Source organism: Gasterosteus aculeatus, chromosome 3 (genome assembly GCF_964276395.1).
Source record: "Gasterosteus aculeatus chromosome 3, fGasAcu3.hap1.1, whole genome shotgun sequence".
Taxonomy (NCBI): domain Eukaryota; kingdom Metazoa; phylum Chordata; class Actinopteri; order Perciformes; family Gasterosteidae; genus Gasterosteus; species Gasterosteus aculeatus.
In genome coordinates, this window is record NC_135690.1 from 6391189 (window position 1) to 6535367 (window position 144179).

Below are 144179 nucleotides of genomic sequence, written 5' to 3' on the forward strand. Positions count from 1 at the left end.
CGTGGCCTCTAAAGGTTGTACTCTGTCCACAACGGACTGAGCGACACTCTTATGTGAAGTTGCTGGACTGCTACTGCCCTCCAAAGGCAGCTCTATGCAACACAAGCTCGGGCTGCGACGTCCCCTTTGCGCCACACGTCGTGTGCTGGTCTCAGGCTCAACTTTTTCCGCTTCGCCCCTTCGGTGTGAGTCCAGTGAGCACCATTCATTCCAAGCAACACGAAGATGAGAGGTGATAATCTCATCATCTCATCAGATTGCTGGTTCGGACCCGACACGGACTCCTGCTGGCCAGTTTGTCAGAATTACAGGCTTTTACTTTACAACCACCAGGTTGTTTTGACAAATTAATTCAATGACCACATCTTTAATTATGTGGTTATTTAGGAAGACTTTTATGCTTCTCATTTATTTTCTCCCTATTTTCCAGCTGCATCAAGTGACAACAATTTTCCTCTCATTTTGATTCAACTAATTTAGTTTAGTTAGTCCGGGATTCACATGGTTTTTCTTATTTTTGAACTTTTCTTATCGAGATTACATTTTTTGAGTGCTACAGAAAAAGAGAATGTTGTGGTGGGAAGGTTTAGCGGTTGCTTTCAGTCCATGCAACTCTTTGCCACACTGCACCTACACACTTTCTTCCTGGTTTCTAATTGTTTTTGCATATTTGTCACACTTAAATGTTTCAGATCATCAAACTATTTTTGACCTTAGCCAAAGATGACTCGAGTAAATACAAAATGCACCTTTTAAATAATGATTTCACTTATTAAGGGGAACAAAACTATTCAAATCTACCCGACCCTATGTGAAAAATCAATTGCCACCTAACTCGTATCACTGTGCCCCCCTTTGCAGCAGAACCCAAGTGCTCTTGAGCTCGAGGTTCCAAACTTGTACCCGGACATTCTGCTTCAGGATCTTTTGGTAGAAAGCAGAATTCATGGTTCCAGTTATGGTGGAGATCACAGTTCATTCATGAATTATTAATTACTTCAGGTAGGTTCTGACAGCTTTTTTCCATCATTTAGCAAATGCATTTGATATTCACTCGGATTATCTTTGTCTAACATTGAAATTAGTTTGATGATCTGAAACATCAAGTGTGACAAATATACCCCAAAAAAAGAAACCAGGAAGGGGCCAATACCCTTTCAGAGCCCTGTATACTTACACTTGTTTCTCTCGTGTTAATATTGCATTTAAAAGACTACAAAGAAACATAATACAATGCTTAATTTTGATCACCAAGAGTACCCTTACATATAACTGGTACACTCACATTATGTGAGTCACATATTGGGAGTTGGTGTAAAATGAATAAAAGACACAAAAATACTACAATGAAAGCTGATGTTTGGTCTCCTCTAGTGGAAGCTTTAAACATGACACCTTTGATGAAACCTTTCCAAAGGAAGGGATCTCTGCAGTAATGCTCTCTCCACCTACTCACTACATGTGAGACCTTTATGAGAACTACGAACAGTATTCAATTTCAAGTGCATGGCCAACAAAATATCTCTGAGACTATATAGAAAATAGCAAATAGCTGTACATAAAGTGAAGAGCTCTTCGTGGAGGTCGCTGGTCTTCATGGCGGCACGCGGCCTCGCCTCGAGGGGATTGCAGAAGGAAGATGATGGCTGAGTGTGTTGCTGATCTTCTACCAGCAGGAGGCAGTAAGGTGCCGCTACTCAGGCCTGAACGCGTGTGACGTTCGCGTGTCTTTGTCAGAATGAGGACAATAAGACGTAAGGATGAGTACTTCTACTTGGTGACATATTGCTCCATCCGAGCTGTACGGAGCCGAATAAACGAACGGCCCAGGCGATGTGAGTGCTTTATTTGTAAATCCCTAGTTTGTTTTAGTAATTGAGTAAATGCCATTAGTTACAATGTGCATTACCTGTTTGGCTTGTGATTGCCTTCTGTTTTTAGAATCTGCAGTGTGGAAGCAGCATCCAGGCTGAATCCAGATAGCGGTAGTACCAGAACTCTGCAGCCGCACTTTGGCGTCACGTCCCTGCGAAGAAAGCGCGCACCTATCGGCGTGCGCCTCCTGGAGTAGAAAGGGGGGAGGAGAGGAGGAGGGGAGGCGAGGAGGCGAGAGGCACTGTAAAGTACTTGACCCCCCCCCCCCGCCCCCCCCCCCCCCTCCCCCCCCGCTGCTTCTCCATTCCTCCGCCTCTTTGTCCGCGCACCATGGCGCCCGGCCGGTACGCGCCCCGCAGCTCGCCCGCCGTGCACTGCGAGCCGGAGGGGGGAGCAGCTCCGCGGGGTCCCTACGGTGAGTAGCCGGACCATTAGCAGCTTATTACCGTAAACTATGGAAATGTTTTGTACTTTTGCTTAGTAAATATATAAGTTATATATATCGTAGAAGTGTCCACCATGTGTCATCTACAGTGACATCTCTGAACCCAATGGATTATAGTACTACTACTACAAGTATTAAAGGAAGCACACCATGTTGAAGCAGCTTGTGTGTGTGTGTGTGTGTGTGTGTGTGTGTGTGTGTGTGTTTGTGTGTGTTTGTGTGTGTGTGTGTCTGTGTGTGTTTGTGTGTGTGTGTGTCATACCATCAAGGTTTTTTCAGAACAAAAACACAAAACAGCATCAGTGATTTCCTCAAACTAAACAAAGTAAGATGAGATTTTTGTCTTTTCTTTGGCGCTGAGACCATTTCGCTGTCCATCTGTCTTGTTTGCATAACTGATAAACCCACAACACGCAGCAGAGGAAAGGAAGTGTGTCAAAGTCGAAGATGCTTCTTCCCCTCGAGTAGTGCGTGTGAGGTCACCAGTGGTTGGTGGACAAACACTTTTTGGCTGTTGCTATCTTGTGTTTTTGGGAGGATATAAGTACAACCCAGCTTTGTACTTATACTGTGGCGAGGAGTTCAGGGGGAAGTAGGGTCATTTTGTCATTGACGCCTTTAATCGCAAGAATAGCCCCCTGATGGTCATTGGAGAGAATGCAGGTTCAAGACACTTGTCAGGATCGTGGCTTGGGATGGATTCAAATTGTCAAACAGATTACCTCCTAACCACTATTCCTAACCACTATTCCTTGACCTCCATGAAAAACGTCACAGGGTCAAGGAAAGATGGTTGGGGGAATTCATGAGGAGTTAGGAAAGGAAAACTACACTGTCTAGGGAATCGACTCCACTTCCACTAAGAAGCTACGTAGTTCTGATGTGACAGGAGACGCATGTTAGTGACGTCAGTCTGCAGCGGCCAAACTACAATGTCTCCAAAGACGGACCACAAAGAAGCATCTTAGATGCCTTCATGTGTTGTTACAGTGCTGAGTCATGCAGACGACACAAAAGTATTACTTTACTAACAAGGCTGCACTATAAATGAGTTATGCTAACGGTTAACGGCTACTTACATGATCTACGTTTCTCGGTCAGCAGTAATTCTCGTAAACGACTGAATGATACGTCACTATTGAACCATTGCTGCCGCAAGGAATTTTGTTACAGTATTTTCTCTTTTCCTTTCGTAACGGATGGTGAAGTGATTCCTCTACAAAAGGAGCTAAGTAGGGAAGCATTGAAGGTCATTTCCTCAGCATTAGAGAATTCAAACAGCTCTTATCATGTCGGCCACTTACACTACTTCCGGATCATTTCACTCAGTTAGGAAACTTCCTAAGCAAAAAGGACTATTCCAATCCAGCATTGCTGGTTGGTGTGAATTATGGCATGTTCATTTCTATGAAAGTTGCTCAGTGGTGTGTGAATCAAACGTTTATAAATGATACAATTAGCCGACTCTTACGTCAATCTTCTGCATCTTTTGGGCCCGAGCGATAGGGGAATAACTAGGGATTCGGCTACCTGGGCATCTGATAACCTTTTGGGGCGTCTGCTTTACATAAGGGTAAAGGACAAACCCTTTTCAGTGACAGATTTCCAAGTAAGTCTGTTGGGAAAGTATTTTTGGGACTCATGGCATCACGGGATAGACGTGGAAATTGTAATTCTACTGCCAATACAAGTCAAGTTTTCTGGAATTTTATTTTCTAGTAGGAATATTCATCTTGAATTCCTAAAACAATATAAACCAATTCATAACAGGAGGGTATATTAGATCAATAGGATCTTTTTGGTAAATGATTCAAATTCACTCAGGTTCAAAACTTCCAATTAATACCAAAGGGCTATTGATCCATTGATAGAAAGCGTAACTTTACCTCGTTTCATTCAACCTCAATCAAAGCTGTGCTGTCGTTGCTTTGTTCTGAGCAGACTGGGGCTATTCTGGTCATCAGCCGGATTAATTAAGATTAGCTGAGTATTACTGTGCACTAATGCCATCAGCTGACCTCAGGTCTGTTTATTCTAACAAGGAGGCTTCTTACTCATCCTGTCTTGTTATGCATTAACTTTCTACTAAAAACTGGCTTATCAAAAATGAAACATGCTAAGAATAGGTTGTGTCTGTCAGAGCGTAAGAGATAACTAAAATGAATCCTTTAGGATAGGACCTGTGTTGGGAAAACCGGCATGGCTCAACTTCTATTAGGTCTGTGTGTGTGTGTGTGTACATTCAGATATACTCAACGATGCTTACACGATGTTTGTGTAATGTTCACTGGTATTTTTCTTCCACAATGTAATTACAAAGAGAATATGAAGTTTGTAGCTGGAAATATCTGACCCTTGATGTCAGACGACTCCACATAAGGTACCTTATTATTTATGAAGAGCAATGACGGAAAAATGGGTCCGCCTGTCAGTTTTCACTTTTTTACTGAGCATATTCTAGACTATTTATTAACATTATTATTATTAACATTTTTTATCACAATACAGGTCGTTTTCTATCTCAATCTATGAAAATCTAGCATGTTTTGTGGTAGTTCGATGAATAATGTCTATAACCACAGGGCTTTCTATTATCTTTTGTGAATGATATATTTCAAGAGTACTAAATATTTTGTGGTTTAATTTCACTTTAGTATAAGACATTTAGATACCAAAAGGATTATCTTGAAAATACTTGGTGTCTAGATAAAGGGAACACTCTTGAGTGTGCTTAGATGTAGAAACATCAGTTGATACAGTGGGGACAACAGGTATTTGATACACTGCAGATTTTGCAGGTTTTCCCACTTACAAAACATGTAGGAGTTGTTGTGGAATATTTCTGTTACTTCTTCGGGAGAAGAGATTGATTTCTTTCAATGTTTATCTAATAAAAACAAAGTCTTGATGAATAATCAAAGTTGCAAAAAGTCCATTTAATACTTGCAAGCAGGAGGTCAAAAACACAAACATGTGTTACAGTGCTCCATGTAGATGGCGTCTCTGAGCTTTTATACACACATATGAAGGCCATCCTCAGTGGCATGAATGAAAAATTGCAACGCAAGTTGAGATAAGAACCAAGGTTAAGATGAGTGTAACAGACAGTTCCTTTGTTTGAGTGAGAGAGCAAGTTGACCCGCCCTCCTTCCTTCAGACACAGCTGCAAATGGAAAACTTTGAATCATTCTGCTTTTCACACGTTAAACTTTAATACAGACAATTATCACTCTTTTAGCATAAGACTAGGTTATAACATATTACCCTTACAAAGTCTGTATTTTTATTTTAGGTACAACTGTGAGTGACGGAATCTAAAACAAATCCAGAAAATCACATTGTCTAAATTTAAAATATATATATTTCAGTTTATGGCTTAAGTATTTGATCACCTACCAGCCAGTAAGAATTTGGGCTCTCACAGTCTTGTCTTTAGGAAGCTCTCCTGTTCTCCACTCATTGCCTATATTGCAGGTACTGCACCTGTTTGAACTCTTTACCTGTATAAAAGACACCGTCCACACACTCAATCAAACAGACTCCAACCTCGGCCAAAACCAGAGTGCTGTGTAAGGACATCAGAGATAAAATTGTAGACCTGCACAAGGCTGGCATAGGCTACAGAACAACAGGCAAGCAGCTTGGTGAGAAGGTAACAACTGTTGGTGCAATTATTAAAAAATAGAAGAAGTTCAAGATGACGGTCAATCTTCCTCGGTCTGGGGCTCCATGAGGAATGAAGAAGGTGACACACTACGCCGTCGTGGATTAAAGCGCAAGGTCTCCCATTTAAGCCATCGCATGTACAGGCCTGTCTGAAGTTTGCCAATGACCATCTGGATGATGCAGAGGAGGTATGGGAGAAGGTCATGTGGTCTGATGAGACGGAAGAAGGATGAGTACCATCCCAACCAAAACCATCCCAACCATGACGCATGGTGGAAGGTGGAGGTGGAAACATTCTTCGGGGATGCTTTTCTGCAAAGGGGACTGCACCGTATTGGGGGGAGGATGGATGGGTCCACGTATCGCGAGATCTTTGCAAACAACCTCCTTCTCTCAGTAAGAGCATTGAAGATGGGTCGTGGCTGGGTCTTCCAGCATGACAACGACCTAAAACAAACAGCCAGGCCAACTAAGGAGTAAGAAGCATCTCAAGGTCCTGGAGGGGCCTCGCCAGTCTCCAGACCTGAACCCAATAGGAGATCTCTGGAGGGAGCTGAAAGTCTGTTTGCCAGCGACAGCCCCGAAACCTGAAGGATCTGGAGAAGGTCTGTATGGAGGAGTGGGCCAAAATCCCTGCTGCAGTGTGTGCAAACCTGCTCAAGAACTAAAGGAAACGCATGATGTCTGTAATTGCAAACAAAGGTTTCTGTACCAAATATTACTTTCGGTTCTTCTGATTTATCAAATGGCAATAAACTGCAAAATATATATTTTTTTAAATTATACAATGTGATTTTCTGGATTTGTTTTAGATTCCTTCACTCACAGTTGAAGAGTACCTATGATAAAAATGAGACTTCTACATGCTTTGCACAGGGGAAAACTGGCAAAATCGGCAGTGTCAAATACTTGTTCTTCCCACTGTATATCTACATCAATATATTTGTATTGCACAAAAAAAAAGATTTCTCATTTGCCTGAGAAGTATTCCCAGGGCTTACCTCTACAAAACACGCCTGAAACTCTTGTATATGTTGACATAGTGTGTGGCAGTACATAAAATGTTTTACTTTGATTAAGTAAAGATGAACCAATACACTTCATTTCACAGTAGACGGCTGAGAGGCAGATATTTCAGTTCTCAGGCATTTCTTGTCCGATCAGTTCCCGCTGACGGTGCTGTTTTGCGCCTCAGTTCCATTGTTTGATCGATAAGTGTTCAGTTTGGGCCGAAATTTGCCTACAATATTTTAGAACTTAGGCCTTGTGTTTGGAGCATGTTCAAATGGATTTGTTTGGCTTTGTAGTCGATGCTTTAAGCTTTCCAGCAATGTACATTATTATATTGGTTCAAGATGACTGTCATTGATCTTTTGTGGTAGATATAGTGTCAGCGACTCAGGAATCCAGTCACCGGCAACAGGTTTCCAGAAGGTTAAGGGGCGGTTACTGTCACGGGGGAGAGGTTTAAAATTAAAATGTCCACGTAAGAGTCTGCTACCTTCCTCGATTTTTCTCAAAAAATTTGCTGCAGCAGTCTTAGGCCTGTTGAGACTTGTGATGACGCTCATCACAAAAAACAACAACTTGTTCTTGTAAAAAATATTCAGACCAGATCAAAAAATGCATCATCAGAATGTTTAGTTCTCTCTTGTCTCGAAGGGTTTCTGTCGAGCTCTCAAGTTTGAAATGAGTTTGAACATTTTGGGACCAGTTGTTTAGTGATTTAAATGTTTCCTGCCATCAGAGACGGCAAAGGTAAAGGAAAAGGTTAGGTTATCACACAGAAATATTTGCATTCAGGATTATTTCCATTCAACAGTGTAACACACTTCTTGAGTAACTCCAAGTGAGGAGGAATAAAGCGTTTGGGTTGTTCGCCAGATCCAGTCGTAGAGTCATTTTCTCACGGTCTTCTACGCAACCAGAGAAGTCGCCCCTGGTGGTCAGTAGAGAGAATGCAGGTGCATGATCCTTCAGCATTGACCACTTTTCAGGGGAGGCGGGAGATACCGGGGAAGATAGGGTGTGCTGTGATTGGACATTACATAACAAACCACGACTTTGATTGCTGACAGGAAGCTGCGAAGATTGAATGTTTTTCTACGTCTAAAAATGTTCTGTTATGTAAATGTGAGAGGAAGTTGCTGTCCGCATTTCTCTTTCATTATGTGTGTATGTGCTTGTGTTGTCTGCTTGTGTGCACGTTATAACTGTGTGTGTAACTATGAAGTATGATGCCGCTGATGTTTAAATCTTGACAAGCAGCATCTCATTTGCATATCGCCATCTTCAAGGACATTCAGTGTCTCTGGGAAGGGAGGAAATATATTCTGAAAGAGAGAGAGAATAAATTAGAATCTCATTTATGCATTCAGTTGTAAACCTCAGCTGTCCAAAGAGTCTCATTGCACCACACATTCCATAATGCAATGTGCTTGTGTCGCGTAGGGCTCCTAACTTGGCCCTCTTCAAGTTCAGATCTCCGGGGAGCACAATCATCAGACTGAAGGATTTGGTAAATACATTTATTATTGTAGTATTTCATAAGGGAAGCATTGACCTGTAGGTCAACATATAAAAAACCATTATGGTAGCAAGGCTACTATAACCACTCCAATAACACAGCAACCCAAAGTGCACAATTCAAGGTACGCATCAACTCTATAGCACCTTAAATAGCATAGTAATTCATAACGCACACACACAGCACAGCAAACAATTCCACCGTCGTCAGAAGAGGCACACAATTAGAGGAGGGGCCGCCCCATCGTGTGTCCCCCTACCTGTCAATGTCTCTAGTAAGAAGAAGTAAAGAAATGTCGGTCGGTCGGCGAAAATCCGTAAGGATTGCTGGTATATCGCCTTCTGCTCGCTCCGCGGTTGTTGTCTTGTGCGGCGTCATCAGCATGGCAGAAATACCGCGCGCTACTCAGCTCCGGTATAGGTCCGATCAAACCTGTCGAAGAGACATTTCCTTACAATCGCGTGGGTCCAATACTGCACACATCTCGTTCTTCAGGTTCGGTATAGTTACGTCCCTTTACAGGGCATGTAAGGGCCATTCTACCGAATTGGTTCAAAGTCAGGTTGGAAATATTTTAAAATGTATGTTTTATTCCAAAAACTTTGTCCGTATTTATTGTACCATATCTAAGGTATACATATCTAATAAAAGAACCGTCAATTTTTATATTGTATTTTCAGACTGTGTTGGAATGTTTTTCCTCTCCTAAAAATTGTCACTACGGAAACATAGTAGATTATAGTAAAAAGGTATTATCGTAAACGTGTTTAGATTGTGCTTCCTTCCCTTCCCTGAAGAGTATTATTACAGTATTATTGCAGAATTCGTGGTTTTCACAACTTCAATTTATACAATTCATCAAAATCTTTCCAGATTCCAGTGTTCATGATTGATAAAAGTGAGCATACACTAAACCAATCAGTATCATAACATTTTAGTTGATAACTCAATATACTTTATTTTTTACAAAACATCCAGTTTTTCGGTAGTGACAGCACTATTTTGTTTACAAGACTGTATAATATTTTAACAACACACAACCTTATTTCTTAATCTCAATTTATAACAGGTTGGGACAGCTACTTCCTAATAGAAAGTACCCTATAGATGATGATTTTGTATATGTTTAGCTTATCACTATCTAATTGAATGTCTTGGCTTAAAATAGACTATAAAATATTCTCAGTAAATATCCATGTCTGAATACTTAATTGCTTTGTTAAATTGTTTTTCTTGTTGGGAGACAGCACTTTGAACGAATTTGGTAGAATGCTCCGTAAACATGCTCGTAATATCACAGGCAATTCCTGATCTTCGATCTCCCGGCCAGCTCTCATTCTCGTTTTTGTTCTCTTCGGACCTTTGGTTCCAGCTGGTTCTCCTCCACCGTCCTTCTGCAGTGGCTATAACGATTCCCTTGGCCAATCACAGTCCCGCAATCAGTCCCGCCCTTTCTGACGCTGTCCAACCCAGAGTCAATTATATCCATTCTGGCTCTTTTACATTTAGCTATCGCACACCACACATTCGCATACATAAATGACATTTACAATGGATACCACACCCCGTACATGCACTTGCACATCCAAAGAAACTGGTGTCACCAATTATGCTGCAGTGTTTCATTAGATTGAATTGTATGTAGATATTAGTTTTAATCCAGACAGCAGAGGGCAAATCATGCAAATTCAGATACATAATAAACCTCAATGAAACATTTTTTCATCATTGTATTCTAACTGATTCATAAAATATTTATAACATTTTATTTTAACACAGATACAGTTATATTTTTGTAGCTTTAAAAACTTGATTTAGCTTAACAACCCGGGATTATGACACCTGGCTTCTGTTGTGCTCCCACCGTGGCATCTTTAATTTTCAGTGAAAGAGAAGAGAGCTGGTTCTGCTTCAGTTGATTTTCTGCATGACAAACAACATGCAGACGAAGGCTTGAGTTGTTCAAACAACCAAGCTGAAAATACTTTTACTCAAACCTCAGCACCTGTTCACTATTTAGCTCTGCTTTTTTCTTCTTCCAGGAGAACCGCACAAGTTTGATCCTTCCTTCAGAGGTCCAGTCCGCAGAAGGTAACTCCTCTTTGCATACAAGGCAGCAGCAATGCCTTATTATTTATATTCTGTGGTGAAGTATGTATATATGAATATACTGTATAGGTCCACACTTATACTGTTACAGCCAACCAATATTACAGCACTGTGTCTTCCTCTTCAGGAACCATTACCTTATTATGGTGGAGAGGTTTGTGTGTCTCTATGTTGTCTGCAGCCTGGTGCTTCTGGTAGGGTTACCCTTGGCAAAGTGGTCTCAGGCGAGGGGCCAGACTAAGAATGATTCAAATGACGGAAGAGGGAAGGAGATACCTGGCCCTATGGAAGCCCGGGGCCCCAATTTGGAGCCGGGCCCAGATGGAGGACTCGACAGCGAGTGCCTGGTGGCCGGGCTTGCCTTGGACACCGGCCAACAGCCCGAAGGAGTGACGCGGAACCCCAGAACTCAAATTCCAATGGGCTCATCACCTATAGGACTGCTACAAGGGTGGCAGTGACAGTGGGGGGTCTAGACGGACCAGACCTGGGTGGCAGATGCTGGCTCTGGGGACGTGGAATGTCACCTCTCTGGGGGGTGAGGAGGCAAAGCTCGTGCGGAAGGTGGATCGCTATCAGTCGGATCTGGTGGGGCTTACCTCTATGCACAGCCTCGGCTCTGGAACTGTAGACCGCAAATTCATAAATCAGTGCGGCTTGGAGTTTACCCCGGTTGACAAAAGGGCTCCTACACCTTCGGGTTACAGGAACTGTTGTCTGTGCATATGCACCAACCAGCAGTTCGGAGTATTCTGACTTTTTGAAGACTCTGAATGGAGTCCTGCTTGGAGCTCCAGTAGAGGACTCCATAGTCCTACTGGAAGACTTCAATGCAGACATCGACAACAAAGATAAATGGAGAGGCAGTTTTGGGAGGAAGGCCTCCCTGATCTGAACCCGAGGTGTTGTTTGTTTTGGACTTCTGTGCCAGTCACGGATTGTCTATAACCAGAGAACCCTAGGCAAATGATCGAGTGATTTTGTAATCGTATCGTCTGATCTGCGGTCGCATGTTTTGGACACTCTGGTAAAAAGGGGGCAGAGCTGTCAACTGATCACCATCTGGTGGTGACCTTGGTCAGAGGATGGGGGAAGACACAGGATAGACCTGGTAAACCCAAGCGCGTAGTGTAGCGTAGTGAACTGAGAATATCTGGAGGAGCTCTGGGCAAAAAGATTTTCAACTCACACCGCCGGCGTAGCTTCTCTCACATTCCTGTCAAGGCAGGGGACATTGAACCAGAATGGTGTATGTTGCAAACTACCATTGCTGAAGCTGTGGCAGTGAGTTTGTATCCTCAACTCAAGGGTCGGTAACCCTCAAGTCAGTCCAACCGAAGAAGAAGTGCATCCGGGTGGGACTCCGGAAGCAGTTGCCGTGTACCAGCGTGCCCAAAGGACGTAAAGAAAGCAAAGCAGCAAGTGTGAGGGGAGTTCAGGGTAGCTATGGAGAAGGACTTTCGGTCGGCACCAAAGTGCTTCTGGAAGACTATCCATCACCTAAGGAGGGGGAAATGGGGAATCAACTTAGTTGTGTACAGTAAGGATGGGACGCTGTTGACCGCAACTAAGGAGGTTATTGGCCGATGAAAGGAGCACTTAGAGGAACTTCTGAATCCAACTACTCTTTGGTAGAGGCAGAAGAGGGATCATCATCATCAATTTGTCAATGAGGTAGTCAAACAACTGCCCAGTGGTGAAGCATTTCAAGGATCATGGAGGGGGAATGGGAGTATGCTCATCCAGTCTACATGTGTTTTGTGGACCTGGAGAAGGCGTATGACCGGGTACCCCGAGACATAACATCGGAGGTGCTGCAGGAATACGGGGTGGGAGGGGTCCCTACTTGGGGCCATCCAATCCCTGTACCCCCTTGAGTGTTGGGGTGCTAGGCAGTAAGTCGAAGGCGTCTCCAGTGGGGGTTGGGCTTCGCCAGGGCTGTGCCGTTTCACCAATCCGGTTTGGGTTTTTCATGGACAGGATATTGAGGCGTAGTCGGGGGGTGGGCTGCCAATCTCATCGCTGCTTTTTGCAGATGCCTAACATTAGCGTTCACCAGACACAGGCAAATCTGAGGTAGAGTAGGGGTGTTTTTTTACCCATCAGACACTGAGCTAGTACATGTGTTCATGTGGGAGACTGTAGGGTGTGAATGGATCTGTGTGTGGTGTGTATTATAGTGACTTATGCATTGGAAGTCTCCTTCTCCTTGCCATCTTCGGACCTCCAACTCTCATTCGAGCGGTTCGCAGCCAAGTGTGAAGCATTTGGGATGAGGATCAGCCCCTCTAAATCTGAGGCCATGGTTCTCAGCAGGAATGGATGACCTAAGCAACTTTATGGAATGCTTCTAATGAGACGACGGATGGTGTCCTGTGGGATGTCCTCCCAGATTCGTTTAAGGGCATCAGTGAGCTGTGTCTGATGGACCAAAACAAAATGTCCCAGAGGCAGAGGTGTTTTATCGGGTTAGGTCAGGTGATTTTGAGGGCCATTCAATGTATCAATTTCTTCATCCTCCAGGTGCTCACTTTTTTTGCCATTGTGTCTTTATCTAACCCCTCAGCAGACCCAGAGGGGCAAATAGTTAAAGAGAAACACCTTCTTCACAGTGGCAGTATATGTATCACATGTTCTCTTCACAGTAACTTATCATGCCTGATGATGACCTTCAACAGGAGAAAAAGTTTTAAAAAAAGATCAGTAGTATATCATATTACGTGATTCCAAAAGTTACAGTAGAAGTGGTTATTGCTGCAGTTGTTCACAGCGTGTTTCTTCCTTGTCTTCTCAGATGCTGTACTGATATCTTATGTTGTTTGATCTTCATCTTTGTCATCTTCTCGTATGCGGCCCTGGGGATAGTGGGTGAGTGTGTCTACACACCAACACACACCTTAACTGACATACAGTTAGCGTGGGGAAAAGTCTCTTCAATCAGTGTCTTCCTGCAGTGCCTTCTCTGGTGAATATACACACAAACATGCAAGCTCTGTTGTTACTTCCTCTCTCACCCCAGTACTGTGAGTATGTGTGTGTTTGCATCAAGCAGCTCCCTGTTTAGTCTTGTAGTTCAGTGAGTAGTGCTGTGCTGACCTCTATGAGAGGAAAGTTCTAAAACGCGCTGCGAGGGCTGGAGCCGATTTCATTATTCGGATATTCCTGAAGGGAAGTAATTAGGGATTCCATTGGTTTTGATTTTTCCACCAGTCTTTTAGATTAATGAGAGAAAGCAACAATCAGAAATCAGGTTCATTTATGACCAGTGAAAAAGGGATGTCAGAGTCAGTTAGTAGGGGATCCAGGCGCTGACGGGAAGAAACTGTTTGTGTGGCGTGAGGTCTTGGTCCTGATGGACCTCAGTCTTCTGCCAGATGGACGGGGCACAAACAGGTTTTGTCCGGGGTGAGAGGGGTCAGCTACGTTCTTTCTAGCTCCATTCAGCGTCCTGGAAGCGAACAAGTCCTGGAGAGATGGCAGATTGCAGGCGATCACCCTCTCTGCAGAGCGTATGACACGCTGCGGCCTGCCCTTGTCCTTGGCTGTGGCTGCAGCGTACCATGGTGATGGAGGAGCAGAGGATGGACTCAATGATGGCCGTGCAGGAGTGCACCATCATCGTCATTGGCAGGTTGAATTTCTTCAGCTGCCTCAAAAAGAACAACCTCTGCTGGGGTTTCTTGGTGATGGAGCTCCCACTTGAGGTCCTGGGTGATGATGGAGCCCAGAAAACGGAAGGAATCCACAGCGTTGACGGCGGATTCACCTACATTACATTACATGTCATTTAGCGGACGCTTTTATCCAAAGCGACGTACAATAAGTGCATTCAACCATAGGGTACAAACTCAGGGGAACAAGAAACAAGAAACTGCAATTTCCTCAAATAAGCCAATTTACAATTTGCTATAGATGAGTGACGTTACAAGTACAATTTAAGTGCTACAATTTGTTAGTCTTTAGTTGAGGTAGAGTCTGAAGAGGTGTGTCTTTAGTTTGCGGCGGAAGATGTGGAGGCTCTTTACAGTCCTGGTGTCTTCAGAGAGCTCGTTCCACCATTTCGGCGCAAGGACAGCAGAGTCGAGATCTAGTCGAGTGTTTTGTTCTCAGTGAGGGAGGGACAAGTAGTTTTGCAGATGCAGAGCGGAGAGTGCGGGTTGGGATGTAGGGTTTGACCATGTCCTGGATGTAAGCTGGACCCGATCCATTCACAGCATGGTACGTGAGCACCAATGTTTTGAACTGGATGCGGGCAGCCACCGGTAGCCAGTGAAGAGAGCGGAGGAGGGCAGTAGTGTGGGAGAATTTCGGAAGGTTGAAGACCAGTCGAGCTGCTGCATTCTCAATGAGCTGCGGAGGTCGAATGGCGGTGGCAGGGAGACCAGCCAGGAGGGAGTTGCAGTAGTCCAGGCGGGAGATGACAAGAGCCTGAATCAGTACCTGCGCTGCCTTCTGAGTGAGAAGGGGACGTATTCTCCTGATGTTGTAGAGCGTGTATCTACAGGATCGCGTTGTCGCGGTGATGTTGGGAGTCAGGGAGAGTTGGCTGTCGAGTGTGACGCCGAGGTTCTTAGCGGTCAAAGTGGGCGTTAGTACAGAGTTTCCAAAGTTGACTGTCAGGTCCTGGGTAAGCGAATCTTTTCCGGGAAAGAGAAGTAGTTCAGTCTTGTCGGGGTTGATTTTCAGATGGTGGGTGGACATCCACTGAGAGATGTCAGTTAGACAGGCAGAGATCCGAGCCGCCACCTGGGTGTCCGAGTGAGGGAAGGAGAGAATTAGTTGGGTGTCATCGGCATAGCTGTGGTAAGAGAAGCCATGCGAGCGAATGACAGCGCCAAGAGAGTTGGTGTAAAGCGAGAACAGGAGGGGACCCAGTACGGAACCCTGAGGTACTCCAGTAGTAAGAGGACAAGGTTCCGACACAGATCCTCGCCAGGTTACCCGGTAGGTGCGGCCGTCGAGGTAGGACGAGAGAAGGGAGAGAGCAGAGCCTGTGACACCAAGTTCCTGAAGGGAGGAAATAAGGATCTGGTGGTTGACCGTGTCAAATGCAGCAGAGAGGTCCAGAAGGATGAGGACAGAGGAGAGAGAGGCGGCTCTAGCAGTGTGGAGTTGCTCTGAGACAGCAAGGAGAGCAGTCTCAGTGGAGTGGCCTGCCTTGAAACCTGACTGGTGGGGGTCAAGGAGGTTGTTACAGTGGAGATAAGAGGAGAGTTGATTAACGATAGCACGTTCAAGGGTTTTGGACAAAAAGGGAAGAAGAGAGACCGGTCTGTAGTTGTTTTCTTCAGAAGGGTTGAGGGTAGGTTTCTTCAGGAGGGGGTTGACTCTAGCCTCCTTCAGAGAATTGGGAAAACAGCCAGATAACAGAGCGTTGTTGATGAGACAGGTGAGAAACGGAAGGTCAGGTGCGATAGATTGTAGAAGATGTGATGGAATGGGGTCAAGAGGGCAGGTGGTCGGATGGGCAGAGGTTACTAGGGTAAGAATTTGGTTAGGAGAGAGGGCGGTGAAAGAGGAAAGTGAGGGCGAAAGAGGTGAGGTCGGTGGGACGCGAGAAGTAGGAAGTGGGTTTGAGAAGGAGGAGCGTATGTCAGCTATTTCCTTGGTGAAGTAGTTGACAAAGTCTCCTGGAAGAAGGGTGGAGGGGGGAGGAGGGGTAGGGGGTTCGAGGAGATTGGAGAAGATCGAGAAGAGTTTTTTGGGGTTAGAAAATGAAGATTAAAAAAAAACGAGGAGAGAAGAGATTGAAATTTAAGCAGGTCGTCAAGTCGTTTATATTTACGCCATCTCCTTTCCGACGCTCGCATGGTGGCTCTCATGGCACGCACCGGTTGAGACAGCCACGGAGCCGGAGGGGATTTGCCAGTCCGTCGTGTCGTAAGAGGGCAGAGAGAGTCTAGAGAGGAGGAAAGAGTTGAGAGGAGAGTCTCTGCAGCAGCGTTCGGATGCAAGAGTGAGAAGGAATCAGTTGAAGGGAGAACTGATAAAAGCCAAAATGCAAAAGTAGGTTGCTTCAAAAGAGTAGTTCACAAACCACTGTGACATCACAGGCAACTGCAGCTTTTTCTTCATCAACAATGTAGCAGGAACTGGGAACGTTGTCTTGTGGTGATTAACCAATAGGGAATCATCACCACAGCTTTTTAGTCTATTTCAGAGCACTGTTACAACCTCTCACTTCAGATACCCTAAGCAATAACTGGCCTATCACATTGAGTGGTTCGGAGGAGGAGATGAAGGAGAGAGATTGGGAAAAGAGATGGGAGTAAAAAAGAGATGAAGTGAAGAGTGGGAGATAGCCCCCTGCTGGGAGGCTTATCTGAGAGGCAGAGTGTGGTGTAAGAAGACCAGCTGAAATCATAACATAATCTCTCCCCAGAAGAAAAGCATCTGATGTTCGGGAGCACAGCTCCATGTGAAACCAGCGATGGAGTCTCACCTCGATCTTGACCCAATCTTTGATTAGTGACCCGAGATAACTCTGAGACTGTTCAGCCATTTTCAGACCGTCAACACCTTACATTATGCAAGGTGTCCTTATTGAAGCTACAGTAAACCTATAAAGCTCAACATACAGCCCCTTTAAGAACACAAGCGTTCAAAGAAAACAATAACACTTTAAAAACAGAAAACACAAACAAATGTGACGCGCTGTGGATACAGAAGACAAAACTGCCCACAGTCTTTGCTAGAATCTGACAGACTGAAACTCTACAGTACCATTTAGCCACTTGAAAAACAAGCTGCAGTAAAGCAGCAGGGGGAGATCTGCTTCGGCAGTGGAGGAGGATGACATCATCTGTGTCCCTGCAGGCGTCCCTTTGACTAGCATGATATCACCCAATGGTGAGGTCACTCGGAGCTTTCACATCCTGACGCTGATTTAATTAATATCTGTATTTCATGTGAGATGTGGAGAATTGTCCAAACCATTTAAGAATGTTGTTGCAGTGTTCTTTTTAATTTGTAAATGATCTGAAACAGCTGATGTAGACCTGTTAAGACAGAAGATACATCATTTGCATATGTGTGATAACCAGGAGGCCCCCTCTGAAAAGTGAAGTCAATGCTGAAGTACCTGAAGCTGCATTCTGTCTGGTGTCCTCCAGGGGAGAGTCCTCTGTATAACAGTCTATGAGAAAAGTCTTCTTCAGTACGGCACGATGTCCATTTAGTCAATAAATCAAATAAAATGACAAACCTCCAGTACCAGCGTGCCCAAAGGACGTGAAGAAAGCAAAGCAGCGAGTGTGGGGGGAGTCCAGTGTAACTATGGAGAAGGACTTTCGGTTGGCACCAAAGTGCTTCAGGAAGACCATCCGGCACCTGAGGAGGGGGAAACAGGGAATCAACTAAGTCGTGCACAGTAAGGATGGGACGCTGTTGACCGCAACTGAAGAGGTTATCGGGCGATGAAAGGAGCACTTTGAGGAACTTCTGAATCCAACTACTCTTTGGTAGAGGCAGAAGAGGGATCATCATCATCAATTTGTCAATGAGGTAGTCAAACAACTGCTACAAGGTAGCAGTCCACGAGCCAATGAGTGCCATCACAAATACACACAAGACATGTCTTAACTGAAACTCTTTATGTGAGCAACCCAGCCATGCCGTTCTCCCCCAGATTGTTTCCGTCACCTGAATCCCCCTCAGTTCTAAGTTCCTCCAGTACTGCTTCTTATAAACACCAATAAGCATTATGAGCATCAATCTGCATACATTTCTAAGACATGTCTTGTGTGTTCCATCCAGCCTGGCTACATGGGGACCCCAGGAAGGTGCTGTATCCAACCGACAGCTCTGGCCAGTTCTGTGGTCAGAAGGAGACTTCCAATGCGTAAGTCACTATAATACACTCCACACACAGATCCATTCACACCCTACAGTCTCCCACATGAACACATGTACTAGCTCAGTGTCTGATGGGTAAAAAAACACCCCCACTCCACCTCAGATTTGCCTGTGTCTGCTGAACGCTAATGTTAGCCTAGTTATAATGCGCTAGACCAGTGGTTCCGAAACTAGGGGGGGGCGTCGTGGAACTATAGGGGGGGGGGGCGCAACTTCATCACCGACCCACACGCACACACCGGTAAAACGATATAAAATACAATTATAACAATATAACTGCAAAGAAGTTGTAAAGATAGGGCACTGCAGCATGTGGTACCCTCTCAGAAAAAAAAAGAACCAATGTGACATGCAGGGTTCCCTGCAGAAAAGGCATTGGAATGCTGAAAGCTAAAAGCGGAAACATTTTTTTTAAATGTTGAAAATACAGAAATAAGAAAAGCTGAAATATTTTTTTAATAATTGTTGAAAATACAGAAATAGGAAGGGCTGAAATTAATTCCTAAACATTTCTGAAAATACAGAAATGGCAGAAATTAAAAAAGCCCAAATAAATGTAAAAAAAGCGCTTGACAACCAGTGAATGAACCAGTGAGCGAATTTGTTGGACAGAAATGGACAGTACTGACTGACAAACCAAAACATGATACATGCTCTGAGCTGTGCAATCCAAAACCCTGTGGCCCTTTCAAAATCTCACTGTCAGATACTGTCCATTTCTGAAATGGAACCGAATATGCTTGTTTGCATTTTCTGGGCTAAATGGTAATTGGACTGTACTTGTATATCCTATTTAGTCTCTCGAACAACAAAGCCCTTTAACACCACAACCCGTCTTTCACCCATTCACACCCATTCAATCAGGAACTAACAGCCAAAAAACATAGTCACAGCTCGAGGGGCTATTTGGGGTGTCTTGCCCAAGGACACACCGACTTCCTGACTAGCGGAGCCGAGAAGCGGACCGCTGATCCCTTGAATGACTCAATAGTGACTACTTAGATTAGTTTAATAAAGCAGAGGGGGGCAACTGAAAGTGCATAGCGGTTAAGCATCATGCTGTGTAGCTACTGTGACATGGCTGTGGAACAATATGTGATCTACCCGTGTTGTAACAACAGACTGTGGCCCCATAACTTCCATTTTTTAGTATTGGTCTGAATAAGAACACGGCCAGACCCCATTTAAAATTTACAGGAATACTGTGTAGAGGATTATGGGTTACTGAAGGCTATTTATTAATAAACATTTCTATACCGACCTGTTGTGTCGACTTCAGAGGACCAGACCCTGAGTTAGGACACCGTCTGGGACGAGACCAAAAAGTTAGCGCTACAAGCACTGAGCAGGCTTAATACTTAGATATAAATCATGCCAAGCTTTGTCCCATTTGACTTTGTGTGTAACTGTTCCAACCATAGCGGTGAATGGTAGCATGTAGTTGACCTGCAGGAAAATGATGAGAGCATGTGTCCATCTGTCTCAGAGTATTCAGGGGGACGGGTCAATGAGACAAAGGCCCAATCCCAATCCCCCCCATAAACCCTAAACCATGAACCCTCAGGGAATTAACTGACGTCACCTGGTAAGTGTCAGTGACAGTCTGTGAGGGCTTTAAATCTAAAAAATAGGATTTACAATTGAAGGTATTTATTTAATACTTTGATTTGAACACCTTTCAGGCTCTTTCCTTATGAAATGAGAGGTGGTTTTAAGTAGTATTTTATTGCTTCAATGTCTAAATTATATACAGTATTTTAGGCAAGGCAAGGCAATTTTATTTGTATAGAACATTTCAACAAGAAGGCAAATTCAACGTGCTTCACATGAAACCATTAAAAACATCCAAACATAAAGCAAGGAGATTTACAAACTGTTAAGAACATTGATTGAAACATAAAAGAAAAACATTCATTAAAAGAATAAAAAAGACTTTAAAAGATTACAAATTACAGTGTAATCTAAGGATATCTTTAAGAAAACGGTCAATTGAAGGCAGCAGCAAACAGAAAAGGCTTTAATCTGGATTTAAAGGATCTGAGGGACTCAGCAGACCTGCAGCTTTCTGGGACTTTGTTCCAAATAAGTGGAGCAGAAAAACTGAACGCTGCTTCTCCATGTTTAGTTTTGACTCTGGGAACAGAGAGTAGACCCGTCCCACATGACCTAAGGGTTCATGGCGGTTCATAAGGCGTCAGCAGATCAGAAATGTACTTTGGCCCTAAACCATTCAGTGCTTCATAAACTAACAGCAGGGTTTTGAAGTCAGTTCTTTGTTTGACAGGAAATCAGTGTGATCCACTTTCCTGGTCCTGGTGAGGACTCGAGCTGCAGCGTTCTGGATCAGCTGTAGCTTTGTGATCGACTTGACACTCGACAACGTTACAGTAGTCGAGTCTACTGAAGTTAAATGCATGGACAAGTTTTTCCAAATCTGCTTGAGACATAAATCCTCTAATTCCTGATATATTCTTTAGATGATATTGGGCGGATTTTGTAACTGTCTTGATATGACTGTTCAGGTTGAGGTCCGAATCCATAATTGCACCTAGATTTCTAGCTTGGTTTCCGCAGCGCTGACTTTCAATCGCTCATCCTTGTTACCAAAAACGATTACTATGACAACACACTTTGTTGTTTTCCATAATCTGAGCCACCCATATAGATGTTGAACAGAACGGGCCCCAGTATTGAACCTTGGGGAACACCACATGCCATTTTATTCAGCTCTGATGTGTAATTAGCTACAGACATAAGGTATCGGCCCTTCAAGCGAAGCGAATTGATTGCATGTCCAGGTGGATTACAGCTCAGCAGCCATTGACACTGCAGTGTTTGTTAGCCTGTCATTTTATGGAAAAATTATTGTTGGATTTCATGTGTTTTTCTCTCCACCTGATGTTTCCCATGTATACATTTTATTGTGGTAGTTTGAACACACGTGTGCCGTCCTTCGTTTACCTTTTTTCACGCCTCCATACGCTCACTGGTTGTCCTGTTTCTGAGGTCACATTGCAATGACTTGTGGGTAATTCCCGTAGGCTAAGTCAGCATCCAATGCTGACTAACCGAAAGGGTTCTTATAGGGTTCAAAATGCCCCGACCCCTTGAACCGCTGATATTACGCTGATATGCACATGTCCCTTACTTCCGACACTGCTTACAGGGCTTGAGGTAACAAAAGAGGGTGTTAACATAATTAATACTGACACAAATACAAGTTTAGGTTTGGGAGGTTGAGCCACTAGAATTTATTTTTTAATGTTCAGAATTTAAGCAAATGGTTAAACAGTGACAATCTACTTGTGGCCTTCTGGACTGTAAAAGAAGCAGGTGCACAACGAGGAAATGTGAAATTACTACATGTATTCTGCACTTCTGGGCTTTAACATGTACACCTTTCTCACTTTGCAGGAAGAAACCCATCCTATTCTATTTCAACATCTTGAAATGTGCCAACCCATCTATTCTCATCAACCTGCAGTGCCCCACAACGCAGGTACTCCATCTACCATTACTGATGCATACCTGGTGCAGGACCACATTATCACACATATTGAATTAAATCTGTTCAAACTGTGACGCTGTATGTTCTCCGCTAGCCTCTAGGTTTGGTAAACAATTGTAGTTGGTTTAAAAATAAGATTGTTTGGTAAAATAATTTCATTTGATGACTTGCGGGTTCTCTCGGAGTGTAACGAAGCGGACACACACACTTTTACTCTTCGGGGTACTTGTTTTTATTGTCAATGGCACAGAAAAGACATTTCCCCGCCGTGAGTCCTTGTCGGCGTATGTCCATTAACCCCCCCCCTCCCCTTTAAAGGGAGAGAAACAGTTGGCCACTGACCAATCGTTGGTACTTGATGAGTTCGGAGTGAGAAAGTGTCAGTCCCAAAGGGCAATATATATCGCATAGTGCTTATTAACTCAGACAAGATTGCAGTTATTAAAGTAAAAGTACTTGTTACTGAAATTGATGTCTACTAGCTGACTGCAACTTTGCGATGGCATTGATAAAGATGATGTCCATCAGCAGCAATCATCCAATCACAAAGGTACTGACAGTTTCCTCTTTCTTCCAGATGTGTGTGTCCCAGTGCCCGGACAGGTTTGCCACCTACACAGAGATGCAGCTGCAACACCAACTCGGAAAGAGTTACTGGGAATATTACAGACAGTTCTGCAAGCCTGGCTTTAATAACCCTGACAAGGTAGCAACACTGACCAATACGTTCATTACAAGACAAATGCCTTTATTGTGGCTACTAGTAGCTTCCATGAATGGTTGGTGTAGATAATAAACACATACGGGTAGGTATTCTAAATTGACAGAGGACTTTTTTCTTCCTGGCGAGCTGCAAAACACTTTAATGGCCCCACTGAAGTGTGCTGTTACCATAACAACTAACAACAATATTCATTTGTACTAACCAAGTACCCAAGACAAATTGTTCAATTGCCTTTTACTCCCAATTTACTTCCATCCTTTATTATATACACCAATCATTTCTGTAAGTCACAAGCAGCAACAACGGACACATTCGTCCAGGGTTTCTTCAGCAAACATATTTGGTCACTAAATATTGGGCCTCTTGTTAATGTGAAAAACTCCCCCAAAAATAAAAACCCTTCCGTGGGGAAAAAAACCTTTAGGGAGAACGTCAGAGGAGGGATCCCTCTCCCGGGATGGACAGACTATAATGGATGTCATTTGTACAGAATGAACAATGTAAAATATTTATAATACATTCAATTCTTATGACAGAAATGATTCAAATATTGCGAGCGGTAAGCCGGGTGTACGACAGGAGTATATTCTAACCCTTCTGTCACTCTGTTTCTCCAGCCAGTGTCTCAGGTTCTGCGAGATGAGGACTGTCCCTCTATGATTGTCCCCAGTAGACCATGTGAGTATGAAACCCTGCCCCGAAACCTACTGAAAATAAACTATTGTCAATGCTCCTAAATGATGGGTTTCGAAGACCAAAATAATACCAAAAGACCTAATTAATTAAATCTCACCTTATTTAAAAAAAATAGATGAAGTTGATAATCAGCTCAAAGGTTTTAAACCCTATGATGTAAATACAACCTCATAGAAGGACTGATGAGGACATTAGTGTGTGTGTGTGTGTGTGTGTGTGTGTGTGTGTGTGTGTGTGTGTGTGTGTGTGTGTGTGTGTGTCAGTCCTCCAGAGATGTCTGCCGGACTTCATCACTCAGAATGGGACTGTGACCGTAGCGAACAGAACCAGCTTTAAAGACGCTCTGGAAATGGCTCGCAGTATAACTGAACTCCAACATGCTGCCAAGTACTTTAACTTCTACTTCTTATTGTTTTACTACTTTTCCCTCCCCAAGACAGAAGGCCGCGTGGGGTCGCTTAAATCTAGCGTCTTTGGCCTTCCCGTACTTGCTTAAACTTTTACTATATTTAAATTAAAAAATGTCTAAATATCACTGAGGTAGGATCTCAAAATTAGAAACAACGTAGAAATGTATGTACATATAATGTAAATTGACATATAATTTATTATATTCATATAAAATAAACTATATGTTTGTATATATGTATATAAGATATATAAGATAAGAACACTAGATCATCAGGATCTGAAATGTGAATAGTCAAGTTATGTACAAGGCTGCTACCAACCAGGCATGAGTCTTTGTGTCTTTGTCTCTGATGTAACTTTGAAAGGACCAGTCACTGTCTTCTACTCAATACGCCCTCCTCTCCCTCTCCTCCATGCAGGGGCATTACAGGACTAGTAGACACTAAGGAGCTGAGCATGAAGGTCATGGAGGACTATGCCAAGTCATGGCCGTGGATTCTTCTGTAACTACACAAACAACAAACTGCACACACAGAAAAAACACAACACAACTCTCAATCAATCAGTGCCTCACTAATCTGTCACAACTTAAAGGGTAACTTTGGTATTTCTCAACCTGGAACCATTCACTGATTTTGTGTCCAGGTGATTTTTATATATTTTCAGTGTTACGGGAGAACGCTGCAGACAGCAGCTAAATGTTACTGTTGGGTTCTGATACAGTTAAAAGTGAAATAAAGTATCAATAGTATAATATTATTTGGCGAAATAGAGAAGTCCCCTCGTCCAAGTCTCATACAACCATCAACAATGGTTCACAGGAGGCTTCTGCCTGCTTCTCCTTGTGCTGCAGGCGTATGTGCACATTCAAGCCCAGCTCCTCCTTCGTGAATTAAATGACTTAAATGACTATCAATTGTGTTTGATTCATATTGCATTCACTCCATCTAACAAGCTAATGTAATAACTAATATCTAACATTACACAGAATGCAATTCTAACACAAAACATTACTGCATGTATTATAATTTCTACCACTAGGTGTGCTTTACCAATTAAATCCCTAACATAACTAATTGTCTTTTAAAGCAATGCTTTTGAATGATTCTTTGTGAAGAATCTCAGTTTTGCACATTTGTCGATGCAGTCACCTAACTGGTTTGGCGACTAAGCGGTTAGACTGTGATTGCTGTGAACTTGTGTGTCTGTGGCAGAGGTCTGCTGCTGTCCCTGGCTGTCAGCCTGGTCTTCATCCTGCTGCTGAGGTTCACAGCTAGCTTGCTGCTGTGGACCACCATCACCAGCGTCATACTGCTGCTGGCATACGGTGTGTGCGGCGTTGTGTGTCGGGAGGATTCACATCGTACTGCTGCCTCGAGGAGAACGTATCTCATGAGCTGTCTGTGTGTGTCTGTGTGCGTGCAGGTGTGTGGTTGTGCTCCGTGGAGTTGTCTCGGCTGAGACACAGACCGGGCTCCAATGTGGCCATTGTAGAGGTGGGGCTGCAGACTGACCTGCAGGTGTATCTGCAGCTCACACAGACATGGATCATACTACGTAAGTCTGTCTGCTTGGTGACATTTCAATATTTTGGGGGCTTTCCTCCTAATGATAAATTAGCCTAATAGCTAATGTCTTTTTTCTCCCAAGTGTACAACTTTCCACTCATGAATATGTATTTTTACACACTGCCACAGTGTTGGTTTGTCCTTGTTGTATTATCTGTATCCCAGCCTCTTTTTTAGGATTTGGAAAAATGTGTTTGCAACATTCTTTCTTCCCTTTGAAGCCAACAAAGCCACATTGAATTGCACCGATTGAAATTGAAATTCAAACTAAGAAGGAAACGTCTTCAAAGTTTTGTTAAATAAAGTTACACTTGAACAAATAAAACTATCCAACCACCTCGGCACTGAACATATGAAGAGCATTGACTCTTGTTTGTTTCTCTCGTCAGTGGTGTCTCTGGGGGTGGCAGAAGCTTCCATCTTGTTGATGTTGATCTTCTTGAGAAGAAGAGTGCGGGTGGCCATTGCTATGCTCAGAGAGGCCAGCAAGTATGAACTCTAAAGCCCAAATTCTGATAAGCAAAAGAAAAAGCGAATCATGTGATGACATGTTGCTCTCTTGTTGCAGAGCCATCGGTCACATCACGTCCACGCTCTTCTTTCCAGTCATCACCTTTCTCCTGTTGACTGTTTGCTTCTTCTACTGGGCAGTAACCGCGGTGTATCCTTCACAGAGACGATCAACTACAACGTTAACTTCTTGCAGTTCAGAGTACAGAGTTAAATGGCCAGAAAATCTCATTTGAAATTTCATCATCTTTAACTAGCACTCTGTTGGACCAGTTACCTAGCATCCTCAGGGGAAGCCGTCTACAAAGTCATGTCTCCTGAAGTCAGCTGCCTCCATGCAAACAGTACTTGCCACCCTGAGGTACGGTCAAACAGAAGGATCCCTGTACTAGATGTATTCACTAGCTGTTTGCTCTGTTAGCCAAACACACATTTTGACGCCCATGGTAACATGTAACAACTAGCAAGCTAGACTTCTACTGACATTAGAAGACGTGGTTCGTTGTAGTTGGGCTCGCTAGAAGCAGCTAGGAGCAGGCAGTTTTCTCGCCTTAGAGTGCAAATAAAACTTATTGTAAGTCGCTTTGGATGAGAGCGTCAGCTAAATGACATGTAATGTAATGTAATAATAAGAGAAGAATACTCGTTAATTCTCTGAAGTCAGCACTTAACAACGGTTTAAAAAAAGTCAATTAAATTACATTACAGGTCATTTAGCAGACGCTTTTATCCAAAGCGACTTACATCACACCCATGGCTTTTTCACATTTTGCCCGGGGAGCAATTAGGGGTTAGGTGTCTTGCTCAGGGACACTTCGACATGGATCATGGGGCAGCCTGGAATCGAACCACCAAACTTTTGCTTCCCAGCACACCTTCTCTAACCCCTGCGCCACGACGACCCCATTAATTAAATTGTAGGTTTCAAAAAAGGTTTACTGATGGATAGACAGACAGACACCACTTGTGCACGCACACACAAAACAAAATGCGTCTCCTGGCCGAGACAATAACTTCTTCCTCTGTTCTTGCTCTCTCTTCTCTGTCAGACCTTCAACAGAAGCAACATCTCCAAATCTGCATTGTGTCTGGGTTCTCAGTGTCTGTTTGCCTTCTACGGTGGGGAGACGGCCTACCACCGCTACCTCTTCCTGTTGCAGCTGTCCAACCTACTGGTCTTCCTCTGGCTGGTCAACTTCAACCTAGCCCTGGAGCAGTGCACCCTTGCTGGGACGTTTGCCAGCTACTACTGGGCCAGGAGGAAGCCTCAGGACATCCCGCCGTGTCCACTCCTTTTATCGTTCAGCAGGGCAATCAGGTCAGGACCGAACCTGGGATCCATCATTTATCACCTTGTAGGCAAACAGCACAGACAACCTTGTGTGCAATGTTCAAAAATAAAGAGACTCCCAACGAACAATCCAAGGACATGGATTGTGAAACTTTTTGGATTGAAAAGTCACAATCAAGTGTATTTATCAGGAATCAGGAACATTTACAGACGGACAACAAGACAGATTAGATAACATCATCAGCATGATGGCATGTTCAATCTACAAATTTACCATTGAACTCATATAAAATATAAGGCTATGGTCTTCGTTGGGATATAGAATAGACAATTAAAAAATAAAGGATAAGAAATAAAGTGCACAAGCGATAGCCATGCTCCACACACTGTGTTGTGAGTGTATTTGAAAGTGACAGGTGAATGTGCATGTGGAGTGTGAAGGGAGTGACCGGTGGGATGTTATAGTCAGTCAGTGGGGGACCGGCTCTGTTGATGAGCCTGACTGCCAACGGGAAGAAACGTGTGGCAGGAGGTCTTAGTCCTGATGGACCTCAGCCTCCTGCCAGATGGAAGGGGCACAAACAGGTTTTGTCCGGGGTGAGAGGGATCTTTTTCCCACTTGAGGTCCCGGGTGATGATGCAACGAAAGGAATCCACAGTGATGACGGGGGAGTCACACAGGATGATGGGGGAAGGTGGAACTCCTTCTTCCTGAAATCCACAACCATCTCCACTGTCTTTAGAGCGTTGAGCTCCAGGTTGTTCTGGCTGCACCACGTCACCAGATGGTCTGACTCCCACCTGTAGGCAGACTCATCCCCACCAGAGATCAGTCCAATGAGGGTGGTGTCATCCACAAACTTCAGGAGATGGACGGACTGGTGACTGGAGGTGCAGCTGTTTGTGTACAGGGAGAAGAGCAGAGGGAAAAGAATGCAGCAGAAAGAATGTTTCGGGCTTCTTGGGAACAGGGATGATGGTGGAGGCCTTGAAGCAGGCTGGTACGTGGCATGTCTCCAGGGAGGTGTTGAAGATGTCAGTGAACGCTGGAAACAGCTGATCAGCACAATGCTTCAGGATGTGAGGGGAGACAGAGTCGGGACCGGCTGATTTGCGAAGGTTTTGTCTTTTAAAGAGCCGGTTAACATCTGTCTCCAGAATAGAGAGGGTTATTGCTGGTGGGGGAGGGAGGGGTGGTACAGAGGCGTGAGCCCCTGATGGGCTGGGGGAGTATCTAGGAAGTTCATGGCTGAGTAACATTTGAAAGGTTACTCTTGGCTAAAATCTGCACTTATCACTTGAAAGTACTCCAAACACAACTAATTTCTTCAGCAAAAGCAAGGAGCTACAGGAATGTACTGAAACAACGCTGAAGTGATATTAGCCAAACCTACGGGCAATTTAGATTCCCCAATCAACCTGATCCCCAGAGCATGTCTTTGGACTGTGGGAGGAAGTCGGAGAGAACATGCAGACTCCACAGAGAAAGGCCACTTGCTGTGAGGCGACGGTGCTGACCATCACACCACCAGCTGCTTGTGTCCGAAAGGATCAGACGATTTAAAAAAGTGGTTGAAACAGGCAAAATCGACCCACCAGAGCCGGAGTGCCTCTAGAGTAGTTGACTCACTCTATTAATGGGAATCTGTCCACACACTGGGCCATCACATAGATGTGCTTTTAGCCTCATATCTCCATGTTTTATAGAGGGCTCTTAGTCATTTTATTTCAGGCCATTCACAAAATGTTTTTTTGTATATTGATTGCATTTCTTTACTAATTACATAGTTTCAGAATCATAGTTGCACACTGGTATTACACTGAATGTATTTTTTAATAGTAAAAGAGCTGTCAGTTTATTTATAATAATCTACAGTGGCCATGTAGTAAACTCCTGTTCTGTCCTTCTCCAGGTATCACACAGGGTCTTTGGCTTTTGGAGCTCTAATCCTCTCAGTTGCCCAACTGGTCCGGATCCTACTGGAATACCTTGAGCAGAAACTAAGAGGTTTCCCAGCAAGCACAGAAGCACACATATATGCAGTTTGGCTTACACTTACTATAATGATATGCCAATAATGACGTTGTAATTGTGTATCCCTATAGGTGCTGACAACAGCCTTTCCAGGTTCATACTGCATTGTCTGCAATGTTGCTTCTGGTGTTTGGAGAAAGTAATACGCTACATGAACCATAATGCTTACATCATGGTGAGTTAGTTTATGATGATATGTATAAGATGTGGTCACAGACATCTACTGAAAATCTACCAGTTGATGAAAAAGAGCAGTAGATCTTGCACAGCAGGGGGATTCAGAACGCCGCTCCTGTCAATTCATCTGGCGAAGACAAGATGGATGAACTACGTCTCCTCAACAAGGCTACCAAGGACTTCAGCAGATCCGGGCCGAGCCTTCAGTTAGAAACTGTTTTTATTGACTGCAAACCTGGGGAGTTTTCCTCCTTCATTGTGGCCGGTGTTAAATCCCACCTCATCCCACCCCACTGTAATAAAGGATGCACTTAATAAACTGTTTGTATTTAGGGAGCTCGTGCACTGTTCAAAGTATCTAAGGAAAGGAGCTTCAATGCTTCCTTAGCTCCTTTAGCACAGGAACCAATGGAAATTACGAGTTTAGTTTATTGCCACTGCAATTCCTTGCAGTGGCAATATTATAAGTTATTATAATATACGTTTTGCTGCTGCAGACTGACGTCACTAATGTGCGTCTCCCTCCGCATCAGAACTACGTAGCTTCTTAGCGGAAGTGGAGTCGGATTCCTGCAGTTTTCCTTTCCTAACTCCTCATTAATTCTCCTAACCATCTTCCCTGACCCCATGACATTTTCCTCAAAGGTCAAGGAATAGTGGTTAGGAATAGATGTTAGGACGTAATTTTTGGAGCTATTTGGATCCAGCCTGAGCCAGTCAGACCTTATGAGAGCTGAGTTTTGTCTCTTCTTCACCAGGTGGCGATTTATGGCAAGAACTTCTGTACCTCGGCCAGAGAAGCCTTCTTCCTGCTGATTAGGAATGTGGTCAGGTGAGGCTTCACTGCTTCTCTCTGGGTCTTTTCCAAGAAAAAATCCTTTTCCAAAGGTTTAGTGTTGGAAAAGGACCACTTTTATAAAATGGTGTAGTCTGGTTGAGTACATCATCAGTAGTTTGTGGCTCTCTGGCTGTGAGGAGCACACTGGTACGCTGTTCAGATGAGTGTGTCTCCACAGGGTCGCCGTTCTGGACCGAGTAACAGACTTCCTGTTGTTTATGGGCAAAGTGCTGATAGCCGGAGGAGTTGGTAAGTGACAAAGCAAGACCTAAACCTGGAGCCTTTACACACACAATACATTATACAAAAACGCTAAATAGTTACCAAAAGATATTTGGAATCTGAACCTTTCATACCAGTCGCAGCCAGGATGCTGTTTACTCTGGTTAACAGTTCTTAAAGCAATAAGGTACGAGAGGCTGTACTTTACCGTCCAATAATGTAACAGTTCGGGGCGTTGTTGGTCCGACGCATCACACACTAAACAGGTGTGTTTCACCCGCAACTTATTTCTCAATATTTCTTATTCAGAAAAATACAAAGAAGAGTGTCAGAGAAGATATGTAGACAGTGAGATAATGTGTGTGCGTGTGTGTGTGTGTGTGTGTGTGTTTTACAGGTGCGATTGCTTACCTCTTCTTAACGAGGAAGATTCCCGTTATTCAGGAGGAAGTGCCCAATCTCAACTACTATTGGGTCCCCCTGCTGGTCGGAGGCCCACAAAACACAACGAAACACACACACACACACACACACACACACACACACACACAAGCTGTGCTTGAAAGGAGCTCTTTCTATTTTACAGAAAGAAAACATGTATTTATCAAAGCACCCCAGAAGGTGCTTCTCTTTTTTAATCACACATGTTTATATGTTATATGTATATATAAGTAAAGAGAATTTAACTGGCTGTAATATCTCCAGTACCCCAGTGGGAGCTCGTCACGGGGCAGATGGTGGTTGCAAATGATGGTGCTCTCACTGGTTATTCAGCCTTCATTCATGTCACTGATAACAAAAACATGAAGTATTTAACCAAAAACAAATGTCTTGCTTTGTGTTGGTAATCTGCCTGTGAAGTCCCTCGGCAGTTGTCCAACCTGTGCGTCTCTCCTCAGACGGTGGTGATCGGTTCCTACCTGATCGCCCACGGTTTCTTCAGCGTCTATGCCATGTGTGTGGACACGCTCTTCCTCTGCTTCTGTAAGTGAACAGCGTCATTACTTTTCTTTGTGCGGCGTCTTAACTTCGCCCAGGTCGTTTGTACGAAGCACAGCGGATGAGTCATAGAAAGCACACAGACAGTGTTACGTTTTTATGGATTTTAAGGACGGATTGCTGACAGCCGACTAACTTTAATCAGATGAAACATGTCCCAGTACCTCTGGGCCCAGTGCTCAAACTGGGCAAATGAAGTCAAGCGTCCTTGGACCAGTTTTGTGTTTTGCCAAAGTGACTCCTGTAGTCTTCAATCACATGATGGTCTATTTAACACTAACTTACCTCTCTTGTCTCTATTTCCCATCCGGACATCTCCATTTGACCATTGCCTCCATCCTGTCTCCCACGGGGTCATCCACCCGTCATCCCTCCATCCCACGCTTCTATTTGATTCATCCATCTATCGATCCTACCAGGTGATGACTTGGAGAGACATGATGGCAGTTCAGAGAAACCTTTCCTCATGTCCCCAGAGCTGCATAGAATTCTGGGAAAATCCAGTCAGTTGCATTGATTTCCAATCCTCCTGCTCACTGCATGAGCAGGTAGTCTGCTTGGTCTTCACCGGCCAAAGACGCCACAATGAAGAGATTAGAGTCAACGGAAGGACGGCGGGGGGGTCGGATCCACTGTGGACATCAGAGGGCCGGCTGGTGAAATGAAAATAACACGTCAGTCAGATGGGAGGACTTTTCCAACAATAACGAAGCTGCTGGATTCAGGAGCTCTGCAGCAGCACCGAGTCCGGCTCCACTCAGGCTTCTTGATCCGACGTAACAGAAGAAGTTCAGCACAACTCTCATCTGCTAAAACACTGTCTGTGGAAAAGTATCTTCTTTTCACTACCAAATAATGCCCCCCGATAGATTCCCTGTTCACTTTTATAAGCTTCATGGATTTTTGCATGTGTGTTTTTTATTTTTAAGTTGTTTCAAATATAATAGCACGTTCATATCTTAGAAAGAAAAACTGTAATGCTGTGCACAAGTAAATGGTAAATGGACTGTACTTGTGTGGCGCTTTTCTAGTCTTATGACCACTCAAAGCGCTTTAACGCCACATGACATCATTCACACACTGATGACAGGAGCTACCACACACAGAGCCACCTGCCCATCAGTAACTAACATTCACACACTAGTCACAGCTACAGGAGCAGTGTTGGATTAGGTTTCTTGTCCAGGGACACATGGACATGTGGGTCTTCTAACACCTCCTGATGTTCCTGTCTGTTGGGCCACCGATTCTCATCCACATCACGACGTCTTCTCCTGCGAAAAGAATCTTTTAGTGTCTTATCCAGCCTCTGCTGTGATGTCATCATCTGCTGCTTCCATGGCAGCCGGAAGGGTCTTCCGTGTACGTGGCTGGCGATCACACGCTTTCCATCTCCGTGCTGAGAACAACTCCTCCATGGGGTTTAGGAACGGGGAGTAGAGTGAGAGGAACTCCATCAGCATCCTGTTTCAGGTCGCAAACAATTGATGATGATGATGGAGCCGACATTGTCCCAAACTATCACGTACTTTGGCAAGTTCTCTCCAATCTGACCCTCTTGTTCAGGGATGAGATGCCTGTAGAGTGTAAAACAGCTCTGTATTGTTTGGCCCAATAAGTCTGGCTCTTATCTCATCAACACGTAGATGTCCTGCTCCCAAACTCCTCCACCACGCAGCCTCACTCCTCTTCCTCTTCCTCTCTGGCTGTTGTCCTTCCATTGTCAGACATTGTAACATTGTGTTGAGCTTCGACTATATATACACTTGACATTTAATGCTTAATGAGATGCACATTCGTTAGAGAAAGTTTCACCTGGGAGCAGTTTACCAATTTAGGACAGATTCAGAAAAAGTGTACAGAAACATGCTTGATACATTATATATCATATGCGATGAACTAATGCCTAAACGTTGTGGGCGGTGAGACTATCCAACAGAGAGCCAGTATAATTATATATATATAATACCTTTTGATCAACATGACATAAGCAATTGAAAAAGTAGGACAACTGAAAAAATGTACCAAAGCATTTGCAACTTGTTCAAAGAAAACTGCTTTTTTGATGTGTATAAGTGACACAACGATGTGGAGATTGAACAGGTAGTTTTGAGAATTTCAATGCTGAGAGACTGAGGACAACTGTAAGCAGACTAAGCTTAAACCATGCGTCTGAAATATCATGACGTAAACTTTCATTTTTAAATGAGCGGCCATGTCAAAAGCACGTGGAACGACAACCACGTCCCAGCTGTAACGACCGCGAGCAGCGACGTGTCGGTAAATTGGTTCTAGTGATGTGGATTCGAACATTTTCACATTATTCCCAATAGTCTCAGTGGTATCCGTAAACTGGAAAAGACTTTATGAAGTCATTCTTGTGTGACACTAGTTTATGAACCTATATTTGGACTGTGGGAAAGTGGTGGAGACCTGTGAATGTGTGTGTAGCGCCGCCCTAAAGCGTCTCCTGCTTCATGCTCACTTCCACTCTATGAGGACATTGACTAACTGGACATCATTCTGTATTCAAGAATACTTTAAACTAGAGATCAAGACCACGTTTGCTGAGGGAACAAATCAACAGAGGGGGTTCTCTCATTGACCACACGCCCCCTGGTGGACAGTAGAGAGGATGCAGCTTAACAAACGTCAACCAGGTCACTGAATATTTCGCAACTTGCTTTCCATCGTTGAGGCGAGGTACAAATGACACACTGCATCTCTTACAATACATTTTTATTCATCTTCTTATATAAAGAGATTTGACATGCAGAGCTACTGTACAAACAGACAATATTACCGCAAGTAAAAAAATATAAAAATCGAATATGTAAATCACAGCCTCCACATAAGAACACCTTCATTTTGCTTTATGCCACCTACAAAACAGATCGAGACTAATTTCTTTCTTTAAAAGATTCTCTTCATAATATTCAGATCATCAATGTAGCAGCAAACAAATACAGTCGTTGTGAAGATATCAGAGGTTCAGAGTCAGCCACGTGTGCTTTTAGTGCATGTTAGCATATTGTATTAACCTATGGTAGCATGTCCCAGTTAAACATGTTAACTCTGTTAGCGTGTGCGGTCACCCTGTGGAGAGCTGTGTGGAGGTTATGGATATTCTCTCATTCTTCTTTAGCGTTATGCATCATGAACATAACAGAACACAGATAACCACAGAGGTTAAGCCATCCCAACGACCCGGTACCGTCGGCGCCTCGGTGGATTAGGAGTTCTTAATCCAGCGTCAACACGGCAAGTACTGAAGACTTCACGGGGACGCACACGGTCTCAGTCTGTGTCGCTGCTGCTGCCCGGCGAGGCCGCAGGGCTTAGCAGGGTGGAGTACTTCAGAGGGACGTCCAGACCCACCACGGGACCCACAGCGCTGAGCCACGACAGCACGTAGTTCACCGGTCTGCACACACACACACACGGGCGCTCAGGTGAGGGTCCGTTTGTCTCCTTGGCTTTCTGCCTCCATCAAAGGGGTCATTTCCTACCTATGTTGTTCGTGAGCCGCCTGCAGCACCGGCCTCATGACCTCCTCCGTCCTGCAGGGGTGGAGCATGAAGAAGGGCTGACCCAGCAGAGGATGCTCCTGTCACACAGGGGGGCAGTCAGTGGAGCTCTCAGGGGGGGGGGGGGGGGGGGGCACTCATGTCCTGGTCTTACCTGCAGACTGATGGTGTTCAGCGGGCTGCTCTGAAGCCGGAGCCTGTAGTTGGGATGGACGGAGCTCCACATCGCCTCCAGCGACAGGCTCCTCCCCTCTGGCGTGGTGACACGCAAGAAACAAGAGGACGCAACGCTGTGACTCCAGAAAATACTGCACATGCTTTACAAAGGAAACCGATCAACGCTGCTGTGTTAGACTGTAATAAAAATAAGTGTTTTTTGTGTTTGTAGCCGCTGTGGCGTTTTGCTTGTCTGTTGAGAATGTCGTATACTTATTTATAAATCGCTCGTATGCACACGTTGCAACAAGTGGTCTCTAAAAACGGAATACTTGTTGGTTTGGAATCGGTAATCTCTTATAAACGGTTTCTTAAAAAAGGACAGTGTGCAGCATTTGGTGGCTGCTCCTGATGGTGCAAGAGTTAATTTGTTGGCTGGTGAGGTAAGAGGTGATGATTGGATTTGAACAATGGTATCAGAGTTAAGGTTATTTCAGACATATTCCATAGAGGCCTCTAAAAGAGTCAAACGATGATGAAAAGTCAGAATGTTTCATGCTAATAAAATAAAGTTATTGCACTGGTCAAACCGCTCAATTACGACCTACAGCAGGGTCACATTCTTTCTCTGATTGATTATGTACACATGATCAGGGTGGTGGGTCACCAGGTGTCTATCGGCTGCGTGGGCTTCATACCGTCTGCCGGCAGTATTTTAGGAGCCTCTTGTCTCTTCTTGGCCGAGATTCTCACACTTCCACCTTTTGTTTGTGGGGTTGTTGATGAAGTTGCGCCGCCCAGTTTGCAGCGAAGTAAGACGCAATCAAACCACTCAGAGCATCCGACCATCAGCAAAACCATCAGCATCCAACACACTGTGTGTGTGTGTGTGTGTGTGTGTGTGTGTGTGTGTGTGTGTGTGTGTGTGTGTGTGTGTGTGCGTGCATGGGTCACCCTGCGTGAAGGCTCTGAAGTAGAGCACAGGAGCCGCGTAGCTGCAGGAGTGCAGGATGTGATACTCGTACTGGAGGACCTGGCTGCTGCCCGCGGACACCCCGCAGACCCCTTCATCTTCATCTTCATCTTCATCCTCTATGACCCGCCGGTCAGTATCAGCTGCCTGGAGGAAGCGTGGATTACTAAACCCTCGTTTGAATACCACTGAAGCAAAGATGGAGAAAGGATGAAGGATAAAAGCTTCACCTCCTCCTCCTCCTCCTGCTGACCAGGACCGGACGGACCGGAGGCGCGCGGCTCCGAGTCTGAACCGGATCCTTCCGGGTCGAGGAAGACCGACCTGACAGCGGTCTTCCTCAGGTAGCCCTCCTCCGATCCCTGCAGGCGGGTCACAAAGCACGTTAACCACGCCGAGGGGCCCGTCTGCGAGCCCGTCCGGGAGACCTCCTCACCTGCACGGGCTCCCAGCTCCAGCCGTCCCGCAGCTGCTTGGACCTCCGCAGCAGGAGGCGACAGCAGCGCCGGAAGTCCCGCTCGTCCAGCGCGCAGCTCATCGGACCGACGGAGGACGCGCTGATCCGCGCTGCGCTTCAGTCTTAGACGAGTTTCCTTTAAGGTCACGATCTGCTTCACTCCAGTAAGTGACGTCAGAGTGCGGTTGCATTTTGTTTACTTTGAAACGTTTCTCTCCTTCGCGCTGAGGCCACAAGCACCTCTGGGTGCAGCCCTCAAAGCTCCGAGGACACCGTCCGGCTCACACGGGGAAGGAGGCGTGTCTTCCTGCGCCGGACTTACTGCCGCTTCCGCTTCGACGGCACCAGCGGCGCTTTACTTCCGGGTGCCCTGATCACGTGACTGCCACCGTCACCCTGTCACTGTAACTTACCGGCTTCATAACGGAATAATTGAATGCAAAGGAAAACTGTCCAAATGTTAAGAAAGCTCTTTTTAAAATAAAGGTTTCAATAAATCTTCCTCGAGGCTGCGTTAGTCGGTGCGCTGTCACGTGTCGCCACAGCCGCCAGGGGGCAGCACGTGTCTCAGCAGAGCCGTGAAGGGTCGTTACAACACTGTGTGTACCAATAGTCATTGCAATTAGGACTAAACATTGACACATTAACTCAATTAATCATGATAATAATAAGTAAAACACTGTATATTATAATAAAAACAAAACTCAGTCATGAGGTTGTTCTAGTAATATATGCAGCTTTCATACATATTTGGATTGTATCAAATTCAGGGACTCAAACTGATGGCGTTGGGTGGGAGATATACAGATATAAAAATCCTTTATTTTCTTCACATCAGAGTGAGGATTTGCTTCTTATTCATTGTGTGTTTATAATAATAATCAAATGGCTTAAGGAGTATGATACAAAGAGAAGCTGTTTCAAAATATTTGATAGAAAATACACTCCAAACCAGAAATACGTCCCAGAAATGTACTCGACATAATGTTTTAATGACCTTCTTTTGTTTGCTGTTACCTGGTAAACCTGTTGGTGCACCCTTTATGAAGAAAATTAATTCCATATATAAACGATGTGTGGAGAGGAGATGCTATTTGTCCCACTAGGTTCTGTGTGGCGTTGATTAGAGGACAGCAGCAGAGTCAAACGGGTCATCTGAGTAAACAGGAGACACAGGAGACACTAGCTTGGTTCAGCGCTCTGCATTTCTCCCGGCCTCTCGGCCTCTAAGCTGTCGGCATCAGACTTACTCGTTTAGTAGTGAAGCTTTAAACTTCTAACGGCCTTTGAGTATCACAGTGAATTGTGATTCGGATCGCAATTGAATGTCTGCGCAACAGCCATACGTATGAAAGTATGACGCTAAACCAGTGGAAATAGGACGTCTGTCCTCATCGTCCTCAGCTCTACACATTCTTACCAGTGTGTAAATATATAGTCCCCAGCCTTTGTTGGCTCCCTCTCAGTCTGTTCATTGGAGGTGTGACCAAGTCTTCACCAATCACTCCCTCTCACTGCTGTGACGCAGCATGCAGCTCCTCAGCAGCGATGTGCACCTCCGCCTCTGGTCCTGCTCTCTCTTTGGAAGGCTGCTCTCACAATGCAGCGGTCCGTGAGACTCCTCTGACCGTTCTCACGCTCGGGGCCAAAAGAAAAAAAAGGGGAAGGGTCCATCCGAGAAGGAACCGAAGCTTAATGTATACACTGCTCCATGTACATTTCACTGTACATTTATTTATACATATTCTGGACTTTATCTGGTATCTTGCCCTTCTGGTTAGATTTGAAGTCTAATCTGTGTTTCTAATGATGTCAGATGGGGTCTGTGACCACGTCCTGCTGCTGCGCCCATGATGCAGGCACACTGTCGATGTACTGAGGTTTGATGACGCACACACTGAGCACACACAGGCAGGACAGGAATAGGTGGGGGGTTTTGACCAAGTGTTTATTGTCCATCTTCAGTGGATTTCAATGCACATTTAATGTTAAGATATGTTACCAAAATATAACTTGGAACCAAAAGGGTAGTACAGATGTATTGTGCTTGTATGAGGTACTTCTCCAGTCAATGCATTAGACCAGGAGATGGAGTTTGGAGGAGCGCTAAAAAAATCAACATGGTTAATGGACTGTACAGACTTCTGATCACTCGAAGCGCTTTACAAAACATCTCAGCATCCACGTCCATTCATACATTCATTCATAAGGATGACAGGAGCTGCCACACAGTGACACCTGCCCATCTGTGAGGGACAATACAGATATATATATATATATGTTTGATTTGAGGGTTGACTAACCCTTCACACTTGACACTGTGCTTTGATAGTCAAGAAAAGGGCTCCGTAGCGATATCATGGTCACACCCGATGTCTAACTTTAAGGGATGGACACAAAAGACAGCAGTGAGAGACATAGCAAAAAGAAGCCATTTATTGAAATAATAAAAAGAAACCAAACATGAACACTTTTTTTTTTCTCAATCAAGCAAAATGTAACAGGTTCCACGTTGAAACACACGGTCAACACTACGTCTGAGACACTCCCGCCCACTTCGACCAGTCAGTCCTGTAACGAGGGCAAAGAGCGACACACCAGGGGTATGTTCGCAATCCTTTGTAACACATAAACCTTCAGACAAAAAAAAAAGATGAAATCCAACACATGGCTTTTTAAAAATCAAATATATACATTTGTTCTTACAGCATTTACACATAGACGAAAAATAAAAACACAGCAAGTAACACAGAGGAACTCTATCTGTCAATCCAAAAGGTTCAGAAGAACTAAACGGGAACAGAATGTAGCGAGAGGAGAAACTGAAGCAACTAATGCTGACGGTGAGGAGCAGCAGGGGATTCTGAAGGAGACGCATGGGGAGGAATAATCAGGGTTCTGGACAGGAACATGCTAGAACAACCCCGAGGCCGAGCGAGAGGACGCCGTCTCTCTCCCGCCTGGGTTCACTTCACTTCCACTGCGGCCTACTTAGCAAGAAAGATGTGTCAAAAAATGAATCTCCATACAACACCCACCAAGCCCTCTTGCCCTCACGTGTTAGTTTGAACTTGTTCATGGCAGATCTGTGATCACTATGTCACACATTTTAAGGCTAGACTGGAGCCACTGGAGGCTTTTTCAAACTATGACTTTCAGGAGGATATGTGCTCGCGCTGTATCGTATCGTATGTTATACTGGGATTCTCTGAGCCGCAGAGTGCGAGTCCGTGGTACCGATGTCTCACTATCTTTGCTCCTACGGTGGTGTTCTTAGAGCCCAGCATCATGTGAAGGTCTTATATTGGTTTATTGTCTTTATTTCAGGGCGGACATGAAGAAAGCGCATCCACGAGAATAAGCAACAGTCCGAGCAAGTGAGACAATCTTCAGTATCCAAAGAGAGCGCTCAGGTCATCCAGTGCAACAAAGAATTCCACAACCACAAGGGCGGTTTTCTTGCTTCAACCTAGATTGTATTTAGTTATTTTAAGCCCAACTATGATGTTTTCTTTCAAAAACTGAATTAAGTGAGTTTGTTGCCTAAGGCCAACTTTCATTGAACCCAAAAACGCTGTTTCGAGCACAACAGAAAGACAGTTGTTCTCCCTCTACACAAATCCAATGACTGCATTTTGTGACTATTTTTGCTCACATTAACACAGTCTTAGAGAGGAAGGCTTGAGCAGGGAGGTATTCAGTTGGTGGCAACCACACCACTAGATGGCGCCAAATCCTACACACTGTCCCTTTAAAGCCTTGAGACAGGCTAGTTTCTAGTGGAGAAGTTAAAGGACCCATCGTATCCCCATTTTTCCACAAGTTGATATGGTTCCTTGGGGTCTCAATGAAATGTTTGTAACATATTTTGGTCAAAATACCACAAGAATCATTTCAAACAGCACCCTTTTTACCCTGTCAAAAACACCCCCCGCAGATTGACCTGTTTTGAGTGCCTGTTCCTTTAAATGCTAATGAGCCAACTCCCCCCTCTCCCCTCCCCCCTCCCCCTCCTCCACGAGATGCGCTCGCCTGGCTGCTGCCTGCCCAGTGGTGGTGGTGGGGGGCGGTCCAAGGCCATGTAGGCAAACTCCCTACATGGGCGTGCTTCAAAATTGACGTAGACGTTGGTGGTGATCCCATTGGACGCACTCAAGCATATCGTTTCTGACACCACATCACAACAAGCCGCAGGAGTTGTTTTTTTCCAGCGTTTTTGTGTTGGGAGACATGCCAGATACCCAAATTAACGTACAGAAGCACAAAAAAAGTGGAATTTTCATAATATGGCCCCTTTAAGCAGATTTCATGGGTCTCATCTCTCCATATTGTCAGCTGAACATGTATTTATTATGCAGGGGGTCCTTGCTGTGGACACACTTAAGGGCGAGTGGAAGCTGGCAAACTGACACACATGCAGAATTGTGGACGATACAGAGGGTAATCCCCCCCTTAGTAAGAAAGGGGACACATTTTTGTTGAGACACGTTTCGGAGACATAGAGTGGCGTCTTCTTTGAAGTAATGGACAAAGCCTAACCCCTCCTATGCCACAGCGCACTGTAAAAGTCAGACAGCATCATAGTATTTCTCTCATTGTAGGCATTTGCCTGGTGGTCTACATCAGTGGTCCCCAACCACCGGGCCGCGGACCGGTACCGGTCCGTGGGGCGTTTGGTACCGGGCCGCACCACAGAAGGCTTATATATATTTTTTTTCTGAAAAATGTTTTATTTTGAAAATTGACCGGATTTTCTCCTAATTATGTGCGCTCGTCCCTCTGACATATTCCCCACACGTCACAGACTCATGGTTTTTCTTGTACTTTTACTGTACACGGCAGTTTCGCCGACCAGCGACCACAGACTGCTACCCCCCCCGTCGGCCGCAACGACTACTACCCAGCCCCCCCGGCGGTCGTTCCGCCAGATAGCAAAAATGCTAACTGGCTAACTCTGGTTAGCTTCTCCAATTTGGACTGAATTGAGTGAGTGTCTATGGAGGGAAGATTGACCATTTTTTGGAGCTAATGCTGTTAGCTACTTTCATTGGAAAAGAGTTGGCAACACTAGGTTGACTTCAGCTCGAATGATTGGAAAATGTTATCACCATTAGATAACATTAAGTACATTTGACCAAATCTTCTAATTGTAATGACAAAACTCTCCCAAATAACACTTACATAATTACATTGTAAATGGCTGGGTGGTGGACAGTGTAGAACCGCCTCTGAAGGACCACATCTCATCACACTAAAACCTTCCAGGGAAATGGTTTGTTGGTCGACATGAACAGACTGATACTGACATTTTTGAAACATCGTCACGATTTGATTATCTAACCTTAACGCCGTGTGGATAAGTGCTCGGGACTATGATCTTTGTTGTGTTTAGATCGGTCCAAATCATTTGGTGTCCTCTGTGTTTTCGCCAAGGCCTCATTCAGCAACATGTAGCCCATCAAGAGCGAACGCTACTGTATTAGTGCGTTCTTGTTTCATAAGTTTCTCTACATCTTGCTAATTCATTTCCTATTGTTACCAACCCATCGAGCTGAATTGATCAACTTAGTTTTTTTTACAGTCATTTATAAAAAGTTTAACTTCATCACTGTCACAAGGTGGGCCAATGTGACTTTCCATAGTGAGTTTTGGCCGATAGAGTTCAGTATCTGTTTTGCAAAGATGTCAGGACCCTTTTCAAGATCGGTGTTTACAGAGACATCAACACTGGGACACCAGCCTTCCTCAAAGTGGACATTCGTCTTACAGGAAAAGCACACCAACAAACCACTAATCAGCAGCATGTTTCGGCTAACACAGGAGCTACGGAGCCGATGAGGGTTAGGGCCGTCACTTTTGAGTTCTATTCCGAGGTCAAAAATACCTGCAATTCTGATCTCTCTCTCGTTCTCTTTTTGCGTAACAAGGAGGTAACCACTGGATTTATGGAAAAAACCCTGAAAACACACAGTGCTGCCGCGTCTTTTACAAAGATCAGAGTCACTTCTTCCACTTCTGCAATGGCTTTCAATCCTGCGTTGCCATACATTTTTTGTCATTAAAAGTGCCGGAGAGGCTGTAAATGGGATGTAAATGGTGGAGGGGGCTACATAGAAAATAATTGACAATCAGCACATGGTGCCGGGGGGTTTTGGCCTTTACACAATGACGGTGGAAACTCCTGTTAGCTTATCACGCCACGATGCAACGGAGGCACCGGAAACTAACGAAGTCAATTCTACAGAAATAACGTACAAACAAGATCATACACTTTTGTCTTCATCGTTTTACAAAGTGACCGTCCTAACACTGCTCAAAGAAACATGCACTCTTAAATGTGTTTTTGACATCCGCCTCGCGCCTGACTCATGAAACATTCTGTCCGTCTCCACTACGTACTCGTAGGAAGACAATCCCACTTCCAATGGTGATTAGTCAAGTCTAAATGTTTTCCGTGAGAAAGAAATTTTTAGTCCAGCGCCAAGATCACATTCTCTAAAACTGTGAGAGATGTTGGTCCATCTATCCCTTCTGCAACATGGGGCAGTTTGTCTGTAGTTCCATTCCACCGTAGAGCTTTTCCTAAACATGTGACACCTTTTGCGTCTCTCTCGCCTGTCTGATGCTGTACAGCCACTTTATGACTCGTGCGTTCCGCTCCACGGCCGAGATGCCATACGGTACCCGCTCCCCAGCCTCCTCCTCCTCCTCGTCCCCGTCCGACAGAACATCGTTGGAAGACCTGCGTGACCGATCGCAGTCTGAGGAGATCATTGAAGCTGAACGGAAGTTCAGGCTGACGATGTCAGAGTTGGCCCTCGCAAAGTTCTCTGGACCGACTGCTTCCAGCTCCTCGGGGTCGAGGCCGCAGTAGTTAAAAAAGCGCTCCACGTCAGCCCCGGCCCGGGCGTACCGGTCTGACAGGTCTGACTTAGATCGGTGGAGGGAGGAGCGACGAGCCACCAGTGAACCGAGCTCTGGGTTAGCGTCGGTTGAAGGCTCTCCAAAATCACAAGGTAGCGACTGAGGGGCAGTGTTGTCGCAGAGCGAAGGGGATGGAGTCGGACGAGGGGGAGGCAGCGACAAAGACAGGGCGGGGGGAGGGAGGGTGGCAGGGTTGGGTTTGGGAGGGAGGGGCGGAGCTGAGGAGCTGCTGGATCGCGCCGTACGAAGTGGCTTGCCATTGCACAGTCGCAGGAGGTCTGAGGAGGAGTGGGAGGTGAGGAGAGGTGGTAGTGGGGAGCGAGAACGATCTAGAACTCCTTCACCCCGTCTGCTAAGGTTAAGGTTCCCGCCCTGTAGTGGACTGCGACGCCCCCCGCTGTTGATGGGAGGAACCTTCAGGGAATGGGAGAAGGATCGGAGGGAGTGTGAGGTGCTTGGACTAGGAGCGGAGTCTGATGGTTGCTCATTAAGTGTCATTGTGGATCGGTAGGTTAATGGCATCCTAGGAGCAGAAAACAAGAGGATAAATAGATAGTGAAGTCAAATTTGGTAGGAAGACAAAATCCAGTATATGAACTGACGTACATGTGGATATAAAGAGTGACTTAACAGCCTCGCACATGAGCGCCTCCCACGTATCACTGACCAATCGACGGTGTCGATATTCTTACCCCCAACCGTTCTTGAGTTAGTGTTAATAATACTGACACTGAAGTCGTAGCAGCATGTGGGGAAGATGTGAATTGTAATTTTGGGGAATACTGCTTAGCAAAAAGAAAACTAACATTCAAAAGATATATTTTTCTTGAGATTGCTGCAGGACGCAGAAATAGAAGAGGCGTAAAATGGACATGGAGCGATTTATTATTGTTAATTGTTAAGGTGACAGCCTAGGAAAAGGGCAGACGCAGCTTTGTTGCAGCTAAGCTAAGCTAGTTAATTACTGAGCTTGTCAGGCTTTTGGAAGGACAGTTAAAGCCAGTGCTGCCACTGACTACCAGCCCGCTGTTTGGCTCATGTGATGTAACCAGTGCAGCATTAAAGCATAGTGAAATGTGTAAGCTTGCTCTGTTTCTACCTCTCTGCCATCTAGCTGGCTAATTACACCATGCGTTAATGCTACACTGGTTACAGGAAAAAAAACAAATAAAGTCAATCATTTCTTTAAGTTGGTCGCTCACCACTTGGAATGGAATGGAAAAATAAATGACTATTACACAATGAGGCACAAGCATAATTGGAATAAGTCAAGGGACCTTCTGGCCTTGAGCTTCAATAATGAAGTAGTAAATTACCTTGATGGTGTCCAACTCCTGGCCATTCCACCAGATGACCTCATCAACACAGCGCTCTTGGCTCCGGCACCTAGTCCTTCAGATCCGGCTCCCGAAGACGACGATGAGTTAAGCAGATTTTTAAGGATCTCCAGGTTTAAATTCCCTCGTTTGCTGGAGCCGCTGCTCGTTGCACACGTGTCGGACTTGGTGTTGTTATTGGACGCCTTGAAAGGCATCCCGCCTCCATTTGCTCCTCCACCAATCCCAAGGCTTCTCTTGGACAGGAGGGTGTGACCAGCGGGAGGCTTAGCCAGCACGGGTGGTTTGATGGGCTCCTGCTTGGCGTTGATAACTTCCTGGCTCTTGACATACTTGGCCTTGTCAGCTTCTAGTCTTTCAACAGCACTGAGGCGCTTTGGGTTAGATTCCACCTGAGGCACAGATTCAACATATATATATGTCAATATATGTTATGAACAACATGGTTCAAATATTTGTGGTTATATTTTAGTTAGAATGCATTGGGATGGAATCATCATCTAAAACGGCCAACAAGACGGTTGCCTTTATTTGTTTGAAATGGACAACACTCATTGTTAGATATTATGCCAATGGACTGTTTCCATATCAGTACTAATATACACATCATTACTTATTTGTTTTGTTGGCCACACATGTCCCTCTGAAGACATGTCCTATTTATTATATACAGTTAGGGGTGTAACGAGTCATCCACTGACTCAATTAATCAATTTATATTCCTGCGATCCAACTGAATCGATCTGTGCTCCGCAAATTGGCATTCCGGGCGACATATATCAATTACAAATCGATTGAAATGGTACATAATCGATTTGTATCGATACTTGGAAACTGCACATTGGTTTTAAGCACAAAAACGGTGTCGATGTGTGTTTGTTTGTTTGTTTTTTTAGCACTTTAGACACGTTAAACGTTACTCGATTCAGTCTGCCTGTCTGTGACGTCATCAGTACGCAGCGGCAGCCGCGCGAAACTCGGAACAACAACAAAACACAGCGTGGAGGAGACGACTGTGAGCGAGACATTTACAAACCAACTTATCGATCCAGCGCGTGGAAACATTTTGGCTTTTGCAAACACGGAGGTGTTCTAAATAAGTCGGTCGCTGTTTGTAGAATATGTAGAAGACAAATTAAAAAACACGGAAACACGACAAATCTTTCCGGCCATCTACTAAGGCGCCGTGGGACTAAACAACGGCGAAAGTCAGGACCTCTAGCAGCGTCACCGCTGCAGTAGCAGCAGGTAACTCCAGCTCTGCAGACACCTCAGGCCTCGCCAGCACCAAACTCACCATCACAGTAACAATTGCCGAGTTTATCTGTAAAGACATGCGACCCTACAATGTGGTTGAAAATCCGGGGTTCTGTGAATTGATCCAAACATTGTGTAATTATTGTGTAATGTTTACATTTAAACTGGCGTTTACTCAATTGGTGTTTGCTTGTTTATAATATCTATAATTAATTTAAACCTGATTTCCTTACAAGAAACAACAGGGGTCTCAGAAACTTTGCCCGCACTGTCCAGTAAAGTTACTGAATCGAATCGTTCTAAATTAACCCAGATCGTCCATGAATCAAATCGACAACCATGAATTGCGATTCGAATCGAATCGTTGTTAAAATGAATCGTTACACCCCTATATACAGTGCATGCTGCACTGGATGTCATGGCACAAGCCAAGACAGTGTTAGCCATTTATTCATTATTTTGCACCAAAAGGCTTTTAAACGGTATTACTTGTCCCTGCTCTCAGGTGTTCCAGATCCACCATCAGACCCCATAACGTATTAACGGGGAACGTATTCTATTTCAAGGAATTATCATGATTATTTTCTTTTTGGGGGCTTTATCACATTCAAAAAGTTCTATTTGGCATGCATATCAGGACTGGAGGAAAATTTGATATTTTTGGGGTCTGTTTGGGTATATCTATAGCGCAATCATAAAAATCTTGTTGATATCTCATTGTTTTAAGATGCGGTAATGAACTTCTCAAGGGATGTAGCTTAATCTGGCAGGACAGATAACATCCAAATGCCTGCCAAATTTTTTACAACACTTACAACACTGATTTGGGCGTGGGTTTGTTCTAGTGGTCACACACACACACACACACACACACACACACACACACACACACACACACACACACACACACACACACACGCGCACACACACACGCGCACACACACACACAGTGATGTAACAGTACCTGTCTCCTGAAGTAGTCAGGGCCCTTGTTGAGTATGCGAAGTGGTACCGCAGAACTGAATGCCGTTGCAGGGCCAGCAGTCTTGCTATCTGGCAGGGCTGGAGGCAGTGTCTCTGTCGGCATGGCAACGAGGCGACCGGGGCGGCCAGCCGTGGTGGAAGCGGGTGCGGGGGGGTCGACAAAGGACGGGGGCACTGGAGGACCCCCAAAACATGAAGACACAAGGTGGAAAGGATAAAGTCTAAAAAGAGACGAACCCCATGGCCTTCCTCGCTGCTTGTGGGGCCCCGTGGGGCTGAGCCGGACTCGTTGCGTGGGTGAGGGGGGACTGGTGAATTGAAATACACTACTGCATCGCCAGAGTCAACAACTGACCCCTTGTTGAGGTCATCGAAGATGGACCGATAGATGGATGCAAAGAGGGGGAACGAGGAAGGGAGGACACACAGGGTGTGTTCCAGTGCAGTGGTGTGGATGAGTGCTTCCACCGGGGCCGAGGAGAAGAAGAGGACAGTGGAGAGGAAAACCCCGACGCCTCTCCACGCTCGCTTCAGCTCTCCCGTCAACTCACCACAGTATCTGAAACGAGAGAGAAAGACGAGAAAGGGACAGCCAATGAGGGTCGAGATAGATTGTGACATCACACACCTAGCAGCAATAGCAACAATATCTAGGACACACACACACACACACACACACACACACACACACACACACACACACACACACACACACACACACACACACACAGACACACACTGCCTCTATAAAAAGGATGACATAAACATCAGCGTCGCACCCCAGGGAGCCCACTGGAGCCACCCTGCTTTGTGTAGTGCTGGGGCCATCAGTCTTTGCTGTCGAATACACGTGCTGCTAATTAATACGTCGTTGCTATCGGTAGCGCAGTGGTTCCTGAACGTTTTCCGTCAGGGCCCCCTTTGAGGATATAGGGACATTTTAAGACCCACCAAATCTCCAGTGAGTTGTTTTTACCGCTGCTGCTGTGATAGGGTTGGTGGCCCTGTCAGCCCACAGCGTCCCCCCCCAGGGGGTTGCGCCCCCCAGTTTGGGAACCACAGTGTTAGCTTATACCGGTGTTAGATGCAGTCGTCTCTCACATGTCAGTGGACTAATGACGCGTTCAAACCAAAAACAGCACGTTAAAAAAGTTTCACCTTACAAGAGTCTCAGGAAAATTGGTTGAAAAAGAAGCAACTGAGTGGTTGTTGTCAGAGTTTCCAGTGAGAAAAAAGGTTTTACCAATGCAGAAAAAGAGTCCAACAATGAAGAATGATCTAGAGAAGCGGAGAGGAATTTGTTGATGAACTGAACTACATATGTATTTTCAAAAGCAATACTTTTCCAAATCAAAATATACTCCTCATAGATGAGTTACTTTACCTTTACTGTGCTCTGCTCATGTTAACGCATAGAAGAGCTCAACACGGTCAACAATGGTTTTGCACCACTTTGAGAATTTAAATTTGAGTGGTTCCGCTTTCTTTCTATCACAGCCTCCTTAATCTGGTGGAATACATGATAATGTTTTGGTTAATCTGGGGACATGAAGCTGCTCATCCTGGATTGAAAAATCTGTATGGAATATTAATTATGAAAATGAAAGTGGCTGCCTGTGTGTATTATCTATTTTCTTGTGTCGGATTGATTAAAATCCTCTAATCTGCCAGTCCAATCCGTACCCTGCAGGGATGGTTTACACCCCCTCCCCCACACACACAGCTCACCAGGACTCTCATTTTCTCTTTTGAACAATAATTCCAGCTCTGAAGCAAACTGGGGAGCTTTGAATGGTTTCCGCAGGGTTGTGTGTGAGAAGCTGGAACCTGGATGGACACACTTTAGGGAAGTCCTCTGGATTTGCCCTGATTCATAAAATGAGAAAGAATAACAGAAAGAGTCGGTGTGTTTGCTTATGCTTACATGAGCAAACTATAGAATTTAACCATCAATGAGAAATTTGAGTAAAATGAGCCGCAGAGTGTAAACCCTTGTTGCTCCTCTAGCGGCGCTCTAACGCTGAGGACGACCTGTGGGGAAGTGGAACATGCTGTTGCTGTTTTGCCCTCTGCAGCTCCTCTTACCGGTGCAAGGGGAGCAGTGAGCTGCCATCATGCTGCAAGCTTACCACTGGATGTCACCAAATCACCTTATTCGTTTCAAAACGGGCCCAAATATGTATGGCCAACCACATAACTCTTATTTGTCGTAAAAAGGGGAGGGGGGGCTGGTTTGGGGACATCAGGATTGCATTACTACGCTTTGCAGATGGGGTTCTGTTGACTACTTCAGAACGTGACCTTCAAGGAGGTTTGGGAGTCAGTCACCGCCCCATGCGTGGGAGTTCAAGTCTCCTGGGGTCTTCTTCACAAGTGAGGGGGAAATAAGAGTGTGAGATGGACAAAAGAGGGAGCCGAGCCTGAAGGCAACGCTCTTGATTTAGCAGTCCATTGACTTTCAGACGTCATGAGCTCTGGGTAGTTGGGTGTCACAGATACAAGCGGTAGGTTGGCGAGGTCGGTCTCAGACACGGAGCGTGGGAAGGGGGCAGCTGAGGTTGTCCTATCATCTGATAAGGATCCCTCCTGGAGGCCTCTATGGAGAGGTTCTCCAGGCTCCTACAGCTGGTAAGAGGCCCCGAGGTAGAGCCACACCAAGCCGGAGGGGGTACACATCTTATCTGACCTGGGAACGCTCCGGGTATTCCTAGGAAGAGCTGGGAAGCGTTGCTTTGGAAAGAGATGGTTTGACAGCATTTGTAGGAGAGGTAGAATTTCTGTATTTATGGACAATGACCTTTCTACAATTTACCGGTTGTAAATGAAGACTTTAACAATCCGTGAATGCATCATCTGTGATAAATGTACTGACCAAGGATATGTCTCTAGTTCACCACGCAGTGAAGGACTGAGTTCATTTGGATTAGAAACATGTGTCTTGCTCACTTCCTGCACAGCTCTCTATCAGACAGATGAAGGAGAGGAAAGGTGGACCAACTGTACCTTCTCCCCTTTAACCCAAACCGACTTCAACTGTTATCATGCTAAGGCAGGCCAGAGAAACACGGTCTCTTGCTGAAGTGAAAAATAAGCCAAAAAGACAGACACTACCTCTCTCTGTAATCCCATGACAGCAATGTGAGAGAGAGAGAGACAGAGAGAGTGAGAGTTCTTGCCAGAATGCCTGCAGGACTATTCGGTCAGAGAACACTTGGCTGTTCATTTCAGGCATTTATGAACTGCAACGACTTATTATTGTGTTTACCAGGGCAGCTGGTATTCACATTGGCTGTATTTAGATTGCATGGCTTGAGCCTTAAGACCTCTCTCCCTCACACGGTATTAAATGTTTCTCGATTAGATCACAGATTGACAGAAACCACCACGACGCATCGTGATCCAAACTCACCGCCATCGAGAATGGAAAACGCTGTATTGCTCCGACAAAGTCAGCGGCAGCGCATTGCAGCTTTACTCTTTCCCTTTCGGTCTTTCACAACCAAACTCCTGGTCAACACTCTGCAGAGGGAACTTAAATTCAAAGCACCTCATTGTGTGAGTAGATTACATAAAAGGTCAATGCAAAGCCGCAAATATATACATCAGTAGGTGAGAATCTGTGCATGTTTTGTGGCGCTGTGTGGTGAAAGCCTATCAGCATGGAAATAACCCTCCGGTCATCGCTGATGTTCTGCCTGTTTCCGCACCGATCGAGCTGCGCGGAGAAACACGTATTTCCACGGAGCTAAAAAAACATTATTTCAGATGCCTTTAGTCGTCCATGGCAATTCAGTTGTAAGACTTCCATAAACAAGAATAACGCAGAGACAGTGATTATTTAAACCGTGGGTTGATGGCAGAGTTGAATGGTTTCCATGGAGATAAGCCACTTCCTCTCTCTGATGCGTTTAGCGCCGCTGACGGCGTGAATAACCAAATGGCACCACGGATAGCAGCTGTGAACGGACGAAGGCAGACCTGTCCACCTCATGAGCAGATCACACCAGGTGTGAACATGTGCGTTCGTAAGTTTGGACCATTTCCGATCAATAGAAATGGGAATCATGGCACAATGCCGGTGCTCTGGTTGCATTCATCACGGTGTTCACGGCTCAGCCTTCGTTCTGCGTCGCTGAAACCAACTGCGCTGTGTGCTTCACGTCGTTTACACACATTTGGCCTTTACTCGGTTCATTTCATTGTAGTGTTTCTCTCCTCCTCATCTTTTTTTAGGTCTCTCTTGTATCACCACTTGGCATATAGCAAAGAATCAATAGCAAGCACACACACACGCACACGCACACACACACACACACACACACACACACACACACACACTAGCTCTTTCTATTTCCTGTTTAAGCAGCGTGTGGAGCAGAGCGCTGCTCAGAAACCAACCAGCAGCAGGAGCCTTTCACGCTCCCACTGGTCTTCATCTTACTTCAGTGCTCCTCTTCAAAGGTTGACGTTTCCATTTATAATCACCTGGTTACGCACAAACCCTGTGCTAGAATAGGTCGACAGCTACTGAGGTAGTATATGATATATGCTTTATTCAGCAGAGTGCTGATGTTTCTTTATATATTGCAGACCTATAGCACAGATACCAGTGTGCTTACAGAATGCCCCAGAACTGACTCATTCTCATGTGTTTCAGCCATTACTGATGTCTGTAGTTAAAGCGGTTGTAGAAATGCCAGGTGAGAAACAGGTCAAAACATAGGACACCAAATAAAAATAAGAAAGTTGAGTATTAAAGCAATAAAAGGTACGAGAAGCTGTACTTTATCGTTCAATAATGTAACAGTTCGAGGGTGTCGAACGCGCAGCCCGATTGTTACATTATTGAAGATGAAGTACAGCCTCAAGTACCTCATTGATTTTATAATACGGTTACCAGCGAAACTAGAATCAGTAAGTAAATCGCTGCCTTTCAGCACAAAGTAGTTGTAGCCACCGAACGTTGTGTGTCTCATTTCAGTAGTCTAGAGACAAAAAGTCCCTGTACCTGCACGTAAACAGCATCGGGTCTCGCACCGTCTCATTCATTCACATCGATCCTGACGTCCACCTTAATTGTCCGCTTGTGAAAGCTGGCATTGCCCGGAACCGATCAAACGGATCATTTGTGGGATTTCTGGGTTTTATTCGGCGATCGCCACCGAGCTGAAAGCTAAAACGTCAACTAACGGCCGCGCAAAATCTAACCTGCTACTTTGGGTGCACAGTGATACGGAACGCTGGGGTCAATGTGAACAGCAACTGTACATTATGCTGAATAATGCACCGTGACTCACTCAACCAATCAGAACGCTGGATTTCATCTACGCGTATTATAGAAGACATTACAACCTGCATGGTTGTCCTGTATAGACTATCTTGACCCAATAAAGCTGAGACTGAATAGAAAAAAGGGTCACATTTCTTTTTACTGACTTTTACACTTTAGTTCTGATACTGATACCATCTCAGGTTTCTTTTATAAATCACAATCACCATGATTATGAATTTGCGGCTGTCCTATTGGCTATCACAAGGCTCTGTGCGGCTTGCTATTGGCTGTCGGAGCTGGACGCCTCCCACCTCTCCTCGATGTGCTGCAGGTCGACAGTATCACATCTGTTATAACAAAAACCAATGACAAAGTATTAAGAGATAATCATTCGAAGTCTCCAATGATTAGTCAAATTATTGACAGAGAGAGAAGGTAAATAGATTGTTCATCAGATATTAGTGTGTATTTATGAAATATACCTGAAAGTCCACAATTTTCCAGAAGCACACAGAGTGACACACAACCAGACTGATCAGTCTAGTCATTGGGGGTCTCCTGCTGTCATGAGTCATGACATCAAATATCCATAACCACGACCATGTCGCATGCAAGTCACAGCAGGCATCCACGTCACACCCTGATATTTGTCCCATGACACTGACACTGGTGCTGAAGCCTTGGGGACATTGTGACTAACTACTAACAAACAATACTGAGGTGACACAGGCTGGACTGGTTTTATTGATGAGGTGTCGTGGCTCAGAAAGTTCTTATTTCCCCCTGGACACAAATCCATGACACACTAAGTATGCGTGAACGTTCCCACTACGGTCAAGGGAGACTTGACAAAAAATGGATTGCAGCCCCTGGTAGCACCATTAATCTCAGGGTCCCATCCACAAAAGACACTGGACAACACGGCCATGACGTTTAGATTGAGTCGGATTTATATGGTCCTTGTGGCCAGTTACCAATGTTATTGTTGCACTAAGAACAAAGTAAAATGGAGGAGGAAGAAAATGCATAATGTATAATGATAATAACAATGGTTCGATAAGTTGGGAAATTGTCTTGTTTTAGTCAAAAACCTTCCAATTTATAACTGCTGATATTTTACTGTGAAAAAGCCACTGGAATTATGATTGCCAATATTGATTAGCGATATGCATGCTAACATGTGAATGAGGAAAGCACGGCCACTTATCCTTTCCAAGCCAAGTACTGGTGGCAGTTTAGTGAGGGTGGAGAAAAAAACACATTGGTAATGTTTGATTAATGGGTAAAGGCATTATACTGATGAATTCATTGAATCCAGTAAACAGAAGTGTACATATTTGGGAGAGGCGTAGGCACTGCTGTGGTAGCGATAGTCACCTGTCAATCAAATAGTAGCGCCGCTCTAAAACGTCCCCTGCTTTACGTGTCTATTTGACTATAAATAAACCACAATGCGCTAAATGAATATCCTCCTGTATTGAAAAATACTTGGCACTAGAGATTACAACGTTTACTGAGGGAAGAAATCAAGAGCGTTATTTTCCCATAGACTTCAATCCAATCAGAGGCGTCGCCCCCTGGTGGACAGCAAAGAGAACGCAGGTTGACTCCTGGTTATACACATCTCCAGTTCTTCCACCCTTTATATTGCCTGGAGTTAGAATTATTTGTGGAGCTTTTCCTGGATTTAACCTTCATCAACTCCACTTCTTCTAGCAGCTGACATCATTACCTGGCCGCACGGATTGGTTCTATATTAAGGACTCACCGTAGTGCCTGTGCATGCGGGAGCTCAGCAGTCCAGATGGTCACTCAGCGGGAGCTGGAGTTTCACCAAGTGACCTTCTAGCTGTACCACAGCTACACAGCAGAAACACACAAACAGGTCCTGCTACTGCACGGTGACTGTCGTGTTCTAAGTAGGGCAATCCAATCGATTTCAGGAGATATCCCAAGTTGAGTGTATATCTAAGCATAATCAGTATGATATAATATGTACTGTATACATGTCAGTCGCTTCCTCTGCTTGAATGGTGATAAGAAATCTGTGCTCTTTACTTTACTCGCTTTAGAATGTCGTCTTCCTGTCAATGCTCTAAGGGATTTAAGCAGAAGAGCACGCCTGGTGCTGGAAATTATAATATGTGTGATAAAGATTAGTGTTAGAATTGTAGTTTGTGTGTTATTAGATATTAGTAATAACATTGGTATGTTAGATTAAATAACTGCAATATGAATTAATTGTCATTTAATTACTGTATACATAACATCCTGCCACAATTGTATTATTAAAATGTACCAGCTATCAGATGATGTTATTACGCATGCTATGTTATGTTTACATGAAGAGGCTTGACGCCAAAGGTGTGATCGTTGAATGTAGTGTTAAGTGAACAGGGATCGCTCAGGTCACTGAGGGATTTTCAGATTGGGCCGTCAGATAAAACCAGTGGAGAGGGTCATGTGATGCCGTGGAGCAGAAAGGAATTCACGAGGGAGGAGCTGGACTTGCATGTGCAGCCAATCACATACGCCTGCAGCACAAGCGGACCCCCCGTCCCCCCACCAGCAGATTGGAGGAGCTGAGCTGAAGGAGCAGGCAGAAGCCTCGTGTGAACCATTATTGATGGTCATATGTGACAGGACGAGGTGCCTTCTCTCGGTTAAATTCTTTATCATTTTTAAGCCCACTTTTCACAAACCAGTTTCATGTTAGACAATAGTTTGCCGACCTGTCTTGAAGGTGAGGCGGATAAACTACTAAAATCACTACTTTAGCAAAAGTCTGTGACTCTCACACAAACATGTGGTATTCTGGGCCAACAGATGTTCAGGACGGTTTGTGACTCATTGACGGAATAGTTTCCTGGGAACTCATTTTGTGAAGTTTTATTGTCTAGTTGTAAACAAAGTCTCTCTCCCTTTGCTGGTAGAAGGGACCACGGTTGGTGTTGGGTCTGTGTGAGAGAGACGGGGGCCTTTTCCAGCTCAGGGATAATGGAGGCGTAGTTCCTCATGCCTGACTCAACACACACACGCGTTACATCACTAGAACTGGTCCTGTGGAACACGGGTTTCTGCACTCCCCTTAGTTTGGAACGGTTAAGGTCTGCATGTAAATTTGGAAACCTGACCAATAGACCAATCAATATACCGACGCAACGCAGGGCACAAACGCGTGAGGATATTCACTCATCTTCAAATGCTGAAAGCATGTTATGAATAGCGTGTGTCCCTGTCTTCAATGTAGTGCCAAAAAAACGTTTAAAACCATGAATGGATCTTCAGTCCTACTTTGTGCTTGAGGCCTCGGTGGAAGTGGGAGCACTCGGTGGTCTATTCAATAACCACCTGATACCTATGGCTGGGAATATCAGGTGGGATGCAGGAGGGAAGCAGTGTGCGTGCGTACACAAAACAAACATTTTCATTCTTGCGTACGCAGCTCCCCGCCAAAGCTGTAAACTCAGGGGAAACACTTGTATCGGTATTGGAAAAACCCCAAACAATACCCAAAACAAGACCCGCCTCCAGCTGTCAGCACCTCCTCACAGGACACCGATTGGTCTGGACCCAATTGCAATACAAAAAGCCATCTGCCACACGAGGCACGTAGGCCGGCACCAGAGGTTCGAACTGCCTCGAGCTGCAGCAGTGAGTCAGCATATATTGGAGAAGTGGTTTGGGGGGAAACCGGGGAGGGTCTTTTAACGTGGGCATCTGGTGGTAACGACGAGCAGCTGGACCACCTTACTGGTGAGGAAGGGACAATCCTCCTGGTGGTGTGGAGGAACCGACCAGGGTGGTTCCTGGACCCCCACTGCTGGAGCTACCACAGTGTTACCACAACGCAGACGAACACACCTGGGAATCCTGATCATGACCCGTCAAACTCTTAATGGTGATTCATCACTAAAATCACACACTCGCACGCCGATGGATTCTCAAAACGGACTTCCATGACAATACAGCAAGGTCATCCTTTCCGCTTCTCTCCTCCAAATCAACCTATAGTCGTCCTCTAATCCTCATTTCTATCCCTTCCTAACCTCGGCCAACTCAACTTGATCTGCTCCTCCGTTAATCTCCCCCCCCCCCCAGTTCTCCTTCCACACATTCTCAGCAGGCACTGAGGTGGACAGGCTGCTCGGGAGCAGGGGGGCCACAGCTGAATGGACCACCGCCATGTGCTCACTTTTTCTCCACTCACTTCAGCTTTTGTGAACAGATGAGTCAGATTACAACTTCTGTGGCCACATTCGTGTTTCCCTTGGTTACTTCTGCTTTTTACTCCTCCCCCCTGCAGAAGACGAACAAATGGCTAAACAGTATTGTTAGACTTTAAACTCATGGCTAGCTGCTAGAATGACAGTGCTGTGAGTAACATGTTCTCCTCCACAGTCTTTGCAGAGTTTGTGTTGACTTTTTCTTCAAACGATCGTATTTAATTGCAGAGCAGAAGGGACCAGAAATATCATCAATTTCATCTTATTTGTCAGTGGTTGATTAGTTTAGTTTGCCTGAAGTTGGCTGGGACAGACTCCAGCCCCCCCGCGACCCTGTGCAGGATAAGCGGTTTGCAGATGGATGGAAATTGTTTCAACACTTTCCTTTCCATTTTAAAATCGGTGGATGGACACATAGTGAACTTTATGAAGGTCGGGAGTCGCCAATTATTTTTCCTCTCTCTGTACCATACTGGTAAATCTGAACCAATTACACTTTGGTGCTCATGGTTTCCATGAGATAACTGCATGTCACACCGTGAGGTCAAGTTGGGGTTTTGTCTTGTCTCCATGTTTTTTCTTGTCATTTCCTGTTTTATTTTGAAAGATTAACCGTCCTCTTGTTCCAGGTCACTTGCTCCTCCTCATGTGTCACCAGTCGAATTGTCTTCCCTGATTCCTGATTGTGTTCACCTGTTGCCCTTTGCCCTCATGTGTCTTATAGTCTGCGTCTCCCTTTGTCTTGTACCGGAGTGTTTCGATCTTTCGTTCCAACCCGGCCACAGCAATCCTTGCCTTGTTTGTTCTTAGATCATTTAACAGATTCTTTTTGCCTCCTTACGAGTGATTTTCTGTTTAAGTTTTCATAGATTAGAGTTTTCATAGCCATTTTTATAGCCTCCTTTGAGAGTGAATTTTTGTTTATATGTTTTCTTAAGAATAGTCTCGAGTTTTTCATAGCATTTTTGGTTTTCCTCCTAAGGGAGTGATTTTGAGTTTTTAGGTCAAATTTATAGGTACTCCTCTGTGGAGAGTGATTTTCTGTTCATAGATCATTTCTTTCTGTTATTTTTAAGTTTAGGTTTTATAGATTGTATAGAATTTTCATGTTGTTTTCTGCATCTGAGTACTGTATGTTGTGGAGAATCGAACAGATCTAATTCTGTAGTGTTAGTGAAAAATCGTACCCAACGTAGAATTGAGCCCTGAATATATTTGTCAAACGTGTAGCCGGTAAAGGACTCTGAGTCTGACAGGAGATCAGCTTTTAACTGTTCATTGCCCTATAGATTTGGAGGTATTATTGTCGAAGGTTAATTTAATCATGTTATCATGTACTAATCACTTGACCAGTCCCAGGTCTGTCCAATGGAGCTCTTTATGCACACACACAATAGTCCACCCACACCAATATTCCAACACAATGGCTGCCGCTGCATTTTCTGATTAAAGAAAACATTGTTGCTCCCAAAGGGCCCCTCTCTCCTTTCATCTTACAAATGTATAATTAAATGGGAGGCTGTGTTCTTAAGACCATTGGAATGTCTACATAACCTGTCTAAATAAGTATTTAAATTGGGGTTACAAACCCGCCCAACGGCACTCTTCCCGGCCCACAGGTGGGTACACAGACGTTAGGGCGGGAGTGTTGGAGAGGTGAGCAGCCTGGAAACTTCCGGAAAAAGGAAAACTTGATGAATAAATGAAGAGAATATCCATTATACTTTATAAGTGGTGGACTACATGGCCCAACCGTCTTTGAATCTGTTATAGTTTTGCTTGAGTGTTCGAATTCAGGTTGTTGGGATGTTTCAATAAATATATTTTATATATTAAATATAAATATATTTAATACATTTCTTCAAACGTGGCAGTGATGTATTCCCCCTTTTCAATCTAATTGCTGCAATGGATAACCGATGCATTTTGAAGATTTTATTATTAGATAATAATATATAATAATTATTAGATTCCACATTAGATTTATTAATTAGATTTTATATGTTTATGAATGTGTGACAAATCAGGTTACGGAGTCAGAAAACAAACGCTGCTGATAGCTTCAGCCGCCAGTATGGCAACGCGCGGCATCTCGGTCCCACTACCGGTCGGCCCGGGAGGAGCGCAGGATGGCGGTCCGGGGACCTGCCCTGTGCATGGCCCGGCCGAAGAGGCAAACAAGCAGCCTGGAGGATCCAACAGTGGTTCCGGTTTAAACACTAGGTGGGATGGTTCTGTTTTAGGAGATTTTAGCTGAGTTGTGTTGCCTCTTTTCCTCGGTTTCTAAACAAAGTCGGCGTACCGGCTCGCTCACGTTATTGGCTCTCCTCACTAATTCGGTTTAAAGCCAAAATGTTCCCACACAGGAGCTGAACAAGTCCATTTGGACTCGTTTATCCCAATTGTCTCGGCTGTAGATGTCACTATAAAAATCACTTCATAACACGGTGGGTTCCACATAGGAAAATGAATATTGGAGCACCAAAATGATTGCGCTCATTTTCATATATTATGCGATAAGTAAATATATTGCCTACTCAGAAGCCAAAGTGGGTGGAGCGTAAAGTGACGCTGGAGCGGGAGGATTGGCTGAAACGCCGACCCAACCCAGAGAAATCTGTGCAGAAAGAGCTGAGTAGCTCAGCTTGCTTGTAGTGCGCATAAAATGGCCGCTGGCTACTACTAAAAAAGATTATTTTAAATTATTTCGTTTAAAACGTCAAAGGTAAAAAGTAATTCGCGATTCATATGCTGGATGCCTGGTTAGATTAGATTAGATTAGATTCAACTTTATTGTCATTGCAGAGTACAAGTACTGAGGCAACGAAATGCAGTTAGCATCCAACCAGAAGTGCAAAATAGCAAAAAGTGCAGAGTATGTGCATATGGAAAGTGTAATAAGCGAATAAATAGATATGTACAGTAAGAAATAGATATGCAATATGAACAGTAAGAAATGGAGAAGAAGTGTAGGTATAGTATAGTGTAGGTATTGGTGGTTACTTTTGCTCTGGTTTGGGTAAGGTTGATCAGAGAAATGATACTTCTATCACTATTGAGCAGTGAGACGTCTCGGCTTGCTCTTCAGTGTTACCTCTTTGTTATCAAGTTGCTTCGCTGAGGAAATTCTACAAATGCACCGCCGTGTGCACATTTCTGATATCCTTTGCATATCATATTTTATAACTCGTTGGAGTTGTGTTAAGCAGTTAAGCATGGTGATGGTAACTTGGGTTTCAAACAGGCACAAACAACAGGCTTCTGGATGGATCCCATTCATCCACAGGATCACACGGTGTGTGTTAATGTGGCAGAGTTAATGAGTTCACCTCAGAGCCACAGAGCGCATCTTACTGATTTGCACTACTGCCTTGATCACCACAGTAATTAAGGACTTCTCGTGGAACCAGTCAGACGGTTTAGCAATGCATAAAAAGGCAAAAACTTATAGAAAAGGGGATGTGGGGAGTGAAGAGCCGGCCTGAAGAAGCAGTTGAAGGCTTATGATTCCCTTCAGCGAAATATTCGCTGGAATGCCAGAAAAAGCAGTGCCAAGATCAGTTCACTAATCACCAATGCAAAAAGCAAGCAAGAATCATTGTATCTTCTGCGAATCAACAATTGGAAGTGGAACAGTAGAGATTAGGTTTGAGTTGTCTACCAGGAATGTTCTTTTTCCTGTGTTTGGTTGGCTAGCATATTGCCTTGCAAAATTATGTTTTATGGCTTTGCAGCAAAGCTTTGCCAGGACGACGTAGTGTTGATCGTGTCGAGTCCCTCAGCCTCATGCCACTGCTTTAACGTAGCCCTCTACTTTTCAGGAAGAACTGGTAATAACCATGGATGGCCGTGAAATTCTTTGACCAAAGAAAACTGATAAAATAATAATAAATTAATCGTTGAAGAATGACAATCATTCTTTGCTTCCAACTTCTAAAAAAAAAAAAAAGAAATATTTGTTGTTATTCTCAAAATTTGCACGATTGTTGAATTCATTTATTATGGACTGTTCATTCAAAGAATAGAAGGTTTAAAAAGATGTTATGGATTTTTTGTAATTTTCAGACATTAATTGGACAAAAATATTTAATTTCAAATTGGAGAAAAAATAATTATGCCAATGGTGAGAGCTTTTATTCAAATTTTGTCATGAAAGAAAAGCCTCTAAAAGCAGATGTTGTTTATTATCTTCCACGTCAATATATATATTGAAATGTTCTTGTCCCAACTATTGTGGAATGGAAAAACTAACGTAGTATTGTCCTGAAACAAGGAGCTTTCACACTGCGGCCAAAGGCGTCAAAAGTCGTGTTCTCCGTTTCCATTTAGGTTGATGCATCGTTTTAGGGAGGTGGTGTCACTGCTAGCTGCCTCACTGGAACAACCAGTGGTGTTTGACGGGTAACTTAGAAGTGCTCTGTCAAAATGGAATACTTCTCAATCGACTTTTGTTGGTAATTGGTGTTCATTAAATAAAAGATGAAAAATAATAACTCCTAATTTCAGGTAGAAAATAGTAGTAACATTTTGCCTTTTTTTTATAGAATGTTCGGTTTGTAACACATTTTGTTTATTTAGTCGGATTTGTAAATTAAGATTGGTTCAATGAGCAATATACCCTAAAAGATTTGAGTTAGTATAGTAGTTGAGTCCAACCTCCCAGAAACACGGCAGCTGCTGGAATCGTTGTGGAGAGCCTGCTTTCTAAACATGTTACCATCACCGTACGGCAGATGTGACTGAATACAAACGTGTCTCTTATGTAACGCTATTAACCCGCCACGCAAAAGGCACCAACACGCTCTGGTGACCTCGTACAACTCGGTGATCCTTGTCCGGAAGTCACAGCTTGTGGATGATCCCCTGAGGGAACACTTAGCTGCGTTCACTGTCCCCCGTGTCCACGGAGAAACAGCTTCTCTGAGCTTACTTACAAGCTTTCGCCTCACGCTAATGCCGTCACAAGCACACAAGAGGAGGTGGAGTAGTAGTGAAGGCTTTGTTGGTTAGTTAGTAGTTACTGTATCCAATTTGGATCCTGTATGTTTAGCCGATCATCAGTCACGTGGCCATCTATGTTTTAGCCGAGTGACGCTGATGCTGACGTGACATAAAGCTGCATTCTCTCTCGTCCACCAGCGGATGAATCCTCTGTTTTTTATGGAAGTCTTCTTCCCTCTGGATCTATTTCCTCAGTAAACATTGTAAACTTGAAGTTATGGTCTCAATCTCTAGTTGAGGAGGAGAAGGTGGATTTAGTTTTTTTCACCCTCCAACAATTTGTTCATCAATTAATCTCAAGGAGGCAGAATTGCTGTACCACTTTAGCACTATACAACACTTCTCTAATCTGCCCCCCCCCCCCCCCCCCTTATAAAACATAAAGGCCATAGAGCATCATCGAGTGTCCAGTGAGAGACACAGGTGAGCACACTCCTACCAGCGGACAGGAGCTCCCCCCCAAAGTGCCCGGAGATTTCTACAATTGTAATATGGAAAACGTAAGCCGATTTCATAGCGTCCTTGTTCCTGCAGTGAGATGCACTGGATCAAGCTTTGACACTAAGGTTCACCACTTAGTGTAGTAATGTAAGCAAGGCTGCTTCAGACTACACACTATTCATTACTCAGGCTCAGTTCAAACCAATGAAACATTAAACAAACACACACACACACACACACCAACTGTAACCCCGCAGCGCCCTAAAACTAACCCTGGATGATTACAGTACCTAAAGGTTGGAACTTGATCAAAAACTGTGATTAAATTACTTTGAAATTGATAGTGGAGCCGGGTATGTACATGGGTGCAGACGTAGGTAAAGATATGGGTGTGGAGCTGGTTATGAACGTTGGTGCGGATGTGAGTAGGGGCTGGGCACGGAAGAGGATGCTGATGTTGCTAAGACATGGTTGGCGTTGGGGCAGATGCATAGAAATCGTTGCTTGTGTTTAACCACAGGTGGCAGGGACTACGGCTGGGCGGTGTACCGGTTCAAACGGTATACCGATATAAGATTTCCGTACCGCTCAGAATTTATTTTTACGCATCATGGACGACCGTCCAGCGGTCGGAGCTACTAGTCTTACGTGTGTTGAGATTGAGTCATGGTTATAACTTTATAACAATGAGTAATCCACAGAAAACACTCTTTAATGGGGTAAAACGCCACGACACAACAGCTTGTGACACATAAAAGATTTGTAACACTAATAATTGTACATTTATAAAAATGACCCCGCCAAACTGCATGCTGGGTACAGCTCACAAGAAGTAACTCTGTTGCTACATGAAAACAGGGAAAAGAGCGATACAGGAGGAACAACAAGAGACCAGAGATGCACCAACACGATTTGTGCCCAAGAGAGGAGCTGAGTCTGTTTGGAGGGTTTTTGGTTTTGGAAAATCCGGAGTTAGATTAGAAAACGATTTATTGCAAAGTCTGTCGAGCCTCTGATGGCAACACTAGCAGCTACAACAAGCTAACACTAACTAGCTAATAAATTAACAAGCTAACTCGCCAGCCAGCGAGCGGTGAACAGCTGTTCGGGTAGCCCCGGTCCTTTTTGGGGTCAACGAATTAATGTGTTTACTTGAAAAAGAAATAGCTTTTGAAACTTTCTCGGTTTCCCCGTGTGACACGCCACACATCCAATTTCTTATGCTAAATTTCTGCGCTGGCTCATCTCCAAACTCGCCGACGGTAAACGGCGGATCTGTAACACTATTTGCTGCACGTAGCATAACTTACACCCCCCGTCGGCCGAGCGTTCACCCCCGACAATTTCACTCCAAGGTGAAAAGTTTCACTAAAAGTTAGTGAAAAGTTGGCAGCTCTGTAACCATCACAATAACATTACAAAGAAGCCGACGCGAGAGCACTTAATACTAGCATCAATGTCCGAGCGTGTTATAACAAGCTAACATCCCTAACGAGAGGTCTGGCTAGCAGCTAAACTAGCAAGTCAACAATTTTTACAGTCAAACATTAAGCAAGTGCAACACAAGACAAAGCAGACGTCGTCTTTTACCTGGACATTTCCTCTTTTTGAGACCTAAAAAATGCGTCCGGGTAAAAGAGGACGTCTGGTCACCCGAGCTAAGCTAGGCTAAGGCTACTGGTGTTGGTCTGTATGTGGGTGAGCAGTCTGCTACACGAGGACACGTCTCCCCTGATAACTCGCTGTGAGTGACGGCTGCCTGTTGCACGTGTGAGAGCTGCGCGGTCAATGCGTGCAGGCAGCCTGACAGGGAGCGGGACAGTGAGTGACTGCGTGCTTGTTTTAAAGTACTGGTAATAAAAATGTTCAAAACCGCACTGTTTTCAAAGTAAGGGTACCGCGGTACCTTTCTAGTGCCGGTACACTGTGAAACACTAATCGTGATATGGATTTTTTTGGCCATAGCGTGCAGCCCTAATAGGGACTTATTTGGCAATAGTAGTGGTATTTATTAAGCAGACACATGTTGTGGTTCCTGTTTAGCCCAAAACAGGATGTATGACAACCTAAAATGAGATTGCTACACTGACTTGCATACTGACCTTTACCTGATCCAGCGCTGATCGGCTGCATTTGTGTACAATATTGGTATCCGAATGAGAACAACTATATTTATCAATGATAAATGGACTGTAATTGTATTGAGCTTTTCTAGTCTTCTGACTGACGGAGCAGGAGCTACCAGACACAGAGCCACCTGCCCATCACTTTCTATCACTCACACATTGTAGTCACATCGACATGCGTGTTAGTCGGGCCTGGCATCGAACTGCCAATCATCTGATTGGTGGACGACTGTGCTCCCCACTCACCCACAGTGGCCGGCAAGGGTTACAAAGTTATGAGCAACTACTTCCCTTGCCAAATGTGATGTAGTATTCCTGGCTAGTTTGGCTCCAGGTCTCACACTGAAGCTGCAGTCAGAACCAGGAAAAAGCCTGACAGTTGGTGCATAGACCAAACTTTCCAACATTACTCATCAGGACTGCAGACAGAAGCTGTGCTCTGTCAGCAAGGTTCTCACGTGGCCCTGATGCAAACATTCCAGGACTTTTCCTTGACTGCATAACTGGGTCAAAGGGGCCTCAGTCACCAAGAAACACTACGGATCAGACTGCATGCAAGTTCCTGTTTGTCCCATCTGAGTGTACTCGAAAGCAAAGAAAGAAATGGTGCTGCTGTGCATTTACACGCTGATTCATGAAATCAGACTTCCACAAAGCAAAGAGAAGGAAGGCAAAATGAGGTAGGATGAGCTTTGAAGCCTTACCGTAGCAAGCAGAAGGTTTTTTGAATAATATGTTATCAGGGAAATCCTTCTTTAAAATAGTACCCCTTAAAGTTTTCACACATTTGTTTAAATAAATGTGTACAATTTTGAAATTCCGGGGAAAGCCGTATGAAAAATGCTGTATCCAAAAGTGACTTCACTCTCGAAGGTTTACTGACCGGCAAAGGGGCCGACTGCCCCGCAGGCCCTCAACTCCAGGCTCACTGTCTGTCAGCTGTCTTGTGGTGATCTCATTGGACATTTGTTTGGAAGAGTGAAGCTCTACGGCACACTAACTGATAGGCGTTAGTTGGGTAAGGCCTCCATTACATAAGGTCTCCTACAGTCAATTATTATCATGAGGCTTCTTTTGGTACCGAGTCCATATTAGACAGTGAATCTGTGGACGATAGTTTTCTAGAATTATTACCCAGGACCCCCTAGCAGGTGAATCCAGCCATGATTGGCACCTTGAAAGGTCTTTTGGATCATACTGTGTGCACACACTCGCTGATATCTTGAATGTTGACAGTACAACAACTACATAAAATGAATACAAGACGACATCTGGAGCTGCGTTTTGACCAGAACTTGCGAGCCAACGTGGTTCAACTGGAGGCGGACATGTCTCTGGAGAACACCCACAACGTACCAATTGCATGTGCTTTTCAGTCTGCCAATTGTAACCTCACCAAGCAAAGTCCTCCAAGATGCAGAGGTCCAGGCGTCACACAGAGCCGGATGGATGTAGTGATCCTGAACTCACCCACAAACAGAACTGTCAAGCAATAGGAATAGGATGTACCCTTGGACAGAATTGGGTGTCTGTACAGAATGCCAGAAAAAAAGTATTTCTTATAGAAGAGATAAACAACGGTAACTACTGTTGAGACAGAGTGCACGGGCCAGAAGCTGCACAAGTACACCTGCGTGCGTGCGTGCATGCGTGTGCACGCGAGCTCCGGTGGTGGTGCAATCCAGTGCCAATCCCTCCCCGACACAGCAGCACGCATATGTGTCACAGCCCGCTGTGGAGAACGCAACCACACGGCCGAGCCAAAGGGCGCAGACACGACCTCTTTGCAGTCATTGCTCCATGTTGCTGTGTGAACGCCGAACAATAGCCGTGTTTTCGACGTGTCTGGGAATGAAGAAGAAGAAGAAAACATAGGTGCCGCGTACCGTCAACGGCCTCAGTGGCGTCTCGGAGCTTCTCGGTGTGACAGGGGGCGATGTTAGCATCGCAGACCCGCTAGTTAGCCGTCCTTACCTGGGTGTCCAGCTCCGGAAAACAAAGGATGCTGCTGCGGTTTCTCCCCGTTACGTTGATGCGTCTGGTCGGCCTGACAGCATCCTGTTCCCAGCCAGCAGATCCCCGTCAAGCTGCGGGACACGAGTACAAGCGCTTCCGCTCAAGACTTTCACAATAAGGGCCGTCGATTACAATATCGTAACTAATAGTACTATTGAAATAAGCTAGGTCCTACATTTGAGGAACACAATTCGAAGCCTATTTTTGTTCTTTGCTATGTTGAACAAAAACGGAAAGTGAAATTAAAATATAATTAGGTGAGTCACTTAATTGTTGTTGAATGCAACAACCAACATTATGTGAATTACCTTCGCGATGTGAATCAAATCATGCTCTTGTGTTCTAGTAATACCGGCTAGCTTGAGACCGCTGCCATCTTTGCAATGAGGCGAAGGAGACGGATGGATGCAGCCGAGCGGGGGAGCAGCGGGGGCCCGATGCCCTTCACTGCATGTCACATGTCCACTGCAGGCATTTCCAATGTCAACATCTAGATATTTTATGGTATTCTATTTAGTACAGCTGTATGCTTCGTTGTATTTTCATTACATTTAAGAACATCTAATTGTTAGTCCTCCCCTCTGTAGAGGAATGGCTTGGTCCAGTCATTAAAGGGCCAGTGCGTGTCTTGTCTTTGACAGCTCTTTGGACAGCAGACCGCTCAGAGCAAACGAGGAACGTCTTTACCATTTACTGTTAAGAAGAGAACAAATTAGCAAAGGATATTCATTTTTGAATGGACATCGTGTGCTTATTGTTGCCACAGTTTTCTTCTTTTGCTCTGGGATGGTTTTTCAGGTGTTAGGCGAGGACTTCATGATCCTAAAGCAGAGGTCTTCAACAGGGGGTCTGGGGTTCAATTTTTGGTTGATAAGACCTTTTTTTCCCCCCCAAACAATTTTTTTTCCCACAAATTTAAATGTCTTCAGATTAAGAATTGTATTTACTGTCTTTAAATACACATTAACATGAATCCAACATATTGTAGCGAACAGATAAGTTGATGGAGAAGACTCTTTTAGTCCGCAACAGACACATTCAGCTTCCCACAGCAGCTCTCTCAAGCTGGGCACCGGTTCACTCACAGCACCTTTCATGCAAATACGACAGCACAGGCACCAGCCAATCAGATCGCGTTTAATACTCATTGTCTGAAGAGCGCGAAGCTCAAAAATAAAAGACGTCGGCCCAAAAAGCTCAGTTGCCCTCCCTGCCTGGTAAACGTCCACACCCCTCAGATCCCAAAGTTAAATATTTAGAGGCAGGTTGGTAATCTTCTTCAGAAATATTTTGAAAATAATTGTTGAACAACAGTCTTGAATACCCTGGCAAACTAAGGACATAACCATCTGTTATTTGGCTGTCACACGATTGTAATACGCCCCTCCAATCATTACATCAGCAGTGGCCATGTTTGTTGTTAACGTGCATTGTGACAGTTTGAGCCGGGGGAGCGATTCCGGAGAGAAAGGAATGGCATGCGTCAATGTTGCCGATTTGGCAACTTGCTGGATTTAGCATCTTTTTGAGCTAGTACTTTCATTGTAAAAGAGTTGGCATCAGCTTAGCTTATCATAAAAAATAAAAGGAATAGCACCTGTGGAAAAGAGGTCATTATTTATCTATGAAGGGGACCTTAGTTACTCCCTTGATACAAGTGCTTTGGTTGATCATGTTGCCCTCTTCTATCCATAGTACCAGTGAATCACCATGTGTAGGCGTTTACGGCCGTCTGTCCTCCTGAACGTGTTACGGAGAGCTGAACCAAAGCCAATGCGATTACATTTGCCTCCGTGGGGAGTTGAGTGTGTTTCTGAATTCTATCTAATCAAATGAGATGGATGCTTCGGACAGAAAATATAAGTGACTTTACACTCTGAAATCAATTACTGTGTGAACACAGAGGGGCAGAGGGAGACGCAGAGGGAGAAAGGTAGAGAGAGAGCGAGAGAGAAAGCCACAATAAAGACGGGGAAGGTTAAAGGACAGTAGGCACTTCGGCCTGTGATATGTGTGGTTGTGATGTGGATCATTTCACAAATGGATCCTAAATCAGATTTGTTAGATTCTCTGCTGACCTTTGCCTCATATCTGTCAGAAAAAATACAAATATGCATTTTTTCCATTCTAGTGACGATAAACAGATACATCTGTTCCATGTGCACATCAGCCCTCTCCTCGGCCATATCACTTGCAACCTGCCAAGGCAGATATGAATGGTGGTCTTTGGCCTTAATGAAGCACACAGGGAATAAATACATGAAGCAGACTCCAGTCCCTTTTCACTGGGCTGCACTAGTAGGAGGCTAGAAATGTAGGGGTTGAGTTTTTAAAACAAAACCCCTTTTTCGTGCCCTTGTTTTCAGCCAATTGCACTATTGTAACTCCTCATGCGCAGTAAATCACTTGAGCACTTTAAAAAGGCTGCTGTCGCGATAGTCACAAGACCAGACCAGCTTTGAACGTTCTCAGTCGGTTAAATAACCTTTTGTAGTTATCATTGGGAGCATAGATTTGAGGCGTTATGGCCAGACTCCACCTTGTGATTGTGGCTACCATCTTTTGGCCGACTGGATCACCGGATAGATTACAGCTCTAGTGGCTGTAGTAAATGTGATAGCAGCCAAGGAGGGCGGAGGGACTCTATGGTGTGAAGAGCTCAGTCAGAGATGGAGAAGAGAAGAGGGGATGTATGCGACAAATGACAGGAGAGAGTTTTAATGTCCTATATGAAATGAAAGGTTAACTTTGTTATGTAACGTAGGTTAACTTACATGAGGGGTGCCCAGTTGGGTAATCGCCAAGGCAGTGCCGGTAGATCCCCTGCCATTGATCATGCACGGACACATTTAATTTAATTCAAAAGCAATACAGGCCGACTCCAATCACTTCACGTCATCAAGTAAAGTAATGACAGAGAATGTGTGTGAATGGTTGTGACGGCATGCAGCGCTGTTTACCCCCCCACCCCCGCCGTCGGCCAGTCCTTGGAGGAGGGGGGTAGATCGCCAGGACTTGGTTGGTTGAAAAGGAGCTGACGAGCCAGAACAGTGTGAGCACCACTGACTTACATAACAACTCTTATTTAGTTGCACAAAGATTCCAACTCTGTAGATTCCCCTCCAGCATCAGGTTTGGACACGACGGTTCATGTCTTTTAAAAAATAAAACCTCTGTCTTTACATGGAGTTAAATTTTAGGCAACAAAATGATGAGGTTTGGAAACGGCAGAGTGATGAAATTGACAGAATGTCAATGAGTCGTACTAAACAAGAACAGTGGTCTCCTGGATGGAAGTCCTGCGTTTGCTTGGCTCCTCTCCCCCGTTTCATGTGAACATCGATGAAGGCTGGGTTTACTGCAGCTGAGAAGGCTGCGCGCCGCCATCAGAAGCCGAGCGGCGCTGCAGCTGCCTGTTTTGGATAACATGTCAGGCAGACGGGAGGTTACGTAACATACTTAAACTTATGTGGTAGAACTTACATGTTTTACTTGAGATACAAAAAGTCGAAACATACACACGAGTAGCTTTGTTCACTGCGTTTATCAAATGTTAGGTGCAGTTGGCCCACTTTTCTCCATCTGAAGCATAATAATGTTAATAATCACAGTGGAGGATTTTTGGGGAGTTGATATGTGAAACAGCTGCCCAAGAGGTGGAAAATGCTTGGGCCTCCTCAGACTGGTTACTGAGGAGGGATGGCGTCATAATCCAAGCCCTGTCTGCGCTCTCCCCTTTCAGGTAAAACAAATTACATCTCTGTTCACCTTTAAAAGGAAATATACTGATATATATTTTTGGACTGAACAATAATATCCACATTTTCAATAAATTTGGTCCAAAATAAATCAGCATGTTTATTAGGTTGTGTTTTTTCCTCTTGCTTGGTCAGTATTTGTATCCCCACGTGACCCCCATAGACAGTTATGACCCGGCGCCGCTCCTCGACTGCGCAGGCGTTCAAGCTGTCAGACACAATGTTGAAACACGCGGAGACATCAGATACTAAGCCAGGGATTCCACCAGGTGCCCCTGTACTTGTGGTGGGTCATATGCATTAGAAGCCATTCAGCTCCATGTTTTGTTCTTCTCAACAAGCTGCGCTGAGCAGGCGGGTCTCCACAGATGGACGGCACGGAGCTGTGGAGAGTCGGCGAGTGTGCGCTCGCTTCTCTCAAAGACGGAGCTGTTTCTCTGCCACGACACACACACACCCAGACACACGTACACACACGTGCACCGTTTCTGGGGCTCGGTGTTGTCATGTGGGCAAACCCCCACACTGTTACCTAGCAACGGTGGAAAACTAGGCCCGTCATCACAGACTCTCACATAAGATGAGGCCGTGTGGATGCTTGTTTTGGAAATAAAGTGTGGAAGCCTTCGATGTGGAGGGGGATGACACCGCAGACTGACCCTGCTGCTGCTGGGGGGCCACATTACAACAAGGGAGCAGGAGTCCATTTTATTATTTTAAAAGATTTTCCCACAAGCACAGGCAGCGGAGCTCCCTTCATCACACAGGCAGCTCTAGTCTAATCCTACAGGACCCCCCCCCCCCCCCCCCCCGCTCCCCCTCCTGTCCTATAAATGCCCACCAGTGTATATCGTCGGTGTGGAAAACACATGCTCTTGTTATTATTATTATAATAATAGATGGAGTGTGCGTATATCAGTAAGGTAGGTGAGAGTCAGGTGACAGGACGGAGGCTCTGACGGCCTCCGGTGGACGGATGGAGAGCAGCAATCGAAGCGTCTGGAGGAGGTGAGGTGTTGGAATAATGTCCAACCTGCAGATTGAGGCTGTGCGCTGTATTACCAAAGTTCCGCAGTTGCCCCTAAATGGTACAAACTGTCACATACAATTGGACTGTGTGTTTTTATGTTTGATACAATAAGGTGCAAATTTGAACTGCAAGTATATAACGATTTGGTTCCCCATGGCTAGCTGGCTAGCCGTCACTAGCCTGCGTGACTCATGCACAGAGATAGACAGATGACTTGATGTGGTTCTCTGTCTGTCTGTCTCTCTCTTTATCACAGGTCTTAGAGATTTTGAGAAGACCACAGAGTTTTTGAACTGCCAGATTTACTATGTTCCTTACTAAATTCCTTTCTGCTCTCAGCTTTCAGCGTTTCAACGCATTTTGTGCTGTAAATGCAAGATTTTCTAGTATGAAGTAAAAATATGGTCTATTTTGAGTCGGATAGATGATGAAGCAGGGTATACTTCATGGGGGAGTTACTGTGTGATTGACAGGTTGTTATAGCAGCGTTATCTGGTCTGGTAGTTCTCTGTGCTTTCATAAAAACAACTTTCACCCTTGCATAGTAGTTTTCTCACTGTGCTTCAACTCGTATATATACAGGGAGCTCAGTGTGTATTAATGGGATCACATGGATGACTGAAGTTTATCCCACACACACACACACACACACACACACACACACACACACACACAGGAAAGGCACAGGCATTTCCATTTTGGGATGAAATAGTGTCGTTATTGGACATCTACTGTTCACTGTTGGTCTTATGAGGTCAAGTCTCTCTGATCAGTAACAACAAGTGTAAAGAGACAAATGCAACTTCATTTCTACTGTGCTTCACACTAACAGAATCAAACGTTGCATGTGTAGCTCAGGCAGTAGCAGCAGATAATGTGAATTTGCATAATCATGAGTGTGAAGCACCTACAATACTGACGTTGGGTCAGAGATGTATTTTTTTACAGTGGTATCTACTCAAATGAGCGTGAGGGCTTTTCAATCAATGTTTTGATAGCTTTTTTTGATCGAACCAAAATCCAAACCAAAATCCTTTTGTTATCTTTCATTCAGGCGCCCTCTGCTGAGCGAGATGCAAACACAGAGCAACTTCAGTGTCCAGATTTGTGCCCACCTAATTGATGCAAGTCCAATATTCACTGTCTTGTATCTGGTTTGGTCTCCACCAACGTCTGCTAAATGGTGCAAAACTGGAAAGTGGGTCTAATGACAGCTGGGTTTTGGACCCCCGCCCACAAGAAGTTCCAGAAAGAGGGTAATTCTCTCTAGAAACAACTTCAATCGCTCAAACTCAACTAAATGAAGACTCTTATCCTCCTAATCCAGGATACTGAAAATTTTGCCAAATTTGGTGGACGTAACAGCACATTGTGTTTCTACATAAATCAGTCAATGCCGGAACATATGCTGCCCACGAGACAAAACATTCCATTTTGAAAAAGTATTTTCTTTTGGTTCCAACTTACATCTGTTCAGCATTTGTCTCTATCTCAGTTTGTTAAAAAAATAGACTGTGTGTGTGTGTGAGAAAGACTGGGGGGTAAGATGGAACTTATCAAGTAGAATTGACTTGTGATAAAGGCCTAGAAGCGTTTCTAGTTAATGCTTATTATTTTAGTACTTATTCTAGTGTCTATGACTCTATGTCCTCATCTGACTCATCTACTCATGCGTGTGATATCATCAGCAGCATGGTGAGTATGTGATTAGCCCTGTAATAGGCTGTACCTTATTGGTTAACCCCATCAAAGCTACGCTTGAGACAGCTCATCTCTCATCCAACACTTTAACAGTTGGTCATTTCCATTTTGGAAGATTTCAAGCAGGCTTGGTTTGTATATTTAATCAGGAATCAGGAAACATAACAATAGAGTCACTGCTTCACCTGGCACGGCCCTTTGCTGAATGCATATTACTTAGTTGTATTTACTCAAAGTTCTAAAAGTCTTGCGCGTGTTGGAGAGCAATTCACCGGCAGAACAACAGGTAAAGTTTTTTTGTTGAAGACGACCTAGAGAGTCACGTCTTTGTGTGTGGAAGTCGTTGGTTTGTTCATTTACTCCGACGTTTGCGGAGATCTCCCTCCATGAATCAGAGGCCATCCGCGAGTCCTTATAGTCCGCCAATGACGGCTTGTATATGTGGTCATATTTACGCATTTCTACCGACAAAAGCCCTTCAATCTGATTCATTCTCTCTTCAAAAATCTTCCTTTTAATAATGGCGGTATTCCGCTATGAAAGCGGGAATGTGAGACTCCGTAAAGGACGTAGTTAGCAGACCAATAGCAGCCTTGCGCGCTGCGGGAGGCTGTGTAGCTTTTGACACAAGCCTAGAAAAACGGGTCGACGCACGCAAGCACAAAAGGAGGTGTGAAAAGACATGCAAGGGACACGCAAGGGGCTCTTGCGTCTGCGTGTCCTTGCGTCTCTCTGAAAACCATAAACTAGGCCCGCTTTATCCACTTGTGTGTATCTCATTATGTCCTGAAATGCTCTTGTTGGAGTTCAGTGAGCAGCCACAAGAGTGTAGCAAACACAGAGAAATATATGGACACGCTGTCATCCTGGTCCTTGTATCAATTAACATGAGATGGCAGATTTTGTCCCCATGTTGTTGGCGATTCATTCCTCTTTCATATCCAGCTTTACATTTATTTTGTTCTGTAATACATTCAATGAGAATCCGAAGCCATGTATTGCCACATATGTTACACATTTGACTTGGTGAGGCCTTTGTACATCAAATCACACTCAAACCACTTTGCTTATGAAGATGTATCTTTAAATGGTATATAGTCTGTGTTCAATGCTTAGTAGTCACATGAAACTCAAGAACTTTGGTGTTTAAATGTCCTCACTTATATTTCTTTGTAGTGCTAATAATTTGAAGCTTGCTTTTTATAGGCCTCTTACCAATGAGATAATTGTTTCACAGTAACAGTAAAATACAAAACATTTACTCTTATTATGTGTCAGTGAACTAACATTTGTGTATTTGTTACCATGGGCTTAATACCAGTATGGGTAAGGTACATACATATATATTGATGATCTCTCTAGCAGGTTGAAAGTAAGATAGGATGTATGATGGGGGAAAGTCTGAAGAAGCACCTGATGACGTCTCTGCACAGCGCTGGTTCACTGTCTCCGTCGGCTCACAGACGAGCATGTTGCAGTAGGACGTTAAGTTCAACTCTAAAAAGAGCGTTGTTACGAGTGTTGATGATGTGAAGACGGCTCTTTGGAGCCCACCGTACTCCCCTGTGTACGGACCGCTGGGGGTGCACTTATGAAAAAGATTCATGTCGCATTTACTGATGCTTTTGGCATCTCGCGAGCTGCTCAGTGCTGCTCGGGAGCTTGTTGGTGACTCGTGATGGTCCCTCCTGTCAGGATGCGCCGAGGAATTTCATTTACAAAGTCACATTTTGATTAAATGATTCACAAATTGTAATCGTAAAGGCCTCAACTGATCCAACACAGGGATACTTTGTATCCGCCAAGCCTTCGGTCCAACACCTTTCTCATTTTAATAAAATGACTGGGAATTTAGCTTTTAGTGTATTGCACACCTATCAGGACCTAACGATTTAAATGAGAACTATTTATGTCATCATATTGGGGATTTGATTTATATCAAAGGAATATCGACTGAGTTACAAATGTCTGAAATCTCATTTCGGGCCTCATAGCGTCATGCGACAGACTCGGAAGCGTTAATTACACTTCTTCTACTTCACAAAGTGAAATAAAGTACGAATAGTATAATATTTTGCAAAATAGAGAAGTCCCCTCGTCTTCACAGGAGGCTTCTGCCTGCTCCTTCAGCTCAGCTCTTCCAATCTTCCAAAAGGGGGGGCGGTTGCTTGTGCTGTTGTCGTATGTGATTGGCTGCACATTCAAGCCAAGCTCCTCCCTCGTGAATTCCTTTCTGCTACAGTACATTCAATGATCACACCTTTGGCTTAAAGCTTCTTCAGGTAAACATAAACACAGCATGCATAATAACATCCTCTATGAGCTGGTCAGGTCTCCTCCTTCGTGAGGTGTTTGTCTGGAGAGGGTTTTTGGTGTTGTGTGTTTCTGTGTTTTGTGTATTTTCACCAGCCAGCGTTCGAGGGGGCGGGACGTCGGCAGAGCAGCGGCCAGCTGTTTAACATCAGCATCTCCCATCTCCTGGCGATGCCTCTCCAATCAGGGGAGGTATTTAGGTGAAGTCCTGGGGCCTGTTTCAATAAGGAGGTTCAACCAACTCTGAGTTAAAACTTGAACTCTGAGTTGACTTACCCTGAGATGGGAAACTCTGAGTTTTCGGTTACAGAACAGCTGAAATGAGTTAGTTCAATCAACTCTGAGTTGACCTACTCTGAGTTAAGCGCGTGCACCACAACTATAAAAAGCCATTATCAATGGAGCGCAGATATTACGAGTCACCATGGCAATAGCGCCAGACAAAAAGAGGTCTTCATATTTTTCACCAGCAGAACTGGATGTGCTTATGAAAATAGCTGCTCGAGTCAATGCGTACGTTTACATTTGAATTACTGTTATACAGTGTTGTGTGTAATTAATTTCTATGTAATCTAAAAACTGTAATTTAATTCCGTAATTTAAAGTAAAATCTGATGTAATTGCATTAAATGCTGCATAAACTATAAAGCAATTATGTATAAAACAATAGTGGATTTAACATCAAATTTAAAAAGATATATTTTTTCAAGAATAATTCATGCAATTGTATAATGTTTATTTGAAAGCATTAAAAGTGCAGTTTCTTGTCTCTCCTTGTATTGTTCAAGTGGTTGAGGTTGATATGGGATTTAGAAAGTAATTAGTAATAAGTAGACCAATACTTTCTAGAGATAGTCATTATTACATTAATCTAATTACACTGTTGAAGAAGCCAGTTGTAGTTAGTAATATAAGTGACTTGCCCAACTGTTATAATATCAGAAGTGAAACTGGAAGAACAGTGTGTTATTCAACCTAATTTTAATTTTCATGTAGGTGCAATCCTGCAGGCATTAAAAGAACATGGCAGCAGCTGAAAATGAAATATAAAAACATAATTCAATTTAGGAAATAAAGAACACCATATAAATTGCTGTGATTTTGTGTTTATTCATTTTTATTTTATTTTGTGGTTGGTTGGTTGTGGTGGTGGATATAATGTGTATTAATCTGTGAAGACATTTCGGCATATCATATCCCGGACTACCCTTCCCTCCTGGAAATCTGCCGGGTTGATGGGGTCTTCCTCTGGGTCTTGTATTTGTAGGGCAGGGTGTTGCTCCCCTCTAATTATGGCAATTACAGGATCGTCCATAAAAGGACATGCCATTTCATTCACTTGATTTGATGCGCTCTGCGTGACTGAAATGTGCGCAATGAATGAATACCGAAAGAATGAATGAGGTGATTAAATACCACTTCCTCTTTAAAAAAGGGGAGGAGACGAAATAAACTCTGGGTTTCCCGAAGAAAACCTGCTCCCGACCAGGTTAGGTTCACAGAGTAAGTTGCCATGGTAACTGACTCTGAGTATAAGTTACCTCTCTTTCTGAAACAGGCTTGACTTACTCTGCTTTCTCAGGTTTAACATACCTCCCATTCTGAAACAGAAAACTCAGAGTTTCCCTCATTTCAGGGTTAACATACTCAGAGTTTTCACTTAACCTCCTTTCTGAAACAGGCTTGACTTACTCTGCTTTCTCAGGTTTAACATACCTCCCATTCTGAAACAGAAAACTCAGAGTTTCCCTCATTTCAGGGTTAACATACTCAGAGTTTTCACTTAACCTCCTTTCTGAAACAGGCCCCTGACGTTCCTGCCGCATTGTTTGTACATGAGACAGCCAGCCCCGATCACTGATCCAGTACTGATCCAGTATAAGTTATTATAAGATCGGATCGAGTTATCCAGGGGTGTTAGTCGGACCGTAGTCGGACCGCATGTAGTCGGACAAAGGTGTTTACATGAAACGGATAATTCAATTTCAGTCCGACTAAGCCAGTTATTCGAATCCATGTAACCACGCTGACTGCCTGATAGCTGCTGGAGGTGCCTGGGGGTGGAGGAGGGTCGCATCCGGTTTCGCACTGATATGACACCTGACAGCAACAGAGACAACCCTTTAAAATGTTTGACAGCAACTATATGATTGGTTTAGAGCCACAGCGCCGCCTCTATTGGTCGCATACTCCTGAGTGCAGCCAATCTCCGCTTCTACAGTAGAACTACCGCTTAAGTTCCATCTGATGTCTTCCTGCTGCATACAGTTTGCCCTTCTGGAACAATGAATAAACTGAACTGACTTCTCATCCAGGGGCGGCACGGTGGCGTGGTGGTTAGCACCGTTGCCTCACAGCAAGAAGGTCCTGGGTTCAATTCCACCCAGTGGCCTTTCTGTGTGGAGTCTGCATGTTCTCCCCGTGTCTGCGTGGGTTCTCTCCGGGTTCTCCGGCTTCCTCCCACAGTCCAAAGACATGCTCTGGGGATCAGGTTAATTGGTGACTCTAAATTGTCCGTAGTTGTGTGAATGTGAGTGGGAATGGTTGTGTGTCTCTGTGTAGCCCTGCGATTGGCTGGCGACCAATCCAGGGTGTACCCTGTCTATCGCCCGAAGTTAGCTGGGATGGACTCCAGCCCCCCGCGACCCTGTGTGCAGGATAAGCGGTTAGACAATGGATGGATGGATGGATGGACTTCTCATCCATTATAGGCTTACTATGCATTTCCATACAATCCACGCGATACCTCAGGCCTTCTGGAATCCAGTGACCCAGTCTCCTCATCAGCTGCAGCGCAGTTATGTACACCAGGACTGACTTAGCTCCCCCTTCTCATCCTGGCTCGGCAAACGTGCAACCGATTTAAGCTGCAATGAGCCGATCAAGTCAAGGTGCGGCTTTTCAGTTATTCTGGATTTCTTTATTCTACTATTGCAATAGCCCCCCTGTTCTGTACTGCCTTGATTGTACGCCTGTGGGACTTAAGCTCCGCCTCACTTTGGCTTGTTACAGTAGGAAATGACAGATTTCAAGAAACATAGACACCCAGTCTGGAGAAACTCTTTTTTTATGAAGTTATATTTCAGCAGTATGTCCTCCCTTTCTCGGGGATATTGGTGAAAAGAATGCCGGTAGTGCTCTATTGGAAGGCTCATGGTAAATGGATTGTGCTTATATAACACCCACAAAAGCCAACCACAATGTAATCAATCTTTTTAACATAGACACTACATGGGGCCCTTTGTATTTCCTGTTGCATTGTTTGTTGATGCAGTAACTAAAGTGAGCTTGTTGCATCCCAACGGAATGGCGATGAAAAGGTCCATGGCGGATCCTCCCAGTCGCTCATGCCTCTGACTCACTGTCTGAATTACGCATCTATGTCTCAGCCTTAGTTTGACTACATGTGTCCACCGACCTCAGCAGACATGACTGTGCGCTTCTGATGCTGTAACCTCGCAGTCATCTGCAATATCCAGACAGGTCACTACAATAAATGATTGGCATACATCCTGTCACCGAGATAGACAATAATCATGTTTCAAAAGCTGCTTTTGTAATACAACCGCTAATGCTCGATGGCGTTTCCAGAAGCCTCAAAGACTCCTCCAAATAATTAACTCAATAATTCATCTCTGGCATCAGCCACGACATACGCCTCCATACGTGCTTCACAGAAATTAGTTTTAAATTACAGTTTATAAATGAAGCGTGTTCAAAGAAGACCAGCCAGGTTGACTCAACTAGTTGTTGTTTTAGTTTCCAATGTTCCCGGGGAGATGACACATGTACCTTTAAGCTGACTGTAAAACATGAATCCATGACGTATTGAGCTATAATGAGGGCTTAACCTCTCGCTGTCTCCGCCCGCTACAGCTGATGTAAAACCTTTGCACACAGATCATATCAGCTCTGCTTTAGACTCTTCAGAGCACTTCGTGGTTTTGTTCCGTTTTTAGAGCTGGATTACTCTCACAAACATCTGCTTTCGGAAAGCCCTCGTGCTGATGAAGCAAACGTGGAATAGGCTCCTTCGTTGGTCTTTATTCGGTAGATGTGGCCGCCACAAAGCGGCGGGATGCGTACACCTGTCTCCAAACAGAGGAAGAGGCTACAAGCACTGCAATCATTAGCCTTATTAGTTGTAATGCTTCCGCTGCAAACAGATAAGTTAAATGTTAAATGTTCAAACAGTGGTCATTCTCTGGTTTTCCCAAACTAAACCAAACCACTTAAAATGTACTTTTGCAGTACCCTATAAAATGCATCCTCGCTGTTAATGTCACCTTTATCATAACCCTGAAGTTGACTAAACAACTGTCCATGGATGATGGACCTTAACGAATGAAGAAAATACACACCTCACCTTTAAACCATGTAAATATAAAATGTGCCTTTGTAACTCATAATTTTCTCGAAGTCTTCAATCAAATACCCTTTGTAATGTTTTAATGGTTTGGTAACTCGGGAGTGAAGACTGATGGAGCAACATTGGATGTTATCTTTGGGGCATATCTGGGAAATATTCTGTTCATCTGGATCCGATGGCAGCTCACTCCCAAGGCATTGAGGATGTTGAGAGATTCTGCGCTTGTATAAACAAGGCTCCAGTCCAACTTCAACATCACAACTCCACAACCCATAAATCCCATGAAACATGTGTGGGAAGACCTCTTAAGCAGGCACGTGCGCAGACATTTTGGGGGACAGATGCTCAAACCAAAACAAAAGGGCACCCATTGCCAAAATATTCAGGAAACTAAAAATATTAAAAATCAAATAAATAAAAACACAGTAGGATATATTTCCTGTCTTTCTGCTTTTGGAGTCTTTCTTTTCTTTTCTTTTTAATGAGATGAATTAATGGTGTGCATAATATTCAAGAGTGACTTAATCTCTATAAAGCCGAAACATTTGACTGTTTTCTGACAGTTGAAGCATAAGCAGCATTACACTAATAATATACCACAATATACCTCACCAGACTGGCATTTAGCTCAACGTAAAACCTACCTTTCATTTCAATAATTGATTAAATTAAACAAAACTAGTGAACTCAAATTTAATTTGTAGAACGGTAAAACTGCCTTTAAATTATCTGCCTCTCTCTCTCTTCATTACACATGACAAACGTCAGTAAATAACTGGACAGGGCTTTCTGTGTGTTTTGTCGGGGCGAAATCCTCACAAGAATAAATTAGAGATCAAAACACATTTGGTGGGAATTTGAGTATTGAGTATTTTATTGAAATAGCGGAATTTTGTGACTAAGTGTTAGAAGAAGTAAGTGGACATATTTAAACAGGGCTGTGATGTTTCACAGTGCGGTTCGATCCGTGTTCTCTCCATAGTTTGCATGGCTCATTGTGCTTGAGCAAGAAATTCAGCGTGGTTACATAGATTCGAATAACTGGCTTAGTCGGACTGAAATCGAATTATCCGTTTCATGTAAACACCTTTGACCGACTATGTGCGGCCCGACTACGATCCGACTAACACCCCTGGATAACTCAATCCGATCCAGTTGATAGTTCGACTATTGCGGCATGTAACGGTGAATCGGATGAGGAACTGGACTTTGCGTCTTTGCGCATGCTTGAGATCCCGACGGCGTCTTCTCTCCGTTATCAAATCAGCCAATAGCGCCATTCGCATTCGCTGTGCTCCTATTAACATCATGCACAAATAGTAGAGGGATGTAGCTTCACCTTGCTCTCCGTTCGCCATCTTTCTCGTAATGTTGATGTTGTTGTTGTTGGTAGTTGTTGGTAGTGGTGAAGCGGTGAAGCGGAAATGGCTGTATCACAACTAGTTGTAATGAAAACAGCGCCACCTATCGTATCGGATATGACATGCTTTCGGCCAATGATTCGATATATTCACTGCCATGTATATTGGGATAATAGCACCTCCCCCAGAAAGATAGCATAGTCCGACTAACCAAAGATTCCAATTATACCATCATGTAAACACACTGTTTGTTCACTTGTCTTGGTTTTCATCAACCCTTCTTCACCACCACCACCACCAGTGTCTGGACTCCAGGGGGGGATTCTGTCAAACAGAACTCGGCATCACGGCCCCTTGATTATCCCGGTTTAGGATGGAGTCCAATCGGCAAAGATTCTGCACATAGGTGGTTTATAGAATTCACAAACTGCGAAGAAAATTGAGCTGGCAGAGGCACAGATTGCCGTCAGTAGAAGAAGCCTCCAGGATCTGGGATGTCACAGGCCCAATCTGGGGCAACGCTCCGGTGGTGGACACACTGAAAACGTGACCTGAGAAGGCCAAATGCCATTAAAATTTGGGCCCTTGTTCTTGCATGGGGAAGATTGTTTCCTTGCTGTGCTAATGTCTGAGGGTGTACAAGGGGAGTGAGAAGGTACGTCTCACAGGCACAACCCTTGTCTCCCAGAAGAACACCAGAGAATACAAACCGTAAGCATTATAGAAGTATAACCTTTGACGTAATTGTGTTTCAGTAAAATGTGTTCAGCCTACCTTGTAATAGTTGCTGGGAAATGGTACTGGACATAAAAACTGAGTCATGGACAGACCCAGGCCACTTTGCCTCCACATTAGTAATGGTGTCGGAAGCCTCACAGATTGCCTATTCAGTACACATTTAATGCACAGAATACATGTGGGCTAGCTGACAGTAACTAAATCAGTTTTACCTGAACATTGATACTGTGGAAGGATTTTCTGTTGTCATAGTCCCCCTCATAGGCCCATGAGGGGCATTTAATGGGGAGGTGTGTGCAGTTCAGCTCACAAATGACTTTCGGGAAACCTGTAACACAAAATAGTCCCAGTATCTGGTGACTGTTCTAACGTAACGCTTTTATGTTACCTGCAATCTTGTGGAAATCCTCTTTGATGTAACACATTCTTCTGTGGCCAGGGAAGGTAATTCCGGGACAGAGGATGTCGTATGTGTACAGACTGTAAAGCCCTCTGAGGCAAATTCGTAATTTTGGGCTATAGAAAATAAAATTACTTGAATTGAAGATGTGTGCCAAGGAATTCAGTGCTAAACACATTCTGACAGTACGGCAAATAGTGCCTTTAATTACAGTTTTGGCATATAAAAACATACCTACGAAAAAGCGCAGTGCCACACAGACCATCTGTGATGGTGAAAGCGTGGCTTCACGATGTGTGGTGCTGCAGTCTGCACAAATAACAGATTCCATCTAGTAAATCTATTACATTACAGGTCATTTAGCTGACGTTTTTATCCAAAGCGACTTACATTGCATATGACTTTGAAATGGAGCATGGAGAAGCTAGGGTTGAACAGCAAACCTTGCGGTTAGGTGCACCCTCTCTACCCCATGCGCCACCGTTGCATAACTCTCATGTAGGTACTCGTCAGGGAAAGCTGAGGAGTTCGATCTGGCCCGAAACATCCTCTCACGTTTCAATATTAGTGATTGTTCATCCAAAGCGTTGTTCAGAAATGGGCATCGTGGTGCAGGAAGAAGAAACATGTGTTGCAACACCAACCATTTCTAACCATCTAAAACAACTGCAATAGTAGGGTTTAAAATCCAACTTGTCCAAGTAATGTATGTTAATAGAAATCACAACACATTCAGAAGACCACGAATAACACATTTAACACGTTTATTTCGGATCAGAGCGCCAGCTGATTGAACACGAGACTCCAGGATTAATCTTAGCCTTTTGGTTTCACACAAACCACAGCGTGATGCTCAAGCATCTCAATCCCCATCCTGTACAGACTGGCAATAGATCAGATATCTTTACACCCGCTTATCTGATGGTGACAGCTGCTGTTTAGCTTTAGCGGAACGAAATTTGATCCGAATCCCAGAGGATGAGTGAGGAGGCGGTAAGTTCCAGCTTTGTTAGCTGTTTTTCCTGGATGTTGTAGAATAATGAACTGAACTGTTGAATTGCTTGTCAACCAAAAGGTGGTTCCTCAGTGAAGGTGGCGTGTGCGCCACAGTAGCATACAACTCTTTAACTAAAATACAATGTGTTCCACTCTGAATCTCAAAACAGTCAACCTCAAAATAAAAACAATGTCTAAAATGACTGAATCTAAAAGACACCGTAAAAGCCCAGTCAAAGAGGTGCACCTCTATTCAAATAGACAAATTTAAACATAAGGTAAGTAACAAATAAAACCGCATCTGCAATACTATGTTAACCACCACACACAGATAATCAAAACATGCAAAAAATAAAAATGGAAGTAAAAGCATGCAGATACAAAAAAAGAAAAGAAAATGGCTGTATAATTAAAACAAAGTGATGTCTAACAGTTATATTTACATGGTCTACCAACCTTGTCGCACATGCGTAAAACCAACGTGGGCTAATATACTCCTCTGCTACGCAACCTCAACCTCATCCTTCTCCTTCTTCGCTGTTGACTCCGTCCAACTCCTTGTCCTTCCATTGTCATTGTTGACAATTTAATGTTTAATGAGAAAGTCAAGATTCACCTGGGGGCATTTTACCAATTTAGGACAGATTTAGGTCAGAAAAAATCTAATGGAAATGTACAGAAATATGCTCGACATATTATGACAACTTGTTCAGACATTTTGCATGTAAAGACTTATGCGATGAACTAATGCCTAGATGTTGTGGGCGGTCAGACTCTTTAACAAAAAACCATTATAATACATTTTGATCAACATGACATAAGCAATTGATAAAGTAGGACAACTGAAAAACTTGTTCAAAGAAATGAGAAACTGCTTTTTTGATGCGCTCAAGTCACACCATGATGTCAAGATTGAACAGGTAGTTTTGAGAATTTCAATTATAATCTGAGACATGTACCAAAAACTGTAATGTCTGATTGACTCTAAAAGGACTGTCGTGAACGAATCAATGGTGATGTCGGGTCTTCGTCGGCCGTAATGGTCTGGCCCGCGTTCGGTCGAGGTGGGCTGCATCTGGCCCGTACCTGATTTGAGTTTGAGACCCCTCCTCTACACTGAGCCGAACACAACTTCAGCCGAGCTAGCCCAGTCTAAACCATGAGAGAGTAGTGGGGAGAGTTTAAATATTCTACTAAGACCGTCACTGTACTCTCAGTTCTCAATTGTTCACGCTTCCACCTTTCTACATCGCTGACAGCTACCAGATGTATTTATTTAGCAGGGTTGGGCGGGGGAGACATCCCCTCTTAGTTTATGAGCGTGAGGTCTCAGGTTACATCATTGGTCTTTAACAGATCTTTTGGAAGGGAAACTTGAAAAATATTTTCAAACTAACTACAACAGGCCAAAATAAATGAGCCTGCGTACGTTTTCCGCCTTCGGCAAATTGGAGACAATTCCAATATAGTCGTATACATGGAATCCTGTGGTATTTAACTGCAGATGATATCGTAGGTAGACATGACTGTGATCTGCACATAGATAAAGCTTGTATTCTGACGCAAGGTACCAACATTGTTTTTTATGCGCTTTACTTTCGGGGCCACAGTGTTCATACAAATTGTGTCCAAATGTTTGCCTCTAGGAAGAGCTTTAAGAAGGTAATAAAAGCAGATTCCCCACTGATTCAAAGCAGCTGTCACTCGGTATCGTTTCCAGTAATGCTGTCGTTTGTTTTACTTTGACCATGAAAATGGTCAAAACAGACTTATTCATATTCAATTCTATTCTTCTAAAACAAACTTTACCCTACATCTACCTATGGACAGTACATACATGGACAGATTGAGACCATAAGTAGCAGATTAATATGACTGTTGTCATAAAATGTGCTACACCTCAAGTTAAATGCTTAAACACGAGCAAAGAAAATGATATACATATACACATATATGGGGTAAAATAGATACTTTGGACTCACAGAGGCCATTTCTCTGCACAGGTGATATTTGCCTGCTTTTACTTTATAACTTACAAGCAGAACTTTTACTTGTGGTGCAGTTTTTTGCTTGTATGGTAACTTTAGTAACCTTTAGTCAGACTGTGATTAAACTACTGGATTTACTGCCATGTTTGTTTTCTTTAGCGTGTTGATTTAAAAAGCAATCTGGGCGGCATTAAGAAAAAGTGCTGCCAAAACAAGTTGAAAAGGAGTTTTAAGGAATGAGGGTTGAGTAACACAATCGTGATACAGTGTGTTATTCAGTGTATGTGTGTGTGTCCAACTAGAACAGTCACATGGTTTCTAATTGCTTCCAGGAGGTTTCCCCCCTTTGACACACATGGATGCTGTTCCCACACACTCGCTCAGGTCACAATGTTTTACTGCAGAATTCTGACCCATGCCATCACCTTAAATAGATGAAATCATTTTATCGAGAATCCAGATGTACCTCCGTTTTTCTTTGCAAATGCTTACTGAGTATGTTTCCACTTCAGTCCCACATTCCTTGGCTGCTCTCCTGTCCCAGGGGATAATAGCGCTGAGGGATGTTTCATGAATGCAAAAGCAAAGTTTGGGGTTGCTATTTTTCTCAATAAAAAATGCAAAAATCCTTGGAAATGGGTTTATTCTGTTTAAAGGGCGAGTATATAATAAATAACCAGACATAGAAGTAAAGAGAAAATTTAGGCCGCGGGTTGCAGATAATACATTTTTATTTCTGTATTTAACCTTTGTTTAGCCAAGATAATCCCGGTGAGAATTTAAATCGCATTTACAGTGTGGTAGATTCTAAAAATTCCCAAAAGCACCACATAAAAACACAAAGCAGACTGAAACCCAAATCAAGTGGGTCAAACTCGTAGGAAGTAATAATTAATATTTCGTGTAAGAAGTTTGTTTTGTTATTAGATTCCTGCACAGTTGACCTTTAATAATGTGTATTAGTATTATAACCCATTGTAATAACAGACTAGATTACTGTTCTGAGTCTCGGGTGTTGATGTTCTTGAAGTTCAGAAAGAGCAAGTTTCCTGCTGAGCTAAAACTAAGAACAGATCTTGAAGTAAACCACTTGGATCAGCAGTCAAGGCAACGCACCCTCAAGCTGTTTGGCTTTCACAGACACTCAATGAGAGACACGGGGGGAGACTCTGCTTCCCACAAGCAAGATTCAACTGCTTCAGTGTGGGTGTAACCGCTGCTAAGTGATCACTCACGTCTCTGTAAGTTAACACATGGGCCAGTCACAGAGGGACATTTTCCAAGTTTACTGTGTCAGTCCAAAGACATTCATTAAATCTGTGCTTTGGTAAAAGGAGGAGTTCAAACTGAACAGATCGCTATGCACTCCCCCATCAGTGTGCCGGCCAGTGGGAGGGATCAGTAAGCAGAACGAGGCGGAACCGTGAACCGTTCCCCAGTTCCCCCATTTAAAGCTCCCAGACTCTCTGTCCTGTTCACTGGGGGAAAAAAACAGCTAATCTGAACACCATAAAGCCAGAGGAACATCTCACCTACGGCTACTTCTGCTGGGTTAGAAGTATCCCTGACAACATTCAGCATTCAGGGAGAAAGGATATCGAGTTGTTCCAACATGGCATCTCTCAAAAATGTGCTTTACCTGGGAGTCTGTCTATCTTGGACCGTCACTACTGCAGGTAAAAGCACGGGATAAATTGATGGATAGATAAGTGGATGGATGTATGGACATCTGGATGTATGGATAGAGAGATAGATAGATAGAATGATGGACATATAGATGGATGATAGATAGATGGATAGATAGATAGATAAGTGGATAGATAGATAGATAAGTAGATGGATGGATTGATAGATAGATAAAAAGAGGCATGAGTTGGAGCCCCAGCGTGCACAATGGTTTTTGCATGAAGGGCATCATGTTTTCTCCACTGGAATGTATCTCTGGACGGCACGTCTTGGTTCATATGGCGGGCTGCATGTGGAAAGGCACCTTAGAGGGCACGTCATTCATTCTTATCTACTTGGAGGGCACCCTAGATAGCAGTTAGTCATATTTTTTCACTTGATGGGGTCCCTTGAGGGCACGTCTTTATGTTTTCTCCACTGGAAGGAAACTCTGGAACGCACATCCTTGTGTTTTCTACACTGTAGAGGCACCAAAAGGACACGTTTTCTCCACCAGACAGGCAACAAATAGAGCCCTTCATTATATGTTATCCATTGGGAGGGCACCCTTACGGTCACAGCGTCATGTTTTCTCTACAGGGGGCTGTGCAGATACATTATTTCAGACTCATGTACGCATACGTCAGCCTTGGCTACACAACATTTTGAATTTAAAAGAAATGTTCTGTCCCCACCCCAATCCACCAGACTGTTTTTTCCTTCTAACGTTGTGTTAGGCTTTGTTAGATTGTCAGACTTGAGTCTGCGGCGCCAAGGCAACCACGGGTCATCTCAAACGTTGTTTAGCTCGTGTTTGACTACGCTGTGTTTGACTACGATGGAACTATTTCATATTGTGTCAGATAGATAATGGACAGAGAGGAGCTATACATTTAATGAAGATACCACTTGTTTTTTTCTGTTTGGTTTTATGAATTAGCTTGAGGTCTAAAAGACAAATAAAATAAAATTCCAGGTGTGAACACTGGAGATAAAATCCATGTGAGACGTTTATTCATACTGGAAATGTAACTAATGTTGAAGTTGTCATAAGTTATCTTTCAAGCAAGGGTCATGATCTTTGTAAAAAATAACCTGCGCAGTGGCAACATTCTTCAGTTGACCTGTAATCAGTAAATGTGGCATGATGGAATTTAGTTAATCATGACGCAGCGTTTTTCTCGCGTGGAAAAGTTGAAGCACAGAATGAGTCAAAGCAAATGTTCCACAACATTGTTTTTGGCAATGCAACAAATAAACGTAATGAGAACAAAATGTCACAGAAAGGTGCAGGACACCCAGTGCTTCAAACTTAATAAGTTGGTCACTACAGCTCACTTGAGTTACTGTCTGTTTATAAGAAAGAGGCGCAAGAGGAGGTGGGATCAGGGTTTCTCCAACAGATCCATCAAAGTGGATATGAATTTTATTTGTTGTGATCCTACACTAGCAAAACAAAACCAGGTAAGAATATTGTAGAGAAGAAAATGAATGTTGTGTTTTCATAGATGGGAACGTTTTGCCGAAAGCGGAGAATGTACGCTGGATGTCTCTGGACTTTAAAATCATCGTCGCCTGGACTATCAAGCCTTCTGATTACAAATACACTGTCTCGTACTCTAGGTGAGTCCACACACTCACACACAATAAATCTGTCATTCAGAATTTGTACATGACATTGGACAATTTTAAATGATAGGAAAACAATACCGCTTTTAATTCTATTAGAATATATTTCACATTTGGGGTCCCGTTTTCCCGCTGTACTTCTGCTGCTCATTTTTTTTAAACATACAAATATGAAAGTTTGTTACACGGAAAGACAAGAATAAAGACTAGAATTATCCTGCTTAGTGTAGACGTTTCTTTTTAAAACCAAGGCTACTTTTGATGCTACAAAAAACAATGGATGATAATGAGCATCCAAGTGTTTTTCATCATTCTGTTGGGCTCTGAGGGAAAAGGCAGGATTGTTTGGATTGTCTTGAAGTTCACTTCATTTTTCCCATAACAAAAAGCAATTTCTACAGAGGACTTCTTGAGGGACAAGTGAGATTCTGATGATTATTCTATTTTAAAAGTCTGATCCAAGGTGCTTCTCTCCAAAATGTATTACTCGTGACCAGGTGAAAGGAAAGTTTTGCCAGGACTATTTTTCATTTATTTTCTGTGTGAAAACATGTGGAAACAAATAGTGGCTACAATACTTGTTTTGGCCACAGGTGGCTGAAGTGCTCCACCAACTGAGTTCCTTCAATTAATGCTGCTTCAAAAGATTCTCCCGATGTAAACTTTTCATTCAGTAAGTCATAAACACAGAGGAAATAAGTTTGATAAGATTTTTCTAAAGGTTTTAAAATATTTATTTGTATTTCTTCCTTTCGCTATCTATTCGTAATATGTAATGTGTAATGTGCTACTGTCCTGCATGTCAGCGACAGAAGGCGCCACTGAGTGAGCAGTCTCGTGTCATTGTTCTCCTGTTTTTCTGTATTTTTGCACGTGTCTATCAGCGAGGACACTGACTGGACTCAGAGTTTACAATGCATTGGAATATCCCATTCAGAATGTGATCTGACCGACCAGCTCCGGCCCTGGGACAGGTAGGTCCTCTGTCACTTCAAGACCTGAATAATGACTTGTTACGTTTCAATGGAGCTTATCTCTTGGGTGTGTTCACTAAGTAAGTTATATAATATCGTACTCCTTCTAGTTTCTACAAACTGACTTTAACATTATCATCCTTAGTTAATTTGAGGAAATTCTTGTCCTGTCTTTTAGAAGAATCTCAGTGGATCGTACAGTAATTGAGACTTCTGACCGTTGGCCTTGTTTCGCAACAGAAACTCCAAACAGCATGCATGTTGAGTATATATTACGTATATCCCACCCACAATCATGTATTTGTGATTGACAGGAGCTACATTGTCAAGATCCAAACAGAGCCTGATGTGGACGACTATAACGGCCTTGACCTGGGAGAGTTCCCTTACACTGAATCCACTCCCTTCAACCCCTATAGAGAGAGTAGGTACTGCATGCACACGCAAAAAAACCCAAATAATCCATATTTAACACACTTCAGAGGTGAGCAGTCTCTAATCATATGAGCTACAGTATATCGGTTTTCTTATGACGTATGATACTATATCCTTTTCTATGTTTTGGTATGTTTGCCAAAATTCCTCTTCTACTCTTCACCTTAGTGGCTATTTTGATTGTTGTTAATTCTGCGTATTTAATCATTGCTAGAGGAGAAACACGTTGACCCGACATGAGTAAACATGACCTCATCATCTCTTCAGCTAACATCAGTGCAGCGAATTTCAACGTAACGGTCGTGGATGAGAGCAGAGTCCTGGTCACCATCACAGACCTTCTGAGTGCTTCTCGTGACGGCAAGAAGCAACTCACCCTCAGAGACATTCTCAAGAACGACCTCAAGTATAAGATCAGCTACCACCGGTTTGGAAACACAGGCAAGGTACAGTATCAGCTCTGACACTGACAGAAACATGCAGCTCGGTCATACAGAGTCCCGGCAAAGTATTGGCAAACTATTTCCATTGATATACTTGCCTGATTGTCTGAAGACAGTATTCAATGAAAACGAATAACGGTGACTCAAGGGTCCTGTATGAAACTTCAAGCTCGCCTTTGAGACCCATAGACACGAGGAGGCTCCTCCAAGGTCAACCCAAACATAAGATAAGGACATAATACATAAATGTGCCAAAGCTGATACTCGAATGGAGAACCTACAGAAGCTTATTGGATGTCAGCAAAGTACTGACTGATGTGATGTCTCAAAAACGTGTTGGTTCACTCTCAAGGGGATTTCAATTTCGATTTTAGATTTGAAATATATATAAATGTGTTCATGAAATCAAGAATGAATAAACGTCTGAATGGTGAGTGACACTCATGTTTCCTTCTTACCTCGCAGAGAGACATCATATCTGACTCCAGTACAGCAGAGGTGTCAAAGCTGGATGCAGGACAGAGATACTGCTTCATGGTGGCAGCTTTCATCCCCTCCAGATCCAAAAGCACCCAGCAGGGAGCCTGGAGCAACCAGCAGTGTACTCCCGAAGGCAGTAGCGTCGTGCAAGGTGCACACACTTTGTACACACTGCACCACCACCCACATTCCAAATACCCACAGTGCGCCTCTGGGATTGGTATTGACACACAGGGCCCACTTTACAGTTTGTATTATACCATATCACCAAAAAATACTCTTGTAAGCTAACTAAGTTCATTTTAAAAAGACGTGTAGTGTAAACAAAACAGCGTCGCTGATATGTTAACGCTAGAGGCAGCAGGAGAACCTAGAGCTTCATAGATGGAAGCAGGTCCGGGGCTAAAGATTTGATTTGGAAAGCATCACTTTAAGTCAGCCCACTCAGTCATCATGTGGGCAAAGACTCAGATGGATCGGGGTCACCACCAGAGTTCCTGAAGGGAAAGCGGCATTGGTTCCAATTCCAGGAAACGAAGGAATGCACATGTTGACTGAAATGATGAAATGATGACTCATGAGTCCTGCTTGCGGCTTTTTTGGATAAGAGGTTTATTGTCTGAGTAATGAGAGAGTGCTTAAGTTGACATACTTTGTGGTCAAGCCTCTGAGTCCTTCCTCTGGCCCCACATGGTGCGTTTACAACACCTTTCTCATCCTAAAAACACTGCGTATCCCTCTAGCCTACAGGAATTTCCATTGAAGTAGATGAGAAATCGAAGATAAATCTTTTCACATAAAAAAAGCTGAAATATCAAAGAAATGTTCCTTTATCTGTTTTTTTTTTAAAAACAGCATGGAATGGCGGCATGGAAAATACATGTTGTCTGATCTAAACTCATATTAAAACATCCTACTAGTGATTAACAACTCTTAAATGCATTCAAATGTACAATGTTCAGAGTTGTAGTTTAAACATTAAAAAAGGACGTCAATGTATTGTGTTACTAAAATGGCTTATCAAATGAGCATGCTAACCAAGTAGCCTTGGCCATCCTCTGCGCCAGAGGCGACAGTAACTAAGAGAAGTAGAAGGGCCCCGGGGTTCTTCCGCCTCCTTGACGCTATAGGGCGGACGCTGACGCTTTTGTTAGTTTACTATGTTAAATCTACGAGTTAATAGCAGTTAGAAAATAGCTCTAATTCAGTCACTATGGATTTACCTATAAATGTACACTGGTGTTAGTTAGCAGTGAACACCCAATAGTAGAGGGGACATGCTGCCCCCTACTGGTTTGGAAGCTGGGGGCAGATCTTACACATCCATCGGTCTAACTGTGACTCTCACTGTGTTGCCAGAGCTAACCCTTGGAGCGTGGGTCGGTGTAGTCTTCATCCTGCTCACAGTCTTCGGCATCATCATTACGGTGACCTTCCTCTGCTGCAGACGCTACAGACAAAAAAACACGTCTCAGTCATCAGCACCTGTTTAGTGTGTGTGCATATGTGCCTGTGTGTGTGTGTGTGTGTGTGTGTGTGAGTGTGTGATTGTGTGATCGTCTTACAAACACAGGGAGCTGGTCTCTCTTCTATTGTCTTTGTTTCTAATAAACCTGGTTTTACGTGGTTATACTATTCTTTTGTTTATTGTCGTCATTTTTATTGTTATTTTTCATTTACATTTAGAGGAACGTGTGCAGCTTGCTCGGACAGTGTGCAATTAATCATTTAATTTGTAATCTATTGACCTAAATATCTAATTGCCCTAATTATAAGCTCCTTAAGATATGACGGCTCGTCAGTATTTGAATCATATCTGTTATATGTATTGAACATCTTGTTCATCTTTTACATTTGTACTTAGGAAAGGGATTGTCCCCTACAGTTCTTTCTCTATCCCCATGAAGGTATTTTTCCTTTGCCGAGTTTTCAGGACAGAGGTTCGTTGCACGGATTTTGTGCACAAGCCCTCTGAAAAAAATATGCAATTTGGGATTTTAGGCTGTACAAACCAAATTCTATTGAAAAATGAAAACACAACTCACATGAATGACGGGGTCATGGTGAGATGTCGTTTGGGGTGCTCTGCTGCCCCCGACTGGTCAAAGAAATTAATTGTAGCTTCAAGTTGTAGCCAGTCTGACAACTACACGAGACATGTTGTATCCATGACATACCTGCACTGTAACAAATTTCCCCGTTAATTTACAGTGATTTACTGGCAGCCACATTTCCTGTATTCTTCTGCAATCCTTCTGAAGGAGTGAATTAGTTGGGTGTCATCAGCATAGCTGTGGTAGGAGAAGCCATGTGAGCAAAAATCAATACAATGTAAATTCAACACAAAATGTTTGAACACGGTATTGCTGACAGTGGTAACATCCACGTTACCCTGCTCAGTGAGCCACAGGGGTGGGATGGACTACGGGGTCCGCTGCGCTGTTCGGCGTCGAGGTGGAGCAGCACGCGGCGCGAGGTGGAGGAGCAGGTGGTGCACTTTATTTGGTGCTTCGTTCAGTCATGAAAACCGTCAAACTTTTCCCCCCTAAATATCACGGATTGATGATCTCCACAGATTTCTTTACACTGTCTTGATCAGATCAGAATCAGAAGCCATTTATTGCCGTACAAGTTACACACCGAAGATTAGTATTTGATTTGGTGAATTAGTGAAATATAAGAATAAAATAAAACAAAGTCACAGTGGTGTGGTTGTTATCACTGTCGCCTCACAGCAAGAAGGTCCTGGGTTTTACTCCACCCAGTGGCCTTTCTCTGTGAAGTCCCTGTATCTGCGTGGGTTCTCTCCGGGTTCTCCATGCTCCGGGGATCAGGTTAATTGTGGACTCTAAATTGCCCGTACATGTGTGAATGGTTGTATGTCTCTGTGTCGCCCTGCAATTGGTTGGCGACCAGTTCAGAGTGTACCCTGTCTATCGCCCGAAGTTATTTGTTACAGTGATTATGTGTTGATCTGAGAAAGGAAATTTATTCTGTTGCCAGCTGCTGCTCGTTGCTCATGTCTCCTGTTTCTACATAAACAACATGTGCATTGCCACAAATCAAAAAGTGATAAACCAGAATCAGAGATCAGAGTTTTAATTTTATTTTTAACACAGAACCTCACATTTAGACAGCAACACACACAACATCACAAATAAATGTATTTTCATAAGAAGAAGTCAAGTCATCATGGCAAAACTCAAATTATTTAGAATATTTCACTCAACCATGGCTTTTAAAGTGCATACATCATAGAAAACATACACACACAAATAAATGTTCATGCTCCAGGAGCAACTTCATCGCCTAAATTGATAACAGCTTTCAATAATATTCTAATCATGTTTCATATTATAAGCAGCCTGTACACAGATAAATACAAAAATGGATCATTACAAAAATAAATAAATATGTCAGCGACAACAAATGAGAATGAACTATCTTCTGTTTAGATGATTAATTAACTTGATAAGCTGTTTCTTGTTTACAATGCAAGGAATTAGATGTTTCTTGTGCTACATATGCCTATGTACTGTGATCATTTTCAACATGTAAGAGGAAAGTTCTTAAATCCTTTGCACAGTTTTGAGGTTATTTTATGAATATCAATCCGTGGTATTGGTATGTGAATGAACGTGTCTTTTTTAAATTATAGCCGGTTTAAGAAACAGCCACTGGGTCAACCAGTTTTCTCCATCCCGTAGTCATTCCCATACCTGTCACACAGTGTTTAGGACCCTTTGGGTTTTGGTAAAAGATCATAGATTGACATCGAATGAGTATGTTTTTAATGTAACCTCAGTTAACAGGCCTAATTTTAAATAAGTCAACTTTTGGTTTCACGCGGGACTCAAACGGCAGGTCTCCTGGTCTTTACCTCCACCTGGGCCTTAAGAGGACTCTTGGAGTCTGACAGATCTCCATGCTCCAGGGACAGCTGGGCACTTACATGAACTACATGCGTAAGCATTTTTTACTCTACACTTTATATAAAGTGTAGAAATTATATAAATGTGGTCGTCCTCGCCAAACTTCTCTACAAAACAAGTTGTCTTGTTCTACTCTGCAAACCTACCAGAGGTGCATGGGCCACCAACTTGCCTTGAGTGTGAAACAAAACTGTGGCATGAGTGGTCGCCTACTATATGTGCAGTTCACTTGGTGACAAAATGGGTTTGCCTTGACAACCACATAGGGTCTGCCTTTGTACGAAGTCACCTAACTTCTGGAGCAGTTGTCTAATAGTGAATTGTAATGAAGTACAATTGCACATTGATGTTACTTCTAGAAAGGGTATATGTCGACGTTTGATGCCCTGGGAATGAGACCGGGTCAATGGGTACCATCCGTGGAGGGTCATTCTCCAAACACTTCACCCCAGTAGCGCCATGGATTTGATACATCATGGGATTCAAATATGAACTCCAAAAATGTACTTAAAACAAACAAACATGACAAAATAGGATATTATTTCATCATCATCATTGGCTGAAGTTGTTCAATAATGACTGAATACATTTCAGATGAGAAAATACATCAGAAACAACCAAAACCTTAATTCCAAAAACACCAAACAATTTACCTGTAAAGTGTAGAGATCCAGAAAGACAGGGCCAGTTTATCACTCCTTGACTCCAATTACAGTGATTATATACTCATCATTTGTATTGTGTGGTAGAACCGTATTGAACAGGGATTTGATTATGTGATGATTTGACACCAACATTTAAACAAAAAGCGAAGGTAAGCAATAACTGGCTTTCAGGTTGTGATTTCCTGTTACAGAATATTTTTTCTTTTTTGCTTTGTCCTCTATACACACACATTCACAAAGTGTCAAAATCACAGAATGGTTGCTTGTACGGGTTCACAGTGTTGTTATGCAATCATGGCAGAGCAGTAATGAGGTAGGCGGAAATCAAAACCTAATATGAACTGAAATGTCTTCTTCAGTGTGAAGGTAGACTGGCCTCTGGGATATATGTTCATCTTGTGCATAGGATACACCAATATTCACAATTTTCACTTTGTATAAGAACACGTCTACATATGTATATTCCATTGTGTTTGCATTAATTGGTTACATGGTATTTTGAATGTACACCGCTTTGCAGCACAGAGGTTAGAATGTATCGGTAACACAGTATTTAAAGACTTCTCACAATAAGTGGAAGCAGAGCTTTATTGTGAATTTCAGTCTGTGGTTTTCTCACCCAACAACAAACTGAAAACCAACCTCTTTCATGCAGTGCAATGACAGAGGACGGTAATGCAAAAACGTGAAAAGGACCAAATCTGATTGGAGGGATTTCTGCAAGAGTGAGAAATAAGCGCCACTGAAGCTCTAATATATTCAATTAGAGATGGAGGAAAGAATATAGATAGCTCTTCGAGTTTTGTAAGCTGTCTATTATATATATATATTCATAAACCATAGCATATGACAATAACAATGTTACTGCTGTATTTATGCATAGGATATTTTATTATAAGTCTTGATTGAGCAGCTGCAACGTTAGCACGGGCTAGGCCTGATCGATCCATACTCTATTCAGAAAACAAGCATTTGTATGATCGCCACACTTTGCAGGGGTTGGCGGGTCCCCACATGGCCAAAGTGACATCCCACGTTAAGTCAAGGCCGTTTGCATGGTTTCCCCTGCCTGTGCACATCCGAAAAGATAATAACCTTTACTCATGACAAACTGTACCTGCTACTGTATTTTTGGTACATTTGGTACAAAGATATTTCCCTCAAGAGCTGGTGGAGACCAAAGGCTGAGCTAAAAATAGTGAATATAAGACTTTCATCAGGTGACAAACATGTGTATGAATGATAACGTTAATTTTTGTTTTCTAAATATGTAAATGCATATATGTCTTTGCTAATTTCATAATACGCCAACGTTGTGTTCACAACTTGCTCCTTCTGCCCACAGACCCGACTCCAGGTTTAACGAAGATAATGGAAAAGGTTTGACTTCATGCAGTTGGATCCATTCAACCAGCAGAACTAACTTTAACTAACTACTCTCCTCATCTAGAGCCATACCAGGACTGGTAGATTGGACATTGCAGTCTTCAGAAGCAAAACCGAGCCCATCTTTAGTGTGATGAGGGTAAACACATTTTCCTCACTTGCGTATCAGAACCTTCCTTTATAAAACTCCTACTACTGCTACCTACAAATTGATTTCAGTTGTGTCCCAATTCCATGGTTTATACTGACTACATTAAAAGTCAGGTCATTTTTACATGAGCGAGATGAGAGAACTTAGCAACAACAACAAAAAAACAATGATTTGAGGAAGATGAGGGCTTTTTGGGGGGCATGATAATATCCTACATGTAATTAGTAATCACAAAACAATCATAAATTGTACCTCTTGTATTCCGGATTGGAATCCAGGAATAGATCAAAAATTGGATCACCAGAAAAAAATGAGTAAAACCGTTTGCTTAATTTTTTCTCCTGATACTAATTGTGGATCATTGATTATCAATATTGGTAGATCCAGATCCAGACAGATTGTCTGTGTAATAAAAACAATGGTCGGTTACAACAATAGTAATCAATATATGTTATATACCAATGACCAAGTCAGTGATTTTTAGACGGATACTGAAATTGACATGTGGGAGTTAAAAATAATAATAATTAGGACCAATTTATCTATTGTAAAAATGCCAAATTCAAACTTGATGGTAATTTTGCCCACCGTTTAACCAATGTTTAAACTCTGTGAAAAACAATGTTTACAATGACGATGGACATCTGGCCGGGTTAGGGCAATACCAGCACACGGCTAATTCACCGGCGTTAGAGTACTTTTACCTCTAACTCTGGTTTAGACAATTCTAACTTTTATAATTAAAACAGTATTTGGCGCGAAAGGTAACGAGCTAAAGCTTACTTTAATTTTTACTTTAACCATTAAATCACTTGAATACATAACCCAATCATTTTTATCATAGTTTTACTGGATGGTTAGCTAAAAACTGCCCGGGTTAGGACACTCCAAACTTTACTAACAACCCAAATAGTGCACAGTCATTGTTAGTGCAACATTTTGAACCATTTGTAGCATAATTATATGGAATGGAATTGGGACACTGCTGTAGAAAAATATGGGGTGGAGGACAGTTTTGGTCTATTGATTCTTATTTTTAAGTATGCGGTTCAAACGCTGAAGATGCCCAAATACCCTAAAAATATTTTTTCGCCGACCTTCAGTGGTTTTAACCTTTCGGCAGTGACGAGCAGGTGAGCTCTGGCTAAAGGCGTATTAATACACACCTCTGACAACATGCTGAGAAGTGATACGGGCCCAAACTCTAAGCCTGTTGTCCATCTTCTCTTTGAGGAGTAACTGCTGACGGAAAACACAGTTCATGTTACCATGGCAACGGTATAGATATGCACTCACTATATAACCCAACCAAACTCTTTATACAGCTTTCATCCAACTTTGGCCTAAAACTACTGACTAGATTATCTGAATACCACAATATTATATAATGTATATACATGTAATCTTTGTGATGAAGTCACACAAAGTCCACCTCCACATGCTCCATCTATAAGCAAAAAAATGGATATTCTTTTTTTTTACAGCAGACTAATTAAGTGGATGGGAAGCTTAGCCAAGCGACTCAGAGGACATAGGGTGGGGGTTGGCAGCTGATATGTTAAATAAATGGGAGATCAACCGTATGATTGATTGACAAGTATAATGTTAGGTAAAAACACTAGGGTATAAGAACGTTCAGTGTTTCCCCCACGTTTACAACTATGCGGGGGCAGACCGGCTGATGGGGTGTGCTGGAGGGGGATGAGGGGATGAGGGCGGAGGTCAATTTAACTGGTGGAGGTCACTGAGGTAGTCAATTTTGCAGATGTTTGCAGATGATGTGGTACTGACTGCATCTTCTGTCTGTGACCTCCAACTCTCACTGGAGCGGGGAGCAGCCGAGTGTGAAGGGGTCGGGATGAGAATTAGCACCTCTAAATCTGAGGCCATGGTTCTCAGCAAGAAACCGATAGATTGCCTACTCCGGGCAGGGAACGTGTCCTTACCGCAAGTGAAGGAGTTCAGTACCTCGGCGTCTTGTTCACAAGTGAGGGGAAGATGGAGTGTGAGTTTGGCTGGAGAATCGAATCAGCAGGGGGGGTATTGCACTCGCTATACCGCACCGTTGTGAAGAAAAGAGAGCTGAGCCAGAAGGCAAAGCTCTTGTTCTACCGGTCAATCTGGATGGGTCATGACCAAAAGAACTAGGTCATGGGTAAAAGCGGAGATTATATCAATGCACTGAGCTGGTAGATGTGGTCCGGGAATGGATGGACTTTCTTGGGGGGGCGCCTGATATAATGGTAAGGGAAACACTGAAGTTGTTCATTTTCGCACAGTTGTTTCCTACTCTAACTCGTATAAACTGCTGTAGATAGACGAGTCAACAGTCTCATAAATGGTGATCTTTGAATCTAGTTATCCAGTTGACTGGTATTTTACAATTTTCAAATATTTTTCACTTCTTATCTTTCCATTCAGATTTTAGTGCATCGCTTTGAGACATGTAAAACACCGACACAAAACTTATTGAAATAAATACCAGCAGAATGTTCTCTCACTTCTGCATGTTCCATTACCACCCTTTGTATCCATTTAGTTGCCCTTCCTCCTTCTTCCCTCCTCATTCATTTGGTTACTCGGGTTGCCAGTGTTGTCATGTGAACCCCGCTGACATGGTAACCCCCAACATGGGTGTGGTAGGCCAGAGATCACTTCAGGTCGATACCCTGACTCGGGGACTGAGCCTTCTCCTTGGTCTAAAACACATAAGAGAAAACGTTCAGCGGGATGATGCTGAATGTTATTACATCTATGAAAAAAGTATAAAACTATAAATTTGTGCATCGATATTTGACACTATGTCTGAAGTTGTTAAGATTTTCGTTGAAAGATAAAATTTCATTACAAATAATTGCAAAACACAGTATTTCATGCCAAAGGTCAATGAGTGTATTCATGTCATTAGACTCCTTTATCTGGACACTTCAGTTACTGGTATCTACAATAACTGGAATTCCTTTTGGTTTCTAACTTACCCTGAGCGAGGGCCGAGGCGGCCGAACTGGTCTGACAGGTCGTGCTGGCTCTGCTACTGGGTTTGCCTGCCTTCTCTGCAGAGGCTCGAGGTCGTCCGCTACATCAGGACAACCAATGTATCCTCCAGCCACAAACACTGAACCCAGATCATCCTCTAACAAGTTGTGACTGGCGGGAGAATTAGATGGTGCAATGTCCTGGTTGGCAGTTATGTTGCTGATGGCCATGTTGAGGGTGTCTGCAGTATTGGTGTTTGATTTGTTGGTTGAGCAGCTGGTGTTATTGAGTTTGAGTCCCAGCAAGTCTTCTGATGCCACATCACTGTCTGAGCTGTTATTGGTGGTAAAGACGTCTGGCTCCACAAAGCATTGGTTATTGTTCGCTTCAGGGGAAACATCCTCTTTCAAAAATGCCAGCACTTCCTGGTTGTCATGGCTACCCACATCATCTAGCAGATCCTGGTTTTCATTGCTACCCAGTTTCACAAGTTCCTGGTTGCCCTCACTACCCAAAACTAGCACTTCCTGATTTTCTTTGCCAAAAAAATCTAGCAAGTTTTGGTCGCCATGGGAATCTAAATCCAGCACTTCCTTATTTTCTGGACAGAAATCCAGCTCCTGGTTGCCATGGCTAAAAGGTACCAACACTTCCTGGTTGTCATAGTTACAAGGTTCAAGTAGTTCCTCGTTGTCAATATTGCAATAGGGTTCCACCACCTCTTGGTTGTCATGATGAGAGAGATCCAGAAATTCCTGGTTTTCATTGATAACTAAACCTATGTTGTCAAGCCTAGAAGGTTCCAGCACTTCTTGGTTTCCATTGTTAAACAAATCCAAGTGTTCCTGGTCATTGTAGCTACAATGTTCAAGCACTTCTTGGTTTTCATGGGTATGAAGTTCCAGTACTTCCTGGTTGCTACAGTTAGAGTAGTCTACTTGGTCATTGTTGTCGTAGGTGCAAAGGTCCATAGCTTCCAGGTTACCAAGGCCACAGAGGTTCAGTACCTCTTGGTTCTCTTCCTCAGGGCTGAGCTTAAAGCCATAAGGGTCTGAGTCCTGTGCCAATGGGGAGGAAGTGATGTCAAACCCATAGCGATCAATGTTCATTTGGTCTAGTTGAGAAGAGGACGGCTCAGGGTCGAAGGTCAGATTGTTTTCAGAGGGTTCCGGGCTTAGTTCAACTTCATCAGGGTCTAAAAGGGTGTGACTAGAATGTTCTGGACTGAGTTTAAAGCCGTACGGGTCAAAGAAAGACTGACTGGTTGGTTCATAGCTTAACTCAAAGCTAACCTCTCTGTTGTGATCAGAGTCGAAGAAGTCTACTGAGTTTTGGCGATTTGGAGGGTTTTGGGGTACCTCTTCAATGTTGCCCACCCATTCTGCCCCCTGACTAGAGGTATCGTAACAGGACAGCGTTTGCGCTGTTTCATGGGACCAGTCTGGTTCCAACGAGACTTCAGGGACAGCCTGAGCAGAACCAGAACTGAGACCTAGAAGAGGAAAACAATGACGGGTCAATGCTAGAGTTATTAGGGGCGAGATGTTTTAGGAAGATTTGACACAAAGATTTAAGAAAATGTTTCACATGAAAATACAAATACAATACAATTTTACAAATACAAAAAAATGTAGAATATCAATTTAAGAATATAAAAACGACCACAAGCAAACATATGTGTTTTACACCTAATGGTGTTCAAGTGAAAAAGTGAATTGGAAACGTTCTCCATGGAAAAATGAGCATGATGCCTCATTAATGAATGGAGACAAGAATGACGGAGCGGGATGTATGTACTGGCAACCTCTGTAATCAACCACCAATAGCTACAATAACTTTTTTCTGTCGAAAAGGCTGGGTGGAAAAGTGTACGCTTACACTTGCCTCTCCAGACCTTTCTTTACTTCCTTTTTTCAAATTAGGAAGTGGTTCTGTTATTTTAAGCCCATAATGAGAAGCACCAGTCCACACTTGTGAAAAAATGAGAGTATAATTTGAGATTTTTTCAGTTTCAGCTGTCACCTTGTTTCAGTGCTGCAGTGTTCTCGATGGAAGCGTCGCCAGCTAGAGATCCCAGACTCTGCTCTTCTATGTCCGAGGGAGGAGAGACAGCGCCAAGGTCCAGCTCATATCCATTGGGGTCTGATTCTATAGAATACTGACCCTGGGACCTCCAGCCCCGGATGGGCTCTGGTCCCAGTTCCTCTGACGAGCTCTGAATGGGTTTAAATCCGAGAGAATCATCAACCACTGCGATGGCGTCCAGGTCCTCTCGGCTGTAGCTAATCTCTATGTCGCTGTCCTCGTCGGGGAATTCAGACTCGAAGCACTGAGTTCCTGTTGATGCTTTGTTCTCAGCGCAGGACAGGCTAGTGTCCCCTTCATCGCCGACATTTCCTTTCCCCTCGTCAGTGCTGGCGTTCACCTCTGGGAACAAGATATCTGCTCCAAAAGGGTCGCTGCCTTTGAAAGGGTCTGATCCAAATCCACCTGGTGAACAGGGTTTTTGTAAAGAATTTAGCGAAGTGTCAGTTGGAATATAAAGTTAATCCAAATCATGTTTAATAATTATGATCTTATCAATAACAAAGAGAAAATGCTGAAATCAGTCAACACGACACACTTTAAGTGTTTCTACTGTAAATAACACACCAACTTTACAGCAGTACCCACTTTAAAACATTAAAACTAAAATAAAATAAGTTCACTGGTGCATTATTACTCACCAGATGAGTCAGTTTTAGGGAATAAGTCTTCATCGAAGAGGTTATCTACAAGTCAAGTGAGAAAGTGGAGCACCATTTTATACAACTAATGGGACACAGAGTGGATTCAAAAGACTGGATGAAGCACACAGAGACAGAGAGTTGATGAGAGTAGACTAATGTCTAAACTGCGTTGGTTTACCAAGTCATTAAGTGAACGGTCTTGGGCTCCATGTTTGTTTGATACGTACGGTCACTCTGACAGTGGGGGAAGGGGTCGGCTTGGTAGAAGTCCATTTGGTTGATGCGGCTCGGGTCGACAGCAGGCTCTTTCTCCCCTTCTTCGTTGATCTCCCCTTCTTCTGGGTCGTCCTCTATGTCAGATTGATCCACCTGTGAAACATCCCAAACCAACGAGGGCGTGTTGAACGAAGGCTGGCCGACGGCGGAATCAATGATTTAAAATCACGGCACTAACTGACGGTTGTGATTTCACGTTTTGTGGCCGTGAAGCTAACCTTTGGCGAGCTTGTTCCACTGTCGTCCACCTCTTCTCTGGTATCCGCAAGGTTATTGCAGAAAGACGAGCCGCTGCCGCGCTGGTGGAGTCACACAGACAGACACACAGACAGGAAGAGACAGGGAGGGAGTCGGAACATGAAAACGACTTTTGCAGCTGCATGAATCTGATAAAGTAGTCACTCTAATATTGTGTTAAGAGTACAATTTCAACAGCTGCTCTCTCGCCTTTCTACAATACTGCAGGTTTTCAAGCACGTGTGGTAGCGCAGAACCACATTACAGTTTGAATATTATTCCGCTATATTCAACAAAAACATGTTAAAAAACCGTGGAGCAGATTGATACGTTTTCCTCTGTATCAATCAAACAGAAGAGCGAAGAGAATCAACCAATCACTTTAAGAAATTAAATTTTTCCTTCAAATGTAATATTGACAAAAATAAACGTCATAACGTCAGTAAACAGAAGATGGGGCCTTATAGGTTGTGTAGGATGAACCTGAGTTTGTACTGATTGTAAACTTAGAAAGGGAACATTCCATGAGAAAATTTTGTTTTCAGGACATAATATCTGAATCTGAATATCTATTGCCCAGAAAAGTAAAAATCTGTGAACTAAGACAACCAAGTGAGTTTTGTTTTGTTAGGCTGCTTGGATCAGAGAGAAAGAGACACAGTCTAAAGAGGCTGGTGCTAAAACAGAGCGTTTCAGACGGAATGCAATTAAATATTGCAAAAAGAAAGTGTTATTTGAACATGTTGTGGTCAAAACACAGAATTCAAGTAAGAAGCTGAAAGCATGTTTAACTCTTATGCATGTCAGAGTAGCAGTGAGATAAATTTCACTTCCCCATTGGCAGTCTTTCTGTTATCAGTGAATAGCCTGGAACTGGGTGAAACCAAGACAAGAAGGCACATCCAAACAGCGCTTTAAGTAGCGTTTACCATGATCAGGTCAGCGTAGGCTGGCAGCGATTGGCTCCTTCCCCACGGCCTCATGGGCAGCGGATCATCTTCGGTGGTGTCTGCCGGGGATGTGGACTCCTCCAGCTGGCTCTCTGGAGTAACTGCACTTCCTGACAGAGAGCACAGGGTGTGCTCCTCCTGCAAGGACCAGAGGAGTGGTGAGGAAGCCGTGAAAGACTGTTTTCTCTTTAAGTTACAAATGAAAGGAGATACGACTAAAGCGTTTTTGTAAATACTCTTTTGGGTTTTATGGAACGTGGGGTAATGATGCATTTTATCCTCTTGTGATCAAAATTAGTTTTACAACAAACAAGACAAAAATATTCTGACAGAAAAAAAGAAAACCAGCTAATCCCAAAAACATAAGCTTTTCACAGATTAGAGATTTAAAATGAACCTTGCCAGTACGTCTTTCCATCTGCTCCTCAGTCATGATATCCCAGGTACACAAAAACAACAACACCACACGTGGTACGGACGCATGCGCCTCCTCCGTACCTGCAGAATCTCTTCATAGGACTGCCTGATGGAGTCCTGCAGGGGGGTGTTCCTCTCCCCTGCCTCCTCTGTCTTCCTCTTGGCCTGCTTCACCTCGTCTCTGAGCCTCTTCAGCCTCCACCTGACTCTGGCGAGCTCCCTCTCGTACTCCTCCACCTGGCTCTCCTTCTGCACCTCCTCCGCCTGCAGAGACAGGATCTGGCAGGAGAGGAAGGGGAGTCAGTAGCAGCAGATGGCATCCAGTCCCGTCCGCAGGTGATAGAGATGAAGAGTCGCCCAGGGAAATTACACTTTATACTTTTGTTTAAAAACCGCTTTACATTCAGATTGGATTGATCAAGGATTTTGTTACAAGGTGTACTCTGATCACAGACGACACTGTTAAGATGCTCAGTGAAAGCTGAGCCTCTTCTAGATGACGATCCTTATTTATTCTATTTATCCTGAGTGACTTGGCAGCTGATTGTTGTTCATTATGCATTATCCATTATCAAATTATTGAAAACGGGGGCATGCCCCCAGTAAAAAGTGAGCCAATGTAGAATAATCTTTTATACAAACTAGCCTGGGTGCTGTTCTTAAAATAACTTCAGATCGTGGAAAAACAACCTGGAGCTTTTATAACCAGGCTCTTTTGATTGTTTGACCAAAATATTGAACTGATCTGATTCAGCTTATATATTGTGCTGAAACACGTTGTTATAACGTTGCACCCACACCCGAAATTTTTTATTAAAAAAAAGTTACTATTTTAAAGATTTCTTTTTTTGTTATATTTCCACGCACTGACTTACACAAAAAAAACTCTTTGGATCCAAACGATTCAGGAGGATCATTAGCCATCCGCTGTGTAGTAACGTTTTACTGACATGGTTATCATATTTAGTAAAATAAGTGATCAGGACAACAAATGTTGAAGTTATATTTGTTATAACTGTGAGTAATATGTTGCACCAGTACCTGGTATCATGTAAAACAATCAGGTTTCTCAGCTTTCTTTGAGGCTTTGTTGGTGTTTTTTTTACTTTTTATTATTCTGTACAGTCTGCACAGTAAATCTGACATGAACGTAATAATGGTGTTTCAGCTGAATTTGTGTGGTATGCTTCTGTGTCAGAGCGATAGTGTAGCTACACAGTCACCTACGTTGTTACCGCAGCAACTAATGCAGATAGGTTGGTGACATTTGGACACACAAATCCATTCTGATCGCTGCTACAGTGTGCTCAGTCCGTCTGGTCTTGTCTGATTTGAGAACAACTTCCAACTCCGCTGAAAAAAGAAAATCTCTGCCATAAAGTCTCTGAGAAGCCATCAAGTTTGTTAGTTCCGATTAAACTAGACAGCAACGATGGATGACTGTTACTGCTTTACCCGGTCAGCTCAGATGTTTTCAGAAAAAACATTAAGCTTACCTTTAGTTATAAAAGGAGAACGTTTGGGACCAGATCGCCATGTTGACAACAGTCGAGCAAAAACCAAGCCCCGCCCACCCACCCATTGAACAGAATCAGAGTCATTACCTCCAAACCTTTATATTCTTCCTCCAACAACTACATTTTACAGGACTACATGTGAACACATCATAATAACCTTATAATTGACCTGCCATGTGCCAGCCTGCTTCAAGGCCTCCACCATCATCCCCGTCCCCAAAGAAACAAGGATCACAGGACTAAAAGACTACAGGCCCATCGCCCTTTGAGCGCCTTGTCCTCACCCACCCGAAGACCCTCCCTGACCCCCTCCTGGACCCCCTGCAGTTCACCTACAGAGCCAACAGGTCTGTAGACGATGCTGTCAACATGGCCCTCCACTCCATCCTCCAGCATCTGGACTCAGGAACCTACTCCAGGATCCTGTTTGTGGGCTTCAGCTCTGCTTTAAACACCATCATCCCGTCTCTGCTGCAGGACAAACTCTCCCAGCTGCACCACCCGACTCCAGCTGGGGAAACATGTCTCAGCCTCTCGGTAAGGCTGCATTCTTTCCCCTCTGCTCTTCTCCCTGTACAGCTGCACCTCCAGTCACCAGTCCGTCAAGCTCCCAAGTTTGCGGATGACACCACCCTCATTGGACTCATCTCTCTTGGCTACAGGTTGGAGATTGACCAACTGTGACATGGTGCAGTCGAAACAACTTAGAGGTAGACGCTCTGAAGACAGTGGTGATGGTTGTGGATTTCCAAAGGAACGCAGGCCCACCTTCCCCCAGCCGACCCCCTCACCCCGACCACAACCTCTTTGAGCCCCTTCCCTCTGGCAGGAGGCTGCGGCCCATCAGGACCAAGGCCTCTCAACACAGAAACAGTTGCTTCCCGTCAGCAGTCTTATGAACCATGTCTGAGTCCCCCTATTGACCCAATACATTTTGCACCGTGGTTGCTCACCATGGAAACGTATGAACATACATAGGTGTTAACATACTTTTCTTATCTGTTCATATTGTTTTCATTTTGCTTGTATATTTTTATCGTATTTTACTATATCTTATTGTATTATATTTTATTCTTATATGGAAATAATTCAGATTCTGACGTATAGCCAAAAGGAATTTCTACTGAACAGAGCTTGAACGCATCACAACACATTGCAACCTAACGTTAGCTATTAGATCCATTATGTAGCCAAGAAAGACAACGGACGCTAACTAGTGCTCCTGTTGATGTCAACATAGGTTTGTTGTTCACAAAGCAACAATAGGGGAGAAAGAGTTTGAACGAACACATCAGTAGCGGTTTTGTTGTTACCTGTTGACTCTCCTCATAGCACAGCTGCCTAGTTGCCTTTATTTGCTGCACCAGCTTCTGCTTGTGCGTCTCTAACTTAGCCAGAGTCTCCTCCAGCTCATTGCGGTCCGACTGCTGCTCCTGAAGTTCCAAGTTCTCCACCGTCACCGCGTTCTCCAGTTCCTACAACGCACACACTGTTTAGGACTCATGGATAATCCGAAATCATGGGGGGGATGTTGAAACATGCGTGGAGATGTATGAACACACACACACACACACACACACACACACACAGCACACACAATCCGGTACAGGTGAAAGAGTATTTTCTTTCATAAAACAATTAATCTTATGGAGATACATTTTTTGATTGGCCTTGCGTTTAAATTAGAGTTGAAACATTTAAATATTACATGTGACAGCAATGACTCATCTAATAAATCTTCAAATAAATGGCTTCCTTAACAGGTCGCTATGTAAGAGCATCAGCTCTATTTAGCATTACAATGTCAACTAATATCACATCTCGCCACCTACTCTTATGAAACTTAGAGCAATTTTAGTAAACAGGCACATGGACAACAGAACCGCTGGCAAACTGGTTTGTAGTCGAGGAATTAGGCTTCACTTGTTCCTCGTGAGGGGCTCCCACAGAAACGTCTCTAAATGCAGTAGGGCGAGCCTTCTCGAGATTAGTAGATCAGATAATGGTTCACCAACTCTTTTGATGATTGATCCAAAATCAGTAGTTTTCTTCTCTTCTCTAATCTAATGGAGAGAATAAAGGTCAGATTCGGGTTGAATACGACCACAGAAGTTATGTTACAAACAAATCAACGTTGAGCTGTCTTTCCACAAACAGCGGCCTCCCGGCAGAAAGGTCGCTGGCTGCTGGAACCAGCAACACCCCCCATCCCTCAGTCCTGTGTGAGCTTTTACAGCCTCTCTACGTCCCGTCACGATTCCCGTTGATTAGGTACATAAGAATTTCGAGTCACCGCTAGGAATTACAGCGCTAAACTTTTCATAGGTTTAGATCTATATGTTTGATAAAACCACCAACATTTTCTGTATTTGTTCCACAGATTGGACATTTACTACTTTGCTATATGCTTAGACATATTGTTTTAAGACGCACTGTAAATCCAGGTGATAATCCCGCAAACAGCAGTTCCTTGAAAAGTGATACGTGGTGAAACGATCACTGCAGTACATTGAGAAGATATGACTCCAATAAAGTGGTATAGACTTGTTTTACAGCATCATGACATCACATGAGAGCATCATGGGAAATTGCAGTGACAGAAAACACCACACGTTCACACAGACATACATATGCTTCAGGTCCTGTCCACACCATTTATTTTAACAAAATAAAAAATAGCTAACACAAAAAACACACACTCACGCAGATGAATGACAGCCAGTACGTACGCACACAAACATGCACACACCAGTGCGAGGTGCTGCGGTCTTCTTACTCTGATCTCGGCTGTCTTGGCGAGGACCCGCTCATCGGTCTCCACGACGTCGGTGTCCCTAGGGGACGACCAGCAGAGGAGACAGGAGTGTTTAAGGAGGGAGGAGAGGGAGCGGTCGCTCTTCCAGTCCGCCTTCCCTCCATCGTGCCCTCCTTCCCATGAGCTCTCTATTTTTTCCTGCTGTACTGCACGCTCCTCCATTGCTGCCCCTCGCTAGCTATCGCTACACTGCAGAGGAGGCGGAGCTGCCTGTGTGTGTGGGGGGGGGGAGTGTGTGTGTGTGTGTGAGATAGATGCACAGGAGCAGAATGCACCAATGTGAGAGAAGGACGAGGGGGGTGGGGGGGGGGGGGTAAAGTGAGAGCGGTAGGCTTGTCCATCCATGTATTACCTCTACTGTAGTCTCCTCCCTTTAAGCCCCCTACCCCTTCCTCACACATCTCCCCACTCCTCTCCTCGGTCTCTCCTCCTCCCCCACTCCATCACCACCACTGCAGTATGCATCAGTCCAAAAACACACACACACACACACACACACATACACACACACACACACACACACACACACACACACACACTTCACACTTAAAGCAGTGACTGAGCCATTCATAAAAATCCTGGAGAGCACAGCAGCAGCCTGCATCCGCAAATGTTACCAACCAATCAATAATTATTTACTAAAGCATGTTAAATAAGTGGCCAGATTGATCTATGTAACCTCAGTAAACATCATAAACACGAGATTACGTTCTAAATCTCTACTGTTAAATCGTCTTCATTGAGTAGAAACAATGTTACATTTAGAATCAAATGGACCATAAAGCAGGGTTAGGGCTTTAGGGCTTTAGGGCGGGGCCGCCTTGTGATGTGTGCTTTCTACCACGATGTTGTCTATATTTTCTTTCTTGAAAAAAACGTTTTAATTGTCTGTTTTCACTTTATGAAAGTTTATGTCCTATCCAGTTTTCAGTTGAATTTATGTCATCTCTGGGACAAAACAAAGATGCCGTTGGCCATGTCGAACTCAAGGCTTTAAAGCTGCACTCTAAACAATTTCAACGTAAATTAACAGTAATTCACAGGAATAAGTAACCTATATATATTTTTTGCGGTATGTTACCGTGTATTGGATTACAGTTACAGTACATTTACTGCTATCATTAAGATAAATGTAATTTTACCGTTTAAGCCAGAATGTTACCATTTCCTTACAGAAGTGTAATACAACCCAATACTTTTGCATGTAATTCCCCACAAATAAAGAAAAGACAAAGAAAACGCAGGTAATACATAACTGTTTATTAAATGTCTTCAAGACAAATATTTTTGTAATAAAATTTGTGAAAGAATAAAACCATAAAATCATGAGGAACTTATAAAGATTAAATTCATATTTTTGTTGAAAACGATAAGGCACATTCATGATTCACACGCTGGGTGGAATCTGTTTTGTGTCATTAGTATATTGGTTCATGATGGGTGCCACTGTGGCCTGTTATCTGGTAGACATCCTGGGATTCCTCTCACTGGTGACGGGATTCATAAAAGGAGGATTGATCCTGTAGTGACTGTTAAACAAACAAAATAAAACATTTAGAAACACTGTCACTGGTAAAAATAAAACATGAAACAGACTTATGAAAGTAGATAATGGTAAGCATAAGTATTGTTGAGCTCCCAGTATACCGTAAAACTAAAGCCTAGTGACACGAGCGTGTGGCGGAGCCAAATGCAGCACAACGGCACGGAGTGTTTAGTTAACGCTTTTATTGAACACGGCCTCACAGCAGGCGTTCGGGCACAATGAGAGGCCGAGCAGAGTGCGGTCCTCAGGATCGGGGAGGAGCCGGGAGGCAGCTGGTGCGATCGCTGGGCCGGTCGGGGATCCGGAGCACAGGGGCAGAGGCGCCGGGCAGTCCAAGGAGCAGGCAACAGAAACCCGAGGCGCTCAGGCAGGACTCGTGGTCGGGGACAGAAGGCTGACGTGCTCACCGGGGCGGAGACAGGCGAACGGGTCGGGAACAGGCAGGGTCGAAACCGGGAGATCAGTCCAAGGTAGAGTGCTGGAGAGACTTGCATGACGCGAAGAACAATCTGGCAATGACAGGCTGGGTGTGCAGTGCTTATGTAGCGGGGCTGATTGTGAATGCGAAGCAGGTGTGGAAGGCAGGAGAGTGACTGATTGTGGATGCGGGGCAGGTGTGGAAGATCAAGCTGGCAGGTGAGTGTGACAGAACCCCCTCCTCAAGGGGCGTCTCCTGACGTCCCCAAACGCTGTCACCGAGGGAGGGAGGGGCGGGTTCTGGAGGAATCTCCTCAATACTCCTCAGACTCGGCCCGGTCTGAATTGTGAGCCGGGTGGACGGGGATCTGGGGGAAGGGTGCGTCGTTCTCCTCTGCGGACTCCTCCGATGACGAGAAGGAGTCCTCCGTCTCGTCAGGGCCGGCAGTGGATGTAGCAGTGCGGGTATTGGGACGGGGCCTCTTGGCTGCCGGGCGGGTCCTGGAGGGCTGGTCCGGGTGTTGCTGGTGGAAGCTGGTGATAAGTCGTGGGTCGACAATAAAACCGGCAGGGACCCAGGATCTTGTCTCCGGACCATAGCCTTCCCAGTCGACCAGGTACTGGATGCCCCTCCCCCGGCGGCGGGAGCGGATAAGGCGTCGGACAGAATAGACAGGACCTCCATCTACAATGCGGGGAGGTGGGGGGGCCGGGGTGGCGGGAACGAGAGGGCTCTCCACCACAGGCTTAATTTTAGAGACGTGAAATGTAGGGTGGACACGCATGGTCCGCGGAAGCTTCAGGCGGACTGCAGCAGGATTGATGATTTTGAGAATCTCAAATGGGCCAGTGAACTTCTGGGCCAGTTTCTTTGAGTCGTCACGAAGGGGAAGGTCCTGGGTCGATAACAAGACCTTCTGGCCCACCCGGTAAGTGGGCGCAGTGGAGCGTCGGCGGTTAGCAGAGGCGGAGTATCTAGTCACTGACCGCTGGAGGTTGGCCCTGGTCTGGGCCCAGGTGCGCCGACATTGGCGGATGAAGGTCTGTACGGCTGGGCAGGAGACCTCCCTCTCCAGGGCTGGGAACAGGGGTGGTTGGTACCCATGGGCGCACTGGAATGGGGAGAGGCCGGTGGACGAGCTGACCAGTGTATTGTGGGCGTACTCCACCCACATTAGTTGTTTGGACCAGGTCGACGGATGGCTGGAGACCATACACCGGAGAGACGCCTCCATCTCCTGGTTCTTCCGCTCCGTCTGTAGCAGTGCGGGTATTGGGACGGGGCCTCTTGGCTGCCGGGCGGGTCCTGGAGGGCTGGTCCGGGTGTTGCTGGTGGAAGCTGGTGATAAGTCGTGGGTCGACAATAAAACCGGCAGGGACCCAGGATCTTGTCTCCGGACCATAGCCTTCCCAGTCGACCAGGTACTGGATGCCCCTCCCCCGGCGGCGGGAGCGGATAAGGCGTCGGACAGAATATACAGGACCTCCATCTACAATGCGGGGAGGTGGGGGGGCCGGGGTGGCGGGAACGAGAGGGCTCTCCACCACAGGCTTAATTTTAGAGACGTGAAATGTAGGGTGGACACGCATGGTCCGCGGAAGCTTCAGGCGGACTGCAGCAGGATTGATGATTTTGAGAATCTCAAATGGGCCAGTGAACTTCTGGGCCAGTTTCTTTGAGTCGTCACGAAGGGGAAGGTCCTGGGTCGATAACAAGACCTTCTGGCCCACCCGGTAAGTGGGCGCAGTGGAGCGTCGGCGGTTAGCAGAGGCGGAGTATCTAGTCACTGACCGCTGGAGGTTGGCCCTGGTCTGGGCCCAGGTGCGCCGACATTGGCGGATGAAGGTCTGTACGGCTGGGCAGGAGACCTCCCTCTCCAGGGCTGGGAACAGGGGTGGTTGGTACCCATGGGCGCACTGGAATGGGGAGAGGCCGGTGGACGAGCTGACCAGTGTATTGTGGGCGTACTCCACCCACATTAGTTGTTTGGACCAGGTCGACGGATGGCTGGAGACCATACACCGGAGAGACGCCTCCATCTCCTGGTTCTTCCGCTCCGTCTGTAGCAGTGCGGGTATTGGGACGGGGCCTCTTGGCTGCCGGGCGGGTCCTGGAGGGCTGGTCCGGGTGTTGCTGGTGGAAGCTGGTGATAAGTCGTGGGTCGACAATAAAACCGGCAGGGACCCAGGATCTTGTCTCCGGACCATAGCCTTCCCAGTCGACCAGGTACTGGATGCCCCTCCCCCGGCGGCGGGAGCGGATAAGGCGTCGGACAGAATATACAGGACCTCCATCTACAATGCGGGGAGGTGGGGGGGCCGGGGTGGCGGGAACGAGAGGGCTCTCCACCACAGGCTTAATTTTAGAGACGTGAAATGTAGGGTGGACACGCATGGTCCGCGGAAGCTTCAGGCGGACTGCAGCAGGATTGATGATTTTGAGAATCTCAAATGGGCCAGTGAACTTCTGGGCCAGTTTCTTTGAGTCGTCACGAAGGGGAAGGTCCTGGGTCGATAACAAGACCTTCTGGCCCACCCGGTAAGTGGGCGCAGTGGAGCGTCGGCGGTTAGCAGAGGCGGAGTATCTAGTCACTGACCGCTGGAGGTTGGCCCTGGTCTGGGCCCAGGTGCGCCGACATTGGCGGATGAAGGTCTGTACGGCTGGGCAGGAGACCTCCCTCTCCAGGGCTGGGAACAGGGGTGGTTGGTACCCATGGGCGCACTGGAATGGGGAGAGGCCGGTGGACGAGCTGACCAGTGTATTGTGGGCGTACTCCACCCACATTAGTTGTTTGGACCAGGTCGACGGATGGCTGGAGACCATACACCGGAGAGACGCCTCCATCTCCTGGTTCTTCCGCTCCGTCTGGCCATTGGACTGGGGGTGGAACCCAGAGGACAGACTGGCCGTGGCCCCGATGAGGGTGCAGAACTCTTTCCAAAAGACAGAGGTGAACTGTGGTCCCCGGTCCGAGACCACGTCCACAGGGAGACCATGGAATCTAAACACGTCACGAAGGACCACCTCCGCAGTCTCTTTGGCCGACGGCAACTTAGGCAAGGAAATAAAATGCGCCATCTTGCTGAACCGGTCCACCACCGTGAGAATGGCGGTGTGCCCTTGAGATGGTGGTAGGCCGGTTACAAAGTCCAGGGATACGTGGGACCAGGGGCGGTGAGGGACGGGAAGCGGGTGCAGGAGTCCAGCCGGAGCCTGGTTGGAGGACTTGTTCCGGTTACAGACGGGGCAGGCTTTTACAAACTCCTGGACGTCTTTGTTCAGGGACTCCCACCAGAACCGGCGCCGGAGAAATTCTCTGGTTCGCTGGATCCCTGGGTGGCAGGTGAGATGGGTACTGTGGCCCCACTGGAGTACCTCAGACCGGAGTTGCCTCGGGACAAAGAGTCGGTTGGGTGGGCAGGCGCTGGGCCCTGGCTGCTCCTCCAGAGCTGCCTGGACCCTCTCCTCGACTCCCCAGGTGATGGCAGCCGCCAGGCGAGCCGGGGAAAGGATGGTGACCGCCTCTGCAGTACCCTCCTCCTCCTCCCCCTTCAGAAATAGGCGAGACAGGGCGTCGGGCTTGACGTTGCGGCTACCTGGTCGATAGGAGAGGGTGAAATTGAAGCGGGTGAGGAAGAGTGACCAGCGGGCCTGCCTGGAATTTAGTCTTCTGGCCGTCCTGATGTACTCCAGGTTCTTGTGGTCGGTCCACACCAGGAACGGCTGTTTGGCCCCCTCCAGCCAGTGCCGCCACTCCTCCAGAGCCGCCTTCACTGCCAGGAGCTCTCGGTTGCCGATGTCGTAGTTTCTCTCTGCAGGGTTCAGACGGCGAGAGAAGAAGGCGCAGGGGTGGAGTTTCTGGTCGTCGGCGGCCCGCTGCGACAGCACGGCCCCTACGCCAACATCCGAGGCATCCACCTCCACTACAAATTGCCTCTCTGGGTCGGGCATGCGCAGGATGGGGGCGGAGGTGAAGCGGCTCCTCAGGGTCTGGAAGGCGGAGTCGGCCGCAGGTTACCATCGGAAAGGGACCTTGGGGGAGGTGAGAGCCGTGAGAGGGGCTGCCACCGTGCTGTACCCTCGGATGAAGCGGCGATAGAAGTTTGCGAAACCCAGGAAGCGTTGTAGCTGCTTTCGAGACTCTGGGACCGGCCAGGCGGTGACAGAGGATACTTTAGCCGGATCCATGCGGATGTCCCCCTGACCGATAATGTACCCAAGGAAGGACACAGAGGGAGCATGGAACTCGCACTTCTCGGCCTTGACGAAGAGCGAGTTCTGCAAGAGTCTTTGGAGGACCGCCTGGACGTGGTGGATGTGGTCCTCCATGGATCTGGAAAACACTAGGATGTCATCCAGGTATACAAAGACAAATTTGTCAAGCATGTCCCGTAGCACGTCGTTGACCATGGACTGGAAGACGGCAGGGGCGTTGGTGAGGCCAAAGGGCATGACCAGATACTCGTAGTGGCCGGTGGGCGTATTGAAAGCCGTCTTCCACTCGTCCCCTTCTCGGATGCGGACCAGGTGATACGCGTTTCGAAGGTCCAGTTTGGTGAAAACGGTGGCCCCCTCCAGGAGTTCAAACGCTGAGGAGATGAGGGGGAGCGGGTATCGGTTCTTTACCGTGATGTCATTGAGGCCCCGATAGTCTATGCAGGGTCTCAACGTTTTGTCCTTCTTCTGGACAAAAAAGAACCCAGCCCCAGCCGGGGACGAGGAGGGACGGATGATGTCGGCGGACAGAGAGTCGTTGATGTAATCCTCCATTGCCTTTCTCTCTGGGGCCGAAATGGAGTAGAGGCGGCCCCGGGGAGGGCTAGTGCCAGGGAGGAGGTCAATGGCACAGTCATACGGCCGGTGCGGAGGCAGGGAGGTAGCCTTTGACTTGCTGAAGACCTCCTTGAAATCGTGGTACTCAGCCGGGACGCCCGCCAGGTCCGGGGCTGAAGTGGGGCAGGATGGGGGCTGGGGGACGAGGGCTTGTTTCAGGCAGACTTGATGACAGGCTGTGCTCCACCCCAGGATGGACCCTGTCGCCCAGTCGATGTGCGGGTTATGACGGCGAAGCCAGGGGAACCCCAGGAGGAGCGGGATCCGAGTTGAGTCCAGGATGTGAAAAGAAATCGACTCATGGTGGTTCCCGGAGAGCAGCATTTGGACAGGGACAGTCTGGTGGGTCACCATTCCGAGGGCGTGACCATCCAGGGCATTGGCGGGCACGGGCTGAGGCAGAGGCACTCTCTCAATCCCCAACTGCCGGGCTAACTCGCTGTTGATAATAGATACGTCGGCCCCTGAGTCAATGAACACCGCCAGGGTGTGGGAACCCCCTGGCACCAGCAGGCGGCAGCGGCAGATTGGTCTCTTGATGGGGGACAGTTTGGAAGGAGGGCTCACCGGTGCGTCCCCAATCACTGGTGAGCCTTGGCTTTTCCCGGGCACTTGGAGACAAAGTGTCCCTCTCCCCCACAGTACATGCACAGATTCAGTCTGCGCCGGCGCTGGCGCTCCATGGTAGACAGGGTGGTCCGGCTGAGTTGCATGGGTTCCGGGTCCTCCACCAGGGGTCCAGGTTGAAGGGATGAAGCCTGGTGTGGCGGACTGCTGCGGCGGGGTTGGAGGCGTCCAGCCCCTCCCTGCCGCCTCTCCTCCTGCCGGGCAAGGATGCGTCGGTCAACTCGCTGTGTTAGCTCTATGAGCTCATCCAGGGAGGTGGGTAGGTCGAAGGACACCAGCTCGTCCTTTACATAGTCCTCCAGGCCCCGCAGGTAGGCATCGCACTGAGCCTTGGTGTTCCACCTGCTCTGGCGGGCTCGGGTGCGAAAATCTATGGCGTAATCTGCCACCGCACGGTCTCCCTGGTGGAGGTTCAGGAGACCGCCGGCGGCATCTGGGCCTAGAGCTGGTGGGCCGAAAACCTTTCGGACCTCGGCGGCGAAGGACTGGAATGACCTGCAGACGGGGGTCTGGCGTTCCCATTCCGCCGTTCCCCACAGACGGGCCCTCCCAGTGAGGTGATTAATGGTGAAGGCCACCCGGGCCTCCTCAGAGGCGAAGGTGTGGGGCTGCAGGGCGAAGAGGATGGAGCAGTTAGTCAGGAAGGGAGAGCAGCTCTCTGGGTCTCCGCCGTAGCGCTCTGGAGCTCCTATCCGGGGTTCGAAGGCGGGGCCGGGTGGAGTCGGCGGAGATACAGCTGCGGGAGGTGCAGCTGGAGGGCTCTGTGATTCCGTCTGGGAGATCCTTAGTGTGAGCTGCTGGATCTGGGCGACCAGGGCGGTTAACGTCTGCTCCTGAGTGGCGCTGGCCTGTTGGCTGGCGGCTGTCGCCTGGCGCACCTCAGCCAGGGTGGATGTGAGGATCGCCTCGTGCTGCACGAGGGCGCCCTCGACTCTCTCCAAGCGCTGCTGTGGTGAACCGGTGTGCGCTGGCTCCATCTTGTGGCCAGATTGTACTGACACGAGCGTGTGGCGGAGCCAAATGCAGCACAACGGCACGGAGTGTTTAGTTAACGCTTTTATTGAACACGGCCTCACAGCAGGCGTTCGGGCACAATGAGAGGCCGAGCAGAGTGCGGTCCTCAGGATCGGGGAGGAGCCGGGAGGCAGCTGGTGCGATCGCTGGGCCGGTCGGGGATCCGGAGCACAGGGGCAGAGGCGCCGGGCAGTCCAAGGAGCAGGCAACAGAAACCCGAGGCGCTCAGGCAGGACTCGTGGTCGGGGACAGAAGGCTGACGTGCTCACCGGGGCGGAGACAGGCGAACGGGTCGGGAACAGGCAGGGTCGAAACCGGGAGATCAGTCCAAGGTAGAGTGCTGGAGAGACTTGCATGACGCGAAGAACAATCTGGCAATGACAGGCTGGGTGTGCAGTGCTTATGTAGCGGGGCTGATTGTGAATGCGAAGCAGGTGTGGAAGGCAGGAGAGTGACTGATTGTGGATGCGGGGCAGGTGTGGAAGATCAAGCTGGAAGGTGAGTGTGACACCTAGTTTATGCGTTCTCAGAGAAAAGCAGGGACACACACACAAGATGTACAATACATTCAATTCCTATAACAGAAATGATTCAAAAAATTGCGAGTAGCAAGCCAGGCGCACGGCAGGACCACTGCAGGGACAACCACCATCAGATAGAACCACCATCCACAGAAGCCTGTGGGGAGGGAGGCAAATACTTAGGAAGAAGGGTAATGTTGGTTAATGATGACAGTAATAGTATAATATTTAAAATAATAATAATGATGATGGTGATGGCAGCAGCAGGTGTCAGCAGGGCCACGGCAGGTGTCAGGACCAGGGTCCAGAAGGAACAACGATCTACGGAGACCTGCTAGGGGAGAAAGCATTAAAAAAACGGCTGAATCAGTGATGTGCATTAATAAAACGTGAATTATTGTAGAAAGAGAGCGTGAGAGAGGAGCTCGGTGTGTCCTAAGAAGTCCTCCGGCAGTCTAAGCCTGTAGCAGCTTAACTAAGGGCTGGTCCAGGCTAATCTGAGCCAGCCCTAACTATAAGCAAAATCAAAGAGGAAATTTGTGATTTTGATGTCTCCAAGACATTCTTGAAGTCTTAACAAGCCGGTCGGTCTCTTCTGGTTTGATCGACAGATACAGTTGAGTATCGTCTGCATAACAATGGAAGTTTACGTTTCCTACAGACAGAGGTTTAACTATGTGAGGAACACACGTGGTGTACAAACCCAGCCTGCTAGCAACACCTCAGCCATGTGGTCGGTAGCTTAGCGTCCAGCTAGCTCCCTTCCTGAGCCTTCCTAATGCTGCGATATCGTATAATAGCTTTTGTTGATTTCAAATGGTACAGATTAGTATTGTTGGAAGTTAATGAACCCTGTTATACTCTAAGGAGAAGTTTTCTGGGATTTTTTTGTGCATAACACAGCCAGAGTTGAAGGAGAGACAGAACATGTGTTCAAATGGGACAAAAAGTACAAAGGTGAGACAACAAAAAGTGATGGAAAGGATAGGGGGTTGTTATCTTCAGTGTTTCCCCTACCATTTTATAGGGGGGGCGGCCCGCCCCTCCCAAGCGCCACCTCCACCCCCCAAGAGAGTCTGGAAGTTTCTTTTAATCCACGCACATACACACACACACACACATGTGAGCACGCTTAACCAGTGACAGAGAGCGTCCATCACCCCCTTATTGGCCGATCCATTCGCACCCATAAAAGTTGTACACCGAGTAAAAAACTGAGCTTGATGTTATTGAGCCAGATAACGTAGTCGATTTTTGGATTGAAAGTAGAAGGTATTCCTTTCCGAATTCAGAGCATAGCAGCACACAACTCGTCACCAAATATACTTTTTCCGCTTGTTTCAATAATTGAATTAACTATTAATGATAGCATTAACGAAACCGGGCGTGCTGTTAGCCAAAACTGTCACAGAGCCAGTCCGCCAAGTTTCGTAACCTAATGTAACGCAACAGTCCGAGTGAAACATTATCTAAGATTTGAACAGTTCAATAATCATGAAGACAAAAAGACTTTGAATTTGGTATGAGAAGCGTAACGTTACCTGGAGAGATGAGAAGGTGACAAACTCCTCCGTTGAACTCCACATGAAATGTGCCCAGGATGAACTGAGGTCTGACGCCAGGTTCAGGAGCAGTCGGTCACGTTTTGTCACTCAAAAATGACTTTTAGGCAATGAACAGCTGTCATGCTGTTAAATTATGGAAGTCTGCTTTTATTGTTATACGGCAGTAAGTGTTAATTGACATGCAAGGGAGGAACAGTTATTTATTTCAGTGACTCAAACATTTGTAAAAGAACTATAAAGTGTGTAATCACTTGATCAAGGCAATTTGCTTAAATTAAAAGTTACTGTAAAAAAGGCTATTTAGTTGTTCTCATTTTCTATTATATTATATTATTATTATTGCAGGAACATATACAATGTGTTTTTATACAGGTTTTATATACTGCATAATGATGAATTGTATTTTATATAATTATAAATTAATGTAGTGCAGTAAAAATGAAAATATTCCACTCAGGCATTTAGTGAGAAGTAGCATCAAAATAATATTTCAGCATGTTAAACAAGTTCCTTTCTAGATTAACGTACCATGCTGCACTAGGTGCAACTCTTAAGTGCAAGAGTTGGAACGGTTCATCCAGAGCGTGGTTATAAAAATAATACCCGCTTGATTCTCTGCAGATCCACGAGATATTGACACAAGATTTTCCATTTTCTGCCATGGGACAAATTCACGCAGCGACGCCGTATGTTGGAGCTACTGGAACCCGAGACTGTCCTTAAAAATGACTTATACGATCAATCTTAATGTTTAAGCCAATGACTTATTAAAAGTCAACTCTATGAATTATAATAAACTAAATACCACCACATTGAAGTTCTTATGCAAGGCTATTTTTTCTATTTTGAGTGTGTGCTCAACCACGTGAGCAGTTTCCACTGTAGAGAAACGTCACATGGAATTAACCCAGTTACTCCCAGGGAGCGAGGATTCACTCATTCATACACTGACGCCTCGGTTGCTAAATGGGCCATTTCAGCTCTGATCTGCTAAAAGAAATAAATGGAAAAGCGTCTCACTCATTCAAAATGCTTTCATTTGAAGATAGCGTGAGCTTTCGTAGACACCCTTTGTCAGAAGATGGTGGAGAGCGAGCTAAACTGCTTACTCGACCATCAAACGTAAAAGACCTTCTGTGTAATGGCCCATTTAAGTACATAATGGTAATTATTTCTTATTTAATATTATATCAGGAAGACTGCAGTGTGTGGATATAGATGTAAAAGTTCAACATTCTGTACAAGGCATGGGCTTATTAAGTCATTCCCAGATGCCAAATTGCTTATGAGTAGCAGTAATAACAAAATAATAGCTGAGGTGTGCTGGTCATCAGTTTTTTATGTCGGAAAACAAATGTGACAACTCTACTTTGAAAGAATAGTGACGTCATGTAAGGGCCTTACTTGACAGATCATGCCAATCCCTAATGTGGGCGGCATCTTGATCTCAATTTCTGGAAAAATAAGATGATTAGTTTGAAACAAATCTGAGGTATCCATATTTGTTTACGTTAAAAATAAAAGCATTGGCTGATATTTTTGTCTCTCCAATATCATTTTATGGATCATTATCAAAAAGGGCTGTTGTATATTGTATTATTTTCTTATTATTGCTAATTCATGCGGTAGTTGAGGCAACCTTTAGCTCATAGAAGGGAAGGTCATCTTAAACAGTCCTTGTTATGTTTCGGACAAAATTAGATATGCACAGCAAGGAACCTCAGTGAAATGTAGTGGACTAAAATAATACGAGACTGTCATAATGACGTCAACACAAGCACGTGACCACCGTAGTGACGAGGAGTGTGGTACCAGAAAACCCAGTGAGGGTTAATGCTGGTCCGGGGGACCACGTCCCTTAAGACTCCCAACACTCACTCTAAGCCTAAATATGGTGTCTCTCGAAGAGGTGACCTGCATTCAGACTACGTCTTTGTTGGTCAAAAGTTGATAAACGTCAACAAAATGATGAAGTCAAGCACGTCGTGCACGTGAAGCTTTGAATAATTATGTTTGACATTAACGCGAGAGACACGCGAGCTGTCTACGTGGATTGTACCCTTCGTCCTTCGATGTCCTCAGGCAGTCCCGCACGAAACGCATCATTACTGCAGCGTCCCGGCGCTCATCATCTACCGGCAGGCTGTCGGTAAGTGTCCTCCAGCGGCCGACACCGGGAGACGAGTCCCGGGAGCGGATTCAGACACGGCGTCAGGCTCCGACAGTCATCTGAACTTCCGGTTCAACCCTTCAGTATAAGAACAGGTCAGATGAGGGGGAAATATTGTGGCGTTTAATTGTAGGCAAACGAACCAACACAAGAGACAAGCGTTACGTAATGTGCATCATTCCAGATATCTCTATCCTTCATGGCTCTGTCTACTATTCATATGGCCTCAATTTACTACGAAAATGTTTTATTTTGAAGTGAAATCCTCCCTGTTTCCAGCCTCGCGTCTATATTCTCGCTACGGGTCTCGCGCTGGTGCTGTGCCGCATCCTTGGGGTCCATCTGCGACAGGGGCTGCAACCTGTATCCCCCGAAGAGGCATTTTGCCCTATTTGCCCTCAAATAAAAATGCGCCTATAAATACAGTAGCATAAATAGGCCATCATTGAGAATGATTAAACAGAGCTATGCAGGCCATAAGTCCTGCCCGCACTTGTGGAAAATAAATAAAATAACTAAAGATACACAGCTGCAGCAGGCACCTATACGGGAGGCCTTGATTGTTCCTCACGTGTGTTCATAAGGGAATTTAACACTCCACAGTGAGACACAATAGCTGTAAACATCAACATAGTCACACAATTGGGAAACTGAATTCCTGTGCTCTGAATGTATACAAGTTCCAAATATCTCAGTCTCATTTGTGGGAATTGATTTAGCAAACCAACAGTATATCACAGCAGCAAACACCTGTTCGAAAGGGATTAATTAGCCATGGATATCAGGCGATTTTTGGAGAGACCATCGAGTGCTCCCACTCCCACATATATATATATATATATATATATATATATATATATATATATATGTATAATATACGTATTGATTGCATGATTTATAGCGCATGACGAAATCTGTGTGGTGCATCTGTTTCCCTCACAATACCGGGTAGAGGGCCCCTACCTGGCTGGTAGAGTGTAATAGTTAAAATTAGGACCCATGCTGAATATGGACTCAATAAATAGTAATCTATTAAAACTGCAAGCTGGAATTACTTTTGACTAAAATGTATTAACATACAGTAGGCCTACTTATCACCAGTTATTATCACTTTTGAGTTTTGAGCTAGGCTGTTGGTACTTGGCTAAACTAGCATGGTCCCACTAAGTGGTAAAAGGGAGATGCGGGCTATTCCCGAATAACTTATAAATAACGTAAAAAAAACGTAAATGTGCAAATGTGCAATGAACAGTTGAGACATTGACTCCGTCGGGCTCGGACACAAGAATTTGCGCCATAAGGAACTCTACAATAACAACTTTCAAAATATGTTTCCATTGTAGAATGGGCAGCATTGTAAGGCTAGCAGGTTTTCACTCATTAACTTGTTACTAACACCGACCTGTGCTGCTTGATAGTTAACGTTACTTACTTACCTTCTGAGTGATGAAAAACGTATACCTCTTTTTCTTTTTTGGGGGCTCCCCGGGCAAAAATGTAAAAAGCCATGGGTTTAAAGTCTAATGTAAGTCGCTTTGGAAAAAAAGCGTCAGCTAAAATGACCTGTAATGTAATGACGATTCACGTTTCTGACAGCCAATCAAATGACAGCATCTTTTCTCGCAGGGTCATCGGGTTCCCAAACTTTGGTCGTGACTAGTATCTATGGACCATATGTAAACCTCCGCCCCTGTGTCATACCACGTTACATTTTTCTTTAAAAACATGCTGGATACATAAAATACATACATTTTTAGATAGGTATATTTCATGTATAGATTGGGGTCTTATCCTTGGGTGTTCCAGCAGTCCTAATAAACAAACAAACAAACAAACCATATGTCAGCCTTGAAAATCCTCAGAAAGTAAATCCCTTTTCACTGATTAATTTAATTACTGTCATATATTTGCATAAAGCCTTCAGCTCAGGGTCAGAATTCTAAACAGACCCCAATATGGCACACCATTTGGTCTGAAATGCAACCACACGTCTCCCCTGAGTTAAACATGTGGCCGGAAGCTCCATTGTCCAGTTTGTCTGTCAGAAAAAAATAACAAATATAATTTTAAATATTACTAATTACTAATACTAATATTATTAGTATTTCATTTGACAATCAGTGGTGTAATGCTATTGATATTTAGCTACCTGATAGCAACTAGAGTCCAAAGCTTTTGCCATGATTATACTAGCAATCATCCTAATAAGTGCTTTTTTGTAATATTTTCTTGTAATGTATTTATTCTAGAATAATAATGTAACAAAAATTTAGGAGGAGCTTTGGAAACCTTTAAGAATACCTTCATTTTTATCAGGACCTTCTTCTTTCCACTAATATAACGCAACAACGTAACGCAACAACGTAACGCAACAACGTAACAAACAACAAAAACGTTGTCTAGCTGTCATCCAAACCCTTATTACAAACACTAAAGACTTATGTTCAGGAGACGTTCTATTTGTCCTAAAAATGAACACCGGCCCCCAAAATGTGACTGTGTCAACCAGTTTAACTCCCCAAAATATGTGTAATGCAGACCCACGCACACAAACAAAAGATGGGTGTGCACACACACAAACAACCTACATAAATATGGTACATTACGTTATTAACCTTGTCTACCGTTGTAATCCTTCTGACACCTAACAGGACGTTCACATTTTTCCATCTTAGGTGTAGTTGCATGTACACTGAGGTCAGTGTTTCTGTACGCAATGGTGATCCCTTATGGCCACTAGAGGGGGCTCTTCCACAAGGGGGAACTAACGCGCCAAATACCTCATCAACCATGACTCCATAACCATGAAAAAGCTCTAACCGTCTGCCTATCTCTATCCCTTTGATCGTGTCATTGACTGCCTCCCTAACCCTCTTCTCCCCCTCACGCCCTTCTTTCTCTCTGCGTCTAAACTATGCTGACGTTCCCATTGTGCTTGATCACAGATGGTCCATTGTTCTCTGCCAGTGGGGTCTGAACGAATCTGTGCCCTGTGAATTAAGAATGAAAACAACCATATTCCCTTCAAAACAATAACAATATCAACAAAAACAGCACAGACGCACACGCACGAAGGCCCAAACAGCTATTAAAAACAGGTCTGTCTTCGATCCTGGTACACAGTAAATTTGCCAGTGTCAAAAAGGCAGTGTCAAACTATTTTAATTCTTCCGGAGTTCTTCCAACAATGGACAGAGTAAAATTGAACCAGAAAACTTCCAGTGTTGGTGAAAATAATCGGAGTTAACAGAGGTTTTACTCTGTCAGTGTTATTGACTCTCTCAGGCCCTGATTCAACACTGATTAGAGCAAGATACCTTCCAGAGTATCACAAAAAATACTCTGGGAAGCCCCGCCCACCAACTTTCCCGGTCAAACTGAGAATGTGGATTCTGGCATCGCCATCTTCCTCGCATCGAAATACTGTGGTAAGTCTTTCTACTATAAACTATTCCCGTTGTTTTTCTTCATTCCAGTAGAATCTGTATAAGAATAAAGGGACGTATTCATTCACCACACTAGTCAATGTTGGGTACGTGTCTTCAAATACCGAATTTCAAATGGCTAACGTGATATCGGGTCGGCGGTTAGCTTAAATGTAGCAGCCACATGTCTGAACTCGCAACACCAAACTGAACAAAAACGACACGAGGTAACGTTAATGTCAGCGAGGACGAGCTGTCCTGGTGTGTTAGATGTCATGCTTGCACATTTATTTCAGTAAAATGACAAAAATTCGTTGAAGCAGTCATATTTATTATTTCTATTTGAGCCGGAGCAAATCGCTTTAGCGTCACGTCACAATTTGGTCGAGCATAGCGGGACATGTCGCGGACATGCGGACGTGCTCATAGGACCCGCTAGTTCACCGGCAGACGGCGGAATGCACCGAGTCGACCCAGTTAACGAGCCGCGGCTCCGAGAGGCTCGGTTCCCGTTAGCTGCTGCTGTAGCCATAGACATATAAAGAGTAGACGCTGCATTGGCTGCTGAGGCGCAAACAAATAGTTTTTATTATATTATATACCAGAATATTATTACTGTTACGCCTACTATGAATATTAAAATACGCCGAATCATGTTTTCGGTGTCATGCCTACAAAATCCCGTGAACATCCGCTTTTGTATTCAGCGAGTGACGCGCTGACACTTCGTTGCGCCAGCTGGCACTGAGTGGAGCGGGTGACCGGTCCAAGTTGGCGGCCCCGCGGCTCGTCAGCACCACTAGGCAGCAGCGGTCGATGTCTATTCTTTATGTCTATGGCTGTAGCTGCTGTAAGCTTAATTTATGCTTCCACGTTACGGCGGCGGCGGGTGTGGCTGTGTGTTTCTGCGGGTGCCGAATCCTTGGTGAGCCGAATCTCATATTGAAGCGCAGGCTACGGAGAAGACGTGAATTTACAACACTGGTTCACCCACTGAGGGACCTGGATGAGCAAGTGCACTTTCGATACTTTCAAATGTCAGCAACTGCCGCAAATTACGTTGTGAGCGGACCAATCACAGCACTTGCGGTCCACGTCAACTCGACTCGCAGTTAGATTTTTTCGGAGGTGCACGTCAGGCTACGGCGGAGGGGTCTACGTAGTTACGTAGTTACTTAATATGTATATTTTCCTTTTTTCTTTCAGATTGTTCTTTAATGTACTGTGGTGCTCTGGTGGTAAGTAATAAGTTGATGTACTTGATTTTTAAAGCTGAAATAGGGTATTTTCAGGTTGTCAGCTTGTATGGGGTTGTAGACCATAATGTTGATTTCAGTTTGCTGTCTTTGCAGATACCATCATGTTGATCAAAACAGTCCTGTCATCCAGCACCAACCAAGATCTTTGCCACTGTGATAAGATGTGAGCTTTACATGTTTTAGGTTTACTTTTGATGCCAATATTTCATGTTTACTTGGAATAAATATGTATTACAGTATGGATACAATTGTCTGTGTGTTTTTCCCCCTGCGTAGATATGCAACACTGGTAGGAGTTGGTTAAAAATCAACACTCTTTGGAGTGATTTCATAATCAACATAGTGTAAAGTAGGTTTAACACTGGAAAGGTTATTTCTTTTATAACTCTTTAGTGTTACATGTGAATAACACTATGGGTGTTACTTCTTACATAGTGTAAAACTTGATTGACACTTCTTAGAGTTAATATTATTACACTACACTGCACCTAGTGTAAAATTTTAACTCTTACCAGAGTAAAATTGACTCTGGAAATTTAACTCTGTGTTCAGTGTACATTTAACACTCTGTAGATAGGGACCATATGTTCACTGAGGTAGTGTTAAAATTGACTCTTTAAGTGTTGTATTAACACTGGCGATTTTACTGTGTAGTTTCCTGTTTATTCTTTTCATTGTGCTTACACTGTGACTGATGCAATTGTATTTCAACCCTTAATTCATTCGTTAATTCATTTTATCTTTTGATGCCTATTAACCTGCTCATAATCTCTAGTCACTCGAGGTTATGAGCAGAACCAAAAACCAGAGTCATAGAGTCTAGTGACTCTGGTTTTTGGTTAGTCATTCCTAAACACAGTTCCTATCATACCAAACGTAATCTAGCATGTGAATTATCTAGAGCAAACCAGTTCTTCTCTGCCACGTAAACTAAATGTCTAACATGAAAAACAATTTAAATAACAATAAATTAAGTTTCAAATAAAAACACCCAGGAACAGGGCGGTGTGATTATTTAGAATTGTTGCCTCACAGCAAGAAGGTCATGGTTTTGAAACTAGATCAGGGGTCTTCAACGTTTTTCAGGCCAAGGTCCCCCAAACTGATGGCGAGATGGAGCAGGGACCCCCTATTCTAGTTTGGTCCGCCATCTTTTATTTTTGAGCTCGGCGCTCTTCAGACGTGAGCATGAATGAATCTGATAGGCTGGTGCCTGTGATGTCGTATCAGCATGAAAGGAGCTGTGAGGGAACCGGTGTCCAGCTTGAGAGAGCTGCTGGTAGCTGAATGTTAGTCAATTTTCCCGTTCGCTACAATATGTTGGATTCATGTTAATGTGTATTTAAAGACAATAAATACAATACTACTGATACTGATCCTAATACTGAAGACATTTAAATTTGTGGGGAAAAAAATGGTTGAAAAAAAAAAAATTGTCTTGTCAACCAAATATTTCGCGACGCCCCCTGCAGTACCTCCGCAGACCCCCTGGGGGTCGCGGACCCCCTGTTGAAGACCTCTGCTCTAAGGACAAAAAGTCAGTGAGTGACTAGTAATTACGGATATGAAGTATACTTGATCTTATCAGTCAATAAGAAATGCTTTATGGTGTGTTGAGATTATTGTTATTTAGGGAATTGCTTATTTTTTAAAGTTAGAAGGATTTAAATAACTTATTATAAGAATGTACATAATAAATTACAGAAGGGGGAGTTCCCAGCACCAGCGGTATCTTCCAACTAACAGTGGTCGTCCAGTTTAAATGACGAACAGTAACTAGAGGAGCATCGACATGAAATCAACAGGTTATTGTGGTCTGCTGTGTTTTTAAGACCTAGTTGAATTAGGTATTAGACAGTGTGTGTTTTAAATGTGTGAGTGTGGAATAGTCTGACCGGATCTGTCACAGAAGGATGCTTCTGTCCAATGCTGCCAGCAGAGAGCGCTCAAAGCGTAGACATGCACCATGCTGTGGGGGGGACTGAGACAGAATGCAGGATTATGACAGAGTCATCATTGGGGGATGCTTTTCCTAGAAGGACTCTGGTAAATCTCTGCAGGCTTTGAGTGAAACATTACAGTTCATGCTCCAAGTGGAAGGAAAAACTAAGCCGGCTTACAAAATTTAAAACACACGCATGGGAGCCGCTGTCAGGAAATGAACTGCCAACAGCTTTTGATTCTCAATTAAGCTGTCATTCATCCAATGACAAACACCTGCTTTTCACAACTTCTCTGAAATTACCATAAAATGATGTTTCTTAACACTTCTTTTGGAATACTTTAGAATTAGTATTAGAATGTTAGTTTGACCAAACATGCGATTGAATTTAAAATATTATAAATATTTCTAAATTGATTAGAATTAGACTTAGAATTGATGAAAAGAAATGATCAAAAATCTGATAAAGAAACCAAAATCTTTGATCAATATATTACAAAGATATTTTACTAGATGACGATTAACGCTTTCTTTGTTAACTTTAAAGCAAAAGGAACTTTTCCGTTATAATTTTGTCATGGACTCTTGTATTAATTGTATATGTTCAACACCCCCTAAAATAACAACTATTTCCTCACACTCACACGCATACACATAAACACACACACAGAGCTCAGAGTTGTCTGTTGATATGTGCCATTCATCCTCCATTCATTCCTCAACCGCTCCGATGTCAGTCACTTCCACGTCACTGCATCCCCAAATGCTGCACGGTGGTGCAGTGACGCTCCAGACGCCGATCTAGGATCAGTTATGCAATATGCCTGCTCACTGTTACGACAGCTTACAGGGCCGAGACACTCTGACCTTGGATCTGACAGGGCGCTGGGCCAAGACAGGACAAAGAGAGGGGGACAACGGGGGGTGGGGGTTAGGAAGGAAGAAGAGGAAGGTGGAGGGAAGAGGAGAGAAAGAAAGAAGGGAAGGGTTTTTGGAGATGGACCAGGAAATAAATGACAAAGGGAAGCCAATCAGCAGGGGAAAGCCCTCAGCATCTCCTATCAACACCGTCAGTCACACTGAGCAGGGCAGCTCTCACAGAAACAGATTTAGCTTTTGATTAATTAAAAGAAAAATAGGGGCATATTGTTTAGCCCCCAGGGCAGACTCATACAGTAGAGAAGCTACGCCAGAAGAGACGGGGGTGGGGTCATATCTCCAGCCAGCTACAGAGAGATCCAGGAGGGGCCTGGGGACAGGGGGGTTTGGGGTTGTACGTTTCCTCATTCAGGGATTATGCAGCTCAATCAGACTCCGGCAGATTATGTCTGACCAAAACAGGGAGATTAGCAACTATTCCAAATAGTTCTGTAGGGTGAAAACAATCAGCTTTGTGATTAAGGGTTAGAGCTGCAGGCATCAAATGGCCCACAGATGTATAAGCAATGTTTTTTTGGAGATAAATCTGCTGCAAATCCTCTCAGATCCATTGGTTTCAATATGTTTGGGATGTTTGATTGTAATTGGCTTTACTTTACTAATCCGTAAAAATTATTAACAGACATCCAATAATTAGAAGCAACCTAAATATGTCTCTATGTGGTGTAATTAGAAATCCCTAGTGTCATAAGCACTAATCCAAGTAAAATGGATACAATGCACAGATTAATTATTGATACACAGATAAAACGTTACATGGAATAATAAATTGGCTTGATTTGTAATTATGTAATTATTCAAAATGTAGAGCGCAACATTAAATAATAATTACTTCATAACAACCTCTGTATTATTTTAGCAATTTTGATGATATTGCACTGGAGTAAACTTCAAGGGAGGTCCGGGGCACCAAAATGTGAGTATAAATGTTTATACACCTTTCATTTCGTTCAGAACAAGCTTGGCTTAGTTGGGACAATGTTAATGAAATAGTATGAAAACTAAAACAGCATGTTCACTCATATACATGTTAGCCTCAGTCCTTCCAAAACCGAATTAGACTTGTATTTATAAACCAGCACTGCATCTCCTCTTGTTGACTTTCATCAAAATCCACCCATCCATCCAGCCAAAGTCATGCAGAAAAAACGTTCTACAATAGAAATGTAGTTTCTAGAGGACAGGGCTGATAAAACACACTTTTACCAACAAAGTATTTGTTGTCCCTTTACTTGTAATACTCCCGGTCTACTATTTGAAATGAAAGAACTACTCCAGAAATGATCCCCTTAATGAGAATAAATGACTCGCAAACATCATGTCAAGATTGATGATTTTAGAAATGAATACAGCAGAGGTATGCTGACTTTAGTTCTGAGTCAAACTACACTTGACTGACGATGCTCTCTGCCCGGCATCCTATGACTCTACTTCACTCTGGATTTATTCCATCAGTAAACATGAGTATATGGTCTCAATCAAAAGTCTTCAAAATAGCATGACGTTCAATTAGTTAATGCAGGGGACGCTTTAGGGTGCGCCAACATTGTGATTGGCAGGTCAACATTGTGTTATACGGTCTGGAAGTTGTCAGAGTTTTATTTTTGGGACTTTCACCCATTCACAGTGTATTTATTTGCTTCATCAAAGTTAATTGTAACATTTTGGACTTCCAGAAATATCTTATTCAGCCTTAGCTTAACCCCATCCTCGTTCTGCTTGCAACCAAACAAAAATCCAAACTAGATACTAGTCTACTACCGGATGGTTGCCTCCACTTTGTATACACACTGCTTGGTAAATACACACTTATCTCGGTCCTAAAGGATTTTGTCTTGCTCGAAGTTTATGTTGCATGGAATACCCTGTATTCTACCTTGTATGGTGTTTACAATTTAATTTAATACACAATCTATTGAATGATTTAAAAAGACAAATATATTTTGAATCCTTTAAACTGGTTTTGTCCACCTCTCAACAAAGATCTTCTCATTAGACATGTTTAATTCAAGTTATTATGCTGACATTAAATGAACCCCCATGCTACTGAGAGTGTTTAGTCCCTGACAGCGGTGTGGTGGGCTGCGGGGAGTGCAGAATGGAGGTGCAGGCCGACCGATGAGTGACACCATGAATATGCATTCCACTTGATTTGCTCTGTGCTTCAATTCACTGATGGTAGTCCTTTCATCCCATTAGCTCAAAATTCCTATAACTGGCTCCCTAAATGCATGGGCCCCCGTATCAGGACCGGCCCCTGCTGGGAGGGCATATGGGCTGCTTTGTTGGCAGGAAGGGAGTGTGTGTGCAGGGTCCACCAATCACTGCCCTCGCCTGGGGAGTTAAACAAATTGATTGGCAGGCTAGTGTTGGCCAGTTCCAGACACTGTGGTCCCTATTCATCACAACCAGAGCTCCGAAAGCTCAGCCAGCTGAAAGGCCCGGGCCTAAGGCGGACTTGGCGCAGTCCTGAATGGGGATAGGTTTATTTTCTAAACAAACACTTTGTTACAGTAGAGCCTAAAATTCTCAAATTCACTCTCTGTTCAAAGTAAATGTCTGAAATTGAATTGAAAACTCAACAATGAGCTGGGCTGAGGTTTAAAAAAACTCACTCCCAATGCTGTGCCACTGACCCAATGACCACAAGGCAAACTGTGATGGCTTGGTAGTCTATTTGTCACACAACAATGAAGAATTCTATCGCAGTATTTCCACGGCCTTGGGGTGTTCGGTCAGTAGGTGTGAACATGAGCTCACCTAAACCACCGACCCAAACCTACTCCCCAAGCAATGTTTCTCACTCTTTATTCAACGTCAATTGGTGTGACTGTCCCACAATGCCATGGATGGGTTACTTCAAAGCCTGCTGCATCTCATAAAGACGCCTACGAGCGTTTCTGGGCATTGACTTCAGGCACAGAGGGACACTGACCTACTGTATTATTTGATGATTTTATTTGACGAGCGTGAAAACAATTTTTTTTATTTATTTATCTTGTTCCGTCGTGGCGCAGAGGTAGAGAGGGTGCGCCGGGAACTGCAAGGTTGGTGGTTTGAGCCCTGCCTGCCCTATGTCGAAGTGTCCCTGAGCAGGACACCTAACACCTGATTGCTCCCTGGGCAAAATGTAAAAAAGCCGTGCGTTAAAAAATGAAATGTAAGTCGCTCTGGATAAAAGCATCCGCTAAATGACCTGTAGTGTAATGAGAGATTTTTGAGCCATGACAAAGGCCAAAATGCAACCTGTTACAGATTAGGTTCAGCTAGTCTTTAACCTGGCCAATGCCCAGAATTCACACACTAACTACAACAAGATACAAAAGGACTTCAAAGACAATCATAAAGAGAAACCCATCAAAAGGTCGGAGTTTTTCCTCTGTAGGAGAGCTGTTGGGGCCCTCAGGATCTCTCCGCAAATCAAACCCTTTTCTCATAATCCTCCCATGTGTGGTGGCTTTTTACTGTATGTATTAGTAAATTATTTATTAACCCTCAGTAAAGTAATTAGAAACGTTAAAACGATGACTCTATAAAGAGTACCATTATGGTGCTCCTCCTATGTGTCCGGAGAGGTCTGGTCATCTGTTGATGCCAAGGTGAATGGCTCAGTGCCCACACAGATTATGCAGACCAGCAATTAGCCGGGTCCAGTCAGCCAGCAAGACACCAACACATGGCCAACAACTACAACCAAGCAGCGCGCACTGCACGGCACAGCCGCACACAGATGCTCAGCTCTAATCCCGGAGTGTCTGTTGTGTTATCTCTTTTGTTGGTGCCGTGTATGACGCTGTCTCATGCCTTGGACTGCGTGCAGCTACAGCATTCAGGCACCAGGCCTCGTGAAGCGTGACTTCTGAATCCATTTTTTTTTTTTATTCCTTTTCTTTGCGTTCCGCTGTGTCGTTTTGCCAACCTGAATGAAAAGCGTCTGTTATGGAGTCCTTTTGTTGCCTCTGCTGGGTTGAAAAGGTTCTGGACTCCTTCCAGAAAAGCTTCCTTTGACTTTATGAAAAAAGAACTTTGGGATTTCCTTCTTTCAAATGTGATCTCTGCTCACAAAACAGTACAGGAGTCTTTCAGAGCGGATGAAGCCAAACTGACAGAGACGGATGGAGTCGAGAGAAGGAGGCAATACGACACACAGTCGCCACAATGTCTGATAATTATGAGAGGTGATGATGACTGTGTGAGTGTGTGTGTGTGTGTGTGTGTGTGTGCGTACAGGCCTGATGGGCTCCTGTCAGATTATGTGTCCCACACACACAACTCATTCCCATTTCCCACTTATTCTGCTTGAAATAAAGGATGTGTTACATTTTTGAGATGCTGAGAAAATGAATTTATTATCTTCTTGTTAATGCATTCTCACTCCCAAGTCGACAGATACTGACTTTTTTTTAGGTGTCTTGCTCAGGGACACATAACCTTTATTATGAAAGTGTTTCCATTCAAGGGTTAAAATTCAAATAAATTGTCATACGGAATTCTATTGAAGGATTCCCCTTGTCAATCACAGAACACAAAACATACACACACAAATGGATACAGTGTGTGTGTGTGTGTGTGTGTGTGTGTGTGTGTGTGTGTGTGTGTGTGTGTGTGTGTGTGTGTGTGTGCGTAAATGGAGGGTGGGGGGTGAGGGTAGGCCCAGCTGCCGATGTTGGCCCCACAAAGCCCGTCCCGGAGTAACATCCAGCACCAGTATGGCACATTATGTACCTCAGAAACCCACTCCCTGAATTACAGAGAGAAAGAGAAAGAATGTACAATTTTGAAATTGAGTTATTGAGTCATTCTTAACACACTTTTTAAAGCCAGCTTAAAGTCTATGGAATCTGCCTATTTTTCCTCTGGAGTAAAACCAACTTTTTATCTTTCTGTTAAATACAAAGCTTCTTCTCTGTTCATAAGCAAAACAAACTAGGAAACAATAAGTTGTTAAAGCTGAGTAATCAACACACTATTGTGTAACGACTATGCACTGCTTTTTGGGTGCTTTATGTGCCAGAATATTCATATTTATTATGGGTGACAACGGGTCGGGAGTCAGGACTGCTTTTTCTTTAAGTTCAGGGTTGGATGGTTTGATCCCCGGCTGCCCGTGTTGAAGCTCCCCTCAAGTAGCTCTCCAGGTGCCTACATGTCATGCTACGGATGTAACTGTACTTATGTGACACACTTATCGCCTTGTTTATATAAATTCATGAACACATAGAGGAGCTGTGCACTCAGTGCAGAATGCAAACACCCTGCTGTGTTTGACGACACTTGTATATTTTACCACTGTCGGACAATGTGTGGGAGCTCCGTGAGAGAAGACAAACAGCACACAGGTGGATTCACAGCGTTCAAGGGCCCCTTTATCTAGCACAAATGTTTGACTGCCATTCAGTCGGCTTATGTAACTACTACAGCTACCTTAAGGGCTCCAGTAGAAATGCTAGCAAGACAAACATACTCCATATCTGTCAGTGATTGATGAGTTGTTCACACCAGGGACGGCCATTACCAGCTCTAATGTTTGTCCACTTTTTGGCGAATTTCATCTGAGAGGACAAAAAGGACCCTGGAGGGCTGTAATCATACTGGACATTCAAATGCGTCTTTGACCAATTATACTCAATTTTCTGTTCTTGAGTCACATTTTAGGTGATTAAAATACTGCCACTATCTGTGTTCATGTCTCCACCAGGCGCAAGGACATCATGGGTCTGCCTGCCTTTCCATAGCTAAGCTCCTATAATGCTGGACCCATCAGCATAATATTTCTCCTGTACGTCTTTTTGACTATGCTCATGGACGTTTTGTGGTTGCAGTGATTCACAATAAAACATCCACAGTAGTGGACATGATGGAATCAGTAGCAAAAGGAATTATGGGCCAATGCCCAGAAGGATTGGGAACTGTACTTAATCTGTGGCAGACTGCATTTTGGGCTTTGTCGTGGCTCAAAAATATGTCATTAATTATTTAATTTAAGAGTCATCTCATTTATCATCGGGATACTCACCGGGTGGAGATCTGCACTCTTCTAAGGGGCTCTTTGGTAACTACCATGCAGACCGTTGTGGCATTTACATGGCGTCTGACAAGATCCTCGAATGTATTTAACAATATTTTCTTTTGTATCTCCATCCCTTCTATTGTGAGCTGTTTCGTCAAAAATGCTGCATACACGTGACCTTAAGCAATGACTCTACCGTATTCGTTATCTACTGGCCTACACCGCAGCGAAGGCAGTGCTGGCACTGTGAACGCAAAGCTCTTTCTCTGGCTTACTAGGTGAGAGACTGAAGATGTTGCATCATTGGTTGGTGGAGGGTTGTTATTGGCAGTAGCACGAACACGGACAATGTAGGTACAGGTACACTCATTTTAGGTAAGGGGCCACATGCTGCCCACTTTGATCTCAAGTGGGCCAGTCCAGTAAACACAATGGTCTGGCCGAGAGGGGAAGTGCGCCGATTGTCATGGTAGCTGCCAGGAGTGACGCCGTCAAATAGTGGCAACTGGTGTACACTGTCATTTCGTTATGGAATGTGGCAGCTAAACCGTGTGAAGCATGACATGCCAGGGCTGCATGCTGGGCTTTGCTGCCAGGTTTGCATTTCAGTGAACAACAAGCTGTTTGAAGGAGGCTCAGACATTGGCTGCTAGACCAAAGATGAAAGGATGGAGAACAGCACTGTACAGAATAAACCCAAAAATAAAACTATTTATACTTTATTACTTCTAGTAACAGCTTTAACTCAGAATTTTATTTTACCCCGTGTTACTATTTTCAGGATCAGGAATCAGTTATTACCAAAATATGTCAGCGATACGAGGAATTTTACTTGGCGGTTGGTGCATAACATCATGCAGTAAAACAAGGGACAGTAAGTCAGCAAGAACAAACATGCAAGAGGAATTTAACAACGTGCAAGAGGAATTTAAGTTAAAAATAAAGTGCACCAGCGAACACAAAGTGAAAGTGTATGTGCATGTGGAGTGTGAAGGCAGTGACCGGTGGGATGTCAGAGTCTCTCTCTGTTGATGGGCCCAACTGCTGACGGGAAGAAACTGTTGGTGTGGCGGGAGGTCTTAGTCCTGATGGACCTCAGCCTCTGGCTGGATGGAAGGGGCACGAACAGGTTTTGTCCGGGGTGGCTGCACCACGTCACCAGATCGTCAGACTCCCGGCGTAGGTTCCTGAGTCCAGATGCTGGAGGATGGAGTGGAGGGCCATGTTGACAGCATCGTCTACAGACACCTGTTGGCTCTAGGTGAACTGCAGGGGTCCAGGAGGGGGTCAGTGAGGGTTTTACTTTGTGGTGTACTTCATCTACCCCGGACCTCAGAGAACCAACCACGTTACAGTAATTAATCCTTAATATGAACCAGTACAAGTAGAGATTTACATTGTTGTGTGGTTCACTGCAAAACACAATGGCCATGGTTCATATTAGTTGGTTGAACATTAGCAGATTAGCAGATAACAGACATTAGCAGACATCTATAGGCCCCGGAGTATTAACTTCACATAACCATGTGGAAGGAAAATGAGAGCAAAGAACAGCCTCCTATAGGCATTTTTCTCTATGCTGCCATGACTAACTCTGGTTTGGAGGTTAGAACCTGGTCAAGACGCTGTCAGGACGAAGAGGAGCCCTCTTGGTCCATCGAAAAACCGAGTAACCAAGGACAATGGAGCTTGGACACTCACACACATACATACAATTCAAACATTTGCACTAACCTCTCCAACACCTTTTTCTGTCTCAAACCCCATTCACCCCAAGAAAAGGGTCGGGTTTGAAGCAGTTGGAGGCTATGCAGGCTACACAACGGCCACCAAGTACTTTTACCACTTGAACCTAATCAATAAATCATAAGTAAATCTAAGGAACTAAGTAAGCACTGCAGAATTTAGACCATTTTTGGAACCTGGTACTTTCCTCCTTGCTACATAGAAGGCAGGCTACTTCCTTTACTGGCAGTAAATGTTGGCCGTGAACATTGATTGTGACCTCCACAACTGGCCATAATGTACATATTGATGGGCCAAGCATGTGGATGGGGTACTGGGCTGGAACAGTCTACAAGATAGATTTAGTCTATCTTGTGTTTGTTTCTTTCTTTCTTTAACCAACCAGGACTCTACAGGGGGGATTGTTGGTTTGTTAACCACTTCAATGTGTTATGGAACCGTTAGTATCAGTAAACGTATTATTAAATTCCTCCCCATGAGATCTTGATATGAAACAAAAGTGCTGTCATCATCGAGATATAAACTGTGTTGACCCAAGTGTCTCAGCAGCTATATATAGGGAAACAAACCGCTCTAAAACAAATTGCAGCATTTTAGAGCAGACCAAACTTGAAATAAGTAAAGGTCCACCCCCACCTTACTCTTTACTCTGTGTGTACACAACTAGCCATCAACCACGATAGATGGTAAAAGATTTGCGATGGTGTGTAACAGTTTACCAACAGGCAATTTATGGAGAGAAATTAAATGGCTTTATTAGATACTATCGTTCTTTTCTGCGTCTGCACAGAGTCAGTTAATGATTGACCAGCTCACACAGAGAGATAGCTGAAGCACATGGTGAACGGGTGAAGTCGAGCTGTAGCTTTGAAGCTTTATGGTGTGGTCTTGCAGGGTTCCCAGCAAGCCAACACAAAATACTGATAATGAGCCGTAAGTACACTAGTCATTACGCCATGGGCCTGATATGCTTATTATACTGTTTTTACTTTCTAATTTTATACCCTCTTTTGCGAAAGAAGACCTCAAAATTATATTTAGATAAGATGATGGGAGAAGAGAATGGGAAGAATAGAGCATTTGACTAGTTTCTGTGAAAGCAGGCGCCTTAAAGCAGCATTCTCTCTAATGTTCACTCTGGGGCAACTCCTCCGGTTGCATTGAAGTCTACGCGAACATGGCTACTTTTCTCTTAGTTTATTACCCTTAGTAAACAATTCAACATAAGATTATGATCTCTAGTTCTGATTCTTCTTCTTCGACATTAAGAGCAATGCGTCCAATGCTAGCAGACCGGTCTGTCAGTCTGAATCTTAATATCTTGCCAACTTTACCGAACTATGGAGGAGCCTGCGCATATCTTGTATATCACATATCACATTTACTACAACCTCATTATTTTTTCAAAACGTCGATCCGTATTGAAAGTTGGCAAGATATTCACAGATTCAGACTTTTTTCTGGTATTTTACAAATACGGACCCGTCTGCGAGCTGGACGCATTGCTCTTAATGTGCCGGTAATGATGGTGAATGATGGTTGTAGCTGGTTGTCATCTAAAGTCCACTACGATTACCGAAGGGGCGTTTTTTGACAACGTTTTTCCTCATTTCTTCTATCCCATTTCTTTAGTGCGGAAATGGGCTTCTATAGTTGTGTGAATGCATCACTCCAGCCAATCCAAAGACGGGGTTTGTAACCAATCCGATGTACATACCATGGTGACTGGCTCCGCCCCCTTACTGTCAAAAAGAAAAACAGCGGAAAACACCTTTTAGCGCGAGCAGAGACTAACCTCGCGAGCGAGGAAGTTCACGTTTCGCGAGATGAACTTTTGCTCGCGCGAGATGAACTTTTGCTCGCGCGAGACAGACTTTTGCTCGCGCGAGACGGACTTTTGCTCGCGCGAGACGGAGATTTGCTCGCTCGAGACAGAGATTTGGCCGCGTGAGACGGAGATTTGCTTGCGGATGTTTGATTTACCCGCGCGCATCAGCCTGATTTACGCTCTCTAATTTTGACAGTGATTTGCCGTCATACATAATGTCACAGTTTGGGTCAATGTCTGGTTTTATTTTGTCGTTTCGTGCCTCTGTTCTCCTTGGGTCATGTCACTTCCTGCCTTGTCCTGTCCTCCCCTGTGATTGTCTGTCATGTCATGATTGTTTTCACCTGTGTCCAATCACCTGCACCTCCCTAGTGTATTTACGCCATGTGTGTCACTTGTCGCGTCATTGTTCCATGTTGTTGATTGTTAGAAGCCCATGTCCATGTTCTCGTTTCCTGTCCATGTTCCCTGACCTCGTTTGTGCCTTTTTTGAGTTTTTGAGTTTGAAGACCGTTTTTTGACTATTAAAGTTGTTATTGTTTTCGCCTGAACTCTGCGTTTGAGTCCTGCCTTTTCCCCCACGCAACTTTGTGACACATAAGCTGGTACAGTAAGTTTCAATTAATTCAAGGAATTTACTCCGCTGTCATGTCTTACAACAAAGAGGGGTACATTAACTATGTTTAGCTTACACTTACACTGACAGATGCCATTGTTCTCTGAAGTTGGACCCGTCGCTGTAACGCTGGCGGTCCCGTGGGGAGGGAGGAGGAGCTGCGCTCCTGATTGGTTGAAAATGAGGGCGACTGATTGGCTACAGATTGATCCATGTTGAAAAAAATACATTTGTGGATCTACTCTGTTAGGCGAGTCTCAAAAAACCCACGCAAATATAAAGCGATTGATTTGTGTGCATTGAAATATATTTGTAAATCCTTCTGTGTGCATTTGTAAATCAAATATTTGTGAATTGTTACGTGCACATTTGTAAATCTTTCTGTTTTTATATGTAAGTCGTTCTGTGTGCGTTTGCAATTATTGAGACTGATCTCACCCATATTGCTGGTACGTGCGCTACAGTTTTATGACAGCATGCTTAGAATACATTCGTTTTTATATCCATGTTTAGGGAATTATAAGCATGAGTTACTTTTCGGTGTATGTTAATTATCTGTTTTATCTTGACATTAATTATAATTCTTTCTACTTCTGTCAGGAAATCTTGAACACCAATGCTTGAGTAGAGCCATCACTTGTCCTCACATCCCCCATCTGCAAACACAGGCATCATTGAAGGACCCAAAGAGGCCACTTCAGCACACAAGTGTCCTGACCTGACCCCCATCTCTAGCTAGAAGACTATATGGTTGACATCAGCAGTAGCGGAAAAACCTCCGCATTGATACACCAATGGTTCTTGATAACTGAGCATTTAAATTATCATTTCAAGAGAAACCTATTTAAAAAACACCATTCAAGAGACAAAAGGAGGACATTTGGGAATGCTATTTTAATCAAAATGAAGCAATGATTTGTCAAGTTAAAGTTTTTGGCAATATAGTTAACCTCTCTGAAAGAGAATAATATTTGTACTGACATTTGTCTGTAAACATTCTTTTATGAGCTGCTGCCAGGAAACCACTGCAAGTTAAAAACTTTACGGATGTCAAACTCTATGCGTGTTTATAATGAGTAAAACAGTCATGACTTTAGTACCAATCTTCTCATGTAAATAAGACTTTAGAAGTAATCCTTTGAGGCAGATGCGGCTGGTGGAAAATGTTCTAGGTAAGGCAATCGAATCATTTAAAAAAAAAGTGTCCTTTATTAATCCCCGTAGGAAAATTATTCTCTGCATTCAACCCATCTCACTCGCCACACTCCCAAAAGATGCTATTTTTTGTCACCCTCACAGTCAATTCTGTATGATATAATATACATCAAAATATCACTATGATATAATATGAATTACACATACGGCAGTGGTGTTGTCTGCTTGAATGGTGATAAAATCCATGCTCTTGACTTGGCGATACCAGCCTTGACGAGGATGCGCAAACTTGGGAGAAAACCAATGTTAACCCACCTCCTGTGAGGAATCTCAAGCTCGCAGCTAGAACGCGCATGAAGACAGAATGTGCGCATGACAGGCAGGACGTCGAGGAAAAGCATATATTTTGCGATATTAAATTCCATATTTCAAAAACACAAAGATAACATTTTTTTATAATTTATTATCTTTTCCTTAAGAAGGTCCTGGGTTCGACTCCGTCCAGTTGCCTTTCTGTGTGGACTCTGCATGTTCTCCCCGTGTCTGCGTGGGTTCTCTGGCTTCCTCCCACAGTCCAAAGACATGCTCTGGGCATCAGGTTGATTGGGGACTCTAAATTTTCCATAGGTGTGTGGATGTGAGTGTGAATGGTTGTGTGTCTCTGTGTAGCCCTGCGATTGGCTGGCGACCAGTCCAGGGTGTACCCTGTCTATCGCCCGAAGTTGGCTGGGATAGACTCCAACCTCTGTGTGCAGGATAAGCGGTTTGACAATGGATGGATGGATGGATGGATCTTTTCCTTTTTGCTTCTGGTGGGACGACGGCCCATTGCCCTCTATTGGCCAGCGGCCACTGCTTTGAGGATCCGTAAACACTCCAAAAACGGCAATTGGTCAGGAACCATTACGTATACTTCAAACACCAAAATAAGACTAGAGATCCCCATCAGGTTAAAGTTGAGACCTTTGCACACCACGTCTCTTTTTCCTACCAACGTGATCACGCCTTTACTTCCAAACCTTCGTTGGTCATTAGTTTTCTCAACAGTTTCAATTTTCTGCAATTTTCTCATCTGTCACAATTGTTAGACCACAGAATAAACAGGTAAACTCAACCGTCATTATGTAAAAGGTTATCGGATAAGCTGAGTTACTTATACACAAAGCATTTTAGGACAAAAAAAGAGAGAATTTACAAATAAATTGTGGAGGCGATCACAGATCAGCTTGAAATTGGGAATGATCAGCAATGAATAGAATAATAAAACACATCAGACTGATTGGTAAAGAAATGACAGATTTAAAGAAGCATATAGGAATAATACAGACTTGGGACAAGCCAAGATGGGAAACTACTGTTGATTTAGTATTAGATTTCGTTCGTTTGAGGAGACAATGCTGCCACGAGTAAATGTCAGGGGACCTCTAGCGCTCTTCTGAGGCACCTGTCAGACAACCCTAACAAGACTCAGATTTGAGTAGTCTATTACGGGACAATAACAGACACACTATAAAGAGAGGTGGCTGGAAGGTTGAATAAAGGGAAGCTATCGAGAAAGAGATGGAGCACTTTACCCTCACAGTTGCTGCATAGAAGTGGAATTCAGGACACCAAAAAGTAATTGACATGTCAAAATGGCCAAGCAGTTAGCTCGATAAAAGAAAGATTTGTTGAGGATCAATGGTGCTTCTATCATGGCAAATGGAAGCACAGACAAATGAGTGGGAGGAGGGATGGATGGACGGACAAATGGAGAAATACATACGAACAGATGCCGACTTCCGACGACGTTGTGGAGCTCGGCTTCCAGTTTGTCGTTTGAGACTAACTAGAAGGCCGAATGGCTCGACCTAAAGTGTAAAATTTGTGTAGTAGAGTACGGTTTTAGGTAATTCTTGCAATGACTTGGATTATTGGAGGATCATTGGATCCAGGCAGGATGATATCGTCTCAATATTGCAGACAGATGAGAGAGGTAGCGGCAAATGATAAATAAAAAGACATAGGAAGAAAAGAAAGACAGCAAACTTAGTGAAAAAGACGAGTGAGACGGAGAATGGGTGTGAAAAAATAGGTACAAATGGCGCTCTGCAAAAAGAGAAAGTGGACACCGGAAGTAGAGCCTTTAATCCTCAATGGACGGACTGGTTTCTGTTCATACTTCCCACTGCAGCACTAAACCAGCGTCTCAAGAGCTCAAAACCCGTTGAAACGCCATCATAAGGCTCAATGAGCTCCTCCACGTGAGGAGGAGAACCTGATGTGTATATATATATATGATGATGTGTATATATATATATATTATATTTTATTAAACTGTTCAATTATTAAAATTTGTTTTTATTATTTATAATTTGCACATTTGGACATGAGACTGTAAAGTCCAAATGTGAAGCAGAAAAGTTCAAGCTTTTATTGCTGTTATATTGGTAATTAAATCATAATTGAAGCACTTTATTTGAACATTGAATTTTTTTATTTTTAAATGCAGCCGTACTTTTATTTAGTTAATTGAGAAAACATTTGCATTTGCAGTCACACATATGTGTTTAGTTCTTTGTTACGTGACATTACCAGTAAATATTCAAAAGAGTTGAATCAGAATTGTACTGAATTAATTTGATTTGTCAGTCGTGTATTGATTAAATGCAAATGTTGATACAACTCTATTCTTCTATTTAATCAGACTAAGTAGTCCCATCCCGCGACCCGACCCCGGATAAGCGGTTGAAGATGGATGGATGGATGGAAGTAGTCCCATTATGATCTTCCGGACATTTGCTTCTAGACATTTTCTCCAACTGGACCTCTTCCCATTTTAATGATAATAATAATAATACATTTTATTTATATAGCGCTTTTCAAAATACTCAAAGACGCTTTACATAGTGATAGTGAAGATATTCTGCAAAGATTTGAATGTCTAGCAAATTTCTTACAATCAATCCACACAAAAGTTGTTGCAATACTAGTTTTCTTTTGGTTTAACGTAGTTCAGAAACAACCAGCATTGCCATCCCTAGATTTGTGATGCAATGCCGAACTAGAGCTGTTTGTATTTTCATTAGATCTAAAGCACTATTCAAGTTACTCTGACCTTTGGCAGTCGTACTGTGAACAGTTTTTAAAAGCACCAGACTTAAACAGTTTCATTTCTTAAGATGTGCCATGTTAGAATAAGATTTGTGATCACTTTATGCCATACATTTTTCAGGGAAATTGGGACAGGGGAAAAAACTGAATTGCAAATCACAGAATCTCACAAGAGAGGGTTCCAGTTCAGCAAGATGCAGAAAGACAAGCAGGTGCAGTCTTCTTGCATTGGACTATGTTTTCACACTATATTGTGTTGAACCTTTGTGTCCAACCTTAATGATGGGCCTCTCAGCGCCTATGCATAAACAGATACATACATTTCATGCTATAGCCGCTATATTACTTTTACAACAATGGCACTCAACCTGTTCGATAATCACTGCTCTGCCTTCCTACCCTTGAGTTTAAATAGAAACCTGCTTTTAGAGTTGGCTCAAGGGGCTTTTTAAAGAAGTGTTAAGAGTAACCATACACGTCCTTCAAGATCTGGTGCAGTCACTATTCATCATCTGGAGGACAATATAGGCTGCGGTAATAGGTGCTATGCTCAAAGAAGTGGTCAGTCTCTGCAGAGCCTCAGCACCAGGCTTTAGGTTAAATAGTTAATGTGAATACTGCTCTTTACCCAGTCACAATTGCCATGGATGAAGTAAATGTAGGTTATATTGTTTCTTTGTGGTGATTATAGGCGCAGACTTGGGTGCTGAACACAACATTAATTAATACTATTTAAGGGGTACAGTTTTGGGCAATGAACAGACAAACGGCTAGCTGAGCAGAATATGCAATCAGACTCACACTGCAATGTTCTCCTGCAGGTATTCTTACGGTCAGAAACATTTTGAAGTGTAGGGTTTAATTGGCTTTGATCAATATTTTGATATCTCCAATATTGTTCCTAACAGAGAATTATTACCAAGTCTAGGGAGCGTTCATCTCATTTGTTTTGATGGTATAGCCTGGAACATCTAGGCTCTGGTTTCCTC

General features: G+C 44.2%; 5 protein-coding genes and 3 long non-coding RNA genes across 13 annotated transcripts; 4 read left to right on the forward strand and 4 right to left on the reverse strand.

The window, feature by feature from the left end:
- Positions 1-1703: 1703 nt before the first annotated feature.
- On the forward strand, positions 1704-32463 carry LOC120816214 (choline transporter-like protein 5-A). 2 transcript variants are annotated; one of them, XM_078098820.1, is made up of 24 exons: positions 1704-1835; positions 1942-2290; positions 8438-8504; positions 10556-10604; positions 13417-13490; positions 18378-18462; positions 21891-21975; positions 22562-22690; positions 23326-23386; positions 23668-23791; positions 24235-24318; positions 25030-25142; positions 25241-25372; positions 25773-25872; positions 25952-26044; positions 26167-26254; positions 26943-27211; positions 29098-29192; positions 29291-29394; positions 30155-30228; positions 30413-30483; positions 30854-30942; positions 31356-31440; positions 31875-32463. In XM_078098820.1, the coding sequence occupies exons 8-24, from the start codon at positions 22562-22564 to the stop codon at positions 31970-31972; spliced, it is 1809 nt and encodes a 602-aa protein (XP_077954946.1). In that variant the 5' UTR covers positions 1704-1835; positions 1942-2290; positions 8438-8504; positions 10556-10604; positions 13417-13490; positions 18378-18462; positions 21891-21975; the 3' UTR covers positions 31973-32463. The 2 variants fall into 2 exon arrangements, with proteins under 2 accessions (XP_077954946.1, XP_040027617.2); XM_040171683.2 differs by lacking the exon at positions 8438-8504.
- A 1714-nt stretch (positions 32464-34177) lies between these two features.
- atg10 (ATG10 autophagy related 10 homolog (S. cerevisiae)) lies at positions 34178-37099 on the reverse strand. Its single transcript, XM_040171689.2, has 6 exons — positions 36548-37099; positions 36342-36473; positions 36093-36258; positions 35137-35234; positions 34965-35062; positions 34178-34879 (listed from the first exon to the last, which is right to left on the reverse strand). The coding sequence occupies exons 1-6, from the start codon at positions 36647-36649 to the stop codon at positions 34753-34755; spliced, it is 723 nt and encodes a 240-aa protein (XP_040027623.1). The 5' UTR covers positions 36650-37099; the 3' UTR covers positions 34178-34752.
- A 1883-nt stretch (positions 37100-38982) lies between these two features.
- fam110b (family with sequence similarity 110 member B) lies at positions 38983-66308 on the reverse strand. Its single transcript, XM_040171814.2, has 4 exons — positions 66111-66308; positions 47051-47629; positions 44809-45221; positions 38983-44015 (listed from the first exon to the last, which is right to left on the reverse strand). The coding sequence occupies exons 2-4, from the start codon at positions 47171-47173 to the stop codon at positions 43151-43153; spliced, it is 1401 nt and encodes a 466-aa protein (XP_040027748.2). The 5' UTR covers positions 47174-47629; positions 66111-66308; the 3' UTR covers positions 38983-43150.
- Positions 66309-74628: 8320 nt separating this feature from the next.
- On the forward strand, positions 74629-83216 carry LOC144405469 (uncharacterized). The gene is made up of 2 exons (XR_013467075.1): positions 74629-75154; positions 77666-83216. It is a non-coding gene; the product is annotated as an uncharacterized LOC144405469 (long non-coding RNA).
- A 2977-nt stretch (positions 83217-86193) lies between these two features.
- On the forward strand, positions 86194-92067 carry LOC120816441 (tissue factor). Its single transcript, XM_040172045.2, has 7 exons — positions 86194-86482; positions 87980-88094; positions 88985-89074; positions 89389-89498; positions 89777-89955; positions 90418-90583; positions 91792-92067. The coding sequence occupies exons 1-7, from the start codon at positions 86419-86421 to the stop codon at positions 91923-91925; spliced, it is 858 nt and encodes a 285-aa protein (XP_040027979.2). The 5' UTR covers positions 86194-86418; the 3' UTR covers positions 91926-92067.
- A 1448-nt stretch (positions 92068-93515) lies between these two features.
- LOC120815916 (uncharacterized) lies at positions 93516-121224 on the reverse strand. 5 transcript variants are annotated; one of them, XM_040171011.2, is made up of 11 exons: positions 121067-121224; positions 108445-108502; positions 106982-107143; positions 104233-104430; positions 103714-103872; positions 102766-102846; positions 102499-102640; positions 102269-102313; positions 101565-102032; positions 99545-101034; positions 93516-99265 (listed from the first exon to the last, which is right to left on the reverse strand). In XM_040171011.2, the coding sequence occupies exons 1-11, from the start codon at positions 121111-121113 to the stop codon at positions 99218-99220; spliced, it is 2898 nt and encodes a 965-aa protein (XP_040026945.2). In that variant the 5' UTR covers positions 121114-121224; the 3' UTR covers positions 93516-99217. The 5 variants fall into 5 exon arrangements, with proteins under 5 accessions (XP_040026945.2, XP_077954800.1, XP_077954798.1 ...); XM_078098674.1 differs by having other exon boundaries at positions 108418-108502; positions 121067-121213; XM_078098672.1 differs by lacking the exon at positions 121067-121224 and having other exon boundaries at positions 108445-108718.
- On the reverse strand, positions 109729-117757 carry LOC144405460 (uncharacterized). The gene is made up of 2 exons (XR_013467057.1): positions 117433-117757; positions 109729-110144 (listed from the first exon to the last, which is right to left on the reverse strand). It is a non-coding gene; the product is annotated as an uncharacterized LOC144405460 (long non-coding RNA).
- A 3071-nt stretch (positions 121225-124295) lies between the features above and the next one.
- LOC144405470 (uncharacterized) lies at positions 124296-126104 on the forward strand. Its single transcript, XR_013467076.1, has 3 exons — positions 124296-124605; positions 125809-125840; positions 125955-126104. It is a non-coding gene; the product is annotated as an uncharacterized LOC144405470 (long non-coding RNA).
- The last annotated feature ends 18075 nt before the right edge of the window (positions 126105-144179 follow it).

What these genes read in the sequence shown, in the direction of transcription:
- LOC120816214 (XM_040171683.2), top strand. Translation starts at nt 2,206, where the DNA reads ATGGCGCCCGGCCGGTACGCGCCCCGCAGCTCGCCCGCCGTGCACTGC. An exon ending in ACAGACATGGATCATACTAC is followed by an intron (nt 25,373 to 25,772) that starts GTAAGTCTGTCT and finishes TTCTCTCGTCAG; the next exon opens with TGGTGTCTCTGGGGGTGGCA. An exon ending in CTGATTAGGAATGTGGTCAG is followed by an intron (nt 30,229 to 30,412) that starts GTGAGGCTTCAC and finishes GTGTCTCCACAG; the next exon opens with GGTCGCCGTTCTGGACCGAG.
- atg10 (XM_040171689.2), bottom strand. Translation starts at nt 36,649, where the DNA reads ATGAGCTGCGCGCTGGACGAGCGGGACTTCCGGCGCTGCTGTCGCCTC. An exon ending in AGCAGGAGGAGGAGGAGGAG is followed by an intron (nt 36,259 to 36,341) that starts GTGAAGCTTTTA and finishes CGCTTCCTCCAG; the next exon opens with GCAGCTGATACTGACCGGCG. An exon ending in CTTCAGAGCCTTCACGCAGG is followed by an intron (nt 35,235 to 36,092) that starts GTGACCCATGCA and finishes TCACCACGCCAG; the next exon opens with AGGGGAGGAGCCTGTCGCTG.
- fam110b (XM_040171814.2), bottom strand. Translation starts at nt 47,173, where the DNA reads ATGCCGACAGAGACACTGCCTCCAGCCCTGCCAGATAGCAAGACTGCT. An exon ending in CTGACTACTTCAGGAGACAG is followed by an intron (nt 45,222 to 47,050) that starts GTACTGTTACAT and finishes TCTGTGCCTCAG; the next exon opens with GTGGAATCTAACCCAAAGCG. An exon ending in AGGAGTTGGACACCATCAAG is followed by an intron (nt 44,016 to 44,808) that starts GTAATTTACTAC and finishes TTCTGCTCCTAG; the next exon opens with GATGCCATTAACCTACCGAT.
- LOC120816441 (XM_040172045.2), top strand. Translation starts at nt 86,419, where the DNA reads ATGGCATCTCTCAAAAATGTGCTTTACCTGGGAGTCTGTCTATCTTGG. An exon ending in TACACTGTCTCGTACTCTAG is followed by an intron (nt 88,095 to 88,984) that starts GTGAGTCCACAC and finishes CGTGTCTATCAG; the next exon opens with CGAGGACACTGACTGGACTC. An exon ending in GGTTTGGAAACACAGGCAAG is followed by an intron (nt 89,956 to 90,417) that starts GTACAGTATCAG and finishes CTTACCTCGCAG; the next exon opens with AGAGACATCATATCTGACTC.
- LOC120815916 (XM_078098671.1), bottom strand. Translation starts at nt 108,645, where the DNA reads ATGGAGGAGCGTGCAGTACAGCAGGAAAAAATAGAGAGCTCATGGGAA. An exon ending in GACCGCAGCACCTCGCACTG is followed by an intron (nt 107,144 to 108,417) that starts GTGTGTGCATGT and finishes TGTGCGTTGTAG; the next exon opens with GAACTGGAGAACGCGGTGAC. An exon ending in GCTATGAGGAGAGTCAACAG is followed by an intron (nt 104,431 to 106,981) that starts GTAACAACAAAA and finishes CTCTCCTGCCAG; the next exon opens with ATCCTGTCTCTGCAGGCGGA.